At 51.1% G+C, this 131,914-nt stretch overlaps 6 protein-coding genes across 9 annotated transcripts; 4 read left to right on the plus strand and 2 right to left on the minus strand.

The window, feature by feature from the left end:
• Positions 1 to 2,254: 2,254 nt before the first annotated feature.
• Ddn (dendrin) lies at positions 2,255 to 8,055 on the plus strand. Of its 3 annotated transcripts, none has more exons than XM_037197390.1 (3): positions 2,255 to 2,273; positions 4,088 to 4,159; positions 4,574 to 8,055. In XM_037197390.1, the coding sequence occupies exons 2-3, from the start codon at positions 4,113 to 4,115 to the stop codon at positions 6,504 to 6,506; spliced, it is 1,980 nt and encodes a 659-aa protein (XP_037053285.1). In that variant the 5' UTR covers positions 2,255 to 2,273; positions 4,088 to 4,112; the 3' UTR covers positions 6,507 to 8,055. The 3 variants fall into 3 exon arrangements, with proteins under 3 accessions (XP_037053285.1, XP_037053284.1, XP_028747729.1); XM_037197389.1 differs by lacking the exon at positions 2,255 to 2,273 and adding an exon at positions 3,231 to 3,593; XM_028891896.2 differs by lacking the exon at positions 2,255 to 2,273 and having other exon boundaries at positions 3,938 to 4,159.
• Positions 8,056 to 17,991: 9,936 nt separating this feature from the next.
• Positions 17,992 to 22,048, minus strand: Wnt1 (Wnt family member 1). Its single transcript, XM_028891939.2, has 4 exons — positions 21,634 to 22,048; positions 20,730 to 20,983; positions 19,824 to 20,089; positions 17,992 to 19,346 (listed from the first exon to the last, which is right to left on the minus strand). The coding sequence occupies exons 1-4, from the start codon at positions 21,735 to 21,737 to the stop codon at positions 18,858 to 18,860; spliced, it is 1,113 nt and encodes a 370-aa protein (XP_028747772.1). The 5' UTR covers positions 21,738 to 22,048; the 3' UTR covers positions 17,992 to 18,857.
• Positions 22,049 to 32,032: 9,984 nt separating this feature from the next.
• On the plus strand, positions 32,033 to 39,341 carry Wnt10b (Wnt family member 10B). Its single transcript, XM_028891898.2, has 5 exons — positions 32,033 to 32,372; positions 33,213 to 33,326; positions 33,438 to 33,700; positions 35,851 to 36,224; positions 37,255 to 39,341. Exons 2-5 carry the CDS (start codon positions 33,253 to 33,255, stop codon positions 37,711 to 37,713), a joined length of 1,170 nt encoding a protein of 389 aa, XP_028747731.1. The 5' UTR covers positions 32,033 to 32,372; positions 33,213 to 33,252; the 3' UTR covers positions 37,714 to 39,341.
• Positions 39,342 to 48,632: 9,291 nt separating this feature from the next.
• Arf3 (ADP ribosylation factor 3) lies at positions 48,633 to 73,422 on the plus strand. The gene is made up of 5 exons (XM_028891861.2): positions 48,633 to 48,875; positions 68,528 to 68,768; positions 69,793 to 69,903; positions 70,109 to 70,233; positions 70,707 to 73,422. Exons 2-5 carry the CDS (start codon positions 68,621 to 68,623, stop codon positions 70,866 to 70,868), a joined length of 546 nt encoding a protein of 181 aa, XP_028747694.1. The 5' UTR covers positions 48,633 to 48,875; positions 68,528 to 68,620; the 3' UTR covers positions 70,869 to 73,422.
• Positions 73,423 to 83,253: 9,831 nt separating this feature from the next.
• Fkbp11 (FKBP prolyl isomerase 11) lies at positions 83,254 to 87,099 on the plus strand. Of its 2 annotated transcripts, XM_028891893.2 has the most exons (6): positions 83,280 to 83,540; positions 83,753 to 83,818; positions 84,269 to 84,356; positions 84,621 to 84,654; positions 84,992 to 85,062; positions 86,863 to 87,099. In XM_028891893.2, exons 1-6 carry the CDS (start codon positions 83,409 to 83,411, stop codon positions 87,078 to 87,080), a joined length of 609 nt encoding a protein of 202 aa, XP_028747726.1. In that variant the 5' UTR covers positions 83,280 to 83,408; the 3' UTR covers positions 87,081 to 87,099. The 2 variants fall into 2 exon arrangements, with proteins under 2 accessions (XP_028747727.1, XP_028747726.1); XM_028891894.2 differs by lacking the exon at positions 83,753 to 83,818 and having other exon boundaries at positions 83,254 to 83,540.
• Positions 87,100 to 88,177: 1,078 nt separating this feature from the next.
• Ccdc65 (coiled-coil domain containing 65) lies at positions 88,178 to 101,905 on the minus strand. Its single transcript, XM_028891937.2, has 8 exons — positions 101,568 to 101,905; positions 100,710 to 100,877; positions 93,349 to 93,518; positions 92,374 to 92,512; positions 90,760 to 90,957; positions 90,407 to 90,625; positions 88,730 to 88,882; positions 88,178 to 88,646 (listed from the first exon to the last, which is right to left on the minus strand). The coding sequence occupies exons 1-8, from the start codon at positions 101,697 to 101,699 to the stop codon at positions 88,335 to 88,337; spliced, it is 1,491 nt and encodes a 496-aa protein (XP_028747770.1). The 5' UTR covers positions 101,700 to 101,905; the 3' UTR covers positions 88,178 to 88,334.
• Positions 101,906 to 131,914: the final 30,009 nt, after the last annotated feature.

Consider the following 131,914-nt stretch of genomic DNA (forward strand, 5'->3'; position numbering starts at 1 on the left):
TTTTTTTGAGAAAGGATTTTGTACCATATGTAGATCAGGCTGGCCTCAGATTTGTAGCAATCCTGCCTCCAACTCTTAAGTACTGGGATTATAGGCACATGCTGCTGCACTCAGGGTCAGACTTTAAAAAAAAAAAATCTTTGTGAGCCAGGCATGGTAGCACAAGCCTTTAATCCCAGCACTCAGGAGGTAGAGGCAGGTGGATCTCTTGAGTTCGAGGCCAGTCTGGTCTACAGAGTGAGTTCCAGGACAGCCAGGGCTACACAGAGAAACCCTGTCTAGAAAAAAACAAGAACAAAAAACCTTTGTGTGTGCCTGTATGTAGCTGAAGGACAGCCTTGGGTGACAGTCCTCACCTTCTACCTTAGGTGACCGCTTTTGTTTTTGAGACACTGTCTTTCATTGGCTTGGGATTTCATGATGTAGGCAAGGGTAGCTGGCCGGCAGACTCCAGGACCCATGGGATTCAAAGCACAAGCCACCATATGTGGCTTTTTATGTAGGTTCTGGGGATCTGAACTCGGTGCCTCAGCCTTTTGAGATGAAGATTCTACAGATTGAGCCGTCTCAGCACCTTCTCCAGTTCTGTTTGGTTGGTTGGTTGTTTATTTAGTTGGTTTGGTTTTTCAAGACAGGGTTTCTCTGTGTAGTCCTGGCTGTCCTGGATCTCACTGCAAATCTGCCTGCCTCTGCTCCTCAGATACTGTGATTAAAGTCCTCCGCTGCCTCTGCCGCCGCCGCCACCACCACCGCCACCGCCACCGCCACCGCCACCGCCACCACCGCTGCCGCCACTCAGCAACCTTTTCCAGTTTTAAGAGAATTTAAAACTGAGGCACATACTTAAAAGTTGGCCCAGAGCCACACACCCGGTAAAAAGAAAGCTAACAGGTAAAGGTACTCGCCGTGCAAGCTTCGCTTCTGAGTTTAGCTGCCAGAACCCATTTAAAGGTAGAAAGGGAACAGGCTGCACAAAACTGTCCCGACCTCCACATTACAGCATGCCATGTGCACCCACACACACACATTGTGCATATACATAAATACATTTTTTAAAAGCAAAGCTGGTAGGCATATGTCTTTAGTTCCAGCACTAGTGAGGCAGAGGCAGACAGATCTCTTGAGTTTGAGGCTAGCCTGATCTACATAGCAAGTTCCAGGTGCTACATAGTGAGATCATGTCTCAAAAAAAAAAAAAAAACTAATATTTAAACTGTCTGGGTCCAGGTTTTTTGTTTTCTTATCTCTACACTAATTTTCCTCTCTAATTCTCTCAGGACTGTTCCCGGCTTATTTCCTGTAGTTTCTCTTACCTTACTTTCTCCTCTGCCTGGACCATAGTTAGGGCCCAGGGTAAACTTACTAATGTTAAGTCTCTGGAAACTGGAGAACTGATTAGGGTCTTCGGGCAGAGAGGTCTGCCAACATCATCAGGGTTTCTGGAGGAAGGCTGAGTGGTTTGGATTTGACTGGACTGATATTCCGAACCCACAGATCTTTTTTTCTTTTTCTTTTTCTCTCATTTTCCAAGACAGGGTTTCTCTGTGTAGATTTGGTGCCTGTCCTGGATCTTACTCTATAGATCAGGCTGGCCTCGAACTCACAGAGATCCGCCTGGCTCTGCCTCCCAAGTGCTGGGATTAAAGGCGTGCACCACCACTGCCGGCCCTTGCCTTTCTTCTAAGGTAGAGTAAACCATGGAGGAAAAGAGAGCTGCGGTCAACCCACCAGACCCACTGTCTGTGCTGAAACTACCCAGACTGAACGTGGCCGCCAACCCCGTGAGGACTGCCAGACTGCGCTCCTCTCTACCACTGCTTTGCTGATAGGACAGTTTGCACCCAAGCCAGGAGTAGGTTCTGAATAATTCCTTGGCTCTCCCTCCTGTGCCTATGCCTTCCGAGGAACCTCTGCCATACTATCCTTGTTCTTCCAAAGCAGGCTTCCCGATGGAACACGGGGAAAACATCAACCCTTGTCAGAGGTCAGCTCTCAAGGATGCACCCATGCACCCCAGTGGAGCCCTGCATCTGCTGCATTCACCGCTCTCAGCACATTCCCGAGCTTGGGGGAGGGAGGCTTCTAAATTATTAGAATTAGAACATGTTTATGTGTGTGTGTGTAGGGGGTGCGTGGTGGGAAGGACAAATGTCTCCTTGTGTCGCATTCCTTCATCAAGGATTGTCTAGGGAGGAGGCAGGGCTTTAAAAGCCGAGGACCGCTGGTAGGACCCTAGTGGAAAGGAGCACCTGGAAGCATCTTCAGTGCGGCGGGTAGGTGCAAGGAATCACGAGGGGGGAGTGGATGGGACAGCAGAGCCGGCGGTCTGCCTCTTCTTCAGTGAGTCCTGTCTCTGCCCTGTAACAACCCTTTCGGTCCCCATCTCCTTAAAAAGAAGTCTCTGTACCCAAATGTTCCCTGTACTTTTCTGAAACACAAACGGGGATCTCTTGTTTCTCCCATTTACCCCCTAACACCCCCACCGAGTCTCCAGCTGAGGACGGCGCTGAAGACACACGGGAGGCAATTTGGAAGCTCACAGGCTTCTGTCCTTAAAAGTCAGGAGGGGCAAAGGGTCCCTTCTTCCTCAGGAGCCGTTGCCACCCTCTTCCCCCTCCCTGCCCCCCTCCCCTCCACCGAGCTGCTGCCATGGTTGCCAGGCATGGTTGCTAAGTCTCTGCATGGAAGGGTTGGCGTGGGCTGTGCTGCCACTAACATTACCATGGTGAATCAGGGGACACCTGGTACAGGCCTGGGGGGAGGAAGCCTGAGGATGCAACAACTCCCCCTCCACCCAGAACAGAGTGAGTCCAAAAGGTGAGCCGCACTGGGCCAAGTGAACTGGGCGACGAGTCAGTCGTGAGTGGGAGCCCCATTCTAGGAAAAAGGCCACTTTTATCCTTTCTGTTGCTAGGGGATTTGTCTGTACCACAGAAGCACACCATTCTTCCTCCGCCCCCCTCTGTTAGGGCACAAGTGTATATAAGCACTCTATCTGCACCCCACATAAGGCTTGGTGGAGCTGTGTGGGCACAGAACTGTGTAATCCCAGAATCCTGGCTTCTGGGTTAGGGGAGCTAGTGTGCCCAAGGAAGGGCACCCATATCCACAGTAAGAGTTGTCCTGTTGCTTAGGTGGCCAGGACAGACTGAGCTCTGCCTTACACACCAGAAAAGAAGGCGAGGAGTAAAGGATGCAGGTGCCACCTTTGGGGGGGGGGCAGGGGAGCAGCTGTCCCCCAGAGTCGCACAAAAGCTTCCTGAAAGCGACCGCCTCTTCTCTCCACTGCTTGAACTGGTTACTCATCTCATCCGCACCCGAATGCCACGGACGCTAAAAATAGCCCGCCCCCCCCAGCTGTGGGCCAGCCTCTCCTGCACCCCAACCCCATGGAAACCAGCAGAGAGTGGCAGGCAGAGACCTTGAGTTCTATTCTCACCACTCCCTGTCAGAGAAAGGAGTCCAGGCAGGCAGACAGGCAGGCATATACCATGCATGGGTGGTCAGGCAACCTGACAAGCAGGAAAGCAAAGGGTTAAAACTTCGGGAAGGGTGCAGAAATAGGGACTGGAGGAGGGGGCACTGTAAGCTTGGTAAGAATCAGCTGTCTCCCCGCGCCCCCCCCCCCGCGCGCCCATTCGCGGGTCCCATTAGGTTTGGGGGACCTGAGTAGTGGGAAGGGGCGTCCAATCCCAGGCCCCAGGGGGCGGCCGTGTACATGGGGGAGGTAGCAGCGCGGAGCGGTCCACGGCGGCGTGTCACATGCGCGCGCGCCCGCGCGCGAGCACACACACATACACACACACACAGGCAGGCACACACGTGTGCCCGGGTATATATAGTTGCCAGTCCCTGGGCCTGCCGCTCTGCAGTGGGCGCCGGCTCCCTGGGTTGGGAGGGGGCTCACGGGGCGGGTGGGAGGGTGGGGGGCCGGGGTGGGGTGGGGCAGGATGCTGGATGGCCCGTTATTCTCCGAGGGGCCCGACAGCCCCCGGGATCTCCAGGATGAGGAGTCGGGCAGCTGCCTCTGGGTGCAGAAGTCCAAGCTGTTGGTGATTGAAGTCAAGACTATTTCCTGTCATTATAGCCGTCGCGCTGCTTCTCGACAGTCCATGGACATCCAGGCCAGCTACTGGGCCCGTGGGCCCCAGAGCCGCACGTGAGTGAAGGAGGGGGTGAGGGGCAGCAAGTGGTGGGGCGGGAAGTGGGGTCCAGACCTCCTTGCTGGCACCAGCGATCCCTGCTGGCCCCTTCTCCTTCCCCGCTCCTCCCCCGCCCCCCACTCGTCGAGGCCTGGGGCCTGCCTCGTTCCGCGCTGCCTAGGGGGACAGAAGAGGTAGTGAGGAAGGGCAGGAGGTGACATGGGGCAGTCGCTGTTAAAGTGTGCATGGAGAGATGGCGAGGAGTCTCGTTTCGACTTCAGCCCTAACATGTACGCACGTGCACTCGCACACGCGCTCGCGCGTACCCTCCCACATGGCTGCCCCAAGTGGTCTCCAGTACTCCCAGCTCCCCGGACCTCGGCTCCCTTTCCCCACAAACTGCTCACCTGGGTTCCTGCTCATTGTCCCAGGTGTAGGCTGCGCCCGGGATCCCCGGAGCCGCCACCCCGCCGACCCTGGGCCACCAGGGTGCTGCAGGAGGCGACCAACTGGCGGGCGGGGCCCCTCGCCGAGGTCCGAGCCCGGGAACAAGAGAAAAGGAAGGCGGCGTCGCAGGAGCGGGAGGCCAAGGAGACCGAGAGAAAAAGGCGCAAGGCTGGCGGGGCCCGACGGAGTCCCCTAGGTCAGCCCCGCCCAGAGCCCCGGAACGCCCTTCGGGCGGCCCAACCAACCGGGTTCCCAGTTTTCTCCAGACCTGAGCGCTTCGGGCCGGTGGGGCGAGCGCCCCGTCCATCCGCGCTCCCGCAGAGTGACCCAGGGGTGGCGTGGGCGGGGCCATGGGGAGGTAGGAGACCAGGGCCCCCTAGCTACGAGGCTCACCTGCTGCTGAGAGGCGCTGCAGGCACAACCCCAAGACGCCGCTGGGACCGGCCGCCACCCTATGTGGCTCCACCTTCTTACGAAGGCCCCCATAGGACCCTGGGGACTAAGCGAGGCCCGGAGCTCTCCCGGGCGCCCACTTCGTCAGCCCCAGTTCCAGCCACCACCAGGACAGAGGCAGGGCGCACGAAGAAGAGGCTGGATCCTCGAATCTACCGGGATGTTCTAGGGGCTTGGGGTCTCAGACAGGGACGGGGACTCTTAGGAGGAGCTCCAGGCTGTGCAGCGGCCAGAGCCAGGCCAGAGTCCTGCTCAGGGCCGATAGAGAAAAGCTCAGGCCTAGCTGCTGCTGGCCTGAACAGTGGTGGCAACGACGGCCATCCTCAAGCCAAAGCTACTGGCAGTTCAGGCACCGAGGCAGCTCCCGCTGGGTCTACGATCCGCACTCCCCCATGTCCTGCTCCCAGGTCCAGGCAGCACCTCAAGGGCTCAAGGGAAGGGAAAGAAAGAAGTGAATATACTTGGCTTCCCAAGTCTTGGCTTTCCTCCCCTAAAAAGCCTCCAGTTAGACACAGCCAGACTCTCCCCAGACCCTGGGCTCCTGGAGGCACCGGGTGGAGAGAGTCCCTGGGTCAAAGAGAGGGGACAGAGCATGAACCCCTGGACGTCTGGAAGGCGACCCGCCGCGCCCACACCCTGCCCCGCAGTTCCCGAGGCCCCTCTCATAGAGAAGGCATCTTTGTCATTGACGCCACGTGCGTGGTGATCAAGTCCCAGTACGTTCCGACCCCTCGCACCCAGCAGGTGCAGCTCTTGCCCTCTGGGGAGCCGTGCATTGTGAGCGACAGCCCCAGGCGACAACCCCAGCCTTGCCACGAGGAGGGTGAGGGGGTCACGGCCAATCCCTCAGCTTGCCAGAAGCTGCCGGTGAGCAGTCGTATCTTAAACCAGCCGGGCGGGGGGCGCGAGTGCGAGGCTGAGGGAGGAGAGCAGGGGGATTCTTCCCTGGAGGACCGCGCCTCCAGCGTTTTAGGGTTCCCTGGCGGCGGCGAAGCGAACCTACGAGACACCCCCACGCAGCCAGGTAGCCCTGAGCACCCGGCCTTAGGCCCAGCGGCTCCGGGCTGCGCGGGCAGCGGGAAGAGCTCGGAAGCGGCCGGGGTCCTGCGGCGCACGGGCGGGGGCTGGCCGCGGACTCCAGGACCCTACGCCGGGGCGTTGCGGGAAGCCGTGTCCCGCATCCGCCGCCACACCGCCCCGGATTCGGACTCGGACGAAGCCGAGGAGCTCAGCGTCCATAGTGGCTCCTCTGATGGAAGCGACACGGACGCCCCAGGCGCCTCCTGGCGGAATGAGAGGACCCTGCCTGCGGGTGGAAACACCCGGCCCAGGGAAGGCGGGAAGACCGCCGAGCGGAGCGACCGTATCCGGGAGACTCCAGATGTCATCGGTCACACCGAGGAAGGCCTCTTCGGAGGGGACACCAGGAAAACGCCGCCCCAGGGAAAGCGAGAGCGAGAGTGAGCAGCGAATGCCCCTTTGTGTACTCGCGTGGCTCGGCCCACCCATCCTTGGGCTCACCGTCCTCCCTTGCTCTCCACAGGCTTCGTTTGCTCCCCGTTTCTCCTTTCCCCACCTGTACCTGTTCCCACACTTGAAACAGAGGAAAGGAAAGAGAGGCGAGGCAGCCATCGCCAATCCAAGGGTTATAGCTTCAGGGGAGGTGAGGGTAGGATTCAACACCTGCTACATTCGGGCGCTGCTCGCACCCCCAACCGAGCGGAGAGACAAGCCGAAGGGCAGGGACGGTGGCGGGCACGAGGAAGCAATGGTCAGGTCAGGGTCCCTAGCAGGAGAGAGAAAAAGTCATGGAGAGGCCTTGAGCCTAGGGACTGAGTGATCAGGTGCCGGGGAGCTTTTGGCAGAAGAGGAATGGATGCAACACAACCAGCAAACCGGGGGCGGGCGGGAGGGCTGTCTTGGATGCTCCGACTCTGCCGCTGACTTGCTGCTGGACCTTAGGCTAGCCGCTTTTGCACCCGAGCACCCCGGATTCCTGTAAATGTAAAGTGAGCGGTGTCTGCCGCCCCACTCTTCGGTCCCCGGGATTTGGGGACTAAGCGGATAGAATTTGAGGGCTCTTACCCAGGTCACCCTTCCTCAGCGCGGAAGACACGGTCAAGGTTTTCCAGATGTAAATGGACCAAGGGCTTCTATCACCCCAACTTCCCAAGTTTAGGTGAGTGCTCCCCAAGGCAGAGCAGGATCACGGGGCCGGCCCTCTCACTGCCTCTGGCCTGTGGTGGTCCAAGCTGGAGAGGGAAGGCAGCCAATGAATCAGCTTGGGACACTTTCAGGCCTCGCCACCCCCTTTCCTCCATCTCCGTGTCCTTCGGGATGCTCTGAAGTGTTCCCCGGGATTTCGCACGCCGCCGACGGGGTCGCCCCCACCTGACCGGACCCCCCCACCCCACCCCCCGACGGCTTCTGCCCCTCGCCCAGACCACAGCCAGGCCGAGGGGAAATGAGGGGCCCGATCTTCAGCGGTCGGCGCGCGGGGTGTGATACTCGCTGGAGCCACTACGGGGCGCGCGCAGGTCGCGGATTCCCCCCGGTTGCTGGTGCTCGAGTGCCGCCCCGACACCAGCCGCGCGGCCAGTTTTCGGGGTCCCCTAGCCTCCACCCCCCCCCCGCCCCGACGCCGGTTTCCCGCCTGGACACCTCGGAGCCGCCGCGCGCGCGCGGGGCCGGGAGCAGGCCTCCGGTCTCCCAGACCTTCTTCGTATTGATCCACGTTGCCGCCGCCGCCGCCAGGCTTAAGACTGACGTTTAAGTCTTTTTTTCCCCCCCCCCCTTTCCAACCTTGGGCACTTCCCCCGTGTCTGCCATTTACTAGCCATGTGACCTTTGGCCACATCACTTCACCTCCCTGAGCCTCAGTCTCCTCATCTGTCAAATGGGGGTTTATAAACACCTACCTCGCAGGGTTGTTGTGAGGATTTAATGCGGTAATGTACATAAATAAGGCGCCGGGCACAGAGTCGGCGCCCAATAAATCTACTCCTCCCCTTTATGAAGCTCTGGCGTTCCTTTCGCTGACCCAGCCCCACCTGTCCCTCCCTCGGGGCTTCCCGCTCGCCGTGGGGGGGGGAGGAGGACTGGTCTCTGCTGGAAACTTGTGGCCCATCCTGTCTCCTTGGCTGGGACGCTCCCTTCCTTGCCCCCCGCCCCACCCCTGCCCGCTCTTCCCTCGGCCCCGGGGCACTCCCCCCGCCCCCCATTCCGGGCAAAGGCTGAGTCAGCCTAGGTAAATTTAGCCGCCGGCTGGGCGGGAGCGGGGGCTTCGCCCAGACTGGGTCGCCAGGTCGAACCCGTCCCCCGGGGCCCCGCCTCTGTCCCTGCTCCCGTCGGATCCCGCCAGCCCCGACTCCCGCAACTCTTTAGACGGCTCTGCAACCACTCAGGCTTTTAGTCTCCCACTAGCTGGACATCACACCCGGGGAGACTCAAAGGCAGGACGCAGCGGGGCGGGGGCGGGGCTCCCCAGTCCACAGCCCGCCGCGGGCCTTGATGCATCCATCGGAGGAGGGTCGCCCATTCGGGTTTCCCAAGTCCAGGGGCGGCGTTCACTGGTCGGAGCTCCCCAGGAATACTGACTTGTCATCCTGTCTGTAACCTACACATTTCCTGTGGCTCTTAGTGGAGGAGGCCAAGGAGGCCAGGTCACCTTGGGCGAAGAAGATCAAAGGTACCAAAGGTCGTAACCTCTTTCTACTGCAGTTCTGACTGCTGCCAAGTCTAACCCAGCGTTGACTGAGCACTCCCTGGGATCGAGTCCCTGGGCTGAGCTCAAAGGGTGGTCGTGGCAAGGCCTGCCTGACAGTGTGATAAAGATGAAACCATGAAGTCCTGGGTTCTTGTGTTAAGTTCTGGGAGGAGTCAACCAAGGGAGATCCTATGAGATCCAGGGAGAGTCCATGGAGGAGGTGACATTTAGATAAAAATTAGAAAGGAACCCAGCTGGTGGCGCACACCTTAAATCTCAGCACTCAGGAGGCAGAGGCAGGTGGATCTCTGGGTGTTCTACAGAGTTCCGGGCCATCCAGGCAAAAATAAATATATATTTTAAAAAGAGGAAAAAGACGCCAGGCATGGTGGCACTTTCCTCTAAATTGGAGGTAGAGGTAGGAGGATCTTGCAAGTTTAAGCCCAGCCTGGCTTACATAGCAAATTCCAGCCCAGCTCAGCCCATCAAAATTCTGTCTCTAAAAAAGAAGAGGCCAAGGAGCACACAATCCATCCCTGGGAGAGCTGGAGGGCGGCTCAGCGGTAGTATCCTGGCCTAGAACATACAAAGTCTTGAGTTTGGGTGCCAACATTGAAAAAGACAAGTCCTAGGTTAGATAACAACCACCCCTTTCGTCCAGGGGACACTTGGGCATTTAAGGTGTCAGGGTAACTAACACACGTCTTCTAGTAGAGCTTGCCAAGGATGAAGTCAGGACCATTTGCCAAAATTCTGGGCGAGGAGAGAGAGAGAGAGAGAGAGAGAGAGAGAGAGAGAGAGAGAGAGAAGAGGAGAGACTACAGGTTTCAGGGCCAGACCCTGGTAAGTAGTATCTTAGGCTGGCCACCCTGTGGGTGGCAGGTTAGAGACTCCCTGCTGTGAAAATGACTTCTAAATCTAGCTGTGTCTGCCAGCCACCCAGCCTCCTGAAGGAGGCCACAGCCACCTCCCCCCCTGGAACTTCTTCCCTGATCACGAGAAAAGACTACAGGTGCAGGAGGATTGCTCGATTGGGGGCACCAGGTCTTAGGTTAACAGGGGACCCCCAAACAAGGGGGCATTTTCTGCCCCACAGTTCTGTCATACTTGATAAGGTATTGGGGGAGCCAGGACCCCGTCCTTTTCAGACCTGGGAGAACTCTGAGGTGTCCTGAGGCCAGCTACAAATGGGTGAGAAAACCCAGACACAGGCTGCAACTGCAACACCACGGAGGTCAGCGGCGTGGACGTGTTCTTGAGAGAGGAGAGGCGGACAAGAGAAGCTTCTGGACACAGGGAGAGACTTGGGACGTGTGCAAAGTGTGTCCATGGAGGACAGGAGGGAGCCCTGTCCGTAACTACTCACTCGCCAGTTGACCATGTGTGCCAGGGACGAGAGGAGACCCAGGCATGCTCTCTGCCTTCAGGGAACTCACGCATGCGCATGCATGCGCTAACACTGGGGCGATGGAGAGAGGAGACTAACACGGTGCCTGTGGGAGGGTGACTGATGGTTACATTGGTGAGCCCTCCCCGAGTTTAAAAAAGAAGAAGGGGGAGGATAGGAAAGAGGGACGAGTCCTTGATTTGGACTTACGGGGAATGAGAATACATCCACGAAGGCCTCTGGGAGACAAGTTTCCAAGGGGCCACATATTAGTGAGGAAGTATGAAACTAGGTGCTGTCCCTGCCTCTGCACGGCATGACATGGGGTAGGCTCCTTTTTTTTTTTTTTTTTTTTTTAATCTCCTTGTATTAACTAGGATTTGTGAGCCATTTTGTGGATGGATGCTCCATCCATGCATCCGTGCATCCCAACTATCCATTTACCGACCTGTCCACCAAGTCGTCTGTCATTTATCTGAGCACCTCTCCATATCCAGCTATCCACACATCTATTTCCTTATCCACGAACCTGCCTATTCATCATTTCATTCATTTCATATGATGCCCCCATCTCAGTGCTGGAGAGGATGGCAAGACAAAGACGGCACGGAGCCTGTGTCCCCAGGCAGGTGGAAGCCTAGTCGATCACATACACACAAGGATGGCCAGTGGGTGTCCTGAAGAGAAGCCCCACCAGCAAAGCACTCCAAGAGCTCAGACAAGCAAGGACACTCTGCCGAGGCAAATGGAAGGGTCTCCTGGGGGGTGAGGGGAGTGAGGATGTTTGAGACAGTTCTCACCGAGATGGGGGAAGAGGTATATTCAGAATATGGGAAGACATAAGACTTCCACAGAGAACCAGGCCCGGGGAGAAAGAGGTCTAGATCACAAAGAATTTAAGAGAAGGTGAGAGCAAAACATTTGACCATCACTAGGGGCAGTAACATGTCCCTGTAGTCTCAGGGCTGAGAGTGGGGATCCCTTGAACCCAGAATTCCAGGCCAACATGGGAAAAGCATTAAGACCCTGCCTCTGGCCAAAGACACACAGGAACTTTTGGGAGAGGATTTGAAAGAGAGATGACACATAGTTTTGAGCTGGAAATATCTTACTGTATTTCAGTGCCTAACATTTTCCTGATTCTTAAACATGACCTTTGCTATGTTTTCTCTTTTTGGTTTGTTTTGGTTTTGTGGTGGTGGTGGTGGTGGTGGTGGTGATGGTACTGTATTTGAGACAGGGTCTCACTATGTAGTCCTGGCTTACCTGGAACTTTCTATTTAGATCAAACTGACCCTGAACTCCCAGAGATCCACCTGCCTGGCCTCCCAAATCCTGGGAGTAAAGGCCTGTGCCGCCACGCCTGGCACCTTTGTTGGCTTTTAAAAATAACTTATTTATTTTTTATTTTATGTGCATTGGTGTTTGGCCTGCATATATGCCTGTGTGAGGGTGTCAGATCCCCTGGAACTGGAGTTACAGACGGTTGTGAACTGCCATGTGGATGCTGGGAATTGAACCCAGGTCCTTTGGAAGAGCAGTCAGTGCTCTTAACCACTGAGCCTTCTCTCCAGTTCCACCTTTTTTGATTTTATTACCATTTGAATTTTGCTGCTGTATGAGTTACTTGAGGATTATGTTTGACTCTGTAGCCCCTAAAGCTGGACATGGAACACATCCTCCATAAAGGCTGGTGTAAGGATTAAGCCTGGGGGTGTAACTCTGTTGATAGAGTACTTGTCTACCAAGCACAAAGCCCTGCATTTGGTCCCCAGAGCTCTATAAACTGAGTGTGTCTGCCCGACAAATCCTAGCACTCAGGGGGTGCAGGCAAAAGAATCAGGTATACACCTTTATCCTCAGTGCATAAGAAACTTGAGGCCAGCCTCAGATGTATGGTCCACTACTTCCCAAAAACATGGAGGGATGATTTAAAATAAAAACTGTGACAGCAACACTGCCCTGACCACATAGCATCAAGGAGAACTGCCCCCGCCCCCCAAATCCGCCTGCAGCTTCGCGTTCTCAGCTAGTGTTCCCGGAAGCTCTCCCAACATTCACCACGAGGTGGCGCTGCTCGAGCTTTAGCTCTGAGATCTACCAGGATCCTTAGCGTTTCAGCGGGTCAGCTGCCCATCCAGGACCTGCCCAGGAATGATCTAGACACCTCTTTCTACCAAGTACTAGATGAGTGAAGAGCCTGAGGACAGCTGTTTACGAGAAGATCCGACAGACCTCAGCTTCTATGCAACTACTATCCGGATCCATCCTGTCATTCTAGGTATATTAGGATCTTGTTTAAAAAAAAAAAAAAAAAAGTGACCAAAACGTGATTTTTGCCCTCAAGGATCTTACAATCTAGTCTCATCCAAGTCTTCCCTTTTTTTATTATCTCTTAAACACACACATCACACAAGCACACGTGTGTACACATCATACACGTGCACACACGCATGCACACACACACACACACACACACACACACACACACACACACACACACCTGCTCCCCAGGACCAATCCCCTTGGTCCAGAAAGCCATCTTCATATGGCATCTACTCTTTGGGACTACTCACGTACCTAAATTAGTTTATTCTTGAGGTTGCTACTTGGCCCTAATTAACTGTCGCATTGGTGCGGACCTGGGAAATGTTCTGACTCTGGATTGCTTCTTCTCAGGATGGCTCTTCACCCTGCCCTTCAGCTCCCTGACACACCCTTCCTGTTCTCTCTGACCTTCTCCAACATGCCCACAGCCACTCTGTCAGCTCTGGTAGCTTCCGGGACCTCTTCAGAGTACACCTAGTAGGGAAGAGCAAGCTTCCTGACCTTCCAGAGTCCTGTAGTCTGCAGGGCCAGCTTGGTGCCATCTACCCACAAATGAGGAGTGCCAGCCTGGCTGTGGCTTTGAAGCCTCTGCCTCACAAACCTGTCTGCTCTCTTTTCTCATCTACTTTAGGAGAATCAGGTTTCTCCTCAACACCTCTTCAGAGTGGTGGTGGCTTCGGGAGGCACTGCTTGAAGGTGGAACACTGTGGAATGGTGTCCACTTTCCCAACATGCTCCAGGGCCCATCTTAGGCCTTGGCGCGCGTTTTGGAGAGGAAGGGAGGGAGTGTTCGTGAGGAGAGTGGGAGCCAGGCCCATCGAGGTCCCAGGAGTGAATGCAGCATTGTTGGCCAGGCCAGAGTCACAGATAATTACCTCAATTAGTGACAATGGGAGAGTAATAAATACAGGCTTAGTGTCTCCTACCCCACCAGGGCTCCGAAGATTAATCCAGGCTGACGGGCGGGCCCTGAAAGGCGTGATGGACAATTCATTAAACTCCCCAAATGCCGCACAACCTGGGCGTGAAGGCTGAGTTAGCCCCCTGGGGGCTGCGCCTTTGTCCCGATTGTGTGTCTCCGCCACAGCAGAGCCGGGCAGCCCCCAGAGAGCCGGGAGGTGAGTGGGGCTCCCTGAGCCCGGCCAGGCGGAGGGGGGATTAGGCCTCGGTCTGGCCCTGGTTGCCCTGGCACACTGGCCCGGCCTGACAGGAATGTCCGTCGGGGGGAGCGGGCCGAGCGGAGGGGCGGGGCCGACAAGGTAGAGGAAGGGGGGCACACAAAACCAGGGGCAGGAGGAGTTAATTAGACGCCAGCCCAAGAGGGCGAGGGGCCACAATAGGGCTGAAGGGCCGCCAAGGACGGCCCCTTCACTTCCGAGGATTAATAGGGAGGAGGGAGAAGGGAGGGTTCAGCCCTGGAAGAGCAGGGCAGCCCCTCTTGCCTAGATGGGCACCTACTTAGCCAGTGTCTGGGAGGCAGGAGGCTCTCCTGAGTCGGTACCCTCAGCATCCCACAGAATGGCTCTCCCTTCCCGCGTGCTGGCACACTGCAGTCACGGCGAGGGTAAAGGGAAAGGGCAAGAGACCTTACCTACCAGGAAAAGTAAAGGAGGCAACACATTGAGGGGATCTTATTCTCGGCCCCCTTTCTCCAGCTCCTCATAGGACTCAGAGACAAGGCTGATGCCAGATAGCCAACCTCAGCCCGCCCCACCCCAGGAGGCTGCCAGGTTAAAGGCAGAGGAACCCTGCCTGCAGGAGGGGCTGGAGCTGATGTGAACACAGGAATAGAGTGTGCGTGCGTGCGTGTGCGCTCACACTCGCGACAGCAGTTGTATGTGCACACCTCGGGAAATACCTGCTCAGTGAGTGAATGGATGAATGAGTGAATGAGCTATTTTCTTAAGGGTGTAAGGAAAAGAAGCCGTCCGGGGTTGCACCTTGACACTGAGGGCCCGGCTAAGCCCTTTCATGCTGGACTGGGGCCATGATACCAGGGAGGGTGGGGAACCCCGTGTGTGAGATAAACAAAAATCCAAATGTATGTGTAAGAGCTGGGGGTCATTCACCTGGGAAAGGTATAAATAAATAAATATTGCAGTAGCTGGTTGGAAGTCCCACTTCCTCCTGGGCCTCAGGGAAGAGGGCAGCCCTGGCTCCTCCCTAGGTGCCACCCCACCCTGCCCCCTCCCAGGGGACGACAGGGGAGCGAGTTGGCGGCAGTTCCCTGGGCATATTTATAACCTGCCGCTCTCTCACCAACCCAGCGTGTCTGCTTTTAGCCCAGACGGGGGAGGGGGCAAGGGGGTGGTCTGTCTCATGCTGGGCCCTGGCTGGGTGTGGAAAAAGTGAGTGAGGGTGCGTGGTGGGCAGCTCTGCACGGATATTCCTGCTCACACCACAGCCAAACAGCTTATTTTCTCCTCGTTTTGTTATTTTTCTCCCTCTGGCCTGGAGGAGAGGACTGAGCCTGCCTGGGGCCGTAGGGAAGGGGGGCTGCACCCTAGGGTATTTGCAGCCCCACTGACTGGGTTTTTCCAAGGTGCAAGCGGCGGGGTGTTCATGGAGTCGGCTTGCTGACCCCCCCCCCCCCAGGGACTGTGCAGCCTGCCATCTCTGTCCTCCCAGCTTTTCCGCCACCCCTGGGATATTTCAGGATAGTCCCTGCAGCACTTACTGAGGTCAGCTTTGTGTCCAGGGTCCTTGCCAACCCCAGATCCCCCTGGTGTGTATTTGTGTGGCACCTGAAGATCAGAAGTGGGTGGAAGTTGCAGGAAGCTTCCTCAGGCACATTCCTGAAGACGTCATCTTACCTTTTTTTTTTTTTTTTTTTTTTTTTTTGGTTTTTCAAGACATGGTTTCTTTGTGTAACAACCCTCCCTGTCCTAGAACTAGCTCTGTAGACCAGGCTGGTCTCGAACTCACAGAGATCTGCCTGCCTCTGCCTCCGGAACTGCTGGGATTAAAGGCATGCGCCACCACCGACTGCCTATTTTACGGCCATCACCTATTTTACGGCCATCACCTGGTGTTTCCAGCCCTGGGACTCTTTCTAGGTATAGCCCTCACCCGACGCCAACACCAGATCTGCTGATCTACTGACTCCAGTTCCGAGTGAGATCAGCACAGACAACACAGGTTAATACTCAGCTCCTGGGCTGTGCTTGTAGACCCAGAGCTCCTTCACCTCGACTCCACCAAGTGCTGGGGATCAAACTCAGGTCCTTACACATGCTCTACCATCGAGTCACACTCCCAGCCCTTCGCCTTGAAGCTTTATTTTATTTGTGCATCCTGTTAGGACCTAGCCTTATTCTGTGTTTTACTATGGCAGCCTTCTTCCAAACTCCAGCCCCTGGAAGAGAAGGGTGTTTGCCATGCTGAAGGCTAGGGTACTGGACTTTGTCCTCGAATTTCCTGTGCACACAGAGGGCCTTTCCCTGTACACCCCCCACCCCAGTTATGCTGACAGTGTTTATTGGCATGGTTGATCCCCTGGCTGGGTCTCCGGCTCGCACATCACTGTACTGCCAACGTTTGACACATGGCTGGTCCAGAAAAGGTATCAGTCGTTGTTCACATGACCCAAGCCCTCACAAACACTGTCTCACTTAAACCTTATCACCTGCTTAAAGGGCAATGATGGCTATTCCCAATTAACCGGCAAGGCGATGGAGACTGAGAAAGCAAGGGATATGCTGAACACCTATTTAGGAACAGAGAGAGACAGACAGAGACAGAGATAGTCAGAGAGAGACACACAGAGAGAGACACACAGAGAAAGAGAGAGACAGAGAGAGAGAGCACTCTTCTTCCAACTCCTGCAAGTCAGCTCAGCTCAGGACCCCAGTTTCCACAAGCTCCAATTCCTGGAGTTAGGAGTTAGGTGAGTGTGGTTGGAGACGGCCTGGTTGACACACCCTGTTGCTTCCCCCTAACCCTGGGCATTGTCTAGCAGTGCCCCAAAACTTACACACACACACACACACACACACACACACACACACACACACACACACACACACGCCCTCGGACAGCCCACTAACTTCTCTGCTGGATGACCTTCACTGGAAACCCAGGGCCTTTTGGGGAGCCTGTACTGGATCTCGCTCTGTAGCCCAGGCTGGCCTGGAACTCACAGAGATCCACCTGCCTCTGCCTCCTGAGTGCTGGGATTAAAGGCGTGTGCCGCCACCTCTGCTGGCCAACTCAGGGCCTTTTAGATGCCTGCTATTCGAAGTTGGGTCCGCTCATGAGAACTGAGAGGGTGCTAGCTGGTGCTAGTTTTCCCAATAGAAAGAAAGAGAAAGAAATGTCACTGCAGGATTGAGGAGGCCCTGAATCTACTTCCCTCCCCATACACAGAGCTCAGAACCAACAGAGGTCATAGTTCACATGCTCCAGGGAGTAGTGGTGGTCAACAAAGACAGCAAAGAACCCTGGGAACAGGAAGAAACTCTCAAGTTGGCTGAGATCAGTGATTGCTCTTGCAAAGGTAGATGTTCTGGTCGCTTCCGTTCCTGTCTTTCTGGTCATCTCTTGTATGGAAGGGGCTATGGTGAAGGACGAGCCATAGAGTTAGCCAAGGAAAGATTCATCAGGGCTAAGTGTATGGTTTGACTAGGAAAGCAGGAAGAAAGAACTGGAGTCAGGTTTAGTAGTGTGAGCAGGATTCTTATTCTACTGACCGGTGACTGTTGACTGTGAGCAGAGGTGTCCTGAAGGTACTGTTAGCGGAGGAGCCCTCTTTCTGGTTCTCTGTGGGAGTTGCTAGCTTGGTGATTTGGTTGTGGACCAACCACTCTTGGGTTTCTTTGGGGTTCTGCTACTTCAAGGCCCACTCCTGTTTGGGTGCTGAAGCCTCCACTCATCTCTTCCTCCCGGCCAGTGTCTGTAAGCTTCCGGTCCAGGTCTAGGGCCCATGACTTGTTACCTGGATCTTCCTTACCCCAAGGCTAGAGTTGGGGTGCTCATAAGGTATTTCCAAGTCCTGAACAAGCGTGTGCCTTTCCACTGCCCAAAGCCTAGACCCCAGGAAAAGAGGACCTGTACCTCAGGGACAAGGCCACCCTTTCAGCTTGGGCTTTTCTTTCTGTTTTTCAGGACATGATCACAGCCGCCATTCCATTGTAGCCATTTTCCCACCTCCTTCAGGTAGGAGAAGTAGAACTGTTGGTCTGTTTGATCCCCATCAAGTTGACATATTTGTCCTCCTCACACAAATAGCTGCTGCTAGGCTAGGAAGGAGAGCCCTGCATGGGCTCCCGGGCAGGCGAGTCTCTCAGGAGCCCTGGATCCCTAGTGGCCCCAGTTAGGGTCACCCAAGGGTCAGAATTTCAGGGTCCTTTTTCAGGACCAGGAAAAGAGTTCTTTAACAATATATCTCTTCTATTTGATTAAGAGAAGTAAGCATCCTGGGGGAGGGGGGGTACCGTAAACCATGTTGTGTTCTGGATTCAAGGAACAGAGTCATTGATAAAAATAGCGATTTTATTCTTCAGAGAAAGATACATCGATGGGGGCGAAGAGCCACTAATAGCTACAGTGGAAGGAAATACTGATCCGGTGGGGCAAGAGCATCTTTGAGAAACTGAGTAAAAGAAAAAAAAAAGTTGGATAACAACAAGGTTAAAGGCAGAACAGAGGAGTCAGGGTGAAGGTGGTCTCTGCCAGCCAGGCTGGAACCCGGCACAATAAATAGTTTTATTTACATAACCAAACTCGTGGCTTTGTATCCACGTTTCAGTGCAAATTATTTACACACTGATGAGGAGGCAGGGCAGGAAGCAGTGGGAGGAGGCTGAAGGAGGCATGCTTCACAGCTGTTCAGTGGCTCCGCACAGAGACTAGGGGAATGGAGGGTTTTCTGCTGGGTTTTCCGGCCTTATTTCCCACGTCATCACAGCCGCCCTTTCACCCTGGATCCTCTGACTTCAGCTACAGGAGGGAAGGGGAAAGACCCCGCCGTCCAGGTGTGTTGGCTAGACAATGGATGGAAGGGGCCTGCAGGGACGCTGGGAGAGCGGAAGAAAAGGAGGAACGAGATAGGGAGGTCACTGGCACAATCCAGCTGGGACTGCAACAGCTCATAGCGGACCCCCCTCCCCCAGGAGAAGAGGAGCCCTCCTCTCGCCCCCTGGCCAAGTAGGGGGCCCGTGCAACAAGGGGTCTCCCACCAAGAGGGAGGGAGGTAGGTTGAGGCAGGGCCCTCAGGATGGCAAAAGGGTTCATACTGCCTCAGGCAAGTGGTTTAAGGAGCCCCCAGGTAGGAGGTGGGAGAGATGGGTCGCTGTGAACCTCGGGAACGTGACTGGAGGTGCCAGGGTGGGCGAATAGGGTGGGTCTCGAGCGCCAGAGAGTTGGTCAGGGGAAGCGTTCCCGGAGGCGCAGCGCCTCACAGACACTCGTGCAGCACGCGCGTGTGCGTGCAGTTGCGGCAGCTGACGTGGCAGCACCAGTGGAAGGTGCAGTTGCAACGCTCCGTGACGCGCTGCGTGCGCGTGCGGTGGCCCCGGCCGCAGCACAGCAGCTCGCAGCCGTCCAGAGCGGGAGACGAGCTGTTGCAAGCACGCCCGGCTGTGCCCGCTGTGCCCAGGCGTCCGCTGTAGGTGCAGAAGTTGGGCGACTTCTCGAAGTAGACGAGGTCGTGGGGGGAGGGCGGCTTGTGGGCCGGGTCTTCGGGCTCCAGGCGCAGCAGCTCCGCCCGCGAAGCGCGGTTGTTGCCCCGGTTGCCGTAGAGGACGCGGGAGGCGCCGTCGAAGCGGTCGCGCAGCACGTCGCCCACGGCGCGCAGCGTGGGCAGTCGCATCCAACACGTGCGCACCGTGCACGAACCGGACATCCCGTGGCATTTGCACTCCTGGCGCATCTCGGAGAACACGGTCTGGGGGAGGAGGGAAGGAGAGAAGGAAAAAATGTCGCAGGGTCAAAGGCAACATCCTACACACCACCACCCACTCCAACTCCACCCCACCCCCCACCCCGTCGTGTGGATGCTGTGGAAAGCTCAACCAAGGTCCAGGTGTAACTAAGTCCAGGGGAGGGGGAGTGCGAAATGGCCTGCTGAAACGTGGCCAGACAGCGCCACACCAGCCAGTCAGTTTTATTTTGCAAAAAGTGTGCAACGGAACCTTCACAATACATCCTACGTGTTGCATTGACTGTTAACCTAACCTAGTCTGTCATCAGATCAGGGATCCCTTTGCCCTCAGCCATCACCTCTTCTCTGTCTTCCCATCCTGGACTCCCACTCCCTCAGGAAGCCCTCTCCGCGTGCCTCTGTCCTTATCCTGGACCGTTACCCCTCTCCACCTCCGCCCCTGCCACTGGCTCCAGCGTACAGCCGGACATACCCACGTACCGTGCGCCCTGCCTCGTTGTTGTGAAGGTTCATGAGGAAGCGCAGGTCCCGCCCCTTCTCCCCAGAGTCCACGAATTCGCGACCGAAGAGGCGGCCGAAATCGATGTTGTCGCTGCAGCCCCCCCAGTGCCAGTCGGGGCCCCCAGGGCCGCGCCGCCGGTAGTCACAGGTGCAAGACTCAATGGAACCCTCGGAGCAGGAGCGCGCCACCGAATGTGTGACCCCGGCGGAGGTGATTGCGAAGATAAATGCTGTTTCCCGGCAGCCTGTGGGTGAAGCGACCCCGCACCAGTTGAGAGAACTCGTGGAGCTGGGTCAGCACCCTCTTTGAGAAAGGCTGGGTACCCTACAGTCCAACACCTGGACTCGGCTCTTGGAGGCCTGGCAACCCACAACCGATAGGCCGAAGTGCTGCAAAGCTGGTCTCCAGGTCTCATAGAGAAAGCAGGTGCGCGTGCGTGAATCGTGAAGCCATGAATACACCTCTCACCACGCTTTAATGAGACTCGAGTCTAGAGCCTAAGTGGGACAGCTCCAAAGAGGATATCCCAAGTAGATCAACTGCATAGCCAAGAACAACCCCGGCCCCCAGCGAGCAGTTTCCCAAGGCGCCTTTGAGGGAGGCTGGAAAAGGGTAACTGTCGCCCAGCGCCCACGATCCGGAATTCCCTTTCTGTGGGTCAGTGGCTCAGAAAAGTTAAAGATCATGCTCAAAATGCATGGCTGGAAAGAACCTGGAGCCTAAGTCTGACCTCTGAGCGTGAGCGCAAGGCATCAGGCCATCCGCTGGTCGATCGCGGAACCCTGGGACATCTGAGACATCTTCCCTGCATTCGCCCGCCCATGCCCTGGAGCTGACCCCGCTTTTCCCCTAATCCCGGAAACGTCGCTTTCCTGGGCACCCACCTCGGTTGACGATCTTGCCGAAGAGGTGGGGCCCGGGAGCCGTAGGGCAGTTCCAGCGGCGGTTCCGGAATTGCCACTTGCACTCCCGCACTGCGCTCTGCAGCCCTCCACTCACGCTGTGCAGGATCCCCGGGTTCTGGCGGATCAGTCGCCGCTGCTTGCGGCTCAGTAGCTGCAGGCTGGGCTCTAGCACCAGCTGCAGACTCTTGGAATCCGTCAGCAGGTTGGTGGAGGAGGCTATGTTCACGATGCCCCTGGTGGGATGGATGCGTAAAGGCTCAGTCTGGGGAAGGGGGCCTGCACACGAACCAACCCTGAACCAACCCTGTCCTTGCCTGGGCCTATGTACCCATAGAGAGCAATAGAGGATCAGTAACAGCTCCCTGGGTTCTTGAGTTTGGTACAACTGAGCCCCTAGGTGTGGTGAGTGGACAGAGAAGGCACTATGAGTCCATGCATGGCTAATGTAGCGCTTCCACCTTCCTTCAAGTCAGCCCGGGAGAGGAATCCCAGCCTGCAGCCTTGCCCACCTTGAAATGTTTAGGAATCCCATCCTTTTCTCACCCTTTTCCAAGCTAATAGCCGGTTCTTCGGTTCGAGACCCGAGGGACGCCTAAGTACCCACCACAGTGAGGCCCAACCTGGTGCTCAGTGGGAAGGAGTTTTATTAGATGGGGTGGGCTCTGAGCCTGATGTGTCTGGGCTTCTGCCTGCGGATGATTCGCCCCACTTCAGCAGAGCTGGTCCTTGGGTTAGTTGTAGGTGAGAGCACCCTGGATGTGGTGAAGTCATAGTGCAGGAGGGAGTCTGTGGGTTGGTGATCCCCACAGCGTGGGAGCTGGGTAGGGCCAGTTCCTGGCTCTGTGCCCCAGGACAAGTGGCGACCCCGTACTAGCTCACTTACCACCATCGGCCACTGCTGTTGGCGGCCAGGGCTGCGGGCAGGGCGGTCAGTGCCAGGAGCAACGTAGCAGAAACCCAGCTGGGCAGCAGCGCCCAGAGCCCCATGGCCTGCCTGGCCTTGCCGGTTCTGGGCTGCAGTTCTGGCGGCTTTGGTGGCTGCCCGCGACGGTGGGACTGGACGCGGCGCTGAGGGCAGTTGTGAGAGTCCGCAGGCTGGCTCTAGTAACTCTGGAGGCGGGCCGCAGGCAGCATGGTTTGCTGCCCTGGCTGTTGGGCTGAAGCGGCCACTGCGGGAGGCACCGCCTCTTATAGTTGCGGCTCTGACTGCAATGACGAGAAGAGGCTGCCCCTCCGGGCCGCACTATGGCACCAGGGCGCACCGGTCAGGGCCACAGACAATGAGGAGCGAGCGGGGCTGTGGCGCTAGCCGGTCTGAGCAAAGAGCTGACGGACTAGCTAGCCATCGGGGCTCACCCCCGCCCCCTGCCTGGTGGCCCCCGCCTCCAGGTCTGCACTGGCCGCCGACCCCTCCCCTTGGGATGGCCTCCCACGCGCGCCGGCCTCACTCTTCTTCGCGTCCGGAGCCCGTCGGGGACCAGCATCCGCCAGGGGGCGCGGAGACCAAGTCTTTCGAGGCAACCTGTCTGCAGCCTGAATTGCCTCCCCACGCGCGGTGGGGCTGTCCCCTCGATGTCACCCTGTCTTCCCCCGCCTCCCGCTGTGGTCTCTTCTCTTCCTTATCCTGAATGGCGGGGCGAAAGCTGTGGTTCTGGCCAGCGACTCCGCGGAGATGCCTCCTCGCCCAGGAACCCCGACGGCGGCGGGACAGAGAAGGAAAAGAGAGAGACAGAGCATGGGTGGAGATGTGGTTAGGGATTCCCGGGCGTGGGGTGTCGGGTAGGCTGACCAAACCGAGCTCGTGGTAGAGAGAAACTCATAAACATGCAGCCGTTTGCGTTATGTGGGCTAGGAGAGTGCGAGTATCTGTGTGTCACAACGTGAGGCCAAGTGGAAATACACATGTGTTCTGAAGGTGCATGCTCCTGGGTATTGGTGTATCCAGAAACTTCTAAAGAAGGGCGTTTTGAGCCCTTTCCAAATCATTTTGTAATTTGGCTCAGGACAGGGAGATCATGAAGTCATTTTTGCTACAGTCACCGTTTTAAGCCGGGGGTCAGGAAGGAGGTGGGAGATAGGACAGGAGCGGTCCAGCTGCCTGACTCAAGAATGGAGAGTGTCTGGGACGGTGTTTGCAGGTGGGTGGATGAGTGAGTGTGTGTGGGGGCGGGGGAGATTAACTATGTGCATGCATGTGTCATTCTGTCTGTCGCTCTGGGTACCTTGTGTCATCCTTGTGTCTCTTGTGTCTCTCTGCGGCAGCGTGTGTCAACCTGTGCGTGTCATGAGTGGAGAGAGTCATGAAGATGAGCCAGGTTTCTCTGGCAACTAAGCTCAGAAAGGATGACACAGTGGAGCGATTGTCAGGTGACGAAGAGGACTGGGAAGAGAGAAAAGGACCTGCAACAGCAGGTTTGTTTTGTTTTCGTGGTTGCTTCTGGTTTTGTGACAGGATCTTGCTGTGTGACTCTCCCTAACATCGAATTTTAAGGTGTAGATCCCCATGATGGTCACCTGACTGCCAGGATTCCAGGCCTGTGCCACCATGCCGGCCTAGCTCAAGATGAAGGAATGTGGGGGCCTGGAGAGATGGGTCGGTGCTTTAGAGCACTGGCTGCTCCTGCAGAGGCTCCAGGTTCTGTTCTCGGCACCCACGTGGTGGCTCTCGGGGACCTGTAACTCTAGTTCCAGAGTCAGGGGCTGTCTGAACCCCACTAGCGCCAAGCACACACAGGGGCACATACATACACGCAGGCAAAACACTCACACATACATAGAATCTCTTTTTAAAAGGTTAACAAATTTGTGCCTCCCGCGTGTTTTCTGCTTTTCATTGGATTTTTCTCCCAGATTTCTGCAGCGCCCCCCCCATCCTCAACCCAGCAACTGTAACCCTGTGACTCTCTCTTCCTTAGCAACTCTTCCTTTCCTGAGACCCCAATTAGCTTAGGATTTCCAGGCTGCTGTTCCCGATCTGAGATACAGGGGGCGCTGCCAGCTTGATTATCATGCCCCATTCCCACACAGAGAAGCCCCCACTCCCGGAGGATTCTAATATTTTTCCTCTCTTCCATTTTACAGAGGAAGCAATTGATGAGGCAGCGGTTCCAGGTTCCAGGTCCCAGCCAATAAATGAATCAATGTTAAAGCTATGTCCCCAGGGACTGGGGTAGAGCGTTTGCTTAGCATGTATAAAGCCCTGGGTTAGATCTTCAGACTACAGAAAAACCAGGAATGGCGGCGGCACATGGCTGTAACCCCAGCACTCAGGAGGCAGGAGGAAGAGCCAAAGTTCAAGGTTATCTGCTACCTCCAGGCATATAGGAGACATTCTCAAAACACAAAAGCAGGACCAGGCATGGGGGCGCACACCTGCAATCCCAGCACTCGGGAGGCAGAGGCGGGCTGAGTTCAAGGTCAGCCTGGATTACATATTGGGTTCCAGGACAGAGAGGGAGAGAGAAATTCCAGAGGACCTGCATTCGTTTCCCAGCGCCCAGGTCAGGCAGTTTATAACTACCTCTAACTCCACCTCTGACTTCCTCTCTCCACTCCAGCGGCATTCACATGTGAGTGTACACACATGTACAAGCGCATACACATCGTGTACGTAAATTAAAAGCAGGTGAAAGTGTTTGCTGGTAAGCCAGATGACCCCAGTTCAATCCCCGGGACCCACATGACGAAAGGAGAGCTGGGTCTAAAACCTTTTGATCTCTGCACGTGTACATACACACTCGAAACAGATAAATGTAAGCAATTCAATGAACAAACAAACAAAAACAGACCAGCCGGGCGTGGTGGGGCATGTGTGCCTGTGACCCCAGGGCTTGGAAGTCTGATATAAGAAGATGGCTCCGAATTTGAGACAACCCTGAGATAGGTAGCAACAAATTAATAATTAATGAAAAATAGAGTGAATAAATCTCAGACCAATTCTGCATGGTGGTACTTGCCTGCCAATTCCAGAACTTGGAAGGCCAAGGCAGGAGGATTAAAAAGTCTTGGAGGGACCAGGAGTGGTGGTACATGCCTTCAATCCAGCACTTGGGAGTTAGAGGCAGGTGGGGTTATCCCTGTGAGTCTGAGGCCAGCCTGGTCTACACAGTGAGATCTAGCACAGCCAGCCTGGGGTACATAGTAAAATCCTATCTCAAAATCAAAAGCAAACCCAGTGGTTATTCTTCTTTCTCTTTTAGTTTTCTGGGGGAAGGGGAGGGTCTTTTTTGTTTAATTTTTTAAAGTGTATGAATATTTTGCCCGCATGTTGCGAATGTACCATGTGTGTGCAGTGCCCACAGTGGCCAGAGGAGGGAGTCAGATTCCCTGGAAACTGGTGTTGTTACAGATGGTTGTCAACCACAGAGTGGGTGCTGGGAATCAAATCTTGGTCCTCTGCAAGTGCTCTTAAATGCTGAGCCATCTTTCTAGCCTTTTTTTGTTTTGTTGTTCATTTGTTGAGATAAGGTCTTCGAGTAGCCTAGACTGGCCTCAAATGCAAGATATAGTCTAAACTAGCCTTGAACTTCTGATCTCCCAGCCTCCACCTCTGGAGTGGAGATTAGAGGGATGCTGCTTCAGGCCCAACACCCCAGAGATTTGAACTCAAAGTCTATGCAGACTCTACCTTGTCAGTGGCTCAGTGGTTTGCCAGTCTGCAGCAGAGCAGGCTGTGGTTCCTTTTCAGAATCAACACAGAAAGAAAATGACTTTTAGGTCTTTGGGGACCTCTTGTTTCCATCTCTCCTGTTTTTTTTTTTTTTTTGTTGTTGTTGTTTGTTTGTTTTTGTTTGTTTGTTTTTGGTATGGTGTCTGATTAGATCACCCAGGTCTGATCCCAAAGAACTCAACTCCCAGAATTGATCAGGCTTTCCCACTGAGGTGCAAATCACTCTAAGGATGAAATGGCTGATATATTTAGTTACTGTTCCTGGGGCACTTGTGTTCAATTAAAATTTTTAAACCACATTTATTGTGTGTGTGCCTGTGTGTGTGTGTGTGTGTGAGAGAGAGAGAGAGAGAGAGACAGAGAGAGACAGAGACAGAGACAGAGAGACAGAGAGACAGAGAGAGAGAATGCAATAGCATGCATAATCAGAGAACAACTTGTAAGAGTTGGTTTTCTCCTTCCATTATGTGGGTCCCAGGGACAGAACTCAGGTCATTAAACTTGGTGGCAAGTTCCTTTGCTCACTGAGACATCTCACTAGGTGTGGATGTTTTAAAATAAGACCTATATGAACCCAAATATAGCTTGGTGGAGTGTTTGTTTGTTTTTAAGGGAAATGTCCTCCTCAGGCCTGATCTTAGCCTAGCATACTTGCTTCCTCCAAAGATTCACTCCTGAGGGATAATGTGGAATGGTCCAGCATCCTGCACAGGTCTAAAAGTCAGGAGTTTCTGCAAATAGTGCCCCACATAAATGGCTTAAGGGAATGAACAATATACATGGGTAAACTGACTTTGTTCTCAAGGAATTTTTCACCACTGAGGCCTGGGTCACATACACCTTTTTTTTTGTCTTCGGGGACAGGGTTTCTCTCTGTAGTTCTGGCTGTTCTGGATCTCAGAGAGATCCACCTGCTTCTGCCTCGTGAGTGCTGGGATTAAAGGCGTGCGCCACCACTGCCTGGTGTCATACATTTTTTTTTTTTTGGATCAGGTATATTGGTATAATTCTATGGGGATGGGAAACAGACTGAAAAACAGGAAACTGGTGCCAGAGTGGGAAGAAGAAAGAAAGAACTGACTTCACAAAACTGTCCTTGACATCCAGGTGCTCACCATGATGCACACTTGGCACCCCTCACACTGATAATAAACAAAGTAAAAATGAGAAAGAAGATGAAAAATTAAAAATAAAAAAGTTAGGCAGAAAGCAATAGAGGAAGATGTCTCACCTTGACCTCTGGCCTCTGTGTGTGCACACATTTGTATGTGTATAACACACACACACACACACACACACACACACACACACACACACACACACACACAGATGACCTTACCTAGCATATGTGATGTTTTAAGCTGGACCATGGATATGGTAAAAATAAAGAAAAGATAAGGCCAGGTATGCAGCCACCCACCTGTAATCCTACCATTTGGGAAGCAAAGGTCATATTTATATTTAGCTACATATAGAGTTTGTAGCTAGCCTGGGCTACATGTGACTCAACCAAAAAAAAAAAAAGAAGAAGAAGAAGAAGAAGAAGAAGAAGAAGGAAGGAAGGAAGCAAGAATGCTAACTGATGCACCCCCAGTGAGAGCTGGTCTTCTTGGCCTGTTCACTCACCTAGTAAACTCTCTGACTCCAAGCTTCCTATTTTCCTGTTCTATATATTTAATGTGTCTGGGTATGGTCTGTGTACCACTGGTGTTCCTGGTGCCCCTGAAGTCCAGAAGTCATTAGATACCAGAGGAGTGGAGTTACAGATGGTTATAAGTACCATGTGGGTGCTGGGAAGGAGCTGAACCCAGGTCCTCTGGAAGAGCAGCCAGTGCTCTTAACCGCTGAGCCGTCTCTCCAGCCCCCATGTTTCCTGATTTGTAACTGGCTATGAATTCTAGATGTATTCCTAACACTTAAGTAAGCGCCTTGAAGTTCACATGTCCAACACCACTTAATTCTTAGTCCCTCCATTGCTTAATTTCCTCTTTCTTCAGCCATTCTCAGTAAATGACAGCCCTGGCCTTCATCCCCAGGGCAAAAATCTTGGAACCAGGGCTAGCCTCTGAAGGCAGGAGGCACACATGTAGTTTACAGACATACAGGTAAAGAACCCACACGCAGCCCGGCGGTGGCAGTGGTGCTCGCCTTTAATCCCAGCAAAGAAAGAACGCACACACATAGAATAAAATAATAATAATAATAATAATAATAATAATAATAATAATAATTATATATATATATATATATTTTTTCTGAGACAGGGTTTCTCTGTACAGCCCTGGCTGCCCTGGACCTCACTCTGTAGACCAGGCTGTCCTCGAACTCAGAGATCTGCCTGCCTCTGCTTCCCGAGTGCTGGGATTAAAGGTGTAGCCACCACTATCTGGATATATATCTTTTAATTTTAAATTTTGGAATTAACCTTTGGCTTATGGGGTTTACACTTCACGCTAGGCTGTCAGCAAACCCTGACCCTCAATCTGTAAAGTTCACACGGAAGGTGGCCCCTTTTCACTCCCCAGCTGCTGTGTGGTGGTAGAAGCCATGGCTACCTCTTCCTATCAAGTCTTCATGCTTTTCCCAACAGTAGTCAAGACCATCCTTTCTAAAAATGAAGTTGCGGCTGGAGAGATGGCTCAGTGGTTAAGAGCATACACTGTTCTTGCCCAGGACCTGAGTTCAATTCCCGGCACGCACTTCAGGCAGCTCACAATTGCCTTGTAACTCCAGCACCTCTGGCCTCCCAGGACACACCTACAAACACACACAATTTAAAAAGTAAACAAGCCGGGCGGTAGTGGCACATGCCTTTAATCCCAGCACTCAGGAGGCAGAGGCAGGCGGATCTCTGAGTTCGAGGCCAGCCTGGTCTACAGAGAGAGTTCCAGGACAGGCTCCAAAGCTACACAGAGAAACCCTGTCTCGAAAAACCAAAAAAAAAAAAAAAAAAAAAAAAAAAAAAAAAAAAAAACCAACTTTACAGTAGCTTACAAGGCATCATCGGATCGGATGACCCCATTCCTTCCTGGTTCTTCAATTTCACAGCCAACCAGTTTCCCGCTTGAGAATTACTCCCCCACGTTGACCTCTGGTCCTTTGAACATACCAAGTGTGGTCCTTTCTCAAGGTCTGTGTACCTTTCTGTCTTTGGGAATCTCCTCCTTAGATCTCTTGAGGTATTATTGTTGTTGTTGTAAGGCAGGCTCTCACTATGAAGCCCTGGCTAGCCTGGAATTCACCATGTATACCAGGCTAGCCTCGAACTCACTGAGATCCACTTGCCTTGGCCTCTCCCGTGTTCAAACTAAAGGCACGGCTCATGAGCTGCCACTCCTAGCTCTGGCCTTGAATCCTCTCTTGTTTTAAAATTAATTAGATTTACTTATTTTTCTTTGTAGTATGAATGTTTTGCCTGCGTGCATGTATGTGCACATCACCCATGCCTGTTGGATCCCATGGAACTAGGATTATGAATGGTTGTGAGCCACCACGTGGGTGCTGGGGACTGGACCTGGGGCTTCTTCAAGGGCAGCAAGCGCTCATCACTGCTGATCTCTCCAGTCCCCTGGCCTGGATTCTCAATCTTCCTGCCTCAGCTTCCTTATTACAGGCGCATGTGACCCGGCGCTCTCTATTCCTTTTGGCTACAGTTAACTGCAAAGGATTGATGTAGAATCGCAGTAGCAAAACAGGGCCCTCGGAATAGCTGCAGGAGAGAGGTGGTGGGGTGGGGGAAGGGACCCTCGCTTAGGCCTTGGGATCTAGACAGAGCTCTGGATCAAGGATCAGAGTTCTTGGGCATGCCTTTGAAGCACAGGCAGGCAGCAGGCACTACCCTTCGGGCTGGCAATGGGCAGCCCATCCAAGGGCCTCTAGTAGACGAGGGGGTAAAATTCCCTAGGGTGGTCCACAAGCTTTGTTGGGGCTAACTGCTGAACGTGGGGGTTTCCTTGGAGTCCAGTAGGTGTGTCTGCAACATCTCTGGCGCCTCTGGGTGGTGGCCTTCGGCACTGCAGTGGAAGACCGGCGAGGTGGAGGGAGGCATCACGGCTGAGCTCACCGCCACAGGCGCATCCATCCCTCCCGGGCCTATAATTTGGGTTCCCTGGGCTGGCCGCCCCTATCAGCGGCTTAGCAACAGATGAGTCACCCAAGACCCCAGCCAAGGCAAACATCAGGGGAGGGGGAGGAGGAGGAGATTCCCGAGTGTAGCCACCGCCTCAGTTTCTTGATCCCCCCCCATCTCCAGAGGCCCCCACTCTCTTCTTTGAGACTCCTCCGCCCTTCCGGGCCTCGATGTTCTTCCCACGGAGTTTTGCTACACTCTCCGTCCTCACGAGGGGAAGAGTAACCTACTTTTCTCACGGAGAGGAAGGTGGACCAGGTTGCTCCCATGTCCTCCCTGTATCCATGGCAGCCCCCTTTAGTTCCCCCTCTTGTCTTTTGGTCCCAACCCTTGTCAAGGTCTCTCTGGTTCCTGCTCCTCCCCTTTCTTGGAGCTGGCTGCGTGCTTGGGGTATTAGGCAATGGGTGTGCCCCCACAGCCCTCTCCAGGCCCCGCCTGTCCCACCGCCCTCTAGCTGCCTGTGGGTCAGTGCTCAGGCCAGACGGTCGGCAGGAGGGCACCGAGGGCCAACTCAGGCCACCCACTGCCTGCCCATAGCCTCTATCAGAGAGCTAGACTTCATAGACTTCAGCCAGGAGAGAACCGCGGGGTGGGCGAGCTCTTAGGACTGGGATAGCCCAACTTGGGGAGCCCCCAGGCCACTGAGAAGTTGAGCCTCTGGCTGCTGATCTTCCTTAGCCCCTTCATTATTATTGTTATTGGTTTTATTTATTTATTTATTTATTTTTTTGAGACAGGGTCTCTCTACATAGTCCTGGCTGTCCTGGAACTCACTATGCAGACCAGGCTGGCCTTGAACTCACAGGGATCCACCTGCCTCTGCCTTCCAAGTGTTGGGATTAAGAGTGTGGGCCACCACTCTCCAGCTTGCCTTACTTAGCCCTTTCATTACATCTGACAAAATGCTGGAGCCAGTCAGGGGTAGCATCGGAGAGGAGACAAATAGGAACAAGACAAAATAAAACTGAAAGTGGGAATGGGACCACAGCCACGTGGAGAAACATAAATGTCCATAAGGTACTGATGGAGAAAAGGTCTGTGGGATACCCTTCCAGGGGCCTAGGTGAGTCTCAGACTGACAGGCAGGAAAGAGGAGAGGGTACTGGTAGGGATCCTGGATTATGGAGTAATGGATGGAAGCTGCTGAAATTATATTTGTCCACCTCAGAAGTCGTACATGGTTTGGCCCTCTTCCCTTAAATGAGAAGGAGGTTCAGGAGGTCTTGGACCGCCTGTCCCTACTCCAGAGGTGGTGGAATCAATCAGAAAGAGAACCCTACTGTGGTCCAGGCTGTCTAGCACACTGGCTCTAGCACCTCCCCTCCCCAGCACTCAGTGAGCAGCCCCACAGACCTAACCTCCCCTGTACTGTTTAGACACCTAGCCAGCGGTGTCCCTTCAGGCCGAGGCAGACCGGGGCTGGCTGCCCAGCCTTGCTGCTTGCCGCCACCGCCACCGATGGTGGTTGTGGCTGTGGGTACCAGCCCTGTGCTTCTGTTTCCTGGGGGGGTCGTCCCTGAGTCCATGGGCCTCGGGTGCGCAGGGCCAGCCGTGGTGCTGTGCTTGGGGCTGCGGTCTGGCAGGGGCTGGGGGTGGTTGGGAAGCCTGAGGCCCCTCTCTGGCAAAAATAGTCCGCAGTGGTTAGAGCTGGGAGGGTGAGTCAGGCGCGAGTGCGGCGGCGCCTAACCCCTTCGCTGCCGCCCGAGGTAAGGCGTTCATGCCTCCGCCTGCGCGCACCCAGGCCAGGTTCTTTTCTGGCTGCCCTGGAGTTGGGCTCCATTTGGAATTCCTGAGGCCTCCCCTCAACCCTTATAAAAGCAAATGTGCGAGCATGAAGCATGAATTTGGGCCACCTCAAGCGTTCATTCAGGAATTCCGAATAGGAGACCCTGGAGAGGAAGCCTACAAGAGAAGGGAATAATCATAGGGGCAGACTGGAGATCTTTGGAGCTACCCGAGCTTTTGACGGAGGCCAAATTCTCAGGCCAAAGCTGACCCCTCCCAAGGGGCAGGCGTGTGGCTCCGAGGTGGGCGGGAGCCAAGCAGCACAGTGGCTCCTCACTCGCTGGCTCCCAGTGCCCCGGTGCGCATAGCCTCTTGGGCTCTACAAGAGATTGTCAGAAACTCGAAGGTCGTCCAGCTCCGTCGTCAGCGTGTTAAAGGGGCGCTCCAGCCGCCCACTCTCGGTGGGCAAACGGGGGCAAAGAAAAAACGATGAAAGATACTGCCATTGGGACCAGTTCCTGGTTCCTTGGTCAGGGCCTCTGCACCCTCTCAGACCCCAGAGCAGGTGAGAGGAGCTACTGCCGCTTTCCCCTGGAGTGGGGCTAATCGTGATCACGGGCGTCGGGGGAGAGGGTGTGTGTGTGTGTGTGTGTGTGTGTGTGTGTGTGTGTGTGTGTGTGTGTACGCTTTTGGGGGGGAGCGGCTGCGTTCCCCTGGTCAAGGCAGGGGTGGGGTGCGGGTGGGGTGGGGATGCCCCGGGCTCTGGGAGGGGCCGCAGCTCCGTCAGCTCCAGCAGAACCACCCGTGAGTTAGGTCGAGCCGAGCCAAAGCCCCCGGTGCTTTGTCGCGGGTTCGCTCGCTCGCTCGCTCGCTCGCTGTCTGGATCTCTCCCTCCCTTCCACCCTCCCTTCCTCCCGGCGGCGGCGGCCGCGGCGACGCTGGAGAAGCGGCGGCGAAGAGGAGTGGCCCGGCGCTGGAAGAATGCTGCTCTGCCGAGGGGGCCGAACCCGACCCAGTCTCCCCACCGTCTAAGCCGCACGAGCCAAGCCCGAGTGACCCAACCGCGAGTGTTGTGGATCCTGCACCTGAACCGCTGGAGGTAATGGGGCGGTAGAGGACAGGGCGGGCAGAGACTAGGCAGGCACTGCGGGCAGACGGACAGACAGACAAGCGTCCACCCTCAAGAGCACCGACAGAAAGCCAGGAGATATACCTACAGAATAAAGGAGTGCCTTCGGACTTAGAGGGCAATGGACGCCAGCAAAGGGGTGGGGATGGGGGTTTGACCCGTGGGGACCAGACGGGGTGGCACTCTGCAGTGGGAATGTGTAGTTAGTTGGGGGGGGGTGGTGGTGGATGGGGAAGTGGACTCAGCTGGAGCCACCCGCGTTTGCGGAGGGTACCTGGTTTCCCCCGTCGCCTTTGGGGCACCTGGCCCTTTTTCCCTGTTGGGCGTGGAGGTCAGAGCGCCTGGCCTTGGACTCTTCTAACCTAGCTTGCCTGGTATTGCCAGCACCGAGGAGGCGACACCCCTCCAGGTGGTGGGGAACCCCCTTCTGATCCCCCCTCCCTCTAACCCTGTAAGGGCGGGTACATCAGTGGTGGGGCCCTCAGAGAGGGAACAGTTGCTGAGGAGGGATCGAGGGTCCTAGAGGAGCTGTGGCAAGTCCGCATGTGAGTGTCTCAGGACCCTCTGTTGCGTCTTGACGGGGTTGGGCTCCAGGGGCGCTCCCGAGGGCCCCGAGCTGCTTAGATCCTTCCTCTTTGAAGGGTTCCAGAACCCAGGCGCTGGAAGTCGAGGGGTGACTCTTATTGTGTAGTTTGGGGGAGAGATGAGAAAAGTCAGTGGGGCCACAGTGATGGCTTAGGGGACCGGAATAGAGAACCCTCCGTTCCAGGGAGCTATTCTCTTCTTCATCAGATAATCCCTGTCCCGCAGGCGCTGATTGATTCGCCCACCGGAGCCTCCGGGCTTCGACATGCTGGAGGAGCCCGGGTCTCGGCCTCCGCCCTTGGGCCTCGCGGGTCTCCTGTTGTTGGCTTTGTTGAGTCGGTGAGCATTTTTCCAGTTTGGGGGGTGAAAAGCACCGACCTGGGCTAGGGGGTCGTTGGAGGGCGTGTGACTAGACCCCAGACCCCCAGACGCCTTGTCCCTTGTTCTCAGGGCTCTAAGCAATGAGATTCTGGGCCTAAAACTTCCCGGTGAGCCGCCGCTGACGGCCAACACGGTGTGCTTGACCCTGTCCGGCCTGAGTAAGCGGCAGCTGGGCCTGTGCCTGCGCAGCCCCGACGTGACGGCGTCCGCGCTCCAAGGGCTGCACATCGCCGTCCACGAGTGTCAGCATCAGCTGCGCGACCAGCGCTGGAACTGCTCGGCCCTGGAGGGCGGCGGCCGGCTGCCGCACCACAGCGCCATCCTCAAGCGCGGTGAGCCCTGCCGGGGCTGCTGGCTGCCTGGCTGCCTGGCTGCCTGGCTGTGCTGCCGCCCAGGGGTTGGGGGCAGGCCGAGGCGCGCGGAGGCGGGAAGGGACCGGTTCGCGGCTGCGGGAGGGGCCTCTCCGGGAATTTCCCCGGGAGCCGCGCTCAGCTGGGGCTGCTCACCCGTCTGCGCCTCCCTCGGCCTGCCTTCCACCTGCGTCGCTGGCAAGGCAGCTGGGTCCCTGCTCCCCTACCCTAGGGCCTCGCTTTTCTGCCTCCACCCAGCTCGATCCGGGATGCACCTGTGAACGGGAGGTGCCCCCAACCCAAGAAGCTTCAAACACCCCTCTACCCCCTGTTTTCTCTCCCCTCCCTCTCCACCCAGACAAGCCCAGGCTGGTGTCCCCAGAGTCTCAGCGGGGGTGGGGTGACGCCCCCAACCGTTTAAGGGTTAAACCTGCTCCCCTAATTGCTGGGGTTCCCAGGAGCCAAAGCTGGGAACAAAGACCCTGACTGGCTTTGAAGCTGGGGAGCAGCCCCCTCCTCTGTGCTGTGGGGGCCCCAGGTGTCCCTCACCTGAACAGGTGAGGGATGGCTGGAGGGGCAGAGAACAGGTCACTGCTGGCCTGGTCTAGAAGGAAAGGTCTGGGAGGCTCCACTGTCTCTCCCCATGCTCAACTGGAGTTTACTCCCTGAGGAGTAAAGATCCACGGGGCTCAGTCCAGGGTAGGGTAGTGCTTTGGGGACTATGGGGTTAATAGGCAGCTGCCATCTGCAGGGGAATTCCCAAGACGTGTGCAAACAGCTTCACCCTTGGATGGTTGGGGGATCTTGAGGCTGGCCCTGGAGCCCTAGATTCCCTGGTAAGAGACGCCTGGTCTCCAACTGTCTTTCATCTTCTCAGCACTCCAAAGGGCCCTTGCTTAAAACGGAGTGAGGGACTCCTCCTTCTCTGCAGGGCCTGGTGTAGTGGAAGGTTTTGACACTCAAAGGGTGAGGATGTCTCTCTAAGCCTGGGAAAGACTTGTCATCCCAAGCCTCCTCCTTGGTGACCCCCAAAACATAAGAAAGAGGCCAACTTTTTAAAAGGGCCTTGGGGAAAATCCCTCCGGCCTTTCTCCTCCTCCCAATGTTTTATAAGGTAATAGCAGGTTAGAATAAACATAGAGGGCAATCTTGAAGGGCAAATATAAAAACTAGAACCTGGGAAGGGGGTGGGCAGTTCCAGTGTGTTAGGATTGTTACCGTGGCAGTACATGGTCGCTTGCTTAAAAGACTCATTTAATAAAGTGTGTGTGTGTGTGTGTGTGTGTGTGTGTGTGTGTGTGTGTGAAGAACCCTCAAACCAAAGGTTCCCCCTCCACCCCCCACCTCCTGCTAAACTCCCCGCAGGGTTGGGGAATTTCTAAGTCTTTTAAGTGTAGAACTCCTGGAACACACCTTCAAAACTCCTCGGGACTCCCTCTGACTCATGGGAAACTCAGAGGGCTCCCTAGGCCGGTGGTTCTCAGCCCCCTGGCCTGTGGGTCATGAACCCCACAGGGGAATGAATGACTCTTTCACAGCAATCACATAACAGGTATCCTGCATATCAGATATTCACATTATGATTCATAACAGTAGCAAAATTGCAGATATGAAGTAGCAATAAGATAGTTTTATGGTACGGGTCACCGCAGCATAAGGAACTGTATGAAAGGGTCCCAGCACTAGGAAGGTTGAGAACCACTGTTCTAGGCTCTCTCTTACATTCACACCCCCAAATGACAGATTTACAGAGGTTTGGCTTTAGCCATATCTTGACCCCATGGGTCTCTTATTATAGCGGAGGGAACTGAGACCTGGTGCTATTCCTTGTCTCAGGACATCGTCCCAAATCACTCAGCTGGAAAATGATGGAGTCGGGATTCAGTTAGAAATTTTTGACATTGGCTGGCTGGGCAAGGTGGTGGCTTACACCTGTAATCCTAGCACTTGGAAGGCTGAGGCAGGGGGCTTGTCAAGTGTTCAAGGCCAGCCTGGACTACATGGCAAGACCCTATCTCAGTATATATATTGACATTGGAGGTTGGCTGGTTCCTCCCCCACTCCCCCACCTGCCTTCCCCCCTCAGCTGCATGTACACCTTACCTCAACGCTCACACCCATTTTCTCCCCAGGTTTCCGGGAAAGCGCTTTCTCCTTCTCCATGCTGGCTGCTGGGGTCATGCATGCTGTTGCTACAGCCTGCAGCTTGGGCAAGCTGGTGAGCTGTGGCTGCAGCTGGAAGGGCAGTGGTGAGCAGGACCGGCTCCGGGCCAAGCTGCTGCAGCTTCAGGCACTGTCTCGAGGCAAGAGTTTTCCACACTCGCAGCCCAGCCCTATCCCTGGCCCAGGTCCCAGCCCTGGCCCCCAGGACACGTGGGAATGGGGTGGCTGTAACCACGACATGGACTTTGGAGAGAAGTTCTCTCGGGACTTCTTGGATTCCAGAGAAGCTCCCCGGGACATCCAGGCGAGAATGAGAATCCACAACAACAGGGTGGGACGCCAGGTATGTGTGCTCATCGCGGCATCCTGGGTCGCAGGGTCTCGCTATGTGGTACAGGCTAGCCTCAAGTTCAGAATCCTCCTTAGTCTGAGTGCTGGACTGTGGCTGTGGCCACCAAACCCAACTTTTCTCAGTCTCTCTCTCTCTCTGTGTGTCCCTCCCTCCTGAGAGGCCCCACAGAGTAACAGGATGAGGTATGATGATCACCACTTGTCACTAGTAGGTCACCCAAAACACAGGAGAATCTACAGGAAGCTGCCTGATGGGGCTTACCGGATACTAAGGTGGAGCTAGCATATAGTATTTTTTTTAATTAATTTATTTATTTGGTTTTTTGAGACAGGGTTTCTCTGTTGTAGCTTGGAAGCCTGTCCTGAAACTCTCTCTGTAGACCAAGCTGGCCTCGAACTCACAGAGATCCGCCTGCCTCTGCCTCCCGAGTGCTGGGATCAAAGGCGTGCGCCACCACCGCCCGCCTTAGTATTTTATTTTTTTTTAATTTAATATGTATGGTTGTTTTGCCTGTATGTATATAGGTCTGTGCACCACTTGTGTCCCTAGAGAGGGCATTGGATTCTCTGGCACTGGAGTTACAGTTGTGAATCACGAATCACCATGTGAGGGCTAGGAGTTGAACCCAGGTCCTCTGGAAGAGCAGCCAGTCCTCTTGACTACGGAGTCACATCTCCAGCCCGCACATACTGTATTCTGTATGTGCCCAGCACTTGGCTCATTGCTTAGAAACTGTCCCAAGAGCTGCCTTCCCCACAGACTTTAGGGACACTCTTGCCGTCGCTCCGCCGTATCAGTGTTTACTCTGGACAGAGCACTGGACTGGGATTTAGGTGACTGGGACTTATCGCCTTGCTCTGCCTTCATAAAATGAGGCCGTGGCGCTGGTGGCTAACTTCCCCGACGGTCTACTCGCCCCTTCTTGAGTTCGGGTCCCTTCCTTCTTCTGTGTCCCAGGCTCCATTCATTGACGCCCACCCCGCCCCTCATCCCTCCTCTTCTTGCCGCTCTGATGTTCTAGGTGGTAACTGAGAACCTGAAGCGGAAGTGCAAGTGCCATGGCACATCAGGCAGCTGCCAATTCAAGACTTGTTGGAGGGCGGCTCCAGAGTTCCGGGCCATCGGGGCAGCGCTGAGGGAGCGCTTGGGCAGAGCCATCTTCATCGATACCCACAACCGCAATTCTGGAGCCTTCCAGCCCCGCTTACGTCCCCGGCGCCTCTCGGGAGAGCTGGTCTACTTCGAGAAGTCTCCTGACTTCTGTGAGCGAGACCCGGCTGTGGGCTCACCAGGCACCAGAGGCCGGGCTTGCAACAAGACCAGCCGCCTGCTGGATGGCTGCGGCAGCCTGTGCTGTGGCCGTGGGCACAATGTGCTCCGGCAGACACGAGTGGAGCGCTGCCACTGCCGTTTCCACTGGTGCTGCTACGTGCTGTGTGAGGAATGCAAGGTCACAGAGTGGGTCAACGTGTGTAAGTGACGGGAGCCGCACCTTGGGACTAAGGAAGAACGCTGTGTGATGGGTACGCCTTTTCAACCCTTTGCTCTGATTTCTGTCCAGGGTTAATCATGGCCCCTGGAAGCTCAAAGCACCTACCTGGAAACAGCTTTGGGGGGGGAGTAGGGTCAGGTGAAATCTGTGATGAACAGCCTTTGGTGGGGAAAGAGGTCACCATATTCTGTTCTTAAACACACGAATGGACTGAGATGCAGTGCACTGTATTGTTCCCCTCTTCTGAACCTCTGGGGTCTCTTGGGCCCAGATTTATACTCCGTTAGATAGGGAGGCTATCATCTGACCACTCGTCTTCCTTGAAGAATAACAGCAGGCATTGTGTGGAGTCATTAAGACCCTGTACAGAAAGAGATCGCCTCTTCCTATTTGTGGTTCTCAAACTCCTCCACTACCAACCAGAACCTCCTTAAGGAGATGTTTTCGGTTGGAAAAGGACAGAAGACTGCAGGGAACTCTCAGCTGTCTGTTCAGGCTCTTAGGGAATCCTTCTCCTTCCAGTGGTTGAAAGGGTCCCTCCAAAGGAAAGGTCTTTGCTATGAGCCGTAGAGGCTTTTCCCTTCTTCAGCAGAAAGGGTGGGGATGGATAATTTATTGTACTGAGACATGTTCTTGGTTCCTGTTTGAAACTAAAATAAATTAAGTTGCTGGACTGGCTGCTGGCGGATGCAGATGGCGGTGTGTCTAGCCACACTTGGGGTAGCAGCCTGTGGTTTTGTGTTTGTTTTGGTTCCCATGTGAAGCCTGGACTCCTGTACTCAGTGACTTTCTATGTGTATCCTGCTGACTTCCACGAAGGAGCTGAAGAGATGCTCTGTGACCGAGTTCAGATTCTCAGTCTGTAAGACCAAGGTGGGCTTCTGGGTGGGAGGACTCACAGATCCAAGTGTACACAGAGCCTGCTCACCCTGAGCCCTCAGCTCTGGGCATCTCCTCCGTCGTTACTTAGAACAAAGGTGGGCAACCCTCTCTAGCCTGCAAAGGGCTGGATGGCAGATACCCGAGGCTATTTATACTGTGGTCTTTATGCCATCTGCTCACCTCTACCATAATTACTCAATTCTGATGTTATAGACCCAAAATAGTTATGGGCAGGGGGATGGACAAAAGCAGACACAGACCGCACTTGATGGATGGGTGTAGCTGTGTTCAGCACAGTCACAAACTGGTCTGCAGGCCCGGCATGCTCCTCTGGCTTGTCACTCATTGACCCCTCCCCTCTGCAAGGTCACATCTGCTCTGGGAGTTTCAAGTCTTAAATGTTGTGTGACAATGTGCGTGAACTTAGAAGAGCAGGTACTGTTGTCTCTGAGTCCCAGCCAGACTTGGGGAGGGTGGCGGTACGTGCAAGGCCCATGGGAAAATAACGAAAGGCATGCCTGTCTCAAAATGCAAATTATATCCATAGGCTGCCCTCATTCTCCTGAGTACTGGGGTTGATCATGGGTGGGCCCTACCAGGCCCAACTAAAATGAGATTTTTTTTCTAGCAAAACCAGCATTCTCTGCCATTGAATTATCTGCATATAGGTTTTGTTCTTTATTCATTGTTCTTTTGTATTTAACCCAAGTAAAGAAATTCCTTTATCTTTTCAATTTTTTCTATGTTTATTTGTGGATGTGTGCATACACATGCGTGGGAGTGCACATGGGAGTGGATGCAGGCGTGCCATGGCGCTCATGTGGAGGTCACAGGGCGACTTGCAGAAGCCAGAAGCCAGCTCTCTCCTTTTACCACACGGGTTCCAGGGACTGAACTTAGGTCTTCAGCTCGGTGGCAAGCCCCCTCCCCCCATCTTACTGGCCCCTCCCTTATCTTTTCAGATATAAGTAGAGAGAACAGAATTTCTTCTCCAACATATCCAATTCCTAGCCAAATATCTTTGAAAAGAAACATTTGTTTGTTTGTTTGGTTTGTTTTTCCCGAGACAGGGTTTCTCTGTGTAGCCCTGGCTGTCCTGGAACTCAATCTGTAGACCAGGCTGGCCTTAAACTCATAGAGATCTGTCTGCCTTCTGCCTCCAAAGTGTTTAGATTAAAGGTGTGTGCCACCCCCACCTGGCTGAAAAGAAACGTCTTTAAGGGTGGGGGTGGCCGGAGAGATGGGTCAACAGTTAAGAGCATTGTCTGCTCTTCCAAAGGACCCAGGTTCAAGTCCCAGCACCCACATGGCAGCTCACAACTGTCTGTAACTCCAGTTCCAGGGCTTCTGACACACTCACACAGACATATATGCAGACAAGACACCAATGCATATAAAATAAGAATAAGTAAATCTCAGCCAGGTAGTGATGGTGCATGCTTTTAATTTCAGCACCCAGGAGGCAGAAGCATGCAGATTTCTGTGAGTTTGAGGCCAGTCTGGTCTACAGAGTGAGATCCAGGACAGCCAGGGCTACACAGAGAAACTCTGTCTCAAAAAATCAAACCAAACCAAACAATACCAAGAAAGAATAAAATAATTTAGTGTGGACAGAGGATTTGCAGCACACTTTCAGAACACCCACATATTTAGGGGGCCATAAGATGCTCCCAGGGAGATTAGAGACACCACCTGCTGCTCTTGCAGAGGACATGGATTCGGTTCCCAACACCCACAGCCATCTGTAACTCCAGTTCAGAGGATCTGGGGCCCTTGTCTGGCCTCTGCAGGCTCCTGCACATGCATGGCAGGTATCCATGCATGCAAAAACACTCATATAGAAAATAAAAATAGATATTAAAAATAACACCAAAAAGATGATGCCAGGGAATGCAGAAATAATTTTCTATTCCTCTCCAGGCAAGAGATGGATCTGCTGCCCACGTTTCTCTTAAGTCAGGTGGCACAGCTGGAGGGGGGACCAGAAGAGGTTGAGAAGTGTCGGATCAGGGTAGTGCTCCACGGTGACATTACAACTTTTTCTTTTGGGAGGCCAGGTGTGGTGGCGCATCCTTTTAATCCCAGTACTCAGGAGGCAGAGGCACACAGATCTCTGTGAGTTCGAGGCCAGTCTGGTCTACACAGTGAGTTCCAGAACAGCCAGGGCTCTGTAGAGATACCCTGTCTCAAAAACAAAACAAGGGACTGGAGAGATGGCTCAGAGGTTAAGAGCACTGCTTGTTCTTCCAAAGGTCCTGAGTTCAATTCCCAGCAACCATATGGTGGCTCACAACCACCTGTAATGAGATCTGGCACCCTCTTCTGGCCTGCAGGGATACATGCATGCAGAATATTGTATACATAATAAATAATAAATCTAAAAAACAAACAAAAAAAACCCAAAAACCAAAACAAAACAACAAAATTGGGGGGGGGGTTGGAGAGATAGATCCATGATTATGAGTACTTGTTGCTTTTGTAGAGGACCTGGGTCTGATTCCCAGCTACCACATGGAAGTTCTCAACTGTCTGGAACTCCAGTTCTAAGGGATCCAACACCCTATTCTGACCTCCACAGGCACTAGGCATACACAGCGTACACGGACATACATGCAGGCAAAACACTCATATACATAAATAAGTCTAAAAATTTTAAAAAATATGTGTATATGTACATGTATGAGTATCCAAAACAGAGTCTTGAATTGGCTGGAACGGAAGTTTTAGGGTGTTGTGAGCTGCCTGGCATGGGCCCTCTGTGAGCCATCTTCTCAGTTCCATGGCAACAGTTTATCAGATGTCGGACACTTGCTCACTTGGATGAGGAGAGGAGGAAAGGAAAGGGGACTGAAGAAAGAACGGGCTTGGGTAGACCAAGACTAACGGGGAGAATCCGGCATGGGGACGCCTTACATTCGGGAGGACGTGCTCTCCAGTGGCGCTGTGGCCGGAGCATTCTAGCTTTTCCTGTTTCCATCCTCCTAGTCCCTCTGGCTCCCTTCCTTTCCTGGCATCCCCTTCTCTTTCATCACACACTCTGTGGCAAACTTAAGCCCCAAACCACAACCTTGACAAATTCCAATTGGATTTTGTCAGCAAGGCCAACACCCCCTCCCGGCACAGGCCCTGGGCTCAGGCCCAGGTCTGGGGTCAGTGACAGGGTGGGAGTGTGCAACCCACAGAGCTGGTGGCTACAATTTCAGCTTTTACTGGGCTCCAGTGGCAGGCCCGAGGGAGGGGAGAGGTTGATGAACTCTAAGTCAGGCTGCTGGGCTCCTTTAACTCTGGATGAGCAGTTTCTGCTCCTCTCTCCATCAAGTGGCTAGTGGGGTGGAGAGTGGCAGTGAGCAGCTAGCTGTCAGCAAGGTATCTGCTATCTCTGCTCCTGCGTGGGCCACAGCCAACCCCCTCTGATGCTACAACTGACACTCTCTTCTCCATACTCCAGAAGGGGGAAGGGCAGACAAGGACAGATCTGATTCTCCAGTCCCGTCCATCATCCCCAAAGTATAATAGCAATTCCTCCTAGCCATATGACGCTGTCAAACCATTTTTATCTTTTGTTTTGTTTTGTTTTGTTTGGTATGAGTGTTCTGCCTGCATGTATGCCTGCGTTCCAGAAGAGGGCATGAGATCCCATTACAGATGGTTGTGAGCCACCAGGTGGGTGCTGGGAATTGACCCGGGTCCTCTGGAAGAGCAGCCAGTGCTCTCAACTTCTGAGCCATCTCTCCAGCCCCCATTTTTATCTTTCTCTCACTCTGGCATACAACCATGAGAGAATCTAAAGTCTTCATTCATTTCCCTGTGTTTGTTCCAATTCCCTGTGGGGGTCCACGTGGCATGCTGGTGTGGCTGGGGCACTAAGGAGCGGGTGAGTGGTTGTAAAGCATAGTTTTGGTGGTGAGTGTGTGTGGGGGGTATAGCCTGGTGGAGTGCGGTTGAAAGTTTTAGGAAAGAAATGGAAAGGGTAATAATCACATAGAAGGTATGTCACAGGGTCTACTGTATGACTGTGTAACTGTCTTAGGGTTTCTATTGCTGTGATAAACACCACGACCAAAAGCAACCAGAGCAGGAAAGGGTTTATTACACCGCACAGATTCTACAGTCCGTCACCGAGGGAAGTCAGAGCAGGCACTCGGCGGGCGGAGGAACTTAGAGGCGGGAACTGAAGCAGAGGCCATGGAGGAGCGCTTAGTGGCTTGTTCCCCATGGCTTCCCTGGCCTGCTTTTATTTATTTTTTTAATTAAAAATACTTTTTTTTTTTTTTTTTTTTTGGTTTTTTGAGACAGGGTTTCTCTGTGTAGCTTTGCGCCTTTCCTTCCTGGAACTCACTTGGTAGCCCCCAGGCTGGCCTCGAACTCACAGAGATCCACCTGCCTCTGCCTCCCAAGTGCTGGGATTAAAGGCTTGTGCCACTGCTGCCCCGGCTTCTTTCTTTCTTCTTCTTCTTCTTTTTTTTTTTTTTAATGTGCATTAGTATGAGGGTGTCAGTTCCCCTATAACTGGATTTATAGACAGTTGTGAGCTCCTGTGTGGTTGCTGGGAATTGAACCTGGGTCCTCTGGAGGAACAGCTAGTGCTCTTAACCACTGAGCCATCTCTCTAGCCCCTCAGCCTGATTTCTTTTCTTTTCTTTCTTTTTTGAGACAGGGTCTCTTCTATGGAGTCCTGGCTGTCCTAGAACTTGCTGTGTAGATCAGGCTGGCCTCAAACTCAAATAGATCCACCTGCCTCTGCTTCCTAAGTACAGGGATCAGAGACGTGTGCCACCATGGGTAGCTCACCTGCTTTCTTAATTTTAACCTATTTTTACATGTATGAGTATTGAGTGTTTTGCCTACATGTCATTTTCTCTTGCTACCACTCCCAGTGGAGGACCAAACTCAGGGCCCTGCGCTTGCTAGGCAGGCACTCCACCACTGGGTTAAACACGTATGTCTCTGCACACATGCTTACAAGTGACCACAGAGGCCAGAAGAGGGCATAGGGTTCCCTGGGACTGCAGTTACAGATGGTCGTGAGCCACCATGTGGGTGCTGGGAATCGAACGGAGGTCCTCGGGATGAGCATCTCTCTAGTCCTTATGTGCTTTCTTATAAATTCAGAGGTGGCACTGCCCACAGTGACCTGGGTCCTCCCACATGCATCATCAATCAAGAAAAGCGTCCCACAGGCTTGCCCACAGGCCAGTCTCGTGGGGCATTTTCTCAATCATGGTTCCCTCTTCCCAAATGACTGTAGCTTGTATGAAGTTGACATCAAACTAGCCGTACAACTGGCCCCTTGTCAATTTGACACATAAATACGTCATTCGGGCTGGAGAGATGGCTCAGCGGTTAAGAGCACTGGCTGCTCTTCCAGAGGTCCTGAGTTCAATTCCCAGCACCCACATGGTGGCTCACAACCATCTGTGATGAGATCTGGTGCCCTCTTCTGGCCTGCAGACAGAACACTGTATTCGTAATAAATAAATAAATCTTTAAAAAAAAAAAAAAGAAAAGAGCAATAAATACGTCATTCAACTAGAACCTTTCCTTTCTCAGTTGCACCCAATATGGCATGTTAATATTAGTATAAAAAGATAAAAACATTCCAATGTTTAAATTTTCCACAGTTGTTAAAAAATCAAACACATAAAAAATTCAGTATTGCCGGGCGGTGGTGGCGCACGCCTTTAATCCCAGCACTCGGGAGGCAGAGCCAGGCGGATCTCTGTGAGTTCGAGGCCAGCCTGGGCTACCAAGTGAGTTCCAGGAAAGGCTCAAAGCTACACAAGAGAAACCCTGTCTCGAAAAACCAAAAAACAAAAAAATAAAAAAATAATTCAGTATCTTTTTTTTTTTTTTTTTTTTTTTTTTTGAGACTGGGTTTCTCTGTGTAGTTTTGGTGCCTGTCCTGGATCTCACTCTGTGGACCAGGATGGCCTTGAACTCACAGAGCTCCACCTGCCTCTGCCTTCTGAGTGCTGGGATTGAAGGTGTGCACCATTGCTGCCCAGCAAATTCAGTATCTTTAAGAGCATTCAAACTCTCTTTTAAAGTTCAAAGTTTCTTTAAAATATCCAAATATCTCTGTAAAATTCCAAAGTAGAGTCCTGTAAAATGGAAAATAAATTACTTACTTTTGTATACTTCGAAAAGGGAAAACCAAGGCAATTACAAACAGATCAATGCAAAAACAAAGTCCAACACTGTAAAAAGTTCAGTGCTGATGGCTAGGACCCCCCATGATTCTCTGGGACCCCCTCATGATTCTCTGGGACCCCCTCATGATTCTCTGGGACCCCCCATGATTCTCTGGGACCCCTCATGATTCTCTGGGACTCCCCATGATTCTCTGGGACCCTCCCATGATTCTCTGGGACCCCTCATGATTCTCTGGGACCCTCCATGATTCTCTGGGACCCCTCATGATTCTCTGGGACCCCCTTATGGTTCTCTGGGACCCCCCATGATTCTCTGGGACCCCTCATGAATCTCTGGGACCCCCATGATTCTCTGGGACTCCCCATGATTCTCTGGGACCCCCTCATGATTCTCTGGGACCCCCATGATTCTCTGGGACTCCCCATGATTCTCTGGGACCCCCTCATGATTCTCTGGGCCCCAAAGGGCTCCATCTCCCCACCTCTGCCAGCTTGTCTCTCTCCTGGCTCAGGCCAGCTCCACTCCATAGTGTTACTGTCCTTGGCAATTGTCCCATGCTACCTCCAAAACGCTGAGGTCTCTGCTGCAACAGGGGCGCACCTTTGCCCACAGCTTTTCTTGGGTTCTTTTCAGGGACACTAACCCTGCCACATGGTGCCAAGTCTCCTTCAGTGAGTCCTTCAGTCCCGGGGCTTCTGCTGTAATAAAGGCTGCACCTTCAGCAATGGCCTCTCCCAGTGCCAATCCTTAGCTGCTCTCCATGACCCCTTCATACCTTCAAGACCAGTACCGACCAGGAAACTCTTACACATTACCAAATTCAGCTGACAAGGCGAGGTACCGTCTTGGCCCCCTGGACCACAGATTCTTACAGACCCTGAGGAAACACTAGGAGATTTCACCTTAGTGATGCTATTCTCCTCCTCCTCCTCCTCCTCTTCTTTTTAAGACAGGGTCTCACTGTGTAGCTCTGGTTGTTCTGGAACTCACTCTTTAGACCAGGCTGGCCTCAAACTCAGAGATCCACCTGCCTCTGCCTCCCGAGTGCTGGCATTAAAGGCAGGTGCACTACTGGCTACTTCAGGGGTTCTTAATTAAAACTATCGGAATCTTGAAGGGACTCTCAAATTTCTCCCGGTAACATCACAAGCCGGGCCTCCTTTGTCCGCACTGCTCTCAGCGTTATCTTCTAGTTCTCACGACAGCCCACTGAGCTCTCAGCGGGCCACGGCGTTTCCAGCCCAGAGTTCAAATGCCACCATAATCCTCCCTCAAAACACACGGTCAGGCCTGTGACAGCAATGATCCCACTCCTAGGGCTTCTTCTGCTGTTACAGAACACTACCACCAAAAGCAACTCGAGGCGGAAAGGGTTTATTTCATTTCACAGATTGCAGATTCCGTCACTGAGTTGGAAGTCAGCGCAGAAACTCAGGGCAGGAACCTAGAGGCAGGAACTGAAGCAGAGGCCATGGAGGGAGCTGCGTATAGGCTTGCTCCCCGTGGCTTGCTCAGCCTGATTTCTTTTTTCTTTTTTTGAGACAGGGTGTCTCGGTGTAGCTTTGGAGCCTTTCCTGGAACTCACTCTGTAGACCAGGCTGGCCTCGAACTCACAGAGATCCGCCTGCCTCTGCCTCCTGAGTGCTGGGGTTAAAGGCGTGCGCCACCACCGCCTGGCTCCACAGCCAGATTTCTTCTACACCTGGGAATCACCTGCTCAGGGGTGGTGCCTCTCACAGTGAGCACAGCCTCTCACATCAATTATCAAAGGAAATATCCCACAGGCAATCTGATGGAGTCATTTTCTCAACAGAGGTTCCCGACTCTCTAGCTTATGTCCAGGACACAAGATTAGCCAGCACAGTGACTATATTTGGGGAGTCTTTTGCCTTTAAAAACCCAGAGTTTTGGCTGGGTTTTGGAGATAGTTCAGGCATTGAAAGTACTAGCAAGACAAGCCTGATGACCTGAGTTTGATCCTCGGAACCTGTGTAAAAAGCTGGAGAGTTTTACTGCTCTTGCCTCTAAAGGACCAGGTTCCCAGTACCCATGTGGGACAGATCACAATTGCTTGTAAATCTATTTCCAGGGAATCTTATAGTCTTCTCCCTGCAGCAGCAGATACACACACACACACACACACACACACACACACACACACACACACACAGACAGACATCTGTGCATGCACATAATTAAAAATAAATCCTTTTTTGCTGGGTGTGGTGCACACCTTTAATCTCGGTGCTCAGGAGGAGGCAGAGGCAGGCAGATTCTCTGTGAACTCAATGCCAGCCTGGTCTATAAAGTGAGTGCCAGGCCAAGGTGGGGCTCCATAGGGAGCCTGTCTCAACCAAAGCCAAAACCAAACAAAGTAACACACAACAACAAATACTGTTTAAAAAGCTGGATGCCTGTGATGCATCTGTAACTGCAACATTCCCACAGCAAGATGGGGTGCGGAGTCAGGAGAATTGAAGAGCGCTATCCTGGAGCGGTGCACCACAGCGGCAGACACTGGAGATCCTGCACCAACAACGTTAGAGGCAAGAACCCACTCCTGAAAGATCTCATCTGCCCTCCACTCCTTGCTATGGCACAAGTGCACCCACAATCTCTCATACAAGCACACACACATTAAGAGAATAAATGATAAAAAGCAAACAACAAAACCATCCCAGAGCTTACTACAGAAAAGGCCTCAGCAGCAGTGAGTCAGGACAAGCTCCTTGTTGTACATCTCATCTCTCACCTTCTCAGATTAAGGTTCTCTTGGTTTCATAGTCTACAGTCATGTTATTCTTTATTGTTGGTTTGTTTTAGACAGGGGTTCTCTGGCTGTCCCGGAAAGGAACTGGCCCTGTAGACCACGCTAGCCTCAAACTCGGGGATCCACCTGCCTCTGCCTCCTGAGTGCTGGGAGCCCGGCCAGCCTTATTATTCTTAAGGTAAACATGCCAGAGAAGACAAACTGGTGTAAGAGGATCTGGTGAGTGCATAAACCAGAGATGGTCAGGACAAGGGATAGAAAGGGTGGCCGCTTTCCAGCCTGTTTCTTGGAAGAAGATAAGCGTCAAGCTCTAGGGAAGAGCTATGTGTTCTCTTATATTGCATGCATTTAAAGAACGTGGTGTTCAGTGTCACTAGTGAAGAGTGCTTCTAGCGAAGCTTCTAATATAACTTGTCACTAGTCTCAGGCAACGTCTCCATCACGTTAAAAAAAAAAAAGAGTGTAAGGAAGGAGGGAACGTGGGTGCTCTTTCCTTGGGGTGCCAAAATCCATACTCATCTAGAGAGACTTCATCAGACCCGCCTCTGAGTAATTCCGTTTCTGTCCTTTGTCTTTCAACTCCCTAAAATGACCCAGATTCCAGGTGTTTCCTTTAGTATCTTAAAGGCATCGCTCTCTCTCCGCTTCCTTTACGGAGAACCGATCTCTTGAACCGGACCTCATAGAAACTATCCTCAGGAATCAGTTGAGCGGCGCTGCAAGCTGGGTGCGTGTGGAGCGCTGGAGACTAGAAATAAGGACTGGAGTGAGAGGTAGCAAAGGTTTTCGCCATCCACGCTCCAGGGCTGGCTCCGCCTGAGAAACCCCAGAGATTGATTCCCTTGCCCAGTGCAGCCGGAGTGTGGCCCTCGGCCCTCGATTCTAGGCCAGGCCCTGCAGCTCGGGAGCCTCACACCTCCGTCCCCACAGCCTCCTCTCCACAACTCTGCCTCCGGATCTTCCAGCACCCCCACCACACAGGCCCCCGCCCAGCCTCAGCTTCAGCACCGGGGCCGCTTCTGCTGCAGCCGCTGCCATGGCGACCGGGTCTCGCGAGAGCCGCCGCTCGCCACCGCGCACTTCTCGCGCGATCGTGGAGGTGGGAAGTATCCCGGGCTTGGGGGTGGGGGTTCGCCGCCGCACAGCTCCTGTCGCCGTCGCGGCTTCCGGTGCTAGGTGGAGGGAAGGAAGGAGGGCGCGGAGAAGCGGGCCCGCGGACCAGCTTCGCGGCGGTCGGCTCGGGGAGCGCGGAGGCAGCGGCCCGAGAGCCAGGCGGAACCTGCGGGGGCGGAGGTGGCGCTGGCAGCGGCAGCAGCGGCAGCCGCGGCGCCCGGAGCAGGAACAGGTTCGGAGCTGGAGAGGGAAGGCGGGTCCGGGCAGGGAAGAGGCCGGCTGGCTCAGGGTGGGAGCCGAGGAGCCCGGGTTCCCCCCCCCTGCCGTGGTCCGGCCCCGCACGGCCCTGGCGAGGTGCGCGGGGGACGCTGCCCGCCGGGCTGGAGGGCGGGGGGTCCCCAGCCCCGCTCCTGCCCCCGCAGCTGAAGGACGCCGAGCTGGGGTGGGGGCGGGGGGCGCACGCGGGTTTGTCCTCCGCCTCGCCCGACGGGGCGACCCCCGGGCTGCAGAGGTGGAGCTTTCGAGGGCTGGGGGAGGGAGCGGGGCGGGGGGTAGGCAAGCTGACCAGGGGGAGGTGATGCGGGGGCGGTGTGGCTGTTTGGATCTTTTCCTTCTCTTTAAAGGCTATGAGGAATGCTGCTTTTTTTTTTTTCTCCCCCCTCTCTCTCTCCCTCGCCTAAGCTGTGTGTGTGTGGGGGGGGAGGCGGGCGGGGGGGGGGACCAAAGAAAAGCCTCGCTATGGTTATTCTTCCTCACCCATCGTGAGGCACGGGGATTGGGGTTTTAGCTTCAGGGCCTACTGGTGAGGCACCGCTGCGCACTGTTCTCATGTTCTGCTTTGGGGGTGCTGGGAAGGGCAGGTTGGGAAGAGGGCAGCAGGTGGGGAGAGGGTGGAGAGGAGGCTGGAGAAGGGGGAGGGGGCCCTGAGCTCGCTTGGAGGAGAGAGGTGGGGCCTTCCTCCCCCAGGCGTAGCGGGGGCGGTCTCACCGGAGGAGGGAGCATCTTGTCACTGGCCCTGAGTTTGTGTCTTCCAATCCGCTTTCTTTCTCTAGGAAGTCCCAGGATTCCCGGAACAGAAAATGAAGCCATTGCTTACGCCAATCCTTTGAAAGAAGGGGGGAGGTGGGGAGGTAAAGTTCCCTGTTAAAAAACGGGCCACTTGATTAGTTAAGTGGTAACTCTCTTTGGGAGAGTCTTGTTCCTTTCTGGGGTTCTGTTACTGCTGGTCTCTGGGCCAGGAAGAATGTGGTGGAGGAGTGTGTGGTCTGGAGAGAGAAGGAAATAGTGAGGTCATTAGGGTGAAGAGAAAGGTAATGTAAAACCTATTTCTGCTGCCGTTGGATTGGTTCACCCTTGGTCTGTGGCATGAAAGTTTTATTGGGAGATCTGCTGCAGGAGTCTGATGGCTTGACTCATGGCGACAGGACAGAACCCAGTCTCTGCATACCTCCAGTCAGGTAGATGGAGACTGTCTTTGCTGCCATTTTGCCTTAGGCCTGTTTGGGGGTAGTGTCTCCACTTGTCGGGACAGGCAGTGGCCAGAGGATTGGTCTTTGGCGTATTGGTCCTGAGTTTGAATAAATTGTTAAAGCCCATTTTAAGAAAGGCTCATCCGCGTAGGTTCGTCTTTGCACGGAATGAATCACTGACCTTGCAGGCAGCTGGGAAAGGAAGGCTCCATGTGGCACACACTCACCTCCTGCCAACTTGCACGGTTCTCCTTCCCTTCTCTCTCTTTCCCTTTCCCCTCCCTTGCTTGGTTTTTTTCCTCCTTTTCCTCTTTTGAGACAGATCCCTCTGGGTAGTCCCCTTGCTCCCCAACAGCTGCCCGCCTCTGTCTCGAGTGCTAAGGTTAAAGTATGAGCCCCCACAGCAGAACCTCACTTCCTTTTTTGGAGACATGGTAGGTTTGATGTCAAGGATCTTGCTTCTATAAGGTGAACACAGGGTAGGCGTGTGTGTAGAAATCTGCAAGGTTTCTAGCTGTGGTTCACGGAAAAGAGCAGGAAGGCCAGGTCTGGGGACGGGGACTGTAACCTTAGCACTAGGAAGATGCGGCGGGGGATGGAGAGTTAGGCCAGGCTGGGTTACATAGCAAGACTATCACTAACAAAATAAAATAAATACAAACGGAAAAACCTGACATATTTGGAGGATATCGAGCAGTTGAGAAGTCTTGTCAGGTCTTAGGGTGATGCTGTAGAGTGTGTTCATCTTCTCCCTTTCCAGTATTTACGATGAGGGGAAATGGCCTTAAAGGACAGCGGCCATCTCTATTGATTAGAAGGGAGAAACTTCTTCGAAACCGGGTTTGTTAAAGCTGGGGTAACAGTGAATCTGCTTCCTCAGAACTGGAAACAGATCCCGAGAGAAGCACACACCAGGGGGTTTGGCGCCTTTCACCATTTGGTTAAAAGTGTTTTTAGAGACAGTAATTAAAGGTGGGCTCTAGGATCAGACACAGTGGGGGCGGGTTTCATCTGCTGTTTATTGTGGACATTTGGTAAAATTTCTTGTTCCCACTTTCGTTGTCCTTGTGTGCAGAGGGTGATGGGGGCAGCTGCCTAACAGGGCTGTCATGAGAACTAACTGAGACAAAGTACTGAGTATTGTGCAAGACACGCACCAACACGTGTTTACTGCTATTAATAACCCGTCATCGTCGTAATAGCGATGACTGCGGACACTTAGGGCTGCCTCAAAAGAGAGGAAGTTCCCAAAGAGCTGCTTGGTGTCCGTGAGGAGGGGCAGTGGTTACAGGGACTTTATACAGTGCCTCACAGTGGTGACATCTCTCTCCCAGTGTCAGGTTAGAGAGCGCTTCTTGCTGCTTCAGCAGGAGGTGAAGGTGGAGCAGGCCAGGGCCCAGAACCGTCATCTTGGATGTGGAGACATGGGTGATACCGTAGGCCTGGTGAGATGGTTCTGTGGGAAGAGCTCTTGCCGCCAAGCTTGAAGATCGAGTTTGATTCTGAGCTCCTGCCCTAGACCCACATGGTGGAAGGAGAGAACCGATTCTTACAAAGCTACTCTCTGGCCTCCAGACAAAAATGGTGTAAAAAGAAAATTTTTATTTATTTATTTATTTTTAAAAGAAAAGTCACTCTATAGCTGAGTGTGATAAGTAAGACATGGATGTACTCCTAGTACCTGGGAGGTAGAGGCAAGATAATTAGAGGAGTTAGAGGAGGCCATTGGATGCTACAAGAGACCTTATTTAAGAAAAACGGGGCTGGGTGGTGTTGAATGCCTTTTTAATCCCAGCACTTGGGAGGCAGAGGCAGGTGGATCTCTGTGAGTTCAAGGCCAGCCTGGTCTACATATTGAGTTCCAGGACGCACTGGGATGTTACACAGAGAAACCTTGTCTCAAAAAAAGGGAGGCCCCAGAGGAGTTTGCCCAGTGTTTAAAGCTTGCTTGTTGCTGCTTATTTGGAGGACTGGTGTTCAGTTCCCAGCACCCATATCAGGAACCCACAGCACCTGTAACTTCAGTTCCAAAAGATCCAACAACCTCTTCTGGCCTCCTGGGCATTGTCTGCACACGTACACACATATTTTTTAATTAAAAAAGAAAGGATGGGGCTGAAGAGATGGCTCATCAGTTGAGAGCATTTGGTTCCCAGCACCCACCTGAAATCATCCTTAACTTCAGTTCTAGGGTACCCAGTGACTTCTGCCTCTGTGGGCACCGGGCAGGTACCTGGTGCTTGTACATGAGCATTCAAAACACGAAGACACGTCCATAAATCAGCCTTTTAAAGACAGGGTTAGCGGTGGAGCTCAGGTGGAATGGCGCACATGAGCCTCACGTTCTGTCCCTGGCTGGGTACAGTACCACAAATCATTGGGAGGTCAGAGGCAGGAGGATCAGAAATTAAAGATTGGGGCTGGAAGGATGGCTCAATGGTCAAGAGTATAGGCTCTTCTTCCAGAGAACCTGGATGTGATGTCCAGCATCCACATGGCAGCTCAAGCCGTCTGTAACTCCAGTTGTTGGGCATCTGACACCGTCTCTGGTTTCTGCAGGCACCAGGTACACAGGTGGTGCAGACATACGTGCAGTCACAGCACCAGAACCCACACCATAAATAAAAACTATTTTAAAACTTCAAGGTCATTCTCAGCTACACTTTGCATTTGAGGCCAGCCTGGGATAAATGAAATGACACCCTGGATTTTTGTTTTTGTTTTATTTATTTATTTTGTTTTTTTGAGACAGGGTTTCTCTGTGTAGCCTTGGCTGTCCTGGACCTCACTCTGTAGATCAGGCTGGCCTCGAACTCACAGAGATCCTCCTGCTTCTGCCTCTTGAGTACAGGGACTAAAGACATGCACCACCACCACCACCACCACCACCACCTGGCTAGATACCCTGTTTAGCAGAACACAAATTTGAGAAGTGACGGTGACTGACTGGGAGGAGATTGAACATCCTGGTTGAGTTTAGAGATTGAGTTCTCCAGTATTTAGGATCCCCGTTGACAGTGTTTTGTTCAGTTTTTTGCCCTTTTAAGAATGTCCATCTGCCGGGCGGTGGTGGCGCACACCTTTAATCCCAGCACTGGGAGGCAGAGCCAGGCAGATCTCTCTGAGTTCAAGGCCAGCCTGGGCTACAAAAGCAAGATTAAGGACAGGCACCAGAACACAACAGAGAAACCCTGTCTCGAAAAAAACAAAAAACCAAAACAAAACAAAAAAACAAAAGGTCCATCTCTGAGTTCCCGTTTCACAAAACATTGTGTTAAGGTCCAGAGGTTATGATGTCTGTAGTTCTCTATCAGGCCTTCTCCATTGGGAGATCTGTGGGGGGTTGGGGTAAAGAACTAAATAACACTTCTATAATAAAAGGAATTCGGGAACGCTTGAAAGGAGTTCAAAAAAAGTGAAGACTTCCTTGGGCATGGTGACACCTTTAGTCCCAGCACTCCGAAGGCAGAGGCAGATGGACCTCTGAGTTTAAGGCCAGTCTGAGTTTTAGTGACACCCTGTTTGTTTATTTTTATTTATGTGCATTGGTGTTTTGGAACTGGAGTTACAGAAAGTTGAGAGCTGCCATGTGGGTGCTGGGACTTGAACCTGAATCCTCTGGAAGAGCAGCCAGTGCTGTAACCACTGAGCCATCCCTTCAGGAACTGAGACCCTATGTTTAAAAACCAACCAACCAACCAACCAACCAAAATGAAGGCTTCAGGGACCAGTGAGACTTCAGGCTCAGCACAGTGATTCTCAGCCTATGGGTCTGAACCCCTATGGGATTTGAAGGACCCTTTCCCAGGGGTCACCTAAGACTGTTGCAGTTACGTCTTAGCAATGAGTGCTATGGTTGTGGGTCCCTGCAACATGAGGAAGTGTATTAAAGGGTTGCGGCTTTAGGAAGGTGAGAACCTGCCTTAGCAGGTTCGGGGCACCTGAAGCCTAGCCAGGAGGCCTGGGTGTGAGTCCTGGAACCCACGTGGGGAAAGAACCAGTGTTCAGAAGTTGTCCTGTGACCGCCACATGTCATTTGCCATACACCTGCCCATGTATACTGCATGTGCATTCCATGAAGGTGTAGTTACCTTTTTAAGGGCTGGAGAGAGAGTTCAGAGTTATTCCTACCTAGCGCCCACATTGGGCATTTTATAACTGTTAACTCAGCTCCCTGTCAGATTCCCTGACATAAGTTATGGATGCTGGTGGTGCTAGGAACTGATCCTGGTTCCTCCAGAAGAGCAGCCTATACTCAACAACTGAGCCTTTTTTTTTTTTTTTTTTTTTTCTTCAGTAGGGTTTTTGTACCCCTGGCTGTCCTGGAACTTACTCTGTAGACCAGGCTGGCCTTGAACTCAGATTTGCCTGACTCTACCTCCTGACTCTAGGATTAAAGGTGTGCATCACCACCACCACCACCACCACCACCACCACCACCACCTCACACAAACTAAGTGAAGGCTTCATATTCTGTCTGGGAAAGAATTGTCTTTTGTGAATGTGCTATAATTTACTTACTTCCTTTCTTTTTTTGGCTTTTAGAGACAGGGTTTCTCTGTACAGCCCTGGCTGTCCTGGAACTCGCTTTGTAGACCAGGCTGGCCTCGAACTCAGATCTGCCTGCCTCTGCCTCCCTAGCCCTGTGAGTGCTGGTGAGTGTTGAGATTAAAGGGATGTGTCACCAACTCCCTGGCCATGTGCTATAATTTTCTCGTGGAATTCTAGAAAGGATCTCTTATACCACATAGACTGGAAAGGAGTGGCTTAAGACTTGACGGATCCTCTATTATTGCCACATTCCTCAAGAAGGGTCACATAACTGAGTGACAGGTCTCCTGGTGCCCTTTAGCTCTCCATTGCTGGTGAGAGCCTGCCATGCCTTTTTATTACTTTGTGTGAGTCAGTTGTGAACGTTTACAATTATAATGAATTTAGGATGCAAGAGAGCATTTCTTTTCTGTTGAAAAGTGTGTGTGTGGGGGGGGGGGGTCTTACGTAGCCTAGGCTAGCCTCATAAACTAGCCAAGTAGTTGAGGATGTCTTTGAACTGATGATTCTCCTGCCCCCACTGCTGTAGTGCTGGGATGCAGGCATGCATAACCATTACGAGGTAGTGAGTGTGAGTGACACACACACACACACACACACACACACACACACACCCCGCCTTGTGCATGCCAGGCAAGCGCTCCAACTGAGCTGAGTTCCATTCAGACTTCACCATAAGTAAAACCTTAGTCTAATACATAAAATATTTTATTGAGATGCTGGGGAGAGGGGGAAGACAGTTAGAACCTCTGTATGTGAGGCCTCTTCTTCCCAGGCAGCTTTTCTTTTCTTTTTTTTTTTAAGTTAGACCTTTTCTTTTTTTCCTTGGCTTAAAAAAAAAACAAAACCATTTATTTTGATTCCTGTGAGAGTTTTTCTTGCATGTCTGTATGTGCACCATGTGTCTGGTGCCTGGTGCCTGTGGTCAGCCAAAGGTGTCAGATCCCCTGGAACTGGATTATGAGTGGTTGTGAGCCACCATGTGGATGCTGGGAACCAAACCTGAGTCCTCTGCAAGAGCAGTAAGTGCTCTTAACTGCAGAGCCATCTCTCCAGCTTTTTTTTATTTAGTTACTGTATGTGTGTGAGGGAATGTGCATGCCATTCAGTGTGCATTCGTGAATGTGTAAGATGACAACTTGTTCTTTTTCTCCTTCCACTGTGTGGATCCTGGGGTTGAATTCGGGTCTTCAGGTTTGATAATAAGTGCTTTTGCCTGATGAGCCATCTGTACCCACATCCCTTTTTGAGAGGGGGTTGCCTGCATCCAGATTGCCCGGAATTTGTTATGTAGACCACAGTGGCCTGATTCTGCCTCCCGTGTGCTGTGATTACAGGTAGATACCATGCCTGGTCTCTTGGCAGCCTCTTGGTCCCATCCAAGGAACACTAGGGCTCTGAGAACATGGAAACCACATCTCCAGTTTGTCACATTCAGGAGGACTGGAGGCCACAAGTGGATTACTTTCTGTCTTGACAGTACAAATATTTAGTCATCCTCATGGGGCCATTTCAGAAAGTGTGTCAGTCACCAGCTCCAGGTCAGCCCTGCTTTGTGCCAGGACAGGAGCACACACAGCCCTGCAGGTAGAGTTCATAGTCTAGGACAGGAGCCTGTGCACACACACACACAGCCCTGCAGGTAGAGTTCATAGTCTAGGACAGGAGCATGAGCACACACAGCCCTGCAGGTAGAGTTCATAGTCTAGGACAGGAACCTGTGCACACACAGCCCTGCAGGTAGAGTTCATAGTCTAGGACAGGAACCTGTGCACACACACACACAGTCCTGCAGGTAGAGTTCATAGTCTAGGACAGGAGCATGAGCACACACAGCCCTGCAGGTAGAGTTCATAGTCTAGGACAGGAACCTGTGCGCGCGCGCGCACACACACACACACACACACACACACACAGCCCTGCAGGTAGAGTTCATAGTCTGGGACAGGAACATGTGCACACACACACACACAGTCCTGCAGGTAGAGTTCATGTTTGCAGGAATTTCCAACTTTTTTTCTGGTATGGCACACACAGAAAATGATACTAGGACAGGAGCTAGAAACCTGAGCTGATGGGTCTGCAGACTCTGGTCTCCTGAAGTCCTGCCTGGGCACCCACTGGCTTTGTGATTGGTGCCTCCAGCTGACCTGGAATACATCAGAGGCACTTTGAGAGGCTTTATCTCCAGAAAGTGAAACAGACGAGCGTGCATAAACCATATTTTTCCGTTTCTTTAGGCTCTTTTAAAAGAAAAAAAATAAAACAAAACCCAGTATATCAGTGTTTGGCTGTGCATGTCTGTGTTCCACATGCCTGCAGTGCATGTGCAGGCCGGAAGAAGGTGGCCAATCTCCTGGGACTGGAGTTAACGCATGATTGTGAGCCACCATGCTGGTGCAGGGAATTGGACCTGTGTCCTCTGGAAGAGCAGCCGATGCTCTCAACTGCTGAGCCATCTCTCCAGTCCCCCTTAGGTGCTGCTATAGCTGGCCTTGTCCAGATTCTGGCTTGACCTGCACCAGGGGCCAGATTGGCTTTATTAAGGCTTTCCACTACCCACAGTTACTGTTATATTTTCAGTGATTTTTGTAATGAGGAGAACATAGTGTTTTGGCTATCCACAGGCAGAGATAGAAGCAGCCATAGAATACCTGGACTTGGAGCAGTTGTAAGCTGTTCAGGTTGTAAGAAATAAAGCAGGGGCTGGTGAAATGGCTTAGCGTTGAGAGCACTGGCTGCTCTTCTAGAGGATCCAAGTTTGGTTCCCTGCATCCACGTGACAGCTGTCAACTGTCTGTACCTCCCGTTCCAGGGGATCCAACTTCTGTCCTGGTACCTGGTACCTTACAGGTACCGGACATGCTCTCAGTGCACAGATGTACATACAGGCAGAACACCACACACAAAATGAGGCAAGTGCCACCATAACCAGCTTTTTAAGAAACTTTTTATTTAAAAACAACCCCCCCCCTGCCCCCCAACGCTAAAAGACTAGGGCAGGCTGAAGAGCTTTGGTCAGGACAGTGCCTCAGAATGTTGGGGAAAATGGGTGAATTTTTTTTTTTTTTTTTTTTTTTTTTGAGACAGGGTTTCTCTGTGTAGCCAGATCTCATTACAGATGGTTGTGAGCCACCATGTGGGTGCTGGGAATTGAACTCAGGACCTCTGGAAGAGCAGTTGGTGCTCTTGACCTCTGAGCCATCTCTCCAGCCCTAGGTGAATGGTTTTTATCTGGTCTATTTTATCTGACTAGATCATTCTTTTGGGGCGAGGGGTCTGCCTGCTTCTGACTCCTGAGTGTTAGGATCACACTTGGACCTTGACCATGCATGCTCATATACTGAGTCTGAGCCTCCATCAGACAAGGGGTTCGGGCCCATCCTTGTCTGGTGTGGCCTCTTTTAGATTTTTGTTTCCTGGAGTCTTCTCCAGATTCTGCTTTACTGCGATTCCAACTCTGACCTGAATACAATTGTAGCCACTATCACGGGCACAGTTGGAGTTAGGCATGTTTTAATGCACACCAGGATCATTACTGATTGTCTCATACCATGGGTAATTTTACTTACCTAAAGTCTTAATTTAATTTGACCTTTCTCTAGCCTTTTACCTTTTTGGGGGGTATGTGTTAATGCTGGCTCTCAAACCTAGGATTTCATGTATCCTTACTAAAAAGTTTATTTTTATTTATGTGTGGGTCTTTGTGAGTACTTAGCACATGTGTGCAGATGCCCAAGGAGGCCAGAAGAGGGTGTCAGCCCCGGAGCTGGTGTTGCAGGTGGTTGTGAGCTCATTGACCAGGGTGCTGGGGATTTGCTCAGGTCCTCTGCCAGAGCAGAAGTTCTCTTGACTGCTGAGCCATCTCTTCAGCCCCCATGGATGCTAAAGCAGGTGATCTGCCGTGAAACTGCACCCCAGCCCTACCCTCTGCTGGTAGTGATCTTCCTCAGTGTGCCCCAATGTGCGGTCACTTGATTTACTCTGTGATATCTCTGGTGGTCCTTCCTGACTGCTGTCTCTGCCCTCTTGTTGTTTGGTTTTGTTTCCTTTTAAACGAAGCAGAGTTGAGATCTAATAAAGATTTCAACATAGGTGTAAGCCCAAGGGATGCGGCACTCAGCAGAAAGAAAGACTCAGCATGTAGCCCAGGCTCACCTCAGACTCATGGTGGTGCCACCACACCCACACTCAGCTAGGGTTTTTTTTTTTTTTTTTTTTGAGAGGGAGGGTCTCATGTATCCCAGGTTTATTAAAGTAGCAAGGAATATGATTAAAGTAAGGCAGATATAACAGGCAGATACTGCCTTCCCTGAGATAGACCAGTGAAGTTATGAATTTAGACAGTAGAATGCTGTCTCTTACGTTGCTGTAATAAAGCCCATGACAGAAAGCAATTTGAGAGAAAAGGGTTTGTTTATTTCATCTACCGCTTGTAGTTTATCACAAAGGGAATCCGAGCAAGAACCTGGAGGTGGGCGCTGATACAGAGATGGGGAGGCTGCTTACCAGCTTGCTCCCATGGCTTGCTCAGCCGGCTCACACAACCCAGGACCACTGCCCAGAGGGGACACTGCCTATGGTGGGCCGGGACCTCTCACGTCCGTCAACCAAGACAACGTCCCGCAGACTTGCTATGGCCCATGTGATGGAGGCGTTTCCTCGGTCAGGTGTCCCTCTTCAAAGATGGTGCTAGCTTGGGTCAGCTGACAGACTAACCGGCACAAGGGCATGAGACGCCCAGCGGTGGAGGTGCTGCCATCAGCCTGCCTGGTCCCCGGGACCCTGTGATGGAAGGAAAGAACCACTTGTTCAGAATTGTCCTCTGACCTCCACACCCCCCTCAGTGGCCGCCCCACAGAGCTGCAGGTGGAATTGTGCATACCATGTGCAGGTGCTGCACCCCCAGCCCGTGAACAGGGATTCTTGTTTAACAAGGACAGTTCCACTTGGGAAAGGTAGAACGTTCTGGAGACGGTAATGGCGACAGTCACACAGCAGTGTCGCTGCAGCCATTGCACCATATGCTTGGAGATAGAACGGTGAGTTTTATAAGTACTTTTAAAGTATGAGGCTGGAACCATTTGTTCCTTTAAAAAAAAAAAAAAATTTATGCCAGGCGGATCTCTGTGAGTTCGAGGCCAGCCTGGTCTCCAAAGCGAGTTCCAGGAAAGGCTCAAAGCTACACAAAGAAACCCTGTCTCGAAAAACCAAAAAAAAAAAAAAACCAAAAATAAAATTACTCATTTATTTACATTCCGGCCAGTTTTCCCACCCTCCTTTCCTCCCAGTGCCCCCTCCCCAACTTTTGTACCTTTTAATCCATTCGCTTGTCATTAAAGGGCCGGTCTATTCTCCCGCTTTCTGCTTATCTAGTTTTTATTATTCTTATTTGGGTGGGTGGCTCTTGTGAGATAGTGTGTCACTGTAGCCTAGGCTGGCCTTGTATGTCTCAGCCTCTCAACACCAGAGCTCTTATGTGTGTCCTTTGTTAAGATAGCTTATCATCCTATTGTGTTTTTTAAGATTCTTTTCATGTGTATAAGTGTGTTTGACTGTGTGTATGTGTGTGCAGCATGTGTGCCTGGTGCCCATGAATGTCACAACGATGGAACTACAGTTACAGACAGATGGGAGCCACTGTGTGAGGTCTGGGAACTGAACTCGGGTCCCCTGCAAGGGCCACAAGTCCTCTTCATGGTTGAGTCCTTCCTCTGACCCTGAAACAGAATCTCACTGTGTAACTCTTAACCTCTTAGCTATTGTTCTAGCCTCCCAACTAGCCTTTTTTTTTTTAATTTTAAAAATTGCATTTATTTTTCAGATGATGGTGATTCACACCTTTAATTTCAGCAGAGACAGAGGCAGGCAGATCTCTTGAGTTCAAGGCCAGCCTGGTCTATAGAGCGAGTTCCAGGACAGTCAGAACTACACAGAGAAACCCTGTCTCGAATCATCCCTCCCTCCAAAAAAAAAATTACATTTCTTTATTTGTGTATGTGGGAGAAGGCAGCCATCATGGCACACACGTCAAGGTCAGAGGGTAACCACAAGGATCCTGGACGTCAAACCCAGGTTGTCATATTTAGTGGCAAGTGTGTTGACCTGCTGGGACAGCTTTCTGTCCCCCCCCCCCATTCCTTTGTGCGTGCGCGCGCGCGTGTGTGTGTGTGTGTGTGTGTGTGTGTGTGTGTGTGTGTGTGCGCGCGCGCGCGCAGGCTGAAGGACAACTGTGGGTATCCTTAGGAGTGACTTGGCCTGACTGGCTGCACGGTGAGTCAAGGGTCTCCCTTGTCTCTGCTTTCCTACCCTTGGGGTTACAAGTGTACCTCCAGAGCTGACTGTTTCATGTGGTTCTGGGGCTCTAACGGGTCCCTGTGCTTTCAAGACAAGCGCCTCAGTGACTGAGCCATCCCTCCACTGATTTTGTTGTTGTTTTCCCCTTGAGACCGGTCTGTAGTCCAGGCTAGCCTTAAACTCTCGGCACGCACGCCTCCTGTCCTGGCCTCCGGAGTGCTGAGATTACAGGTGTGAGCTGCCACCCCTGTCCACTGGACTTCAGAGTTTGCACATCAAAATTCAGTGTTTAAAGGGCTGGAGAGATGGCTCAGTGGTCAGGAGCACAAACTGCTCTTCCAGAGGACCCAAGGTAGGGTCCCAGCACCCATGTCAGCTCCTTACAACAGCTTGTGACTCCAGCTCGGGGCTCTCAGGTCCTCTCCTGGCCGCCATACCTGCACTCACATGCACATGCTTATACCCACAGAAAAATGAGCTGAGAATTTTGTTTTTATTTATTTATTTTTCCTGCCTGAAGAATTGCCACCCAGTTCCCAAGTCATGTTTGGCTTCTCTAACTCTTACATTTAATCAGTCATTAAGCCTGTGCGTTCTACGTTAGTTTTGATTCAGGGTCTCAATGTGGCGTTGGCTGTCTTGGAACTTGCTGTGTGTGCGTGTGCGCAGTGCCTGTGGAAGCCAGGAGAGGGCAGTGGGTCCCCTGGACCTGGAGTTAGGACAGCTGTGAGCTACTGCATGGGGGGTGGCACACACCCTTAATCTCAGCACTTGGGAGGCGGAGGTAGGCGGATCTCAGTGAGTTTGAGGCCAGCCTGGGCTACAGAGCAAGTTCTAGGACAGGCAGGACTGTCACCCACAGAAACCCTGTCTTGGGAAAAAACAATAACAACAAAAAGAACTTTGATTTCTCATCTGTATTACTGTACTTGTCAAATGTTTTTTGCTTTCAGTCCCCCCCCCCCTTTTTTTTTCCAAGACAGGGTTCTCTGTGTCGTTCTGGCTGTCCTGTCGTGGAACTCACTCTGTAGTCCAGGCTGGCCTCGAACTCACAGAGATCTGCCTGGCTCTGCCTCCTGAGTGCTGGGATTTAAAAAAGTGTGTGCCACTACTGCCCGGCTCAGTTTTGCCCTTTTTATTTAGTTATGAATCTGCTATTAGAATGGTCTTTCTAAAGTACTTGTCTGACCATGTTACTCTGCTTTAGCTGTTAAGGGCCTTCGTGATCAATCCTTCCTCATCTCTCCAGTACCATCCCGTACCACTTCCGTGTGTTCACGATGCTCAGCCAAAGAAATTACTTCCCAGTTGCCATGAGCTTGACCAATAAAATGTGGGATCTGTGCCTCAGGTCTTTATGCCTTTGCACAGACTTTCCTGTGCATTCCCACTTTACTACCTGGTTACTGCTTTTCCTTTGGTGGTTGGTGCAGGTGTGAGTGAGATTTCATGTCTGAGAATTACCCTTTACCTCTTTGTCTTTTTCCTAGGCTGGCATGAACTTGCTCTGTAGCCAAGAACGAGTATAAACTTGTAGTATTTCTGCCTCGATCTTTAGTGCTGGGGCTAGAGTTGTGTGTCCTCACACCTTTAGTGTGCAGTCCTGGGATTGAACCAGCCCTTTCTCATGCTAGGCAATCACCCTACAACTGAGTTCATCCTTAGTCCCTCATCCTTGTTTAGTGTACTTTTTGATGAATCACCGATAACAGACAAAAGAAGTGACTTTGAAATTTTTTTTTTTTTTTTTTTGGTTTTTCGAGACAGGGTTTCTCTGTGTAGCTTTGCGCCTTTCCTGGAACTTGCTTTGGAGATCAGGCTGGCCTCGAACTCACAGAGATCCACCTGGCTCTGCTTCCCGAGTGCTGGGATTAAAGGCGTGCACCAACCCTGCCCGGCTCCAGTCAGTTCTTGTGTTCTGACTCAAGTTCTATCTCAAGTTCTTTAGATAAAACTTGCACTTTACCTATATCTTTAGGCATGGTGGTGCACACTTTTAACCCCAGCATTTGGGAGGCAGAGGCAGGAGGACCTATGTGAGTTCTAGGCCAGACAGGTCTAGAGAGACCCTATCTCAAAAAACTATATATATATCACAGCTTCACCAACCACCTATCCTGGAGAATAATGCAGGCTTACCATGCCCTAAACTATTGGTCTTTTGGTTATCAGTGTTTCAAATAGCATTTCTATTAACGGTACCTCTATTTGAAAATTACCTGGGAACACAGTTGCTCTTATTTTATCTTGCCTGGCAGCAGAGGGTTTGAGAGGTTCTTCTGCCTTCCTCTGGACCCTGAAGAAGAAGAGGTGGTGCCAGGTCCTCTGATAGACTCCGATGGGAGGAGTGTGTGAGGCCGACTAGGCTGTGACCGTCAGAATGCCCTAAGGTTGAGACGGGCATGTTTTCTGCAGAGTACAGAAGCCAAGATGGCTGAGTAGCCAGCTCTAGCATCAGCTGCCTTTGCCGGGAATAGAGGAGTGAGTGCACTTGGTCCCTGGTGAGGATGTCCTCCAATGGGTCCTCAGTCAGTGTAATTGACTGAGCTCCAGCAGTGCCCTGCTTGGTACTAGAGCACAGTTTGGGAGCTCTTGTTAGTTTTACAACCCCAATTAACAAAAATTTCTGAATGTAAAATAGACTATTGAGATGCTCTGTTAAGAGAGATTACTACTGTCCATTCATTATTCATCTGGAGTCTCATTTTCTGTTTTAACTGCTCTCCTGGTTTCCAGTAGTCCCTGGAACCCTGGCCATTTTGCCCTGTCCACAAAATGGTGAAAGGGAGTAACTTGGCTAAATAGGGAGACTGTCGTCCAGGCTTCGTCTCTCCTGGCCTTTCCCTCCCTCTCTTCTCTCTCCTTCCACCTCTTTCCCTCCTCCCTCCTCTTGAGGCAGGGTCTTGTACTCCAGGCTAGCCTCTAATCCAGCTCATAGTTGAGGATGACCTTGAGTTTCTGATCCATCTCCCAGGACTGTGAGGGTTACAGGCATGCTCGGCCATGATTGGCTTCATGAAGTCCTGGAAGGTACTCTTCCAGCTGAGATGCATGGCCAGATGACCTGCGGTGTCTTTCTAGGAATGCGTTCTGGGGAAGGAGTTCTATAGGATAGTGAGATGGCTCAGCCCTTGAAAAGGCGAGGTTTACAACCAAAGAGATAATGATAATTGTTTGCACAGGCGAGGACTTGTGTTCTTGGCACACTGCTCAAAGCTTCCACCGTCCTAGTGATGGGTCTTATTGGTGAAATCATTAAGGCCACTCCACGTGGTTAAAAGGGAGGTTCATTTTGTGGGGTAACTCACAAATGAAGGGATTGGTAACAGGGTCTGGGAAAGGTGTAGCATAGTCCAGCTGTGTTCTCTGGAGAACTCTGCTCAGTCTACCTCCAGCGTCCAGGGTCCAGGAACCAAGAGAGGCGGCGCATCTGGATCTCGGGTCTTCAGGGTCCTCTCTTGGCCCCGCCTTGTAGGCGTGACAGTTACCGAAGCCTCAGCGGGGGTTGGAACTTCCAGATCAAAGCTGGAATTGCTACCCACTACAGGGGCACATGCTATCTCTTAGTATGTCAGAGAGGTATAGAGAAAGGCAAAGAAGTCAGCATCTCCTTTGGAATGCGGAGTCAAGCTCCCAGTTGTGCTAAAAAACCGGGAGTCATAAACCCTGACTGCTGGGGGGGGGGGGAGGTGCTTAGTAGCTACCAGATACTTAATTTAGATCTTTATCCACTTAATTTGCATACTAACGGAAAGGGGAAATTTCACCAGTTTTGCTCTATTTTTTGTTGTTGTTATTCAAGACAGGGTTTGTCTGGGTAGCCCTGGAACTCACCCTGTAGCCCAGGCTGGCCTTGAACTCACAGAGATCTGCCTGCCTCTGCCTCCCAACTGCTGGGATTAAAGGTGTGTGACACCACCACCGCCACCAGCAATTTTTTGTTTTTATTTTTTTTAAATGCACACATTTCCATTGGCATCTGCAGGCCTTGCAGTGGCCTGTGCCTGGTCTGTTTGGCACTGGGATTTTCTCTAGGTTATTTCTGTCCTTGCCATCATCCGCTTCCTCCTTCCCTTCTAGGTACCTTACCCGCCTGTCTTCCAGAGCCTTTGAAAGAGGCTTGGGCTAGCTTTGGGAGAAGCAGGTTAGCAGATAGCCCTGTGGCTTGTCCGTCACCTTGGATTTATTTCCATTTATTCCAGTGTCCCCTCAGCCTTTATTTTGGGTATGTGGGACAGTGATAGTAGTCACTGAACATGGAAATGTAGTGGACGTTGCTTTGGTAGGGGCTCATTCTTGATTCCCCCACTCCCACCCACCCCCGCCCTTGCGAGAACTTAGCTGTAGGTGGCCTTGAACTTCTGGTCCTCTTGTCTACAGAGTCTGAAGTGTTGGGACCACAGGTGTATACCACCATACCCAGCTTGACAGCACATTTAATCACCTAACAGTAGTACAAAGGTACCAATCCTACTGGACAGAAGAAATGATATAGAGATGTCTCTAGTTGAGGCTCAAGTCAATATGCATGAGGGAACATCCACAGTGATAGCGTCATGGGAGTGAAGACAGGCCCCAGGTAAGTAAAGGATATAGATCTTGCCATGGGGATTGCATTTTAATTAGGGACAGTTATGTGCCGGCTTATAAGAAATTAAGCTTCACAAAGTAATACTGTATGAGATGCTCACATCATTCCGTGACCTTCGGAGGGCGTGTTATGGCACAGAAGCAGGCGTTACAGTTAACTTCTCTTCCCAGGCCGTCCTGCTCCGGCCTTACAGTGCTTGCACTAGAGGCACATGTCGCCATTGCTCAGTTTAGGGGCAGCTCTGAGCTCTAACTTGAGCGTGACAGTTGAGCAGAGAAGCGGAGCAAAGGGTTATTACAGGTTCTAAGCCAGGTGATTTCCTCTTTCAGCTGCAATTCTCACTGTCGTCATTTAATCGGTGCTAATCTGGTCATGAAGGACCGTGGGAAATATATGACATAAATTTAAGATTTCAGCCAGAGCCTAATAGTGAACCTTCAGCAAATACCACCTCTTTGCTTGATCCCCAGACTTGGAGGTTTTCTTTGTGGAGGTCATGGTGCCAGAAGTCCATCTCTCTGAGGTTGTCACGGTTGGCATCACCTGATCTTAGCAGCTGGACAAGTGTCCCCGTCACCCCCTGTCACCCCTGCCCCTTCCTGCCTCACCTAGGAATGCAGAGATTCCTAGACCTGACTGGATGGGTTGGAGCAGGAAGGGTGGCAAGGCTGGCCAGTGGGCAACATGGCTGAGGTTGAACCCTAAAGTTGAGCCAAGCCCAGTCTCTGGGGTGTGAGCTTCGTGGGTCAGAGGCTGGGCTCGTCTGGGAAACCTGGGAGAGCCACACCTTAGAGGACATCTTAGCGGTTCCTAGTGGATGTCTGGGGATGCCTGAAGATGAAACACTTGCACTCACTGTTTCTTTTTTATTTTTGGACAACCTAGTACTTCGTCTCCAGCGGCTGCTGATCTGACTTCTGTGCACTAGTCTGGAATTTGCTACAGATGAGTAGAGAGAACAAAGCAGAACAAAATAGCCTAACTCACCAGACTTGCATGCTTTACCTTGTAAATAGCGCTCTTCACCATCCACCGTTCACATTCCTGGGTTCAGATGTGCTCTGTCTTGACCTGTTCCTTCGCCTTCGGGGTTTGGGGGGGTGTCGCTGGTCTCCAGACTCACTCGAGTGCCAGCAGCTGGCACACGGTGATTGCTGAATAAGCCGCCGCTGACACATGCCTCCTGAGGCACAGAGAACTGGCTGGCATGGGGTTCGAACCCCCATTTCAGATTGTTTCAGGGGTACATTTCCAAGTGGTGGTGCACACCTGTAATCCTAGCCCTTGGGAGGTAGAGGCAAGAAGAGCAGTTCAGATTCATCTTGGGCAACTAAGACCCTAGCGCAGACATTTGAAGGCGGCTGGAGAAATGACTCAGCGTCAAGAGTACTTGTTCTTGCAAAAGACCTGGATTCAATCTCAGCACCCATAGAGCAGCTCACAGCTGATCAGTTTGGTTTTGTTCTGTTTTTTAGAGATTTATTTATTTACATATTTTATGTATGTGAGTGCTCTGTGTGTGTGAATATCTGCAGGTCAGAAGTGGGCATTGGATCCCATTATAGAAGGTTGTGAGCTACCATGTGGTTCTTGGGAACTGAACTCGTCCTCTGGAAGAGCAGCCAGTGCTCTTAACCATTGAGCCCTCTGTCTAACCCCCATCCAATGGAATGCGAGCAAGATAATCATACCTAAAGTTAAATACATATAAAAATAATAAAACTTTAAAAAGTGTCTTTTGTTTGGGTGAGGGTTGGTTTGAGGGGTGGTCTTGCTGTGGAACTGGCTTGGAATTTAAGATTCTTCTGACTCCACTTTCCGATTGAGGAGATTACAGGTGTGAGCTAGCACATGAGTCTCAGGTGCACATTTCTGTGAGTGTCCTGTGACTGGGAAGGGGATGAGTGCATACATGCATGAGCTCTGTCGGCAGCAGTAGCTGGAATGGGCATACATCTTCACAGTGCTGCTTCCTGCTCTCGTCCATTTAGCAGGTGTGTGTTAGCTGTCTACTGTATACCGTGCATAAGCATTCAGTTTGCTGGAGCTAGAGGTGAGATTGATGGAGTTAATTTAACTGTTGAATTGCACCAAGCGTTGTTCTAGGCTTCAGGAACACGGAGCTGCAAGGGCTTCTTGGGTTTACTAAACGGAGCTTGAAGCAACCAAAAGTTTTGAACAGAAGAGCCACATGACCTGATTTGGCCTCTAAAATCACTCTGGCTGTTTTGTGGACAAAACAGATTGAAGGGGTTAGGGAAGATGCAGGATGAGATGATCACCTCATTGCAGTTGACCTTGTGGAAGAGCTCTCCCTGGGTGGCCTGAGAGCAAAGCTGCCCCTCCTCCCAGCTCAGAGTGCAGCTGCAGGAGAGGGCACAGGTTGCAGCAGTTCAGAGTGGAAACAGGCCTCTTCGGGGTCAGTCAAGCTTGCTGTGTGTCTTCCTCATTTACATTGGTATGGAAGGAAAATAGAATTCCAGAGTGACAGGCAGGGAAGGAACCAGCTCCTGACTAGAGCAGAGCGTAAACCTTGGGAACCTGGCAAGCCTGAGCCTTGTCCGGAGTCCCAGCCACTCCTCATTCCACTCTCTACCACCCTCTTCAGAAGCTCGGTCAGGTTGGTGAGGGAGAGGCGCACGTGGGTTTGCAGTGCTTTAGGGTGTAACAGAGAACATCAGAACTAAAAAGGCTTTAGAAATTACCGGCTAGAACCTTCTCGATTTTCAGGTGCAGATCTGCAAAGATGAAGTAAGCAACCCTCCTAGAGTAGATTCCCGGTGTAGCAAGGGTCCTGCGTTCTCCTGCTTTGCCTCTCCTCTCAGAAGTTCAGTCTGTGAGTGGCCTGGGTATTCATAGTCCCTCTTGGTGCTCAGCCAGTTGTAAATGAACTCCAGCGACGACTTGGGCCATTTCCATGAATCTGAAGTCCTTACAAGCAAATGATGGTAAGGAGTTTGTGTTTGCTTTGTCTAGGATCAAGCCCTCCATACCAGGGACCAGGCTAAACCCAGACTACCACTGCCCCTCCCTGGGTCCCACTGACCTCAGAAAGCAGCCACTGTAATCATGGGCAATATCTTTGGAAACCTTCTGAAGAGCCTAATTGGGAAGAAGGAGATGCGCATCCTGATGGTGGGCCTGGATGCTGCAGGGAAGACCACCATCCTGTATAAGCTGAAACTGGGGGAGATTGTCACCACCATCCCTACCATTGGTAAGCTCAGGCCAGCTTGTGGTTGCGGGTTGATGGAAGGCTGGGGGCCTGCTCTCGGATCTCCCACCTGGCCCGTTCTCCCCGGCAAGTCCACACATTCGTGGGCTTCAGAGAGTATCTGTTTAACTCACTGGCAGGTGCTGGAGCTGCCGTTTGCCCACCTGCCCTGGCCCTCCCTGATGCGGGAACTTCCGCAGCCTGGCACTCAACAGTTGCCCTCAGGCATTAGAGTTGGATTGTTCTCTGTGTTGTTTGGAAAGCAGGTGAAGGGCTTTGATGTTCCTGCCAGAGGCCTGGAATTGCTTTGGTTTAGATCTTAAAACGGTGGTGGCGATCTTGGTTAAGACCTGCCTGCTGGGGGAGGACATTTGCTACAGACGTGAGCCCCGGCACTGTAGCTGTCTGATGTCTCTGCCTCTCAGCTCCACGGCTTACCTTAGATACATCTTAGTGACCAAGGGACAATTAGTTGTTCCTTTGTAGAACGGAGAAAGAGAATCTGAATGAATGAGGAGAAGGTTGGCTCATATTACCCAGGCAGCTCTGCACCTTCTGACCAGGCCTCATTGTTGACTTCTTAGGTTTTCCTTCATATATATACATACATACATACATACACACACACATACATACACACATACATATAACATGCTTATTTCTCTGTGTGTGTATGTGTGTGTACCATATGCATGCAAGCCTAGTGTCCATGGAAGATAGAAGAGGGCGTCAGATCCCCTGGAACTGGAGTTAGGGATGGTTGTGAGCTACTGTGTGGGTGCTGGGAATTGAACCCTAGTCTTCTGCAAGAACAAGTGCTCCCAACTGCTGACCCGTTTCTCCAGCTCTTTCAGATTTTCTTTCAGGCTACCCAGGTCAAGGATTACCAGGTCTAGGATCCCTTAAGCTTCCTGTTGTTGGTGTCATGTCCAAAGCGGAGAAGAAAAAAATGGGAATAAACTTAGTGGTCATTATTTGTAGGTCTGGTATTTGAGGCCATTGACCATTGACCTTTTTCCCACCAAAGGGTTTAATGTGGAAACAGTGGAATATAAGAATATCAGCTTCACAGTATGGGATGTAGGTGGCCAGGACAAGATTCGGCCCCTCTGGAGACACTACTTCCAGAACACCCAAGGTATGGCGGACAGACTTGCCAGGGTTGGCACTGCTGTGCTGGGTTTGTGCAGAGCATGCTGGCTGTCTCCTTCAGTTCTGGGCAGCCAGCCCTTGCCCTGATGCAGCTCCTGGAAGTGGAGAGAAGGGGGCATGTGCTTGGAGGGCGTGGTGATGGGGGGAGACTTCTGTTACCTCTGTGTGTTCCATGCTCTCTCTGTCTCTAGGCTTGATATTTGTGGTGGACAGCAATGATCGGGAGCGAGTCAACGAGGCCCGGGAGGAGCTGATGAGGATGCTGGCAGAGGATGAGCTCCGGGATGCTGTGCTCCTTGTGTTCGCAAACAAGCAGGTGCGATGTCTCCCTTGTCCTGACTGTGGACATCGTGGAGCCTTGGGGGTCACTGGAGAGGCCTGACTCTGCCGTTGTCCACTTGGTAGTGTGGGAAAGACAAGCCGTTGGCTTCTTCATGCCCCTTCCTTGTTTTCCAGCCCAGTTGAATTTAGCAGCATTTTAGTCCTCAGGATGAATGTGGTAGATCCGTCTCTGCAGGATTTTTGTCTTCCCTGCTGTGCCCTGTAGTGGAACCAACTGGCTGGCCTTGCTGCTGTCAGACTTGATCCTTTGGCCATCTGAATCACACATTTATAACCCACCTCTCCTCATGGAAAGCTGTCTGGGTCTGGCCTTCTGGGTCTAGAGTAGTTGGTTCAGGTCTTGAGATGAAGGAGGAGGTGGCCACAGATGTGCCTTTGGTAAACGGGGGCCCTAGAAGACTTGGGGAGATCCTGAGGTGTCTGTGTGTGTGTCTCCTTGCCCTGCAGGATTTGCCGAATGCTATGAACGCTGCTGAAATCACAGACAAGCTGGGGCTGCATTCTCTGCGCCACCGCAATTGGTACATTCAGGCCACCTGTGCGACCAGCGGGGACGGGCTCTATGAGGGCTTGGACTGGCTGGCCAACCAACTCAAGAACAAGAAGTGAGAGCAGGCAGCCCCGTCTGACTGCCCCACCCACTCCGCCACGTACCTGTTGTCTCCCTCCCATATTTCCTTCCTGCCTCCTGAAAGTGTGGCCAGTCCTGGGTATCATGTTTACGTGCCCAGCAAGAGCCTTGCCTCCTGTGCCTCCCTCCCTCCCTCTCTCCCTCCCTCCCTCCCTCCCTGTCACTGACATGATCAGTCCCCCACTGCTGTCCTGATGATGAATCATTCCAATTTACTGGATTTAAAACAAACGAGGCTGTTATGGTTTCATGGGGTGGTCTCCCTGCTGGGCTTCAGGAGGAAGAGGGGCTGTTCTTTCCGGGGGCTGTTTGGCACTGGCTCCTTCCCTGTCCCCCTGGCCACTCTGCCCCAGCTTCCTTTCCTCCTAACCCTCTCCTGTTCTACATGGAAATTGCACGGGCCTCTCTGTGTGTGCGTGCATGTGTGCGCCTGTATATACGTGTATAGAGAGATATATATGTGGGGGTCGGGGGAGGGAGTGGAGAGCAGCTCGGGGCTTGCGGCCAGGACACTGCCCAGGGGAGCCCGTCATCTGCCCTCTGTGTTGGTGAGATCAGGGGGAAATGGGGGTGGGTCCCGTTGCTTTCCTCTCCGCAGGAGGTGTTCCTGATGTTAGGACAGATGGTGGACTCTGCAGCCGTCTTCCTTGTATTTCTTCTCCACCCTTATGAGCGTGAGAAACGGCATTTTTCTCTAGATGACTGTTCCTACGAGATGCCGTCCTGTGCTGCCTCGTTGGTGGGAAGGAGAGAGGAACCCGCTCACTTTGATCAGTCCTCCCCACCATCATGAGATCCTCCCCAGAAGCTCAGAGGGAGGTGGGTTGTGGGACCTGCATGGCCAGGGGTGGAGCATGATCTATTTCCATCTTGTTCTTGTTACTAGAAGGTAAGGTGTGGAGCATCCTGCCTCTGCCCTCCTGGACCTTCCTCAGTCTTCCGAGCTTGGGCCTGGGTGGCTCCATCTGTCCTTGGGCAGATTCTCTCACCTAGTAGTCCTGCTGGCCTGCTGGGGACCGACCAGGTGGGGTAACAGAAGCCATGGCGTAGGGGTGACCTAGCAGACCTCAGTATCAACCCCTGTGCTCCAGTCTCTTTCTAGTGCAGGACCAGCTAAAGACGATGTTCGGCTGTGTGCGGGCCTCAGACCCTCCTTGCTTTCCTCAGTCCTCACACACGACCCTGAATAGGTTTAGGGGGTTAGAATGGAGGAAACAGGACCCTGTGCGGCTGGTGTTGGGACAGTGATAATCGGGGCCTCCTTTCTCCATCCTGTGGTGGTCGGATGCTGCTGCGGGTCTGTAGGAGGCCCTTGCTTACTCCTGAGGCTCTGACCTGGGTCCTGCCCCAGTGAGGCCGTGGCTGCCCTGTGGGCTCCTGTGTGTGCTGGCTGCGCCCTGAGCTCCAAACCAGCTGTCGTAACCTCTCTGCTAAGGCCAGGACCCTGGGCCCTCTGCAGGATGGCTGAGGGACGGACCCCTGCCAGAAGGCCCTGCTGAGCTCCACTCTGGCCGGGTTTCCTGCCGGCTTTGTCCACAGCAGGCAGATCAGTTCCCCAGCCTACCCCAGCCGAACTGAGAGGTTCCAGGGGTGTCTCCCTCAGTGCACTTAGTGCTGTGTTACTAAACCCCAGATACCGTGTGTGTGTGTGTGTGTGTGTGTGTGTGTGTGTGTGTGTGTGTGTGTGTGTGATGTGTGTGTGTGTGATGTGTACCTGGGGGGTGCCGGGTGTTCTGTTTCCTTTTACAGTGAGTTAGTTCATCACTCTCACTCCGGACACTGCCCCCCCCCACTTTCTGATTTTCCCCTCTGTTGCCACTCTGTGAGCTCTGCTTTGCCTTCTCAGTTCCTTCACTGTTGTGGCCTGTTTGTTTTTCTTTTCCTTGTTTTTGTCTTCTGTTTGATTTTCTCCCCTCTTTGTGAGTGGTGAGGACTGTGCCTCTTCCTCTGCCGCGCTTTCTGACCTTGCCTCTTAGGTAGTAGTTCCACATAGGTTTCGTGCATCGCAGGCCTCAGTCCACCCCACCCACTGCCCCAGCATCTTGGTTTTCTCAGCCTCCTGGGACCAGCCTGAGGCCGAGCAGGCTGAGGCAGCTGAAGATGTTGACTTGATGCTGCTCCAGATATGTCCAGCAGGGGGCAGTAACATCTTGGTAACATCTCTGGCTCCTGGGGGGAGGTGGGGGACGGGCCTTTCTATGTTCCCATTCACCTAACAAGTCCTTAGGGGTTGGGGGTTCCATTCCATTTCTGTAAACTCCCTCTCCGGCTTTTCTGAAGTTGGTTTAATTGTTGATCTTCCTTGTTCCAGCTTTCTTTCTGGGGATTCCCCCTTCCTTCCCTCTGCCTCCTCCGAAGTTTGTGGTGTTACAGTGGTATCTGCAGTTCTGAAGTGGGATTTTCTTTTTCCTTTCTCTGGAATGTAGACTGTATATGTTTAATAACTCACCTTCTCTATCCTTGCTCAAAAATGTGGGATAATGCAATGACTGTGACCCTGGTTGGAAATTAAACTTGTCTTATGCAGCTTTGGAGGAGACCCTCGTGCTGTGCAGCAGCTCCGCGGCAGTGGGGACGGACGCGCGGGGACGGGGACGCTGTGAGGGGGACGCGCGGGGACGGGGACACTGTGACAGGGACACTGACGGGGACGTGCTGGGACGGGGGGGGGGGCGCGGTGACGGGGACACTGACAGGGACGCGCTGTGACGGGGACGCGCTGGGACAGGGACACTGACGGGGCACGCTGTGACGGCCCCTTCCCACACTGTTCTTTCTCTGCAGAGGAAGGGTGGGAGGACATGCTTCAGTGGGTGGAGAGAAGTCATGGAGGAGCTCAGGGTGTCGGGAACACTGATTGTGAGCCTTCTCCCTGCCACCCCCGGACAGAAGTCTCAGTCAAGCACCAGGTGTGAGGGCTGTGTGACTGACGAACTTCTGAAGGGCTCAACCCTGAAGGTAGCTGGGTTTACCACCTGTTGATAGACTTAGGGCCGCATTTCTCAGCCTGTAGGTCGAGACCCCTTTGGGAGTTGAGTGACTTTCACAGGGGTCACATAGCAGGTATCCTGCATATCAGATATTGTCATTCATAACAGTAGCAAAATTACAGATCCGGAGTAGCAACAAAATAATGTGAAGGTTGTGGTTCCCACAGCATGAGGAATTGTATTAAAGGGTCCCAGCCTCAGGAGGTTGGGACCCTCTGCTCTAGGCACTAAAGCTCTTGCAGGGTCTGAACATGGCCCTTACTTCCTCTGGCCCTAGGTCTTTCCAACCCTGCGAATGAGGGGACCGTAGCCTGCGTGTGGCCACCCTGTGCATGGGTTGGCGTCTCCCCGCCCGTGTAGGCCTGGATTTGGGGAGTGAGAACGCAAAGAGCACAGCTGGGCAGATAGACCGCGGTCTGTTCAATGCAGTGGTCCGTCCAGCTGCCCGTGTTTGGGGTGCGTGGTTTCCCGTCGTCATCAGTGCGCCCTCATCCGGGACTCCACAGGGGTCCTGAGGGATGCATCTTCTCTGGGAAGCTCACATTCCCGCTCCTCCACTCCTTCCCTCTCTGCTGCTGCCACTGCCCAACTCCGCAGAGAAAAGGGGTGATGAGCAGGGAAGTCCACCCCCCCCACCCCCCACACCCAAGCTCCTTGCTTCAGTGCTGAGTTTGAGTCCCACATACTACTGTGAAGTTTTCATTGTCACTCAGTTTCCTCTCCGTTTCTTTCTGGCTAGTTCTCCCTTCAGCCTTTCTCCTGCCATTGAGTCAGCGCCCTCAGGAACAGTGCTTTTCACCCATGTCTGGCTTCCAAACCACTGAGCCATACGACCCCTCACCAACCCTCTGTCTTCAAGTATTACTTCCTTTCCTTCCTCCAGGCTCCCTCAGCTCATAAGTTAGGAACATCGTTCTCAAGTGCTTTCCTTATTTATTAATAAATAGATCACTTTCTGAACTCCTTTTTCTTCCCCCCCCCCCCTTTTTTTTTTTTTTTTTGGTTTTCCGAGACGTTTCTCTGTGTAGCTTTGCGCCTTTCCTGGAACTTGCTTTGGAGACCAGGCTGGCCTCGAACTCACAGAGATCCACCTGGCTCTGCCTCCCGAGTGCTGGGATTAAAGGCATGCGCCACCACTGCCCGGCTTCTTTTCCTTTTTTACTTTAATTTTGTTTTGAGACAGGGTTTCTCTGTGTAGCCCTGGCTTTCCTGGAACTTGCTCTGTAGATCAGGCTGGCCTCACAGTGATCACCTGCCTCTGCCTCCCGAGTGTTGGGATTAAAATCGAGTGTCGCCCCTGTGTGGCTTGCTGACCTCACACTTGTAAACATCCTCCTGCCTTTGTTTCCCAAGTGCTGGATTGCAGGTGTGAGCCTATGAGCCTGGCCTCAGCCTTTTCCTAAGACAGCAATAGAGGCCGGGTGTGGTAGTGCCCGCCTGTAACCCGCTCTCAAGCAGAGCAGGGAGATCTCCGACAGTTGGAGGCCAGCCTGATCCGGGTTTGTCTTTTCCTCCCTCTCCCCACAGAACAGTAAACACTCACAAGCAATTGAGTTGATGGCAGGCTGGTGACACCAGAACAAGCTGGAGCAGCGGGTGACTGGTTCTTCCCTGTCCCTTAGTCACTCGAGGTAGAGGAGCCCTCTGTGGCTCTTGTCCAAACCTGTCAGCCTTGAGGGGATGCAGGATGAGGGAGGGAACCTGACGGTAAGTCTGGGTACCACAGGGCGAATAGCCTCCCATGGCTTGTGTGTCGCGATTTGACAAAGGACCCACATCCAAGTGATTGGCTTCAGCATGATCTGGGTAAGGCAGCTTCCAAAATGAACTTGGAGGAAGCGGGCTTAGATGAGCCTAGGTGCAAGGAAAGGCAAAACCGTCCCCTTCACAGGAGTGTGTTTCCTGTCCTTGAGTGTAGTGTGAGTTTCTCAAGGCCCCGGCATCTGACCTCCAGTCAAGCATGTGTATGCAATTAGAATAGAACATGAGCAGAAATGTAGTGCTTCCTCTGTATTTGGGCATTTGTTTAGGATGGGTTATACCACTGTGTTAGGGGGAGCTGGGCATCCACTTCAGGATGCTCTGGAATCTTGAAATCTTGGGAATGGCTGAGGAGGATGCTCCTTCTTTCCTGCTGGTCAGTATAGGGAGTGATGTCCCTCAGCAGGCTATTAACACTAAGCACCGTCTTGGTTCACTCTAACCCAAGATCTGGAGAGCTCACTGGTCACTGGGAAGGGTGGAATCCAAATACTTTCCTTTGCAGGTTTCTCTGATTGGGTTTCCTGACCCCAGTTGCTGGAATGGGTAGGAATGACCCTGGATTCTTGAGAAAGGTGCAGAGGGTTAGGGCCAAGGAAGTGGGAGCCCTGAGCATGGTCACGTGAGCAAAGTCGGTGAGGGCAGTGAGGGTCCGGAAGTGAGGAAGCTGAATCAGGACAGTTGAATGTCAAAGCTGGAGGTGAGCCCGGTGGTGGTGGTGGTGGTGGTGGTGGTGGTGGTGGTGGTGGTGGTGGTGGTGGTGGTGGTGGTGGTGGTGATGGTGGTGCACACCTTTAATCCCAGCACTCGGGAAGCAGAGCCAGCCTGGGCTACAGAGTGAGTTCCAGGAAAGGCTCCAAAGCAACACAGAGAAACCCTGTCTCAAAAAAACAAACAAACAAAACAAAAAAAGTTAGAAGGTGAGCATCTGCTTGTGTGTGTGTCACTCTGCCGTCCGCTGTAGGGAGCGTCTGGGCTTCAGTTAGACTTGGGTATGGAAGTGGAGAGGATACTGAAGGAAAGACTGCTGTGCCCTGTGCAGAGAGCTGAGTGGTTCTCCACAGGCTTCCTCCCACTCACCGCCTCACAGGCCACCTCCTGAGAGCTGCCTGGCAGTCAGACAAGACGGGAGCTTTGGACTAAAACTTTGACCTGTGCCTCCTCCCTCCACTCCTCCAGTCTGTACAGATCACTTGCTTGGAGGCCCTGGGCTTGATCCCTGGTCCTGCATACACAAAACCCAGCTGTCTTGGCAGGGGCCATCCTAGGACAGTTGACTACTACAGAGGGGTAGAAGGCTGAGCATGTGGCTCTGGTTTCTAAACATGGCACAGAAGACCCCTACTGCTACGGATTCTAGATGAAAGGGGAGTGCTCTGTGTGCTACATCTTGTATGGATGGAGCGACCATGTTCTTGGATAGAGCAGCTGCAGGATTTGGGCTCTGACTTCCTCATTCCTGGATGATTGAGCATGTAAGCCACACCTAAAGGGGGCCAGTGGAGTGTATGCTTCATATGTTCGAGGCTCTGGGTTCCATCCACAGTACCAGAAAAACAAAGTAAGTCCTTAATTCAGTCCCCAGCAGCAGAGGGGGTTATGGGAAGCAGTGCCCGGCTCACACCTGGCTGCGGTGTGGGTGTGGGTGTGGGTGAACTGAGTGCCCAGCAGCAGAGGGGGTTGTGGGAAGCAGTGCCTGGCTCACACCTGGCAGCTGTGGGTGAACTGACCGGACGGACACTTACTTGCAAGGCTCAGGCATTTCTGGATGTGGTTGTCCACTTGTGTCTGCCTTTCTCAGAACCACAATTCAGGTTCCTTCCCAGTCTAATGGAAACGATTCTTCCCTGACCCTGGCTGGGGCCTTTCAGTCAGTTGCCCTCAGAGGGTAGGGTCTCATTTGTGGCCCTGCTGGCCTGGAACCTGCTACCTAGCATGTCTGCCTGTGCTGGAGATTAAAGGCACACCACCTGGCCAAGCCCATCAGTGGGGCTACTGTTGGAGATGACCTTACCCTCTTCTTCCCACTACTGCCTTCCCTTACCCTACCCACTTCCCTCCAGTCATGTGCCCTACAGAGCCTCAGAACCTAGACAGCCATTGGTCTACCTGTGTGCTACCGCTTGTATGTGCTGCGCAGGACAGCTGTGCTCGCACTCCGAGTCCCCACCTTCCACACTCCAGGTCCCCTGCACCAGCCCCCAGTTTCCCTCCACTTGCCTCTCTACTTTGGCTTCAGCCGCACTGGCCCAGGCATTCCCTCCGGACATCTGGCTCTTGGCCTTTAGCGCTCTTTTCTCCCTCGTTGAAAAATCCACAGTAGGGCTGGGGATGTGGCAGGTGGTAGGGTGCTTGCTGAGTGTGCAGGGGCCTGGGTTGCTGCCCTAGCGCTGCATAAAAACAGATGGTGTAATCTCAGTGCTTGTGACAGCAAGAGGAGCTGAGTTCAAGGTCAGCCTTGGCTACATAACAAGTTTGAGGCCAACCTGGGCAACATGAGACAAAGGCAAAACAAGTACTCCTTTCAGATGCAGCTCGAGTCTCAGACTTGACTCAACTTCCACAGAGTTCATGGCCTTTACAGTCTTTTTACTCTCCTGCCAGGGCTCCATTGGCTCACTCATGAAACACCCTCTACACAGTTTTGTACACAAGCAGTTCTCAACCTGTGGGTCGTGACCCTTGGGGGTCGCGTATCAGATTTATCCTGTATACCAGATACTAACTACAGTTAATGGAGTAGCCATGAAATAATTTGGAGGTTGGGGTCACCAAAGCATGAGGAACTGTATTAAAAGGTTGCAGTGTTAGGAAGGTTGAGAAACACTGGTTCTTACTGATTCAGATCTTGTTCACTCCCATATTTTTATAACAAGCAGTTGTTCCTGTCAGTGATCCTGACAACGCAAGTGTGCACAGATGTTAGGCGGACATTCTGTAGAACCGCCTACCACACCTGCTTCTGCATTCTTCCCACTCCCACCCGAAAGCCTGACCAGCCTCAGCCATTGGGTGCATCCTTCGGGTTCCTTTGATTTTTATTTTTTAAGAGACAGGGTCTCAGCCAGTGGAGTGGCGTGTGACTTTAATTCCAGCACTCAGGAGGCAGAGGCAGGTGGATCTCTGTGAGTTTGAGGCCAGCCTGGTATACATAGCTGGAGCTCCCATCCCCCTCATAGACCCTGTCAAAGCAAAACCACCAGAACTGACATTGCCTCTTGGCAGGGCAAAGGTCAACAGTGAAGCGCTGAGAGCTCTTAACAGTTGTCAGGCTCACACTTCCTGTCTGAAAATGGGTGGACAGGGAGACAGGGCCTTGTGTATCCCAGGCTGACCTATGAACTCATGTAGCTGAGGATGACTTGGACTCCTAATCCTGCCTCCACCTCCCAAGTACTGGCATTACGGATGGATGCCACCAAGCACAGTTACTGCAGAGCTGTGCATTACAGATGTGTGCCACCAAGCACAGTTAATGCACAGCTGTGCATTATGGATGGATGCCACCAAGCACAGTTAATGCAAGGCTGTGATTGAACCCAAGGTTTTATGCATGCCAAGCAAACACTACAGAGCTGCATCCCCAGCCCCCAATCCAGCCCTTGCACTTTTTCTGAATATATGGTGAAGAGTTACAATATGAGTTCACATCATTTGTATTAATTTACTTCTTAAATTGAAGCATATACATTTGTCTTAGAGATTTTCAAAGTATAGTTGGATATTTCAACGGTTTCTCATTTAATAGTTTAACAGTTTATTAAAAATAAAACATTTGGGGCTGGAGAGATGGCTCAGAAGTTAAGAGCACTGCTTGCTCTTCCAAAGGTCCAGAGTTCAATTCCCAGCAACCACATGGTGGCTCACAACCATCTGTAATGAGATCTGGTGCCCTCTTCTGGCCTGTGGGGATATGTACAGACAGAACAATGTATATATAATAAATAAATCTTTAAAAAAATAATAAAATAAAATAAAACATTCAAAACTGAGCTAGTGAGAAGTTCTACAGGAAAAGACACCTGCCACCAAGCCAGACTACCTGAGTTCTGTGTGGGATCCCGTGTAGTGGAACAGCTCTCCCAAGCTGTCTTCTGATGCCACATACACCATGGCACACACCTGCCTGTAAACACATGGGACAAGTAATTCTCCACACATACCGTGGCACATGCCTGTCTGTAAGTCCATGCCATAAATAATTTTAAAAAAGGGTTTAAGGCAACGTTGCTTTGGCACCGGTACAGGCTGTAAGAGACCCTGTTTGGAAAGTGAAAACGTTTGTCCAGTATCATGCAGCTGGTACCTAGGGGGCTTTAGGCATATCATGCTTGGTCCTTGTCATCGGTGTGCTGGCTCTTTGAGGGAAATGGGAGAGAGAAACAAGGCATGTACAATAACAAAGGGAAAAGAGAGTAGATGTATGCTTCATTCAGATGTGGGGGAACGTCACTGTTAGCTAGGAGAATTAGGGCTTGAAAAGAGTTAAACATCCTGAAGGGTACAGAACAGGGGATCATAGAGCTGAGAACACATGGTAGGCTCATCTGAAGCCAGACTAGTCCAGCAGCAGGGAACTCGGATGCAGTTAATACACATGAAGTATTTACGTGTCGGGCATGAACACTGAACACACAAAAATGCGAGGCACAAAGCTCTGTCTCTTGGCTTGCTCTCTTCAGAGTCAAGAGTGGGTGGACACACCTATTATCTCAGCACTTAGGAGTCTGAGGCATGATGATCCCAAGTTCAAAGCTTGCTCTGTAGACCAAGCTAGCCTCCAACTCAGAGATCTGCCTGCCCTCGCCTCCCAACAGCTGGGATTAAAGGCGTGCACTACCAATCAACAGGCCTGGACTTCTTAAAAAGAGAAAGGCCTTCAATTTAATAAATGACCAATTCGGGAAAGGAGAGCTGGGTGGAAAGCTTTTAACTGGCGTGTCAGAGTCAGTTTTGTTCACGGCAGTGTGGAACTATGTAAGCTTTTGGTGACATGGTAGGTGACGTGAGTGCATGAAGCAATGTACAGAATGATATAAAGAGGGAAGCTTTGGGGTGCGGCTTACCTTTAAAAGACAAAAATAGGATGGAACTCTCCATCAAGAGGGGTTTGGTGGTAGGTGATCCAGGACTAGCACGGTGGGTCTCGACTTACCAAAGACTTAGATCCATCTTTGCGCTTCACCATCTGGACCCTGCCTTCCATCGTCATGATCCAGTGTGATGATGGCTACAGCCTAACTCATCCTGTGTACTTTCTAGGCACAGAGAGGAGGGCGGAAGGCCAATGGGGAGAGGAGGAGAGCTTGAACTGACCTGGTTCCTAGCATCGGTGCCTTTAGAGGAGTCTAAAACTGCTTTTCAGATTTACGTCTTCTTAACCACTACCGTGTCCAGTTTCCAAGAGAGACTTTGAAGTGTAGTTTTGTATTTGCCCAAATATCTATTCATATAGTGAGATACACAGAACTTTTTCTCAGTGCTGGGGATTAAAGTCCAGACAAGCATTCTATGGCTGAGCTATATCCTAGCCACATGCACATACATTTGGTAGGTTTTAAAAATGCATACATCCATGTAATCCCATATCCTCAATTATAGAGCATTCCCTCAACCCCAGAAATTCCTGCTGTCTGTCGTTTTGAGTAATTTCTGAGAAAGGGTTTTATGTGAACTGGGATTATAGGTGTGCATCACCATACCCCACTGTCCAATGAGGGTTCTGGTATTTTATTGTTTAAGATAGTTTGACTATGTAGTCCTAGGTGATCTGAAATACAGAAATTTTGTCTGCCTCTGTTTCCTGAGTGTTGGGATTAAAGGTGTGCACCACCACACCTGGCTGGCCGTGAGTTATTTTTTTAGAAGATTTATTTGTACTTATGTGTATGTATGTATGTATATCTGTATGCCACATGTTTGGGTATCTGTGGAGGCCAGATGAGGGTGTTGGGGGCCCTGCAGTTATAGGCATTTTTGAGCCATCTGATGTAGGTTCAGGGAATTGAACTCTGGTCCTCTGGGAGAACAGCAAGTGCTCTGAAGCACTAGTATCTAGCCCCTGACAATGAGTTGGTTGGTTTTTGTTGTTGTTTTTAAATCCTAGGTTAGGGACATCAGCTCAGTGGTGCGTGTCTGGACTGGATCCTCAGTACCACAAAATAGAAAATGAGAACTTAATTAGAGTGGTTGTTCTTAGAAATGGAGGTAGTGGGGAGGCTGGGAAGAAGAACCCAGAGGAGGCTGGTTAGACATGTGAGATCAAAGAAGTCTCAGTGTGATAGAGGAGAGCCACCAGAAAGGTCAGAGCAGGAAGGGCAGGGTGTTTCATATGAGAGCAAGTGTGTGTTGGGGGTGTGTAAGCTGAGGTGCTGGCCAGACAGGTGGAGTTGTGTCTAAGAATAATATCCGTGCTAAAGAGGACCATGAACCAGGGCTGGAGAGATGGCTCAGTGGTTGGAAGAACTGGCTGCTCCTCCAGAGGACCTGGGTTCAATTCCCAGCACCCACATGGCAGCTCACAACTGTCTGTAACTCCTGTTCCAGGGGGTCTGACACCCTCACACAGACATACATGCAGGCAGAACACCAATGTACATAAAATACAAATAAATAAATTATAAAAAAGTGACCATGAACCAAGAAACTGCCTAAGAGTATATGGTATGGAACGACCCCATGACAGCCTTTGAGTGACCAGGAACCGGGATCTAGGGACCACAGCTTAGGTTTTCAGGAAGGGTTCAAGTCATGAAAAGGGAAACTGGTAAGACCACCTAAAATTACTTGAAACCCTTCTAAACACGGAAGTCCTTGCACAAACACAAGACCATTGTACATTCTGCTGTTGTGAAAAGGGTATTGAGGGAAACCAGGAAAGAAAAGGTCAGTGACTGATCCCTTTTACAGGAAGAAACCCTGGGGGGGAGGGGGGCAGAGCAGCCGCCAACCTTGCTAGTCGTAACCGAGGGAAGAGCGATCAGGAGAGGTGAAGAGTTGGCTGTCTTGGACATCTGCCTCTGCCAGCTTAGTGGGAGGGAACATGTCTTAGAAGAAAGAACAGAGCCTGGCAGTGGTGGTGCACACCTTTAATCCCAGCACACGGGAGGCAGAGGCAGGTGGATCTCTGTGAGTTCGAGGCCAGACTGGGCTACAGAGTGAATTCTAGGAAAGGCCCCAAAGCTACACAGAGAAACTGTCTGGAAAACCAAAAGAAGGAGGATGAAGAGGAGAAGGAGGAGGAGGAGGAAGAAGACGAAGAAGAAGAAGAAGAAGAAGAAGAAGAAGAAGAAGAAGAAGAAGAAGAAGAAGAAGAAGAAGAAGAAGAAGAAAGAAGAGAGGACAAATGCATTTTTGTGCTTGAATCCTGTCTCTCACCAGTTAGCATGATGACCCTAGGCAAGTGCCTTAGCTGTAAAATGGCAACAGTTGTGCCTCCCGTGATTCGAAGGTTAGAGACTAACGCCCCCATTACAGTGGGTAATGGCAAATAGGTGCTATCACATGGCCCAACCCTCGTCATGGGACCGAACGGCTAACGGATGGGTCAGAATCCTCGACCTGGGATCACAGGGTAGGGAATGAATGCTGCAGATTCTTCCCTCCAGGAGGTGGGGACAAGGTGGAGGGCGGGCCGCAGGAGGAGGAGCTCACTCCTTGCGACCCGCCCACACCAGTCTGGCCTGGAGCTGAGGCAACGCGTCCTGGTCGCCTGCATCCGAACAGCTTGCCTGCCCTGGTGCCCCGGTGCTCCGACCTCGTCCGGTCATGTCCCTGCGCCCCTTGCTCTGCCCGCTCCGACTGCTGCTGCTGCTGCCGCTGCTCAGTGGGGCGGTGTGCCGGGCTGAGGCTGGGCCAGAAACCGAAAGTCCCGTCCGGACCCTCCAAGTGGAGACCCTGGTGAGGACACTGTCGCGCCCCCTCCCCCTCCCCCACGCCGCCGCCGCCACCCTTTAAGGCCAGGGATCGTGGGGGGAGCATGGGGCCCGAAGGAACCTGCGAACGCACAGGAGAGGAAGAGCTGGCACTGAGTTGGGGGAGAAGGTGCTGGGTCTCGATGTAGCAACAGGGTCTTAGGAGGAGCAGCCTTGACCCTTGGAGTCTGCTCATAGGTACAGCCCCCTGAGTCGTGTACGGAATCCGCTGCCTTGGGAGACACGCTCCACATACACTACACGGTGAGGGGCCTGGGGGGCCGGGGCGTGGTCTGGGAGGGGGCGGTGCCCGAACGAAACACGTCAGCTTTGGCTTGGACACGTGGCAAGCTGTGCGAGAGCACTGAATCCCTAGCTAGGGTCGGCTAGCACGTGGGGACGGGAGTGGGGGTATTCTCTCGTCTGCTCCTTCCTCCGCCCTGCTTTCCCGCCAGTTTCTCTCCGGCACTGAGAAATGAAGGGTGGAGAGATCTCCAAGAAGCGTCAGCCCTTTGGGGCTTCCTGTTCCTTTTTGCCCCACGGGGGTGGGGGTGGGAGACAGGGACGGTGCAAGGCTGTGCCGAGGGTTGCTGCCATCCCTCTGGGCGGTCCCAGTGCGTGTGTGTGTGTGTGTGTGTGTGTGTGTGTGTGTGTGTGTGTGTGTCCCGTCTGGTGGGAGGAAAGGTGGCGTTAGTTCTTCCTCTTTGTCTTCAGGGCAGCTTGGTAGATGGACGCATTATTGACACCTCTCTGACCAGAGATCCTCTGGTTATAGAACTTGGCCAAAAGCAGGTGATTCCAGGTATGTGACCTGTGCCTTTTGTCCTCTCCCTAACCTAAGCCCTGGCTCAGTGTCTTGGACGTCTAAGTTATGCTGGAAAGGCTCCTAGAAGGAGTAAGACCCTAAGGATCTTTGGCTACCTCGGGTTCTAATTCTTTTCTTGTCCCACACATCGCTGGGGGCTGAGTTTGAGAAGCGGAGCAAAGCTCACTTGTCAAGGTCGATGGGGAGCCTTTGATTTCCCTCCTGGGCGGTGTGTAGCTCAGTTCTGTCTTCTTCCTCAAGGTCTGGAGCAGAGCCTTCTGGACATGTGTGTGGGGTGAGTATCTGGACAGGGGCGGCCCTGACCTCCCCTTTGCCTGGGTGGCCGTTTTCTCCGCCACTCCACATCTCCAGTAGGCAGGACCCTGAAGGATAAAGGGCCCCTGCCTTCATACTGGAAAGGTGAGGGCATCCAAAGCAGAGGGCACCTCTCTGGCTGTCGGTTTTTTGGGGGGAGTTGAGGTGTGTAGGGTTATTGGTACCTTGGCTGGTCAACCTGTTAGGTGGGGGAAATTCACGTTTGGTGTCACTGAGGTGGGAGGTGCTTCTGGTGGCGCTGGGCCCGGGCTGCCAGCTCACCTCTCTGCCGCCTGGCACTCATTCCTTTCCCTCAGAGAGAAGCGAAGAGCCGTCATTCCTTCTCACCTGGCCTATGGAAAGCGAGGGTACCCGCCATCTATCCCAGGTAACTGACTAGGTCTATTCTCCCACCCCTCAAAGCAGAGCCACACACTCTGCCCTGTCTAGAACTTGAGAAAGTCCAGATCAAGTCTGAGGAAAGGAGTAGCTGGGCCCCTCCTTCTGGCCCACCCTTTTTCTCCAGTGGAGACTGCAGACAACCTGTTAGGGCCACCTGGCTCGGCGTGAGCAGCTGGTGACTTTTGACACCTGCTCAAGCTGCGTGGGTCTTGCTGGCTACACTCCTTATCTCAGAGCACTAAAGTAACTCAGAACAAACCAACAGGCAACTGCAAGAGCCCTCACATGGAGCTGGTAGGGAGGGAACCCCATGACCGGTTCCTAGGGTTCACCTTCACACACTACTGCTGATGCCTATTCTGAAGGACAGAGACTGGACAGATTTCCCAAGATGGGCATCTCTTTGCTATTGGGTAAAATGTGATCTACTCCACAGAGGTCTGGCAACGTGATATATTGTAGGGAGCCCTGAGAAGAGGGTGGGGAGGGCCCAGCAAAACCTCTCTCATCAAGTGGGCGTGGTGGTGCACTTGGAGGCAGAGGCAGGTGGATCTCTGTGAGTTCGAGGCCAGCCTGGTCTACAGAGTGAGGCCCTGTCTCTGCCCATCCCAGTGCTCCTCATTGGCTTGTATTTGAAGCTGTTTGACCCTGCCCATCACTTCCTTCAGTGCGTCTCTTGTTTCCCAGCCCTTTCCTGAAAATCCTCTCACAGTTGTGCTGTATGTGCTCACTGGTGGGTGGACTTTTGAGGATATCTGCTTTTATTCCAGTTAATATAGCCCTACAAAATTCTATCCCTGTGGCTGTTTAGAAATGGGGTCCGTTTGGTACAGAGGATTCTCACACAATTAAATGCTCACTTGTGGGGCCAGACAGATGGCTCAGTGGTTAAGAGCACTGGCTGCTCTTGAGGACCCAGGTTCAGTTCCCAGCACCCACGTGGTGGCTCACCACCATTTGTAACTCCAGTTCCTGGGGGAATCGGACACCCTCTCCTTACTCCAAGGACACCAAGCATGCACTTGGTGCGTCAGGCAAAACACTTAAAATAAAAATAAACAAATCTTTAAATAAATGCTCACTTGTAAATATGGAAGAGCCTGCATGTTTCCCATCCACAGATTTCCTGTGCTGTCAAAGATCTGGCCTTGATTCCAAGCCACGTGTTTAGTTGTAGTTAAGATGGACACATGTGTCCTTAGCCTGCTCCTAACCCTCTTCCGCCTTTCCCGAGGGAGCCCTACCCCACAGTTCAAATGGCCAGAATCACAGTTATTTTCTGCGGACTACCTGGGTTTATTCCTCATTCAGAGCTCTGGATAAATCACAGCAGTTCTACCCCGCCTACCCCAGAGCCTCTCCAGGGGGTGCAGGGGTGCAGCTTCTGACCCCCACCCCTCCCCCAGAACCTCTCCAGCGGGTGCAGGGGTGCAGCTTCTGACCCTCACCCCTGCCCCAGAGCCTCTCCAGCAGGTGCAGGGGTGCAGCTTCTGACCCCCACCCCTGCCCCAGAACCTCTCCAGGGGGTGCAGGGGTGCAGCTTCTGACCCCCACCCCTCCCCCAGAGCCTCTCCAGAGCATGCAGGGGTGCAGCTTCTGACCCCCACCCCTGCCCCAGAGCCTCTCCAGGGGTGCAGGGGTGCAGCTTCTGACCCCCACCCCTCCCCCAGAGCCTCTCCAGAGCATGCAGGGGTGCAGCTTCTGACCCCCACCCCTGCCCCAGAGCCTCTCCAGCGGGTGCAGGGGTGCAGCTTCTGACCCCCACCCCTCCCCTCTGCCTTTCTAGCCGATGCCGTGGTGCAGTATGATGTGGAGCTGATTGCATTGATTCGAGCCAACTACTGGCAAAAGCTGCTGAAGGGCATTTTGCCCCTGGTGGGCATGGCTATGGTGCCAGCCCTCCTGGGCCTGATTGGGTATCACTTATACAGAAAGGCCAGCAGACCCAAGGTCTCCAAAAAGAAGCTGAAAGAAGAGAAGCGGAACAAGAGTAAAAAGAAATAAATAGTGATCGTTAAGAAAACTCTGTAGTCCTCGATTGATACCACTGCCCCCTTTTTCTTTTAGTGGTTTGTTGTTTACTTATTATTGTGTGTGTGCACTGGTTTGAATGTGGAATCGGAGGGCACTGTGAAGCTGGCCCTCTCCCTCCACCTGAAGGCGGCTTCTAGAGATTGAACTGAGCTCACCGACTTCAGAAACAAGTGCTCTTACCTTCTGAGCCATCTCTCTGGTTCCCCTTTTCTTCGAAGACGGGGTCGGTCTTGCATTTGTAGCCCAAGCTGGCCTCAGACCCGTGAGCCTCCTGGCTGGGCCACAAATACGGATGTGTACCAACACACCTGCACACCCGATGCTTTCAGGCTGCTGTTCTTGGGTAGAAAACAGCACCGTGAAGCTGGATCGTGCCTGTGGCTGAGGGGCTGGAGGCCTTGGAGCATACATCTTCCCTTGGCCTGCTCTCGCTGTCCTAATTTATCCCCGGAAACTGGTCTTGAACCTGCCTTGGGTCTTTGGGGTATCTTTGGCTCCCTTGGTGCGGTGATGCTGAGGAGGAAACATAATTCACCTCCTAGTAGGCGCCTAGGCATTCTCTCCCTGGACCAGAATGTCCCTTGTATCCTTGAAGATGGCAAAGAAAATAAAGCTTTTACAAGGGCTGAGAATAAGGCTCAGTTGGTAGAATGCTTGTCTAGAATGCAAAAAAACCCTGAGATCAGTCCACAGCACCAACAAAACTGATGTTGTGGTACTCAGCTGTAATCCCAGAGGAGGCAGGAGCATCAGAGGTTCAGGGTCAACCTCAGCTACACAGGGAGTTTGAGGCCTACATGAAACCCATTTTTTTGTTTTTTGTTTTGTTGTTGTTTAAGAAACATAACTTTTTAAGAATAATTTATTGGAGCTGGAGAGATGGCTCAGTGCTTAAGAACACTGACTGCTCTTCCAGAGGACCCAGGTTCAATTCCCAGCACCCACATGGCAGCTCACAACTGTCTGTAACTCCAGTTCCAGGAGGCCTGGCACCCTTCACACAGATACACACGCAGGCAAAAGACCAGTGCACACAAAAATAAAAATAAATCACGAAGAAAGTTGTATTATTTAAAAAAGAATAATTTATTGGTTCTACAGCAGAGGGCAGTGGTTGTCAATAACTAGAGTACTGTCTGGATCCTCCGTCTACGTCTGTGACAGCAAAGCACTCAGGTTTCAAGAAAAAAGTCTCCGAGCTTTGGGAAGAGGCCCCTTCTCGGATCACAGAGTGTGGGAGATGATGTGAGCCGCTTCGATGATGTTGTAAGTGGCTGGAGGCTTCCCGTCCCCTGACGGGGCAGGTGCAGGCGGCTGGGGCAGGTTGCTTCTGTGGTTCACGATGAAGAGCGGGTTCAGCTGGCTCAGCACCTCGTCGCTCACGGAGATGCCGTCCAGGTACTGTTTGAGCATCTCCCTCAGCTTCCCGCTGATGTCCAGCAACTGCCCCCGTCTGTGCTCCAGACTCAGGACCTCCAGTTTCACCTTGTTGTATCTCTTCCAGAAGTTCTCCATCCCTGAATAGTCCACCATAACCTGAGAGTGGAGACGGAGGACGGAGGGACGTGACGGTCCGCTTCGGCAGGTGCCGCCCAGCCCCCGCCTGCCCCTTCCTTTACCTTGGCAAGCTCCTCAGTGAGCTCTTCTGGATTCTCTTTCTCCACCTCCTCCTGCTCCTGGGGAGTCAACACCGAGGAGTAGAAAGGCAGCACCTTTTCTTCCTCTGTTTCGAATTTCCTACATATTTCAGCAAGCTTAAGGATCTTTTCACCCTGTTGGGAGTATGGAGAGATGTCTTAGGAAAAACAAGATAGTCCCCCTGCTTGAGCCCAGGAAAGCAGCTCAGGCAGTAGGACGCCCCGTTGATGAGCACCTGGCATGGGCCAAGCACTAGCCCAGCATTTCACACTCTTACCACAAACGCAGCAGCCATTACTTCTTGTTCTTTTCAGTTAAGAAAGGCATTTACGAGCGGGGGGGGGGGGGGGGGGGGTAGGGTGGTGGTGGTGGGGTGGCACATACCTTTAATCCCAGCACTCAGGAGGCAGAGGTAGGCGAATCTCTGTGAGTTCGAGGCCAGCCTGGTCTACAGAGCGAGATCCAGAACAGGCACCAAAACTACACAGAGAAACCCTGTCTCGAGAAACTAGAAAAAAGAAAGGCATTTACTGGGGACGAGGAAACACATGCAGCAGACACACGGAGGAGGGGCGGGGGAAGCCGGGAAGTCCTGTCCCTTCTGGAGGCCTGGTGATAAAGTTCCCAGGAGTCTTCCTTCCCTGCTTTAGAGCGGGTCAGCTGGAAGCAGACAGGAGGGTTAATTGGTCTGCAACCGCGTGTGACATGTCCTGAGCAGGCCTTGCACTTCCTGAGCTAGTGGTCAGCAGGGACCCTGCTGGTGGGACACAAAAGCTGCCAGGCTTTCCTCTCAAGTCTGGAGGCTGAGGAAGAAGTGACCATCTTGAAAGTTCACCACCGTTATTACCTAGCTGTGGCTCCTCCTCTCCCTATCGGTCTGCCTACCGGGAGGTCTGTCCAACTCTTGGTCTCTCGTCACCCTCTGGCTCCCATCTCAGAGGTCACCCTAACTGCTCTTAGGGTGTTTGGGGGTGATGGCCACTGTTCTTAGCTGCTTCGAGCTGACCAAAGGTTGATATTGGGGGTCAGCCTAAGAGGAGGCTCTGTCCAAGGGGCCACAGTAAAACTTAACCAATGGTAATGATCCAGAGCATAAGACAGGCATTTAGTGACAGTGTCTATCTTTGGAGCTTGTCATATGACTGACAAGTGACATCTTGATGAGTCGGTAGTCTCAAAAGAAATCTGTAGATTAGGTCCCAAAATGATATTGTCTTCAGAAGAAATCCAGAGACAAGCCCCCCAAAATGATGTAGTCTAGAAATGATACAGTCCAGGGGTCTTGATTTCCTCTGCCAGTTAAAGAATTAAAGGCAGAAAAAAATCTGAAGTGCAGCGGAGCAGGTAGCAGCAGAGAGATCTTAAGCATCCGGGCTGCAGGCAGAATCACCAGTTGGAAGCCCGCGTTTATTGGTGTGTGTGTGTGTGTGTGTGTGTAAACACTCATGCATCAGACACACAGAGAAAAAGACCCTCTGCAAAGCAAAGTGAGGACTCAGGAAGCTGAGGAATCCCTGTTCGTTTCAGAAAGAGAAGAGCATTAAAAGAAAAGCGAACACAGACATCCGCCACTTAACGAGGGAGGAGGAGGGAGCCCCGCCCCACGTCTCCCGAATCCCTTTCGCCTCCAGCCAGGTTTCTCGGCTCGTCCCCTTTACCTTTTCCACGACCTTTTTCAGGCCCTTGAGGGCGGCATTACTCTCCAGGGTGAGTTTGACTAAGTTCTCCTGAGACTTCCCCCGAGCCTGCGTCCGTTGGGCTTTCAGTTTCCGAAGCTGGACGTGGACCAGCTCCTTGTCGTTGCGGATACACTGGTTCTGCCATTCGCCTTCGCGGCTGTAGGCTGTGATCTTCCCTTTCAAGGCGGCGATGGCCTCCTGGGGGGACAGCAGAGGCCACTGACTGTGGGTAGACTGGGGGCTGAGAGCAGAGCCTGGCGTCTTGACCCAGCCAGCGAGGGACCCAAAAGAGCACGGGAGACCCCGGAGAGGCTCTCCTGTCGCGCGCTGACCTGCAGCTTCTGGATCTTCTTCATCTGCATTTCAATCTCTTTGGAACTCTTCTCATCCTTCACCTTCAGAGTCTCAAAGGCGATCTTCCGGTCCTCCGTGGCTTCCGTGTAGTTCTTGAGTGCGTCCTGGAACCTTCTCCACAGATCCTCCACTATGTTCTCCAGTTGTAGACGAAGAAAGTGCTTCTCTTCCAGATTCTAGGAAATGTATCCCAAATACCAACCGCTTAGAGTTACCCTCTGATCGCCCCTTCACCACCAGCAGCAGCCTGACCCTCAGGGACTGTGGGGAGCAGCGTTTGGTGAATTACGTTCCGAGGGCAGTGCATCATGGCCTGGACAGGAAAGTGGGGGTGTGGGCCCAGCTCCATGAGAAAAATGCCAACTGGAAACAGAATGAGGAGATGGGAGGTGGTGGCATATCTCTGTGAGTTCGAGGCCAGCCTGGTCTACAGAGTGAGTTCTAGGACAGGCTTCAAAGCTACACAGAGAAACCCTGTCTCGGAAAAAACAAAACAAACAAAAACAAACAAACAAACAACAAAAACAAAAACAACAGAATAAGGCCCCGTGTTCCAAATCAATCTCTCTCTCTCTCTCTCTCTCTCTCTCTCTCTCTCTCTCTCTCTCTCTCTCTGTGTGTGTCTCTCTCTGTTTCCCAAGACAAGGTTTCTCTGTGTAGCCTTGGCTGTCGTGGAATTTACTCTGTAGACCAGGTTGGCCTCGAACTCGAGAGAGATCAGTTTGCCACTACCTCCTACCTTCATAGTGCCGGGATTAAAGGTATGCACCACCACCACCTGACTCCGATCTCTTAACTTTCTAAAGGGAAACTGATAGTTTGGAGTTTCATGTGAAGTCTGATTTTCAATTTTCATATGTAGGAAATTACTCAAATTGTAAATAAAGTAAAACACTGGCTAACGTAAAAGCAAGGGTTGGGAGTGGAGCTTAGAGTGCTTGCCTAGCATTGAATCAAGTTGGATAGGAGGGTGCATGCCTGTCACCCCACTCGGGAGGTGGAGGCAGGAGGATCTGAAGTTTAAGGTAAAAGCGCAAAAGTAGTTCCAGGTCATGCTCCACCACATAGTGAGTTCAAGGTCAGCCTGGGCTAAGGAAGGTGCTGTCTCAAAAGTAAGTTAATTGATAACCAAGAATTCTATACCCAAACTTCTGCATGTTGACTAGACCGCAAACTATGGTGGAAAGAATTATGGATCAATATTCTACTGACCTAGGTTGTCCTGAACCAATCACAAACCAGCAGTGGAGCCAAGTTGCTCATGTGGCCACTCTGGGTCTTTGTTTCTTCATCTACAACTCAAAAGGACAAAGCCAGATGATCTCTTGGGTTTTTGTTGTTGGTCATGGTGGTGATTTTTTTGTTTGTTTAGTTTTTCTGTTTTCTGTTTTGCCTTAAAATACGTTCCCGGAATGTTCTAGACCAGCCCTGCCTCCCAAACAGTTTTCACAAGATCACAAAGAAGCATGGGGCCCCTTCAGGGCAACAGACTTTTATTGACTGTTGGCTCTGGGGCTCTCATCCAGCTCTGCTTGCCCTGAACAGTTTCGTCATGCCTCTCCAGATCCCGTCCTTCCTTTCTCCCCCTGTACCTTGTTTTTCAGATCATCCCACATGCTCTGGAACTCTAGCTTGCTCTCATACTCAGAATCAATATAGTTCTGCTCCATGGCCATGAAGACATCCTGTAGGTAGTGAATTTCTTTCTCATGCTGGTCAATGATTGTCTTCCTAGAGGAGACATGATGTATATTAGCATGTAGACCAAAAATAACAAAGATGAAATACGGAATATAGCTCGAGTGGGCAGTGGTGGCACAGTCTGTTAGTCCTAGCTCTTGGGAGCCAGAGGCAGGCAAATATCTGTGAGTTAGAGGGTAGCCTGGTCTACATAATGTGTTCCAAGCCAGCCAGGAATACATAGTGAGGCTCTACCTTAAAAAACAAAACCAAGCCGGGTGATGGTGGCGCACGCCTTTAATCCAAGCACTTGGGAGGCAGAGCCAGGCAGATCTCTGTGAGTTCGAGGCCAGCCTGGGCTACAGAGCGAGTTCCAGGACAGGTGCAAAGCTTCACAGAGAAACCCTGTCTCAAAAAAAAAAAAAAAAAAAAAAAAAAAAAAAAAAAAAAAAAAAAAAAAAACAAACTTAAACAAACTTTTAGGCACTGGCAGGCAGGGAGGGAAAGTTTTGGTTTGTCTTTTTTTCTTTTCTTTTCTTTTTTTTTCCAGAAAGAATATTTTGATTTTTGAATAGGTAATACCTTCATGTGATACAGAAACAAAAATGTAAGTAAATTGACAGGGAAATCTCTATTCCATCCCTGTGTACTGCTAGATGGATAGAATTTTGATAGTTGGAATTAGGAGGTACAGACAGGGACCTGGCAGGGGGGGTCAAGGTAAGCTAAGGCTGTAAGATTAAACCCAGATTCATGTACAAGGAACTCGGGACCCTCTCTGCTTGGGATTATGGATAGGAAGGAGGCCCCTTGGTATTGGGGATGGGCTCTGGGAACCCCCCCCCCCGCCCCCCGGATCCCAGTCTCTTGACTCTCTGGCCCCATACCTTTCCGTCTCAAACTCTTTGGTCAGGACCTCTAGCTCCATGTTGTAATTTTCCTCCAGGAGGTTGAGACGGCGTCGCTGCAGGGTCAGGAGCTGGTCAACGTTGTGTAGGTGGCTGCGGAGAGCGTGGGCATACTGCTCCTCGGCTTCCGTCAGGTCCTTAGCCAAAGACTAGGCAGAGGGAAGAGAATTACTGTTCTGGCCGAGGGGCCTCCGAGAGACGATAAAAATGGGTTCAGGGAGCTGAGGAGATGGATCGGTTGGGTCCTCAGCACCCACAGAAGAACTCTGGTGTGGTGGCACTCCTGTAGTCCTGGGTTTAAGGAAGTAGAAACAGTAGAGGTCCTAGGTCTTAGTGACCAGCCAGCCTACCCAGTTTGGTGAATGAGCTCCGATCTCAAAATGTAAGGTGGAGAGCAAGCGGAGAAGATGCTAGATGACAACCTCTGGCCTACACACACACACACACACACACACACACACACACGCACACGCACACGCACACGCACACGCACACGCACGCACACGCACACGCACACGCACACGCACGCACACGCACACGCACGCACATTTAGCCATCTGGCTAGGTGGATGGCACAATGGCATTTTCCTCTTATTTCCTAATGGATTTAGGAATGCCGGTTCTCCTATTCAGTCTTTAAAAATTAAAATCTAGCCGGGCGTTGGTGGCGCACGCCTTTAATCCCAGCACTCGGGAGGCAGAGCCAGGCGGATCTCTGTGAGTTCGAGGCCAGCCTGGGCTACCAAGTGAGCTCCAGGAAAGGCGCAAAGCTACACAGAGAAACCCTGTCTCGAAAAAACAAAAAACAAAAAAAACAAAAAAAACAAAAAAAAAAAAAAATTAAAATCTACTTCTTATTTGTGTGTACGTATGCATGTCTTTCTAGTTCACGTTGTGTGTACTGCAGGTGCCCCAGGAGGCCAGAAGAGGCCAGAGGTCCTCAGATTTCCTGGAATGAGAGCTACAAGCAGTTGTGAGGTGCCTAATGTGTGTACTAGAACTTAGACCCAGGTCCTCTGAAAGAACCAACCGTAAGAGCCGTCTCTCCAGCCCCTTCCATTGAGTCTTGATGCAAAGCAAGAATGACATCTGGAAGTGGGGGGACCGGTCCTGGTGGCGCATACCTTTATTCCTACCACTCAGGAGGCAGAGACAGGTGGATCTCTGTGAGTTCAAGGCTAGCTTGGTCTACACTAGGAGTTCTAGGCCAGCCAGGGATACAGCATAAGACCCTGTCTTTAAAAAAAAAAAAAAAAAAAAAGCTGGAGAGCTGGCTAAGCAATTAGGAGGATTTCCAGAGGACTAGGGTTTGATGCCCAGCACCCACGTGGAGGCTTACAACTGTAACTCCAGTTCCAGGGGATCCAACGTCCTTTCCATGGGCATTGCATGTATATGGTGCATTTAACATATATGCAGACACAGAGATAAAATGAAAATATATGTATATGTATATATATATATATATATATATATATTTTTTTTTTTGGTTTTTTCGAGACAGGGTTTCTCTGTGTAGCTTTGCGCCTTTTCCTGGAACTCACTCTGTAGCCCAGGCTGGCCTTGAACTTACAGAGATCCGCCTGGCTCTGCCTCCCGAGTGTTGGGATCAAAGGCGTGCGCCACCACTGCCCAGCTGATCACAAACATTACATTGATGGAGCGACCATTAAAAAAGCCAGGTATCCATGGAGAACTGGATGTCTGAGGGCAGAAAATAACTTGAACCTAGTTTGTCTTCTTATATAAATTAGTAAGGTAGCCATGGTGATGCACACCCATAATACCAGGGCACTGAGGCAGGAGCATTGCAAATTGGACTATATAATGAATTTGAAGCCTGCTTGGGTACTTAACAAGGTGTGTGTGTGTGAGTGTGTGTGTGGTGTGTGGTGTGGTGTGTGTGGTGTGGTGTGGTATGTGTGTGTGGTGTGGTGTGGTGTGGTGTGGTGTGTGTGTGTGGTGTGGTTGTGTGTGGTGTGGTGTGTGTGTGTGTGTGTGGTGTGTGGTGTGTGTGTGTGGTGTGTGTGGTTGTGTGTGGTGTGTGTGTGGTGTGGTTGTGTGTGGTGTGGTGTGTGTGTGTGTGTGTGTGTGTGTGTGTGTGTGTGCACTGAAACAGTATCTCATTCTATAGCTCTATTTGGCCTAGAACTAACTATGCAAACCAGGCTAGCCTCCAACTCACAGGGCTCTGTCTGCCTCGGCCTCCCTAGTGCTCGGGTTAAAGGTGTGGCCACCACAGGCAGCAAAAACATTTTCCAGGGATGTATCTCAGTGGCAGGACGTTTGCCTAGCATGGGTGAGGGCCAGGGTTCGATCACCAGCACTAGACAAAAAGCAAGGAAACTATGGAAGAGCAGTCAAGCCATGTTGGAGTGACCCGGGGCCACTGGGAAGTGGCTTCTTGGGGCATACCCCATTGCAGAGATGAGTACACTCCCGTCCTACAGTTTTCTGCAATGGGATTTTGTCATTCCTCATTTGGACAGTGACACGTGCTGACAATCCCAGCATTTGGGAGCTCGGAAGCGGGGAGACAGCTTAGAGGTTGAGAGCACTTGCTATGGAAACCAGGTGCCTCACAACTGCCTGTAACTCTATCTCTAAGGGATCTGACGACCTCCTCTGGCGTCTGTGGGCATTTGCACTCACATGCACACACACCCCTTACACGCACACTCGCACGCGCGCGCGCGCACACACACACACACACACACAACATATACACATAATTTAAAAATAGTACTTTTTAAAAGATCATGAGTTTGAGGCCAGCAAGACGCATCTCAAGAGAAAGGCCAGAAAGAAAAAGGAAGATGGGAGAGTGGGAGGGAAGGAGGACAGGAGAAAAGAGTTCTCTTTCCACCTCCTTGAACTTGAGTGAGCTTATGATTACTGGAATCAACAGAGGAGGTGAAGAGGACAGTTGGGACCGTGCCGGTTCCGACACCGCCCTTCCTCTGGCCTGGCAGCTTCCCTTCCCCGCCTCTTGGAATGCCTGTTCCTGGGAATGCTTCCTCCAGGAACTGAGCCAGCGTGCTGTGAGAAACCCAGGGCACAGGAAAAGTCATGTGAGCCAGTGTGCTGTGAGAAACCCAGAGCGCAGGGAGAGGTCATGTGAATTCTAGTCAACAGCTCAGCTGAGCTCCTGGCTGACAGCTGGATGGAGGCTAGTCCAGCCAGGCCGAGGTGACTGACTGACTGACAGGCTGTTCTTGCCTATGGAGGACATCCTTGCCACGGGGCTAAGGATGTGTTGTGTGGCTTTCCTGGAGAACAGGGACAAATATCCATTCTCCCCAGAAGAGACAGAGACAGAGTAATGATACCAGGACAGTCCACCTTGGTGGACCGGTTAGTTTACTGGGGTTACTTACAGGTGCTGGGTGATGGCTAACAAACCGTGTCCTTGAGCCCCACAGCTTAGCTGCTCTGAGGGTCCCTCTCCCTAGCAGTCATTCCTACTTATATAACTTCAGGGAGGAGCCTTGTGAATCTTTGTTTTTGTTTTTTGGTTTTCTGAGACAAGGTTTCTCTTCTGGCTGTCCTGGAACTCCCTCTGTAGACCAGGCTGGCCATGGACTCACGGAGATCCATCTGCCTCTACCTCCCGAGAGCTGGGATTAAAAGGTGTGTGCCACCCCTGCCTAGCTAACACTTGGGAGGCTGAGGCAGGAATATTGCCATCAAAGATCAGTCTGGACTCAAAAAAAAAAAAAAAAAAAAAAAAAAAAAAAGAATGACTTAGTTGACAAAGTTCCTGCCCTGGAACCCACACAAAGGCCCCCAGGGCTGGTGGTACACCTATAACCCCTGTGCCAGGATAGGGAGTGAAGATCTCCACTCATTCATGGTGGATACCTGAAGCTCGCTGGCCAGCCAGCCTAGCCTGAGATCCAGTGAGACTGTCTCAAAGAAGTGCTCATTTTGACGGCATATATACCAGAACTGGAATAATACAGCAGAGATTAACACAACCCCAAGCAAGGGGGACATGCAAAATTGTGAAGTTGCTTTTTTGCTTTTCTTCTTCTTCTTCTTCTTCTTCTTCTTCTTCTTCTTCTTCTTCTTCTTCTTCTTCTTCTTCTTCTTCTTCTTCTTCTCCTCCTCCTCCTCCTCCTCCTCCTCCTCCTCCTCCTCCTCCTCCTCCTCCTCCTCCTCCTTCAGATAGGGTCTCACTACAATATATCCCTATCTAGCATGGGACTTGCTATGTAGACCAGGTTGACCTCAAACTCAGAGATCCTTCAGCCTCTGCTCTGATTAAAAGCATGCGCCCCCAGGCCTAGATGATTTCTTTTAATGATTGTTTTAGATGTTTTATTTCATGAGTGTTGTTTGCATGTTATGTGTGTATACCGTGTGTGTGTGCCTGGTGGCCTTACAGGTCGGGAGAGGGCACCAAATCTCCTGGGGTTACAGACGGTAAGGCCCCATACGGATGCTGGGAATCGAACCTGGGTCCTCTACAAGAACAAGTGCTCTTCGCTGTTGAACCTCTCTCCCGCCCAAGTGTACCATATTCTAAAAACAAACAAAAAGATGGACCATAGTTAAGGAAAGGCGCTTGGTGGCAACCTCTGGCATGGATATACACGTGTGTACATACAACACACACACCAGATCCAAAACCTTTCAGGGCTGGATGTGTGACTCAGTGGCGAAGTGCTTATCCAGCATGTAAAAGGTGTTGGGTTTGCTCCCCAGCACTGGGCGGTGGGGGGGGGGGAGGGAAGAAGCCTGGGGCTAAAGAGATGGCTCAGGAGTTAAGAGCTCTTCCAGAGGACCCAGGTTCAATTCCCAGCACCCACATGGCAGCTCACAGCTCTCTGTAACTCCAGTTCCGGGGATCAGACACCCTCACACGGACACGCAGGCAGACAAACCACCCACCAATGCACATGAAACAAGAATAAATTAATCATTTTAAAGAGAGAGAGGGGAAAAGCCTTACTTAAGCTGTAACCTCGAGCGTGAAGCTGCCCCGGTCTGCAGAATCCCCGGCCCTCAAGGCTAAGGCAGAAAGGAAAGTGTGTCTTCTCCAGGGGAGATGCCAATGTGGCAGCAGGTACCGCTGTTACTGTGGAGTTTTGTTTGAGAAGAAAAGACTAAAGAAGGATCGGCAAACAGGTCAAAGGTGGATTTAAAAAGGGATAAAGGGGGCTTGGTTATGAATGTCTTTAATCCCAGCACTTGGAGGCAAGAGGCTGGTGGCTCTCTCTGGGTTTGAGGCTAGCCTGATCTATATAGTGAGTTCCAGGCTAGTAAGGGCCCTGTCTCAAAAAACGAACAAAAAGGGACTTCTGTTCTCTCTTCCTTGGTGCTGCTTCAAGCCAGCTGCCATTTTCTGTGTGAACCTTGGTTCCCCTCAGATCTTTAGTGAAGCCTGAGTTAAAAAAAAAAAAAAAAAAAAAAAAAAAAAGGAGGAGCACAGCTGGGCAGGAGTGGCCTGCAGCTGTTTTTGTTTTTCAAGACAGGGTTTCTCTGTGTAGTTTTAGTGCCTGTTCTAGAGCTCGCTCTATAGACCAGGCTGGCCTTGAACTCACAGAGGTCCGCCTGGCTCTGCCTCCAAGTGCTGGGATTAAAGGTGTGTGGTGTGTGCCACCACCACCCGGGTTTTGTTTTGTTTTGTTTTGGACCTGCACCTTTAGTACCAGGACGCAGGTGGATCTCTGTGAGTCCAAGGCCAGCCTGGTCTACAGAGTGAGTTCCAGTACAGCCAAGGCTACACAGAGAAACCGAGTCTTGAAAGATGGGGGGGGGTCGGTGTGTGTGGGGGGGAAAGGACCAAGAAATTCCTCCAGCGAGAGTCAGCCCAATCTGTCAGAACTAAGCAGAAACGCAGAGGCATCAATAGTTTGCAGAGAAGGTTTGAGAGCCAGACTCGAATGCCCAGCATTGGTCATGAGAACATCAAGGAAACCAAACACATGGGGCCCTGTAAGTTCCTGGTCCACGGTGTCAAGGAGCTGGAAGTGCTGTCCGTGACTAACAAATCTCACTGCGCTGAGACTGCTCATGTGTCCTCCCAGAATCCCAAAGCCGTGGTGGAAAGGGCAGCATGGAGGCCGTCAAAGTCACCAGTCCCAAAGCCAGCTGCACAGTGAAGAAATGGCTCACGCGCACATTTCATTTGTGCTTAGATGAAACCACAAAAACTTAAAAAGTGGGAGGTGGGGATGTTCAAGGCCACGGAGATGGTTAAACCCACATAGAGGGGGAGGGAGAGCGCTGGCCCCAAAGAGTGGTCCTCTGAACTCCATGGCATGGACACCCACACAATCATAACAGGTTTTTTGTTTTTGTTTTTAAGTATATAAAAAATCCTTTAAAGGATAAGTGATTTGGGAACTTCTTAAGAGCATAAGGATGGGCCGAACTGATGGTACCTGCCGATAATTCCAGTGCCTGGGAGGCCGAAATAGGAGGGCTACTGATTGGCAGCCAGCCTGGGCTACACAAGTCGGTTTCTATCTTCTTCCTCCCTCCAAGAGAGCATCAGGATTCTGGCTGATTGGTTTGGAAATCCAGAATTGCTCTTACCTACGGAGGCTTCCCAGTCTTATCCAGGGCTACTCAGGTTGCATCAAGGGGGCCAAACTGGTTGAATGAAGCAGCGGAAGAAGGGGTCAAAATACCGACACCTTGCCAGGCGCAGGGGCACACGCCTTCAAACCCCGGAATCGGGGAGGCAGAGGCAGGCGGATCTCTGTGAGTTTGAGGCCAGCCTGGGCTACAGAGCGAGTTTCAGGCCAGCCAGAGATATAGAGTGAGACCCTTCACACACACACACACACACACACACACACACACACACACACACACACACAAATACCCACACTCTAGTCCTAGCCCTCTGGCTAGAGCCTGGCAACCCTGGCCAGGTCGGCCCCCTCTCTGGAACTGAGCCTTCTGGTGCTGGGACTAAGTTTAAGTTGCTGGGGTGCTGTTGCACATCTTCAGAGCTCTGCGGTACTTGTTTGGGGCGGCAAACGGCCGGAGAGTCGTTCCTCTAAGGAAGCGGAGGATGGGAACAGCTCAATATCTCGTTTCTCGTTTGACGACAATTAGAACCAAGAAGCTAGGTTTCTCAGAGCCCAGCCTTGTGAAGGCGCAAAGGCCAGTTAGCTAGATCCGGCTGTGCAGCCCACACCTGCGATACCAGAAGCGGAGGCAGGAGAGTGAGGAGTTCAAGTTCTTCCTCAGAACTTACATCACGAGTCTGAGACCAGTACAAGGGATACATGACCCTGTCCCAAAAAGACCAATATTAATTCACGAGGCACATCCTACTCAGGTCAGGGGAGCCATCCGCAAGCATTCTCGGGAGAAAGCCTTACCTTGATGACGCTGTCCTTGCAGTCCACCACGCGTTCAAACGTTTGGCTGAGAATCTCGATGTCTTTGTGAAGCTCTCTGGTCTTGACCTCCCTAAGGACGGTTCTCCACTGCGTGTTAATCTTATTAAGATTCAGGGCGCTGTTGTGTTCTTCCTTGGCCAGCTTGTCCTGTGTGAGGAATAAAACACATCCGTTTCAGCCAAGGGTCTACCACACTACAGTGGATACCACCCTGAAAAATACCAGCCCTTGTGCATTTTGAAGTAAGTACCAAAGCTCTTGGCAACCGAGACCCAGGGGCTCCTGTTTGTGTTTTTTCGATGAGTTTCCTTCAAGGTGAAACCTCAAAATAGACTTTCTTTCTTTCTTTTTTTTTCTTTGTTTTTGTTTTTGGTTTTTTAAGACAGGGTTTCTCTGTATAGCTTTGCGCCTTTCCTGGGACTCACTTGGTAGCCCAGGCTGGCCTCGAACTCACAGAGATCCGCCTGGCTCTGCCTCCCGAGTGCTGGGGTTAAAGGCAAAGTAGACTTTCTAATGACCCCCACTCCACACAGAACATCAGAATTTTCAAGGCAGCTGAATTTGGACACTGGACAGCACGCACTGTCCTCATTCCGGAACTCAGTTGATACTTCCAAGCTCTATCCCTGCTTCACAGAGAACTCCCTAGGCCGAAAGCAACGTTGCCTGTAACCCGTGTATTTCAGGACGGAGGACTTCGGAGGAGGCACGAGCGGGGTGAAAATGAGTGGGGCCGCAAGGACCCAGGCAGCGGCGACCCAGGCAGCGGCGACCCAGGCAGCGGCGCCAGCTCATGGGCGCTGGGTTTGGGCAAAACACACTGACGACAAGCATCACCTTCAAGAACTGGGTGAGAAGCCTCTCTTTCTTCTTGGCCGCCTCCTCCTCTGCCAGCAACTTCTGCTGGAACAGAAGTAGCTGCTCCTCATCCGACAAGGGTACCTTGGACTTTTTTCCTTTTTTAGGCATGGCTGGGCGGCGGACTTTTGGGTCCAGGCGAAGAGCCTCTGCCTGCCGCCACGACCTACTTGTGAGAAATTAGAAGGAAAACGCTCCCATAGACCGGGACCTTCTGGAGCTAAGGCAATGGAGCCTTAGCTAGACCTCAGTCCTCCGCCAAGAGAGCTCAGGCAGTCGGCGACACCCCGCTGGAGAGCGGAAAGATGCGTCTTGTCTCCTAGCAACAAGGACCTTCGCTAAGACCCGGCCCGCGTGAGAAATCCCGAGGTGAGCCCTATTTCGAAGCGCCCCCTGCACGCTGGAGGACCGCCGTCAGTCCTTGTGGAGAGGGCCTTTTAGCCTAAAAACCCTAGTCTGTCTCTCTCTCTCTCTCTTTTAAAAAAGCCTTCAAATATTTTTTTTTTCTATTTTACTGTTTTATTTTGTGTACGTGCGCTTTGCCTGCATGTATGTCTGCATATACGAGCATTCCTGGTGCCTGTAGAGGCCAGAAGAGGATGTTGGATTCCTCGGAACTGGTCAAGACCACTTAACACACATAATCTATTTTTGTGGGTGGATGGACCAGATTTTTTCTTTTGGGCTACCAACCAGCTCCTAAATCATGACACAGAGACTTATTATTAGTTTTGAATGCTCGGCCTAGCTTAGACTTGTTTCTGGCTAGCTCTTTTAACTTAAATTAACCTATTTTTCTTTATCTACCTTTTGCCTCTAGTCTTTTTACCTTTCTTTATTCTATTTGCCTTTCTTTGCTTCTTACTCTGTGGCTGGCTGGGTGGCTGGCTGGGTGGCTGGCTGGGTGGCATCTCCCTCTCTCCTTCCTATTTTCTCTAGTTCTTCCTGAGCCGAGATTTCTCTCTCCTATTTATTCTCTCTGCCTGCCAGCCCCGCCTATCCTTTCTCCTGCCTTACTATTGGCCACCCAGCTCTTTATTAGACCGATCAGTTGCCTTAGGCAGGCAAGGAGAAAGAAATGCAACGTATCTTTACATAATTATACAAATGCAGCATAAACAAATGTAACACACCTTTACACGTTTAAAGTAATATTCTGAAGCATAAACAAATGTAACACATCTTTACATAGTTAAAATAATATTTCGCCAGGCAGTGGTGGCGCATGCCTTTAATCCCAGCACTCAGGAGGCAGAGCCAGGTGGATCTCCTCTGTGAGTTCGAGGCCAGCCTGGGCTACAGAGCCAGAGCCAGGAAAGGCTCAAAGCTACACAGAGAAACCCTGTCTCGAAAAACCAGAAAAAAAATTCACAACAGGTGGGCGGGTGAGAAGGCTCAGTGGATGAGGGAGTTGCTGCCAAGCCTGGTGACCTGAGATCACAACCACCAGTAACTCCATCTTAAGGAGATCAAAATCTAGCTTTCTGGCCTCAGTGGACACTGTACTCATGTGCACAAACACAGGCATATGCATAACAATTTTTAAATCTTTTTAAAATGGTCTCCTTGGAGATGGAGAGACGGCTCAGAGGACAAGAGACTGGCTGCTCCTGCAGAAGATCTGGATTCAGTCCCCAGCACCCACATGGCAGCTCACAACTGTCCATAGCTCCAGTTCCAGAAGATCTGATTCCCACTTCTGACCTCTGCGGGCACCAGGTACACTCGGTGCACATACATAGACACAGGCAAAACAGATGCACTTAAAACAAATAAATCTAAAAAATATTTTGAGACAGCATCTCATTGTGTGGTCCTGGATGGCCAGAAACTCACTCTGTAGACCAGGTTGGCCTCAGAATCATAAAAACCCATCTACCTCTGCCTCCCCAGGGCTGGGATCAAAGGTATATACATTACCACTTGCAGCTTAAAAAATTTTTCAAAGCCTACTTTTGAAGGGCAAAATCCTGTGGCTAACAAAAAGAAATACAGCAGGGCATGCTTTCTCTTACATAAACACCCACAGCCGAAAGAGCCTCAAAGCTCTCAAGACACACACCGCCACAGCTCAGGCAGCCAGGTGTGTTCTTCTCTGCATGTCCACACCCCAGCCTTCCAAGTTGGCTTGTTTTTCTGTTTAATCCGTGAAGTATCTTTGCTTCACTCTGACTCATCCTGGAATTCTTTTCTGTGGTAAATGTACCCAAGAGGACCCGCAGCAGACGTCCCCATGGCTTTGATGGAGACTGCTCGGGCTGCCTTGCCGACATCAGTGAGTCGTACTTCTTGCTGGCAGTGACAGTGTTATTCTGAAACTTATATGAGATATCCAGAAAAACAAAGCTACAAAGACAGAAAATAGATAACAATTGCCACCCTAACTGCTCCTAACAAGAAGAGTAGGAGGTGGAGCCCTGGGGAATCAAGGTTGTTTAGACTGTCATGAAGCTGAGTTCCCTTAGTTGGATTAGTGTCCTTAGCAGACAAAGAGACTAGACTGGGAGAAGGCCCAGTGCTCAAGAGCACTGGCTGCTCTTCCAGAGGACCCAGGTTCAATTCCCAGCACCCACCCTGGTGCCTCACAACTATCTGACACTTTCTTCAGGCCTCCTCAGGCACCAGGCATACGTGTGGTGCAGACATACATGTAAGCAAAACACTTACACACCTTAAAAAAAACAACTGAATAAATTCAAGAAGAAGAGAAAGAGACAAGTGCTATCTTTTGAGGCCTTTGAATATCCCAGAAGACAGCCTTCCAAGACGGTGGCAGGTCCTTCCTAGACCCCAGCTCTGTCAGCACTGTGTTCTTAGACTTCTGGTTCTCCAGACGGTGAGAAACAAGTGCTTGTTGTTTCAGCCACACTCTGTGGTTGTGTTCTGTTATAACAGTGTGAACTAAGATGGTCAGGGGAAGGGAGATTAATAATACATGTACACAAAGGATCACACGGAATGGCGGAAGCGTTCTAAAGCTGAGTTATACTGCACAGCTTGATATATTTAGTAGGTTTTAAAATAAGACATATTTGCCGGGCGGTGGTGGCGCATGCCTTTAATCCCAGCACTCGGGAGGCAGAGCCAGGTGGATCTCTGTGAGTTCGGGGCCAGCCTGGGCTACCAAGTGAGCTCCAGGAAAGGCGCAAAGCTACGCAGAGAAACCCTGTCTCGAAAAACAAAAAAAAAAAAAAAAAAAAAAGACATATTTAGGGGCCGGAGAGATGGCTCAGAGGTTAAGAGCACTGACTGCTCTTCCAGAGGTCCTGAGTTCAATCCCCAGCAACCACATGGTGGCTCACAGCCATCTGTAATGAGATCTGTTGTCCTCTTCTGGCCTGTAGACATACATGCAGGCAGAATATTGTATACATAATTAATAAATAAATCTTTTAAAAAAAGACATAGTGTGTGTGTGTGTGTGTGTGTGTGTGTGTGTGTGTGTGTCTCTGCAGGTACCTGCAGAGGCCAGAAGAGGGCATCGAATCTCTTGGAGCTGGAATTAGCAGCAGTGTTGACAACTGAACTGGTCCTCCTGAAGAGCAGCACGCTCTCCCAACCACTGAACCATCTCTCCAGCCTCATAAATTGGGTTTGAAAAGTCATTGAGGATGGGTATGGTAGTGCATGCCTTTAATCTCAGCACTCAAGAGGCAGAGCAGGTGGATCTCTGTGAGTTCAAGGCCAGACTGGTCTACAGAGTGAGATCCAGGACAGTCAGGGCCACACAGAGAAACCTGGTTTCAACGAACAACAAGAAGTCATTGAGGGGTTGGAGCAAATGACTAATGATCATTTATTACTCTTGCAGAGGACTCTGGCTGGGTTCCTCTCTACCACATTACCGTTCCAGGGAATCTGATGCCCCCTTCTGGCCCTTTCAAGCACTATATGCATGTGGTATACATACATGTACGTAGGCCAAACACTCATACATGTAAAAATAAAATAATAATAATAGTTATTATTATTACCATCATTATTTTGTTTGTTTGTTTGAAGGGTTTCTATGTAGCCTTAGCTGGCTTGGAGCTTGCTATGTAGACCAGGCTGGCCTTGAACTCACAGAGATCTGCCTGCCTTTGCCTCCCCAGTGCTGGGATTAAAGGTGTGCACCATCATACCTGACTGAGTGTTCTTATATACAAACATTCGTAGCAAAATACAACAACAATACTTTTGATCCTCTGCTCTCTCCGTGGTCTTATGGCCACGTTTGGTGTGAGTACCTCCTCCTCCTGCCGGTTCTGCATTGCCCTTGCCTATAACACGCACTTTAGCAGGCTGTGCTTTTTTATCTGGTGAGATTTCTGAAGGATCTGGGCTAGCCATTGTCCTGCCTATAGGCTGTTCTTTTCTCCCTTACCTTAGTCGCAGACAAGGCAGGATTAGGAGAGGCCCTAGAGATGTCCTGTACTCCGGACGTCCTCTTTCTTGCTTACCTCCATCATGGAAGAGGATAGCAATTTCTCCTTGGTGGAGAAGGTGAGTCGGTTCCAACAACCCTCTAACTCCATTCTTGGTCTGTTGATTCAGAGTCATGAAGAGCCCAAAGTGGCCAAGGCTTAGTCTCAACTTCCAGTTCCATAAAATTGTTGAGTATCCCCCAGGGGGAGCATTCCTCCCTAGAGAGAGCTAGGCCAGGGGAGCAGGACAGAAAAGTGTTAGTTAGGGCGTCAGGAGGGTGACGGTGAGTAGCACTCCTCCCAACCCTCGCTCCTCCATTCTCCTCTTCCTCTCTACTTAACCTTCCCTTTCCTCCTCGCCTCATACATTTTCTTTTTCTTTCTCCCTTCCTTCGTCCCTCCCTCCTTCCCTCCCTCTCTTTTATCCTTTCTTTCTCCTTTCTTTCTTTCTTTCTTTCCTTCTCTCTTTTTTTGAGATGGCGTCTCATGTAACCCAGGCTGGTGTCATCATGTAGCTAAGGATGTCCTTGAACTCCTGATCTTTTTTTTTTTTAATAATATTTTAGATTTATTTATTTATTACACATACAGTGTTCTGTCTACATGCCAGAAGAGGGCACCAGATCTCATTACAGATGGTTGTGAGCCACCATGTGGTTGCTGGGCATTGAACTCGGTACCTCTGGAAGAACAGCCAGTGCTCTTAACCTCTGAGCCATCTCTCCAGCCCAGAACTCCTGATCTTTCTGCCTCCACCTCCCAAGTGCTACCCCAGTCCTACCTCCTCGTTTCTTGACCCATCAATCCTGGCTCTGGGAGAATCAGCGCATATGTTGACAACTGATCCCCAGCATATACAGCCTTTGAGGAATTTTGCCTCAGCTCTGCAAGGCATCACTACGTCTCTAGTATCGTAATGGTGTCTTCCAAAGACCAGAAAGGCCAAAGATCAAGCCAGCAACTTCAGATCGTTAAGGAACATTATGGGGCCAGTTAATGTCATAAGCATTGGTCCATTATCATACTTTGGTTGATCAGAAGTGACACTATGGATGTGATGTCCTCTAAGTCATGGCGGAAGCACTGTGTGCAGGGAAGGCAGATTTGGGCATGCTGTTCCCCGTGTTTATTGCTGTTTGGACATCTTCTTTTCTGTCCAAGCTTTTTGCCCACCTTAATAGCAAGTTTTATGTTTATTAGATTTGTAGTTGTTCATTTTCCTTCTTTACATCTCTTGTGTTGCTTGCTTTACTCTCTATTTGCGTTTATTTGTGTGTTGTGTGCCTGCTCATACACGCTGCAGGGGACGAGTGGAGGTCAGAGGACAACCTGCAACCTGCCTTTCTATCTTTCTTCTTTTGCCCAGGATTGAACCCACTGCCTTGAATGTGTTAGGCAAGTGCTTTTCCACGGAGCTACATCATCATCAGCTCTCATCTCACGGTCTGATTATACTATACGTTCTTGATCAGTGTAGGTCCCAACTTCTTCCTCCCCCACTAAAGCTTTTTTTGTAAACATGTATGGTGTGTGTGTGTGTGTGTGTGTGTGTGTGTGTGTGTGTGTGTGTGTGTACACGCCACACACTGCACAGGAGTGAAAGTCTGAGGACAGCTTTCAGGAGTCGGTCCCAGGACTTGAACCCAGGGACTCGAGCTTGGTGGCAGGCGCCTTTTGCCCACTAAGCCACCTCACCGGCTCCTGATAGGATTACCTCTTCACTTTCATCTTTTTCACTGTTAACTTAAAATTTTAGTTCATGTGCCATGGATAGCTAGCCTTTCTCTTTTCACCTTTTGTTGCTTGTGTGTGCTGGGGACGGAGCCAGGACTGTCCAGCATCTGCTCGAGAAGGGTTACAAGCTAAGTCATAACCCTTCTGGGTAGCACTTGAGGAGTATCTTCTTACACACAGTAAGCTTGGTTCCTACATATTTTCTAGAGGCTTTATTGTTCTGCCTTATATAAATATAATATATATATATATACATATATATATATATATATATTAGTTTGTGCTATTTTATTACAGCATTCCAAACTGAACAAAATAGCATCATCTCAATTTTTTTTAATTATGAAAGCTTGGCCTTTGGTGCCTTTTATATTTATACCTGAAACTTAATGTGTGATCTTGTGGTTTGGTCTGTGCCTTGGAGATATTTCCTCGCTGTTCTGCATTACTTCCTCCATCAGGAATCAAGACTCCAGATGTGACTGGGTTTGTGCTTAAGCTCTTTATTCTGTTCCATGGCGGTATTTGTTTATTATTGTACAACAGCATGCTGTTCCCATTATTGGAGATTTATTATAGTCGTTGATGCATGCTAGACCAGGAACTCAGCCTCGTTCCTCTCAAAGACCATCTTGGCTACCCTTGGGCTTTTTGAGTCTCACACAAATTCATGCACCAGCTTGTCCGTTTTCGAGTTGTTGGGGTCTGAAGGGAATCAGTGAACTTCTAGGTAAATTTGAAGAGAACAGTCATCTATATGAGAATGTCTTCCAACTCAAGATCCTTAGACAGTCCTCTATGAGAGCTCCCTTCATTCCTGCTAATAAAGTCACGTAAGTCAGGGGGGTGGAACACATCTTTAGGACCAGCACTTGGGAGCTGGAGGCAGGAGGATTCAGAGTTTAAGGCCAGCATAAAATTCATAGAAAGCTCAAAGCTATCCTGAGCTACCTAAGGCCCTATCTCAGAGACAAAATAAAAATAGAAGTGCATGTACGTGTAATTACATAGCTTTCCTGTTCAAAAGTCTTTTTTGTTTTTGCTTTGAGACAGGGTGTCACTGTGTAACTCTGGTTGGCCTGGAACAAACTGTTAGGCGGGGCTGACCTCAGACTCAGAGGCCTGCCTGTCTCTGCCTCCTGCGCATGGGCCACCACGCTCAGCTATTAATTAATTAATTTTAAGGTAGGTCCTTATAGATTTGCCTAGGTAGGCCTTGAACTTCTGATTTTTCTGTTTCAGCCTCTTCTTTTTCTTTTTTTCTTTTTTTTTTTTTTTTTTTTTTTTTTTTTGGAGCTGAGGAGCGAACCCAGGGCCTTGGGCAGTGAGCGCAGCTCTGCACGCGTGAGGACCAGCATTCAGATCCAGAGCACACAGGTAAAAAGTCTGCCAGGGCTGTGCTGTGTCTTTAACCCCAGCACAGTGGGCCGAAGCCAGGAAGACCTTCAGCTCTCACTGGCCAGCTGGCCTAGCCACCATGCTGGACTTCCAGCTCACGAGAGACCCTGTCTCAAGGCAAGGAGTGGAGGAGGGCACCCAATGCCCTGCTCTGGCCTCTGCATTTCTGAAAATAGGTACACAATCTGATCCACGTGTTCATATTCGTGCAACACACACACACACACCACACACACACACACACACCACACACACCACACACACACACACACACACACCACACACCACACACACACACACACACACACACACACACACACACACACACGAGACCAAAAAGGAAATTTATGGTTTTCCATTTTTGTTTTCTCCTCCTTTTTTGTTTTGTGAGATGGGGAGTCTCACATTCAGGCTGGCTTTGAACACATTACGTAGCTGAATCTAGCTTTCAATATCCTAATCCTCCTGCCTCCACCTCCCAAGTGCTGGGACTACAGGTGTGTACCACCACACCTGGCCCAAAAGGCATTATTATCAAGGAACTAGCCATTTAGCGGCAGAAATAACAAATACCTAAATAATAAATATGCAGAAATAATGTCGAATAACTACATTTTGAGCATTCACTGCATGCTGAGCGCTGACTTAAGTGTTATGTGCATTACAGATTCTTACAACAGCCCTGTGAAGTAAGTGTGGCTATTATTTTTATTTAATAGATGAGAAAAGTGATGCTTAGAGGCATATAGCTTAAGGCTACGTCAGAAGTTGGTCAGTTTGGATGGTCTGAGGGGGCAGCGTTAACATCAGGAAAGTCAACCATCTTCACAAGGTACATATTCAATAACCTTTGTGACCCTCCCACCATCTCTGTTTATCTCTCTTTCCCAAACCCAGATTCTTCTCATAGCTTCACAAATCTGCTCTAGGAAGGATGCAGAGGCTCCTGTTTCCATGGTGATGGGGCGGCTGGTACACCGCAAGCCAAGTGTAGGCGACGCAGAGAATTGGCTCAGGATCGAAAGGTGTCGGCCGGGCCCAGGGAAAAGGGATCGATGAGAAACCAAGTTCTGAGAGACAGGACCTCCCTGGAGCTCCAGAAGCGCCTCCACAGCCGCCTCGCCCCTGCCTCCCGAACTGCTAACCTGGGAGACCCGAACCCTGGGAAGGAAGCACAACCGCCCCTGACTCAAGCCAGGTCGCAGGCTGGAAGCCTGTCCGGTGTGTGTGTGTGGGGGGGGGGGGTTCCGTCCCTTCCACCGCCCCTCTGCCTCGCGGCCCTCGGTTCCCGCGTGGGGACCTCCGTCTCGGAGCATCCTGGCTCTCCCCGGGGTCGATGGAGCTGAGCAGCCGGCAGGGGGCAGAGTCTCCCTCTGCGGAAGGCGCTCACACCCCCAGCTTCAGGGTTATTTTCAGCTGACAAGCTGCAAAGGCGCAGTCGGAGGATTTCAGGACAGGGGATGGGTGCTGGCAGGGGCTGGGAGCCACCGAAGTGTGGGTCCTAAGCAGTGGGCCCCGCTGAGAAGATGGTCTTTGGGTCACAGGATAGGGGGCTGGAATAACCAATGCTTGACTTCTCCCTCAGTCTTCTTTTGCTATTTTTTGTTTTTGGTTATTGGCCGGGTTTTTCCCCCATTGAAAAAACATCCTAATGAGGGGGAGGCTTACTCATCCATTCAGTAAGTGTTTATTGAGTATACAACTGTTACAGATAGATACAGCCAATCAGAACAAATATAGAATGCACAAGGATTCTTAACCTCGGCATGTGTGTGTGTGTGTGCACCACATATGAGCCTTGGACGACAGAAGAGGACATCAGAGTTACAGATGGTTGTGAGCTGCCATGTGGGTGCTGGGAACCAAACTGTGCCCCTCTGGAAGAACAGCCAGTGTGCTTAGCTGACGAGCCATCTTGCCAGACTCTGGAGATCTTTTAAGATTACGGGGAGAGGGGGGAAAGCATATATATTCTCCCCCAGAAAGAATATACCATGAAATTAAAAATACTTCATATGGCCAGGCGGTAGTGGTGCACGCCTTTAATCCCAGCACTTGGGAGGCAGAGCCAGGTGGATCTCTGTGAGTTTGAGGCCAGCCTGGGCTACAGAGGGAGAGCCAGAATAGGCACCAAAAAAAAAACTACACAGAGAAACCCTGTTTCAAAAAAAAAAATTTCATATGACTTTGAACGCCTCATCAGCCCCTCCCTATCTTGTATGAAATGGCATATGTTCAATATAAAAAAAAATATTGTTCTAAGTGCCCACCCAGTACCTGGCTGTGTGTGTGACACAGAGTAAGAAGGAAAGAAAGATACATAGAATAAAGAAAGATAAAAAGCCCAGAGGCAAAATGTAGTTAAAGAGAAACAGGATAATTTAAGTTAGAAAAGCTGACTAGAAACAAGCCAAGCTAAGGCTGGGCATTCACAAGTAAGAGTAAGTCTTTGTATATTTATTTGGGAGTTGCTGGTGGATCCCAAAGAGTAAAAAACCAAACCAAACCAAAACAAAAACCAACTACAGGCTGGTGGTGGCAGCACTCACCTTTAATCACAGCATTTGGGAGGCAAAGGCAGGTTGGTCTCTGAGTTCAAGGCCAGCCTGGTCTACAGAGCAAGTTTCAAGACAGACAGGGCTACACAGAAAAACCAGGGCTTTTCTTTAAAAAGAAAATCAAAAAGAAAAAAGAAGGAAAGGAGAATGGGATGTTGTTGCTAGAGTTTTCCTGCCTTGCCCACAGTCAGGACAAATCTCTGTCACCCGCCAGTCCCACAGCCGCTCAGACCCAACCAAGTAAACACAGAGACTTATATTGCTTACAAACTGTATGGCCGTGGCAGGCTTCTCGTTAACTGTTCTTATATCTTAACCAAAACAACACATCCTTAACCATAAATTTCAAAATTGAAATACCTTTAAAATATACACATTGATTTAACTGAGCATTCTTTATAATCACATGTCTTTCTGCAGTTAAAAATCCCAAAGACAATATAATCCAGACTCTCTGTGTGATATCCATCTTTACATGGCTTATTTTTTATATTACTTTTACTTTCTCTTTAAAGATTTTATTATTTTAAAACTTTCTATTTCTTTATATAACTGTCTATGTTCCTTTTCCTCTCTCTTCCAAGCCTATGTACATTTTTACACACATTGTAAAGCATTTAAAGTCTTGTTCCATCTGAATCTGTCTTATTGTGAATCTATTGCTTTAAACTGCAGCATTTGTAAGACTGAAACAGCTCTATGGCTGCTGGCTCCGCCCGCCTCAGCTTCCCAACATGGCGGTGGTACGTTTACCGCCAGCTCTGGGAGCTATCATGAGTCTATGCTTTTATCCAAGCAGCGTGTAGCCCAGAAACCTTTTTTGTTTTGTAACTAGCAAAGGCTAAATCCACCACGCAGCTTAATGTGCCACTTGCAGAGGCCTCATTCCCACTATACTGCAGGTCAAGCACACATGCCAGGAACCCGCCAGTAACTCAAATGGGCAGCTGCTGCTCATTTGAGAGAGACAATTAGGAAGCTGTTTTTAGCTCCGTTTTAGAATCTTTTCTCAGGTTTTAGGTGGAAACTCTTGCCCCTCGTTGGGTGCCAGGATGTGGTGACTTGTTCTTGTAATCCCAGCTACTCATCAGGCTGAGGCAGGAAGATAAATGCCCAAAGCCAGCTTCGACTACAGTGAGTTCAAGACCAGTCTAGGCAAGAGACCTGGACTCTGTCTCCATTTTTTATGTTTGTTTATTTTTTTGTTTATAGTGCTGAGGATGCACCTCGGGTAGAGTGCTTGTTTAGCTGTTAAAGGCATGGGGTTCAATTCCCAGTACCAGAAAAAGAAGGAAGGAAGGGGAGGGGAGGAAGCCTTCTGAGGCTGACTAAGAATTAGTGGGGAGGTACAGAAGTTTGAGGATGGGGCTGGAGCAGAATCAGGGGTGCTGAAGAGAGCCGTCATGGAGAAGCCTGTGTCCTGCCCCACTGGAGCTGAAGAAGTGGGTGGTGCAGAGGCAGAGAGGGGTGGATGCAGCTGAAGGACTCTCGGTGGTGGTCATCTGTCTGGCTGAACATGTGGGAGGAGACTGGAGACATCACAACGTGTGAGTCTTCCCGCTGTCTCCTGCCTCCACTCCAGGGCTTGGCCAACGGGTGCAGTGAGACATTTCCACACACGCACACGGCATGGAGCGATCAGACTGGGATAGACGGCACTTCAGTCATCCCGGATGGATGTTCAAAGGTTTCTTGTGAAGTTGTTTTGGCTTTGGTTTTGAGACAGGGTCTTACTCCATAGATTTGGCTGGCCTGGGACTTGCTCTGTAGACAAGGCTGGCCTCAAACTCACAGGGATCTGCCTGCCTCAGCTTCTGGAGTGCTGGGATTTAAGGCCTTTTTTTTTTTTTTTTTGGTGTGTGTGTGTGTGTGTGTGTGTGTGTGTGTGTGTATGAGTGTTTTGCCTGCATGTATGTGTATATGTATACCACATGCATGGCTGGTACCCATGAAGGCTAGGAGAGGGCATTGGATCCCCTAGAACTGGAATTACAGGTGGTTATAAGTTGTCACATGGGCTGAGCAGTGGTGGTGCATGCATCACCCCAGCATCCGAAGGCAGAGCCAGTCAGATCTCTGTGAGTTCAAGACCAGCCTGGTCTACAGAGTGAGATACAGGACAGGTACCAAAACTACGCAGAGAAACCCTGTCTTGAAAAAAACAAACAAACAAATAAAAAAAATGTCACATGGGGCTGAGAACCAAACCCAGGTCCTCTGCATGAGCAGCAGACAGGAATAGATGATTCCTGTTGGGAGGAACTTGTGATGGCTATTCTTGGTTGTCAGTTTGAGTACATCTGGAACTAACCAAAACTCAAGTGGGTTTTATACCTGTGAGAGACTTTGTTTCTTAATTAAGTCCCTTGAAGTGGGAACACCCACTTTTAATCCAGATTAAAGGGTAGATCCACCTTTAATCTGGGCCACACCTTCTGCTGGCAGCCTATATAAAGGTCATGGAAGAAGGAAGCTTTTGCTCTTTGTCTGCTTCTTCTCACTGACAAGTCCATTCCTTCACTGGCATTAGAGCCTACTTCTTTGAGATTCCAGCCTATACAGAAGACCAGCTAAGACGTCCAGCCTCGTGTACTGAGCAACTACTGGGTTCTTGGACCTTCCATTGGTAGGCAGCCATTATTGAACTGCCTAGACCAAGGTCTGTAAGCCATTCTAAAAAATTTCCATATATACCTATATATAGACATAGCAATATATAGGTACAGACATCTTCGTTCTATAAGTCCTGTTCCTCTAGGGAGCCCTGACTAATTCAGAAGTGGTATGTGTTTGTATTTGTGTTAAGTGCACTTGTGCGTGTGTGTGTGTGTGTGTGTGTGTGTGTGTGTGTGTGTGTGTGTGTGTAAGGCAGAGGACAACCTCAGTTGTCATCCCCTAGTCCCTTTCTACCTGGATTTTGAGGCAGTCTGGCACTGGTCTGCTCTCAGCAGGAAGGCCGAGGCTCCTCAGCCAGAGAGTCCCAGGGATCCTCAAGTCCTGGAGGATCGAGCCCAGGTTCTCATGCCTGCAAGCAAGCGCTTTACGGATAGAGCTACCACCCCAGGCCATGAATATGTTAGATTGCAGCCCAAAGTGTGCCTCGAGGCTAAATAAGACACAGATGTGCAGAACCAGATGTGTACATTTATCTTCCAAAGTCCCCGAAACACTAAGTGCAAGGCACTCAAAGACTGTGATCTGGGTGATGGTGGTGCATGCCTTTAATCCCTGCCCTCCGGAGCCAGAGGCAGGAGGATCTGTGAGTTCGAGGCCAACCTGGTCTACAGAGTGAGTTCCAGGACAGCCAAGGCTACACCAAGAAACCCTGTCTCGAAAAACGAACTATGTCAAGGCTGGAGAGCTGACTCAGCAGCTAAGAGCACTTGTTGCTCTGGACCGAGATTAAATTCCCAGCACCCACATGGCAGCCCACAATTATTTTTAACTCTGGTTCCCGGGGCTCTGTTGGCCCCCTTCTGTTTTCTATGGACATGAGGCAGGCACATGGTACACAGACATACGTGCAGGCTAAACACCAATGTACATAAAATTAAATTTAAATAAAAAAATGGCAGTGATACAAAACACCCACTCAAATAAAATAAAATAGAATTTAATTTAACTAAATTAAAAAATCCTATCAGGATACACTAAATAGATTTCCCTGTCCAATGTGCTCTGACACATGGAGCTCATACTCAGGAGAGTGTCACAGGCTGTCCCTCTTACCAGAAATGTCCTTTTCCTCGATTGTGCCCCGTTGACACGTTTATATCCTTTGGAACTCAGGCTAGCATTACCTATCCAGAAAGGTCACCCAGGCCAAAAGAGCCAGCTGATTCTTCTCTCCCATGTACTCAATACGACCTTTGTCACTGTCTTCTCTGGGTTACGGTTTTTTGTTTTGTTTTGTTTTGCTTTTCGAGACAGGGTTTCTCTGTGTAGCTTTGCGCCTTTCCTGGAACTCACTTGGTAGCCCAGGCTGGCCTTGAACTCACAGAGATCCGCATGGCTCTGCCTCCTGAGTGCTGGGATCAAAGGCGTGAACCACCACCGCCCGGCTAGTTTACATTTTTGTTTACCTATTTTCTATCAACTGCTTTTCTGTTTTTAAAGTGCTTTATTACACTGTATTTACGTATGTATGCACGGACTGATGGATGGATGGATGGATGGATGGATGGATGGATGGATGGATGTTGTCGGGAGGAGGGCACACACTCGCCTCAGTGCTCACCTGTTGGTCTGAGAACAACTTTCCGGAATCAGTTTTCTCCTTCCACTAAGTAGACTCTAGATATCACACCCAGGTCTCCCGGCTTGGCAGCAGACACCTTTACCAGGTGAGCCACCCCGCCGGCTCTATTGACTGTCTTTCTACCCCACTATGGCTAGGTGGACTCCACAGGAACAGGGACCCATCAGTATCCCGTCTAGAGCAGCACTCAGGACATAACAGGAGCTCAGGTACTTGGTGGAGTGAAGAAGTGAGCTTCGATAGACTCTTCTTTGGGCCTCAGTGCCGGGCGGGAGCCCCTCCAACAACACGCTCAGTCCAGGTGGACACCACAGCGCATACTCCAGACTCCTAGGGTCAGGGCAAAGAGATCAAGCTAGTTACCCTGTGCACCAGATCCTGGGGAAGGGCAGAGAACAAACACTGGACTGGCTGACTGAGGTCCAGCCAGACACAGAGAAGACAACCACACCAGTGGACTTCCTGGGTGCGGCATGCTCTGCCTGTTTCGGGCACCACCCCTCAGTTCTGGGGGTGGGGGTGGAATCAGAAACGATGCTTCAGGGCACGGTGGCGAATTTCACTCCTGAGGCGGCAGATTGGACTCAAACCCTGACTATGACACTTGTAGAGAAACAGGCTGAGAACCCGAGCCAGCCCGTGGTCTACTTGAAATCCGGTCCCTCTGAACCACTAACTGGGTGACCTCGGATACGTTGCTCTCCCACTCCTGGAGTTTTTTGCTCCTTGCTGTCTCTGATGTTACTTCATGTTTCCCCTGTATGACCTAGGAAGCCCTCCTGGGGATTGGGAATCTGAAGCAAACTGGGACTCTCCATTTGGCTCCTTCTCCTCTTGACCCGGCTCTTGACGAGGGCTCTGGCCCAAGTTCAGGGGAGGCATGACGGGTTCCGCTTTCAGCAGGCTGAGGACCAAGCCTTGCTAACCCGTGACTTTAGATAAGCCACAGTTTGGACTCCTCTATTTCCTCAGCAAAACTCTTTGGATTTTTGCAGCCAGGCTGGATTCAGGACAGGGACAATGTTCAGGTGGCCAGCCTCAGTCTCTCCAACCTGAAGGAGAGGAGGTAAAATTGCTACGGAGAGTCCTAAACTTTGTTTGGCTTGCTTTTGCATGCTGGGCCTCCTTTTCAGGGCCCGTGTCCAACTCTGCCATCTTAGGTGTGTGTGCACATGTGTGTGTACATGCATGTTCAAGTATGTGCACAGACATATGAGTGTTAGATGGTGCGCTGGCTAGTTCTATGTCAGTGACCCAAGCTAGAGTCACTGTAGAGGAGGGAGCCTCAATTGAGAAAATACCTCGATAAGATTAAGTTATAGGCAAGCCTGTAGGGCACTTTCTTAATTAGTGATGGATGGGGGAGGGCCCAGCCCATTGTAGATGATACCATCCCTGGGCTGGTGGTCCTGGGTTCTATAAGAAAGCAGGCTGAGCAAGCCAGGGGAAGCAAGCCAGTAAGCAGCACCCTCCATGGCCTCTGCATCAGCTCCTGCCTCCAGGCTCTTGCTCTGTTTGAGTTCCTGTCCTGACTTCCTTTGATGGTAAACAGTGATGTGGAAGTGTAAGCCGAATAAACCCTTTCCTCCCCAGTTGCTTTGGTCATGGTGTTTTGTTGCAGCCATAGTGACCCTGACTCAGACAAGAGGCTTCTGGGAACCAAATATCTCCTGTGCTTACTGGCACCCGCTAGGCCTTCTCCCCAGACACAGCTCTGTGTAGTTTTGATGCCTGTCCTGGATCTTGCTCTGTAGATCAGGCTGGCCTCGAACTCAAAGAGATCCGCCTGGCTCTACCTCCCGAGTGCTGGGATTAAAGGCGTGCGTCACCACCGCCCAGCCTTCTGTTACTCTTTTTAACAATTTTATTTTATATGTATACATGTTTTGCCTATGCGAATGTCTGTGAACCATGTGTACGCCTGGTGCCTGTGGAGGCTAGCAGAGGTCATAGGATGCCCTGGAACTAGAGTTATGGATGCTCATGAGCTACTGTGTGGGTGCTGGGAATGGAACCCCAGTCCTCTCTAAACCACTGGGCATCTATCCAGACTAACAAATAACTCCATTACTCTTATGAGTTTTTTGTTTGTTTGTTTGTTTTGTCCCCTTTTCTTTTTATTTCATGTATCCCAGGCTGGCCTCAAACTCACCACGTAGCCAAAGGTAACCTTCTGCTTCCCATCCCTTTGCCTCCATCTTGTAAGTGCTGTGATCACAGTCGTTCATCCGGTTTACAGTAGGGATCCAGCCAGGGCTCAGTGTGCACCAGGCCATCCCGCCACCACGGGAGCTACAGCCCCAGCCCTTGAGAGCTTTCTTTCCTTCCTCTAGCTTCCTCCAGACCGAATAGCTAAAATCCCATTTTGTCCTTTCACAGGGCTCTCCATCCACCACCTACACCCTTCCCCTAACACTGTGACGCTGGGCTCGGCTCCATGACCCTGCCTAAACAGACTGAGCAACAGAGCCGAGAAACAGCCTTGTACCCCAAGGACCCTAAGACTGGAATGGTAATGTTTTATTTTCACGTCCTTTGCTCACGCAAGCCTGGGCTAGGTGTCCTCCTGGATGACTTCACTCAGATCTTTCTAACTCTAGGCCTTTGATATTGTTTTATTGATGATAACACCCAAATCATCTGATGGGTGTAGGATCCTCTCTTCACCCCACTCCACAGCACTGGCTTCAAATAAGGATAGTGGTGCAGCAGGTAAGCCACAGACCACAGAGATAGCCACAGACCACAGAGATAGCCACAGACCACAGAGATAGACACAGACCACAGAGATAGACACAGACCACAGAGATAGCCACAGACCACAGAGATAGACACAGACCACAGAGATAGACACAGACCACAGAGATAGACACAGACCACAGAGATAGCCACAGACCACAGAGATAGACACAGACCACAGAGACAACCACAGACCACAGAGATAGCCACAGACGACAGAGATAGACACAGACCACAGAGATAGCCACAGACCACAGAGATAGACACAGACCACAGAGATAACCACAGACCACAGAGATAGCCACAGACCACAGAGATAGACACAGATCACAGAGATAGACACAGACCACAGAGATAGACACAGACCACAGAGATAGACACAGATCACAGAGATAGCCACAGACCACAGAGATAGCCACAGACCACAGAGATAGACACAGACCACAGAGACAGACACAGACCACAGAGATAGACACAGACCACAGAGATAGACACAGACCACAGAGATAGACACAGACCACAGAGATAGACAGACCACAGAGATAGACAGACCACAGAGATAGCCACAGACCACAGAGATAGCCACAGACCACAGAGATAGCCACAGACCACAGAGATAGCCACAGACCACAGAGATAGACACAGACCACAGAGATAGCCACAGACGACAGAGATAGACACAGACCACAGAGATAACCACAGACCACAGAGATAGCCACAGACCACAGAGATAGACACAGATCACAGAGATAGACACAGACCACAGAGATAGACACAGATCACAGAGATAGCCACAGACCACAGAGATAGCCACAGACCACAGAGATAGACACAGACCACAGAGACAGACACAGACCACAGAGATAGACACAGACCACAGAGATAGACACAGACCACAGAGATAGACAGACCACAGAGATAGACAGACCACAGAGATAGCCACAGATCACAGAGATAGACACAGACCACAGAGATAGACACAGACCACAGAGATAGACACAGACCACAGAGATAGCCACAGACCACAGAGATAGACAGACCACAGAGATAGCCACAGACCACAGAGATAGACACAGACCACAGAGATAGCCACAGACCACAGAGATAGACACAGACCACAGAGATAGACACAGACCACAGAGATAGACACAGACCACAGAGATAGACACAGACCACAGAGATAGACACAGACCACAGAGATAGACACAGACCACAGAGATAGACACAGACCACAGAGATAGACACAGACCACAGAGATAGACACAGACCACAGAGATAGCCACAGACCACAGAGATAGACACAGACCACAGAGATAGACACAGACCACAGAGATAGACACAGACCACAGAGATAGCCACAGACCACAGAGATAGACACAGACCACAGAGATAGCCACAGACCACAGAGATAGACAGACCACAGAGATAGACACAGACCACAGAGATAGCCACAGACCACAGAGATAGCCACAGACCACAGAGATAGACACAGACCACAGAGATAGACACAGACCACAGAGATAGACACAGACCACAGAGATAGCCACAGACCACAGAGATAGACACAGACCACAGAGATAGCCACAGACCACAGAGATAGACAGACCACAGAGATAGACACAGACCACAGAGATAGCCACAGACCACAGAGATAGCCACAGACCACAGAGATAGACACAGACCACAGAGATAGACACAGACCACAGAGATAGACAGACCACAGAGATAGCCACAGACCACAGAGATAGACACAGACCACAGAGATAGCCACAGACCACAGAGATAGCCACAGATCACAGAGATAGACACAGACCACAGAGATAGACACAGACCACAGAGATAGACACAGACCACAGAGATAGACACAGACCACAGAGATAGACACAGACCACAGAGATAGCCACAGACCACAGAGATAGACACAGACCACAGAGATAGCCACAGACCACAGAGATAGACAGACCACAGAGATAGCCACAGACGACAGAGATAGACACAGACCACAGAGATAGACACAGACCACAGAGATAGACACAGACCACAGAGATAGCCACAGACCACAGAGATAGACACAGACCACAGAGATAGCCACAGACCACAGAGATAGACACAGACCACAGAGATAGATACAGACCACAGAGATAGACAGACCACAGAGATAGCCACAGACCACAGAGATAGCCACAGACCACAGAGATAGCCACAGACCACAGAGATAGACACAGACCACAGAGATAGATACAGACCACAGAGATAGCCACAGACCACAGAGATAGACACAGACCACAGAGATAGACACAGACCACAGAGATAGACACAGACCACAGAGATAGCCACAGACCACAGAGATAGACACAGACCACAGAGATAGCACAGACCACAGAGATAGACACAGACCACAGAGATAGCCACAGACCACAGAGATAGCCACAGATCACAGAGATAGACACAGACCACAGAGATAGACACAGACCACAGAGATAGCCACAGACCACAGAGATAGACACAGACCACAGAGATAGACACAGATCACAGAGATAGACACAGACCACAGAGATAGCCACAGATCACAGAGATAGCCACAGACCACAGAGATAGCCACAGACCACAGAGATAGCCACAGATCACAGAGATAGACACAGACCACAGAGATAGACACAGACCACAGAGATAGACACAGACCACAGAGATAGCCACAGATCACAGAGATAGACACACACCACAGAGATAGACACAGATCACAGAGATAGACACAGACCACAGAGATAGACACAGATCACAGAGATAGACACAGACCACAGAGATAGACACAGACCATAGAGATAGCCACAGACCACAGAGATAGCCACAGACCACAGAGATAGCCACAGACCACAGAGATAGCAGCCTTTTCTGAAGGGAAGACAAATGCCACAGTGTGGGGAGTTTCTAGGAGTGAAACAAGATGACAATCTAGGGATCTGAGGTATAAAACCCAGAGACAAGCAGTCACATTGGATAGCTCAGTCTCAGTGCTGACTGCCGGGAGAGGCAGAGGCTGGAGGTGGGGAGTGAACCGGAAGTTTAGATTTATTTATTTCATGCGTTAGGGCATTTTGCTTATCTGTATTCTATACACTACTGCTTGCCCGTTACCTGTGGCAGTCAGGAGTGGGGTGTTGGGTCTCTGGAACTGGAGTCACAGACAGTTGTGAGCAACCATGTGGGTGCTGAGAGCCAAACCCAGGTCCTCTTAGCAGTGTTCCTAACCACTGAGCCATCTCTCCAGTCCCAGAAATTTCCTTTCCTTTTCTTTTTTTTTTTTTTTCACTTCTTTCTTTGCTTGTTTTGTCGTTGTTTGAGACAGGCTGGCCTGAGGTTGACCATGAACATCTGACCCTCCTGCCTCCACCTTTGGAGTGCTGGGATTTGAGGCCTGGGTCACCACACCCATATAAACAGGACTTGTCAACAGAATGTAAGAGTGTGTCACGGGGGTAGCAGGGGTGAAGTCCGGTCAGGGAGAGAAATGCCCCGACGCCCACGCCTGAGAGCTGGAAGCCAGGAAGGTGTTACTGTGTGAGCTGTGTTTATTCTTTCCAAAGTCTAAAAATACAAGAAAAGGAAACGCACACACTCACTCGAGCCAACCTGACCAGAAGTGGGGAGAAGTGGCCACAGCAACAGCTGAGAAATGAGACAGGAATTCAGGAATTTCAGGAACTCGGTGACCTGAGCCTGGAAATTCCGCTGTGGCTGTGACGTGTATGTGACCCAGCTCTTGGAGCTGCAGGCTTCCCATCAGCATCAGAAGCACTTTCCAGCAGCCTGGGCAGGGCAGAGAAGGAACAGGGAGGTGGGAGAGGTGAGCGGCAGCCCCCCCCCCCCCCCCCCCCCCGTGGCCTGCTCAGGGCACTGGATGGATCCGGTGTGCAGCCCTGCATTTGACCCACTGTTAACAGCCATAATTGGCTTTCCCACCACAGCCCCTTACTACGCGTTCATCCAACACCAACAGTCTCGTGAAGAAATATCATCTCCACTTTGCTGTCGACACAGAGGCTCGGGGAGGTTCTTTTAAAAAGTGCCCAAGGTCTGGAAACAGCAGCCCTGGGCCCCTTGCTGAGATGGCAATCCATTTTGAGGGTCTAATGAAACCTAGGTACCCGGGAACGGGAGGGGGGAGATTATAATGAACTTATATAAGCATTTTATATTTTATTTGGAGGGGGATTTTCAAGAGTTCCTAAGCCCATTAGTTAAGGAACCTGTATAGAGAAGCCATTGAATTACCCCCCCCCCCACACTTTATCTCCCCCTATAGTCCCAGGAAACAATTCACAGTAGACTTGCACAGGGGTCTTCTCGGCTGCCTGTCACCCCTGGTAACCTCTGCCATCCTGGAGCCAGGCTTTGCTAAGCAGGTTTGAGAGGTCTCCCAGCTGGGGTGAGACAGGGATAGGAGTGGATGGCAGCTGGGAGGGAGCGAGTGGGCCAGAGAAGCCTCTCTGGGCTCTGGGGAGAAGCCGGAATTGGGCTGTTCTGGAGGCCAGCACTCCTCACTCGCCCCCTCAAGCTATCCTTTTCCGGCTGAGATTTGGAATTGCCCAGCCTGGAAGAGATGAGGGCCTCCTCCCTTAATTAAATGCCCAGGGGTTGCTATGGAAACCAGAGCTTCCAAATCCTGGTCAGACAATGGGGAGAGGCGCTGTCTCCGGCCTAGACAAGTGAAGCTTCTTCGGGAGGCCTCCTAGGTGACAGAAGTGGGGGCCACGTCGTGAGGGATAAAAGGGGGTGCCAACTTAAAAAAAAAGACAACACCATTCTCCTCTCTACCTGAAAGTGTGGGAAGAGGCCTTTGAGAGCCAAGAAGGGGTCTGTCTGAGGCACAACCCTCCTGAGAAGGGGAGGGGGGTGAGCTGCGGTCCAGCACCTTTCAGAACTGAACACCTCTTTTGTTTCTAGAGAAAAGCCTGCCAAGTTGGTAAACAAAGAGAAGAGGCCAGAGGGTAGACACAAAGCGATGAGGCCGGCCGGGGACTGGGACAGCCCAGGAGAGGAGGGCTCTCCTGAGTCCTAGTGATTGGCAGACTACAGCATACCAGCATACGTTGTCCACGGAGGCACACAGGACACCCATGGGTGACAGACACACTCCTCTGCAGAAGCCGGACTCTTCAGGGACACTCAGGCCCTCCCTCACGTTATCCACACTTCTCCTTAGGATTCCTCTTTGCTCTCTGCCTCGAGTTTCTTTTTAAAGGCTGAGGTGGTCCTCTCGTCACCGAGTTCCAGCTCTGACACTGGCAACATCAGACAGATCTTCAAGGACTGCAGTGGGCCATGGGTGCTCTCACCTCAGTCGAAGAGGAAAGCTCTCACTTTGGAAACTATGACACCACAGTGCCTTTGTGCCTGGACAGTGCCCACAGGAAATGCCTCTTACCTGATGCCCCGACGGCTAGCTTGGTGAGGGTACCGGTGGTACATGGCCTTTTGTTTTTTGATCTTGTTTTCTAATGAACACATTTTATATTTAACTTGGATGTGGGGGTTCTTAAAAGCCCATTCATTGAAGAACCTCGATAGAAAGCCCGTGTTGAATTATCTCCCCCCTGTATTTCACCCGGGGTCTCATGTGGTCCTGGCTGGCGTCAAACTCCATATGCAGCTGAGGATGACCTTGAACTTCTAGTCCTCCTGCCTCAAACTCCTGTGTGCTGAAGTTATACATACGAGCCATCACATGTACTGGGATTAGAGCCCAAGCTTCACGCTTGATAAGCAAGCGCTCTGTCAACTGAACTACATCTGCAGCCGCCAGATTCCATTATTGCTTTTCCTATTACTGTGTTTGTCACGAGAAAGAGGAACCTGAGAGGATGCTAGGTATGGCAAGCAGCCAGCCAGAAAGTGGAAAAGATGGGGTTTAAAGCCAGGTTGGTCTGACGTGGTCATTTCTCCGTCTTTGCTTCACTAGCTTCTTGGAAACTTCTGAGCAGGCCCACTCTGTTCTGATCCCTTCATCTCCCACTCAGTGTTACCTAAATACTTCTGTAGAAGCAGCTCCCAATTCTAAGCCGGTTATTTAAAGAGTTTATGTATAACTTGACTGTTTGGAAGAAAAACACATATTTCGGAGGCAAAAAAAAAAAAAATGTTAAATGGACCTAGAAAGGCCACTTGACCCAGAATACAACCGACATCCAGCGGTACAGCTAGTCCAGAACTAGACCGGAGCTTCAAATAAGAACACTGTTTCCTAGAGAAATGTATCTGGTTCCACGTTGAGAAAGAAACCCTTTCTCCTCTCCCCTTCTCTGGACCTATTTTCCACCCAGCAGGGTGCTTTGTGGAAACAATGTAAATGTGGGTGCTGAGCCCAGGGAACATTTTTAAAGAAGGGACCAGGCGATAAAAGGGTTAAGTCACTAAGGTCCTAGAGCTGAGGTTTGGCAAAGCCTGGACGATGATGGGCAAGCGTGGTGGCTGTCTGGGCCTTGGGGGGCAAGAGGCAGATGACCAAGCAACAGCACAGAGTGCAGAGGAGCGAGGGAGAAAGCCTTGAGTGACCGTGTGAGCCCCGAGTACATGGTTGTCGTGGACAATGTGAGCCCCGAGTACATGGTTGTCGTGGACAATGTGAGCCCCGAGTACATGGTTGTCGTGGACAATGTGATGGTTTGAACGGGGACACCACTCCCCAAAGGCTCATAGATTTGAATGCTTGGTCATTAGAGAGTGGCACCACTTGAGAGGGATTAAGAGGTGTGGCCTTGCTGGAGGAAGTGTGTCACTGGGGGTGGGCTTTTTTTTGTTTTGTTTTGTTTTGTTTTTTGTTTTTCGAGACAGGGTTTCTCTGCATAGCTTTGCGCCTTTCCTGGAACTCACTTGGTAGCCCAGGCTGGCCTCGAACTCACAGAGATCCGCCTGCCTCTGCCTCCCCAGTGCTGGGATTAAAGGCGTGCGCCGCCGCCGCCGCCGCCGCCGCCGCCGCCGCCGCCGCCGCCGCCACCACCGCCCAGCTGGGGGTGGGCTTTGAGGTTTCAAATGCTCAAACCAGGCCCAGTGGCCCTCTCTCTTCCTGCTGCCTACCAGTCCAGATGTAGAATTCTCAGCTACCTCCCCAGCACTACAACTACCTGCGTGCTGCCATGCTTCCCACTATGATGACAATTACAGTCTAAGACTGTAAGCCAGCCCCAATCAAATCCTTTCTTTTATATAAGCGTTACCAACGTCACGGTTTCTCTTCACAGCAATAGAACACTGACAGACACACTGCCTCAGACCCATGGGAGTTGGGAAAACCTTCCTCCACGGGGCCAGAGTATGAACGTTGGCAGAGGATGCAGAAATCACCTTCTGCAGCTTTCTCCCCCCTGGAGGTTTGCGGCCTGAGACCGCTCCCCTACAGAGGCGTCCTGCGGAAACCAGCCAGGCCCTCTTTCTCATGCTGTACATAACACACACACCGAGGTTCTGGGTTCTTCTACAGTCGGTACCACTCCGTCAGAGAGAGCATGACCCACATGGTCCCCTGGCTTTTCTGTCATGGGCCCATGTCCTCATCCCCTTATTGGCCCAGTCTGGATCCCAGGACCAAGCCCTACTCCAGACTGGAGAGTCACGGTATGCCGTCTCCTGCCTCCACTTGGCCAACGGGTGCGGTGAGACATTTCCACACACGCACATGGCATGGAGCGATCAGACTGGGGTAGACGGCACTTCAGTCATCCCGGATGGATGTTCAAGGGTTTCTTGTGAAGTTGTTTTGGCTTTGGTTTTGAGACAGGGTCTTACTCCGTAGCTTTGGCCAGCCTGGGACTTGCTCTGTAGACAAGGCTGGCCTCAAACTTGTGGCAATCCTCCAGTCTCCTTCCCACACGTGCTACCAGGCAGATGACCACCACCGAGAGTCCTTCAGCTGCATCCACCCCTCTCTGCCTCTGCACCACCCACTTCTTCAGGTCCAGTGGGACAGGACACAGGCTTCTCCATGACGGCTCTCTTCAGCACCCCTGATTCTGCTCCAGCCCCATCCTCAAACTTCTGTATCTCCCCACTAGTTCTTAGTCAGCCTCAGAAGGCTTCCTCCCCTCCCCTTCCTTCCTTCTTTTTCTGGTACTGGGAATTGAACCTAGTGCCTTGCACAGCTAATTAAGTACTCTACCTGAGGTACATCCTCAGCACTAAAAAAAAATTTTTTTTTGAGACAAAGTCTAGCTGTCTTGCCTAGACTGGTCTTGAACTCACTCTGTAGTTCAGGCTGGCTTTGGGCATTTAATTTCTTGCCTCAGCCTTCTGAGTAACTGGGATTACAAGTGCAAGCCACCACATGCAATTCTTACTTTCATTTTTTCCCCTCCTTCTACACCTATCTTCACACACACACACACACACACACACACACACCACCACCACCACCACCACCACCTCCATCACCATCTCCACCTCCACCACCTCCACCACCACCTCCACCTCCACCACCACCACCTCCACCTCCACCACCACCACCTCCACCTCCACCTCCACCACCACCACCACCACCACCACCACCACCACCACCACCACCACCACCACCACCCTCTCCCCACACTGTTCCCCGGGCCTCCATCTTTTACTTCCAAGTCACGTTATTCTTCTGGATTCTAGAGTCTAGACGGTTCCCTCTACTCGGATCAGCTCCCAGCATGCTATCACTGATTTGCATCGTAGCTCAGCGGGGTTTCTCTCAGGGTGTTTTCCTGGGAGATTCTCCTCCGGATTAGTTTCCCTTCTGCTGACTCAGCAGATGTCGGGAACAGGCCCAGCTCCCAGGAAGAGAAGCGGGGAGTGTCTGAGGGGAAAAGTGCAGTCCCTGGCTGGGCACTGGGCCACACAGATGCTTTGCTCTCTTCCTGTTGAACGTAAGTCATTTCACAAGACCATTATCAAGCACGGCCAGTCTATGGCCATGGTAGATGAAGACAGAAAATGACCTCTCTGTAATCAGATCTGAACAGAAACAAAAATAAGACCATGTTCAAGGCTGGTGGTGGCACACGCCTTGGATCCCAGGAAGAAGACAGGCAGATCTCTCTGAGAGTTCAAGGCCAGCCTGGTCTACAAAGTGAGTTCCAGGACAGCCAGGGCTGTTACAGAGAAACCCTGTCTCGAAAAACAAACAAGCCACAAGAATAAGCAAACATGAGCCTGCCCTGGAGAGTATGGCCACTACTCCTCTGTAAGTCATAGCTCCAGCCCGCTTCATACCACCACCTTCTCAATACCAGTTAGCACGGTGTGTCACTTTCCGACAGAGTCCGATCAGAGCAAAGCCCCACAGCCTTGATTTCACTCTCAGATAATTAAAATTAAGTTTAACCCACCCCACCCCCACCCCCTTACAGCGAACATTGGTTCTACCACATTCTGCCGTGGCGTGTGCCCTTGTTGAAATGAGTCAATAAACCCGATTTTGTTCATTTTGCTGGTGTCTGTTGGTTGCCTTTGGGTAGAAGTGATTCACGATCTAGAACAATGGGTAGAAAAGCAGGAAGGAAGGAAGGAAGCAAAGAGTAGGTATATTCTATACGTTTCTCTGGGGAGCAAACTCCCCTGTCATTGCCTTTGAAATGCATGTTGTGGTCCTGAAGCAGCAGATTTTCCTTCCAAATTATGTTCCTAGGCAAACTTCTCTGCTCCTTACCCTGCATTGACTATTTCTGACAGGATTTTTCGGTCCTCAGCCATGCTCAAGCACTTCAGAACATCCAAATCCCCCACCCCCACCCCTTCCTGTCCGGAGTCAGAACTGTGGCCCAGGTAAACCGAGGCCGGCTTTGATGGTCCTCTAACCGGATCCCCAACACTCACTCTTCTCATGGTCTAAACACCCAGCGGGTCACTTGCATGTCCGTTCTTTGAAAAGGCAGAGACTTCTGGGATAAGGAAAAGCGACAATCTCCCATTGTGGAGTGTAGCCCCTGAGTTCTATTCAGGGACATGGCTCTGCAGACACCTGGAAGACATGGGGGGAGGGGAGGTGTGGGGGGGGGGGGCAAGGTGCCTGGGGCTTCTTGGCAAGAGTCCCTTGGACAGAGAAGTTGCTGGGCTTGTGAACTCTCTGGTAGAGTCAGGGTGAATTTTAATTTGCTACTGCCCGGAACATCTTTGTGTATTATGCCTCTGTCCCAGAATGGGAGCTTATCAGAGTAATCAGAACCCAAAAAACCGATAAAGACAGTTCTGAGCTTTGAGCATGTGGTTCTCTCTCTCCCCCTCTCCCTCCCTCCTTCTCTCTCTATTGTAGAAATATTACTCAGTTTAGTGCTTTTAAACTGTGTTCTCTGGGGGCTTGTCCCTTGGGGGGGGGAGGGCAGAAGGAGTCCCACTGCACACCCCAGTTCTAATTCAGCTAAGGGAAGTTTCTTTTCCATCTTTATGTTTTGAGGCTCTTCATAGGATTCATTTTAAAGCATTAGCGTGTGGGTTCAAGTGGTGAGGAGAGGAGGGCTGGGGTGAAAGTGTCCTGGACTTGTAAACGGCACTGTTGGAGAAACCATCGGTAAAACTCCGAAGGCTGGGAAACGAGAAACCTGCTTTCTTCCTTCCTTCCTTCCTTCCTTCCTTCCTTCCTTCCTTCCTTCCTTCCTTCCTTCCTTCCTCCCTCCCTCCCTCCCTCCCTCCCTCCCTCCCTTCCTTCCTTCCTTCCTTCCTTTCTTTCTTTCTCTTTTTTCCAGCTAAAAGATTTTGTTGGCTTTTATTTGCAACACTGACATTCTACAGAACATGTCTTAGGACGGAGCAGATATTGGCTTTATAGACAAGTGATGTTCAAGGAAAGCAGTAACAAAAAGTTGGACTGGTGGTTTCTCAGAATCCTTGTAAGGGTTGAAGTGGGGTAAGCATCGTTTATGGTACTGGCTAGAGCTCAGCAGTTTGGACTTATGGCTGTTATTGCTCTCGCCCTCCTGTTTTTTTTTTTTTTTTTTTTTTTTATGCTTATTTTGGGCCCTCTTCCCCAAAACTTCAGCATGAGTAAATGTCTATTGAGTTTGCTATCGGAATCTGAAGAGCTAAGCAAAGAGGCACATGCCTGTAATCCCAGCCCTTGGAAAGTAGTCATAAAAGGATTATTATAAACTAGCCTTTGCTACATAACTGGTTCCAGGCCAACCTGGGCTATATGAGACCCTGCCTCAAAAAGTCATTCAGTCAGTCAATACTGGATCCTCATCAATAGCCTATATTTTTATTTAATATTAGAAAAGTGTCTATGGCCAGGCATAGTGGTGCACACTTTTAATCCCAATACTTCGGAGGCAGAGGCAGGAGAATCTCTGGGAGTTAGAGGTCAATTTAGTCTATACAGTGAGTTCCAGTACTATTCAAAGAGACCCTTTTTCAAAAACTAAAGAAAGAAAGAAAGAAAGAAAGAAAGAAAGAAAGAAAGAAAGAAAGAAAGAAAAGTATTCTGAGATAGGCGTGGTCACACGTGTCCTGTAATCCAGCATTCAGGTAGTAAAGGCAGAGACAGAAGCAAGGGGACCTAGAGTTGGAGTCCAGTTGGGAAACAGTTCCAGGTCTAAGAGATTCTGGTTCAACTCTCCTGTAAATCTGTACGAAGGCTGCTCTCACCAGGAAGTTGAAAGTTTGGGCAGAGACTCCTCAGACCTGTGACAAGTTGACATGTACACTTCCTCCTATGGCCCAGTCCCTGATGTCTGCAGTCTTCCTTTCTAAAGACTTAAGGCCCGTAAGCTTGGCAAGAAGTATCAAGACTCTATCTGTTGTTGGGATAACCTTTTTTGTACAGTGTGTGAAGAAGTGTCTCTGTCCTTATTCACCTGCCTAAGGCACCTTCTGATTGGTTTAATAAAGAGCTGAACAGCCAATAGCTAGGCAAGAGAGGATAGGCAGGATTTCCAGGGAGAGACAGGAACTCTGGGAAAGACTCTGAGGTGTGAGAGATTCACCTACTCAGAGGACTTATGGTACTGAGGAGAGATAACAAGCCATGTGGCAAAACATAGATTAATATAAATGAGTTCATTTAAATTTTAAGCGCTAGTTGGGAACAAACCTAAGCAAAGGCCAAGTTTTCAGAATTAATAAAAAGTCTCCATGTCATTATTTGGGAGCTGGCAGCAACCTGGTTTCTTAAACAAAACAACACCCCCCCCCCCCAAAAAAAAAAGCAACAAGTTGCAGGCTGGTGAGCTGGCTCAGCAGATAAAGGCACTCACTGCCAAGCCTGCATTCGATACCCAGGACCCACATGGTGGGAAGAGGGAGCCAACTCCCACATGTTATCCTCTGACCTCCACAGGGAGTTTTGACCTCCCCCCACCCCCAATACTGTTCAGCTCTAAAGAAAAATCTAATCACAAAATTTGCAGGAAAATGGATGGACTTAGGATGTATAATGTTGAGCTCACCCAATCTCAGAAAAAAAAATAACCTCATGTTCTCCCTCATATGCAGAACGTAGCGGAATATATAATACATATGCACACATATATGTACATGCAAATGTAAACAAATGTGCTTGTGGGTACAGTGTGGAAAAGAGAACAAGAAAGGATCTATAAACATTGGAGATGACACAGGACTGAAGATAATGGACACGAGGTGTGAGAAAAGATATAAAGCTAAATTGTTTTTCTAGTTCTAACTCTGTCACGGATTTTTCATTTTTCGTGGAGAGGCTCTAAAAATACATTCACTAGTGAAAGTGTAAAATCCAATGCAAAGTTCCACAGCTCCCACCCCACCCCAAATGCTACTCTAACTCTTTAGACATTCACTAAGACGTACAGACGCTGGATCTGGCTGACTTTTAAAATTATTTTGTTTTATGTGTATGAGTATTTTGCTTGCATGTGTGCATGTGTGCATGTGTGTATGTGTGCTACATGTGTCTCTGGTGTCCACCTAAGTCAGAAGAGGGCATTGGATTCCCTGGAACCGGGGTTACAGATGGTTATGAGCCACCATGCAGGTGCTGGGAATCAAACCTGGGTCTTCTGTAAAAAAAAAAAAAAGTGCTGTTAACTGTTGAGCCAACTCTCCAGCCTTAGTCTGCTTGGTCTGGTTAGTTTTGATGTGTAATTTTTTTTGCAAGCTTTTTTTTTTTTTTTTTTTTTTTTTTTTTTTTGCTTTTGGTTTTTGTTCTTTTGTTTTTTGAGACAGGGTTTCTCTGTGTAGTTTTGGTGCCTGTCCTGGATCTTGCTCTGTAGACCAAGCTGGCCTTGAACTCACAGAGATCCG

The sequence above is a fragment of the Peromyscus leucopus genome, chromosome 20 (assembly GCF_004664715.2).
Source record: "Peromyscus leucopus breed LL Stock chromosome 20, UCI_PerLeu_2.1, whole genome shotgun sequence".
Taxonomy (NCBI): domain Eukaryota; kingdom Metazoa; phylum Chordata; class Mammalia; order Rodentia; family Cricetidae; genus Peromyscus; species Peromyscus leucopus.

What these genes read in the sequence shown, in the direction of transcription:
- Ddn (XM_028891896.2), top strand. Translation starts at nt 3,951, where the DNA reads ATGCTGGATGGCCCGTTATTCTCCGAGGGGCCCGACAGCCCCCGGGAT. An exon ending in CGTGGGCCCCAGAGCCGCAC is followed by an intron (nt 4,160 to 4,573) that starts GTGAGTGAAGGA and finishes TCATTGTCCCAG; the next exon opens with GTGTAGGCTGCGCCCGGGAT.
- Wnt1 (XM_028891939.2), bottom strand. Translation starts at nt 21,737, where the DNA reads ATGGGGCTCTGGGCGCTGCTGCCCAGCTGGGTTTCTGCTACGTTGCTC. An exon ending in AACAGCAGTGGCCGATGGTG is followed by an intron (nt 20,984 to 21,633) that starts GTAAGTGAGCTA and finishes CCATCCCACCAG; the next exon opens with GGGCATCGTGAACATAGCCT. An exon ending in CGGCAAGATCGTCAACCGAG is followed by an intron (nt 20,090 to 20,729) that starts GTGGGTGCCCAG and finishes CTTCACCCACAG; the next exon opens with GCTGCCGGGAAACAGCATTT.
- Wnt10b (XM_028891898.2), top strand. Translation starts at nt 33,253, where the DNA reads ATGCTGGAGGAGCCCGGGTCTCGGCCTCCGCCCTTGGGCCTCGCGGGT. An exon ending in TTGTTGGCTTTGTTGAGTCG is followed by an intron (nt 33,327 to 33,437) that starts GTGAGCATTTTT and finishes CCTTGTTCTCAG; the next exon opens with GGCTCTAAGCAATGAGATTC. An exon ending in CAGCGCCATCCTCAAGCGCG is followed by an intron (nt 33,701 to 35,850) that starts GTGAGCCCTGCC and finishes TTTTCTCCCCAG; the next exon opens with GTTTCCGGGAAAGCGCTTTC.
- Arf3 (XM_028891861.2), top strand. Translation starts at nt 68,621, where the DNA reads ATGGGCAATATCTTTGGAAACCTTCTGAAGAGCCTAATTGGGAAGAAG. An exon ending in CACCACCATCCCTACCATTG is followed by an intron (nt 68,769 to 69,792) that starts GTAAGCTCAGGC and finishes TTCCCACCAAAG; the next exon opens with GGTTTAATGTGGAAACAGTG. An exon ending in CTACTTCCAGAACACCCAAG is followed by an intron (nt 69,904 to 70,108) that starts GTATGGCGGACA and finishes CTCTGTCTCTAG; the next exon opens with GCTTGATATTTGTGGTGGAC.
- Fkbp11 (XM_028891893.2), top strand. Translation starts at nt 83,409, where the DNA reads ATGTCCCTGCGCCCCTTGCTCTGCCCGCTCCGACTGCTGCTGCTGCTG. An exon ending in CGCTCCACATACACTACACG is followed by an intron (nt 83,819 to 84,268) that starts GTGAGGGGCCTG and finishes CTTTGTCTTCAG; the next exon opens with GGCAGCTTGGTAGATGGACG. An exon ending in CTTCTGGACATGTGTGTGGG is followed by an intron (nt 84,655 to 84,991) that starts GTGAGTATCTGG and finishes CCTTTCCCTCAG; the next exon opens with AGAGAAGCGAAGAGCCGTCA.
- Ccdc65 (XM_028891937.2), bottom strand. Translation starts at nt 101,699, where the DNA reads ATGCCTAAAAAAGGAAAAAAGTCCAAGGTACCCTTGTCGGATGAGGAG. An exon ending in GGGATGATCTGAAAAACAAG is followed by an intron (nt 90,958 to 92,373) that starts GTACAGGGGGAG and finishes TACATTTCCTAG; the next exon opens with AATCTGGAAGAGAAGCACTT. An exon ending in TCACTGAGGAGCTTGCCAAG is followed by an intron (nt 88,647 to 88,729) that starts GTAAAGGAAGGG and finishes CTCCACTCTCAG; the next exon opens with GTTATGGTGGACTATTCAGG.